This window comes from Antennarius striatus, chromosome 17 (genome assembly GCF_040054535.1).
Source record: "Antennarius striatus isolate MH-2024 chromosome 17, ASM4005453v1, whole genome shotgun sequence".
Lineage (NCBI taxonomy): Eukaryota > Metazoa > Chordata > Actinopteri > Lophiiformes > Antennariidae > Antennarius > Antennarius striatus.
In genome coordinates this window covers 10,064,062-10,167,571 of record NC_090792.1, presented here as the reverse complement: position 1 = coordinate 10,167,571, position 103,510 = coordinate 10,064,062, and the positions used below count along the sequence as shown (strand labels likewise).

At 41.7% G+C, this 103,510-nt stretch overlaps 11 protein-coding genes across 22 annotated transcripts; 3 read left to right on the top strand and 8 right to left on the bottom strand.

The window, feature by feature from the left end:
• Nucleotides 1-31,025: 31,025 nt before the first annotated feature.
• On the bottom strand, nucleotides 31,026-39,397 carry prox2 (prospero homeobox 2). 2 transcript variants are annotated; one of them, XM_068339207.1, is made up of 5 exons: nucleotides 39,325-39,397; nucleotides 36,398-37,989; nucleotides 34,281-34,388; nucleotides 32,905-33,099; nucleotides 31,026-31,745 (listed from the first exon to the last, which is right to left on the bottom strand). In XM_068339207.1, exons 2-5 carry the CDS (start codon nucleotides 37,934-37,936, stop codon nucleotides 31,578-31,580), a joined length of 2,010 nt encoding a protein of 669 aa, XP_068195308.1. In that variant the 5' UTR covers nucleotides 37,937-37,989; nucleotides 39,325-39,397; the 3' UTR covers nucleotides 31,026-31,577. The 2 variants fall into 2 exon arrangements, with proteins under 2 accessions (XP_068195308.1, XP_068195307.1); XM_068339206.1 differs by lacking the exon at nucleotides 39,325-39,397 and adding an exon at nucleotides 39,141-39,254.
• An 824-nt stretch (nucleotides 39,398-40,221) lies between these two features.
• Nucleotides 40,222-46,278, top strand: dlst (dihydrolipoamide S-succinyltransferase). The gene is made up of 15 exons (XM_068338627.1): nucleotides 40,222-40,352; nucleotides 41,222-41,255; nucleotides 41,363-41,402; nucleotides 41,533-41,594; nucleotides 41,704-41,778; nucleotides 41,868-41,923; nucleotides 42,249-42,357; nucleotides 42,452-42,643; nucleotides 42,802-42,878; nucleotides 43,132-43,229; nucleotides 44,538-44,668; nucleotides 45,009-45,082; nucleotides 45,187-45,270; nucleotides 45,360-45,527; nucleotides 45,715-46,278. Exons 1-15 carry the CDS (start codon nucleotides 40,290-40,292, stop codon nucleotides 45,847-45,849), a joined length of 1,398 nt encoding a protein of 465 aa, XP_068194728.1. The 5' UTR covers nucleotides 40,222-40,289; the 3' UTR covers nucleotides 45,850-46,278.
• Nucleotides 46,279-46,691: 413 nt separating this feature from the next.
• Nucleotides 46,692-53,115, bottom strand: rps6kl1 (ribosomal protein S6 kinase-like 1). Of its 4 annotated transcripts, none has more exons than XM_068338829.1 (13): nucleotides 52,985-53,115; nucleotides 52,369-52,497; nucleotides 52,183-52,293; nucleotides 51,904-52,077; nucleotides 51,455-51,579; nucleotides 50,989-51,081; nucleotides 50,847-50,894; nucleotides 50,183-50,315; nucleotides 48,583-50,028; nucleotides 48,406-48,495; nucleotides 47,229-47,311; nucleotides 47,041-47,136; nucleotides 46,692-46,957 (listed from the first exon to the last, which is right to left on the bottom strand). In XM_068338829.1, exons 4-13 carry the CDS (start codon nucleotides 52,037-52,039, stop codon nucleotides 46,847-46,849), a joined length of 2,361 nt encoding a protein of 786 aa, XP_068194930.1. In that variant the 5' UTR covers nucleotides 52,040-52,077; nucleotides 52,183-52,293; nucleotides 52,369-52,497; nucleotides 52,985-53,115; the 3' UTR covers nucleotides 46,692-46,846. The 4 variants fall into 4 exon arrangements, 3 of the variants coding, with proteins under 3 accessions (XP_068194930.1, XP_068194931.1, XP_068194932.1); XM_068338830.1 differs by lacking the exon at nucleotides 52,985-53,115 and adding an exon at nucleotides 52,804-52,943; XM_068338831.1 differs by lacking the exon at nucleotides 47,229-47,311.
• Nucleotides 53,116-53,805: 690 nt separating this feature from the next.
• Nucleotides 53,806-55,774, bottom strand: LOC137610478 (olfactomedin-4-like). The gene is made up of 5 exons (XM_068338038.1): nucleotides 55,718-55,774; nucleotides 55,475-55,639; nucleotides 54,897-55,109; nucleotides 54,679-54,820; nucleotides 53,806-54,599 (listed from the first exon to the last, which is right to left on the bottom strand). Exons 1-5 carry the CDS (start codon nucleotides 55,772-55,774, stop codon nucleotides 53,806-53,808), a joined length of 1,371 nt encoding a protein of 456 aa, XP_068194139.1.
• Nucleotides 55,775-57,393: 1,619 nt separating this feature from the next.
• Nucleotides 57,394-59,093, bottom strand: LOC137611495 (olfactomedin-4-like). The gene is made up of 5 exons (XM_068339735.1): nucleotides 59,037-59,093; nucleotides 58,797-58,964; nucleotides 58,491-58,703; nucleotides 58,264-58,405; nucleotides 57,394-58,187 (listed from the first exon to the last, which is right to left on the bottom strand). Exons 1-5 carry the CDS (start codon nucleotides 59,091-59,093, stop codon nucleotides 57,394-57,396), a joined length of 1,374 nt encoding a protein of 457 aa, XP_068195836.1.
• Nucleotides 59,094-62,052: 2,959 nt separating this feature from the next.
• Nucleotides 62,053-63,801, bottom strand: olfm4.1 (olfactomedin 4, tandem duplicate 1). Its single transcript, XM_068339723.1, has 5 exons — nucleotides 63,748-63,801; nucleotides 63,485-63,658; nucleotides 63,179-63,391; nucleotides 62,959-63,106; nucleotides 62,053-62,882 (listed from the first exon to the last, which is right to left on the bottom strand). The coding sequence occupies exons 1-5, from the start codon at nucleotides 63,799-63,801 to the stop codon at nucleotides 62,053-62,055; spliced, it is 1,419 nt and encodes a 472-aa protein (XP_068195824.1).
• Nucleotides 63,802-64,161: 360 nt separating this feature from the next.
• Nucleotides 64,162-67,917, bottom strand: LOC137611474 (leucine-rich repeat-containing protein 74A). Its single transcript, XM_068339710.1, has 13 exons — nucleotides 67,735-67,917; nucleotides 67,396-67,565; nucleotides 67,215-67,322; nucleotides 67,029-67,122; nucleotides 66,811-66,860; nucleotides 66,608-66,689; nucleotides 66,426-66,511; nucleotides 66,165-66,359; nucleotides 65,990-66,085; nucleotides 65,672-65,815; nucleotides 65,444-65,548; nucleotides 65,194-65,279; nucleotides 64,162-64,866 (listed from the first exon to the last, which is right to left on the bottom strand). The coding sequence occupies exons 1-13, from the start codon at nucleotides 67,862-67,864 to the stop codon at nucleotides 64,260-64,262; spliced, it is 1,953 nt and encodes a 650-aa protein (XP_068195811.1). The 5' UTR covers nucleotides 67,865-67,917; the 3' UTR covers nucleotides 64,162-64,259.
• Nucleotides 67,918-68,239: 322 nt separating this feature from the next.
• On the top strand, nucleotides 68,240-72,681 carry angel1 (angel homolog 1 (Drosophila)). Of its 4 annotated transcripts, XM_068339709.1 has the most exons (11): nucleotides 68,240-68,384; nucleotides 68,987-69,174; nucleotides 69,739-69,871; nucleotides 69,969-70,204; nucleotides 70,295-70,364; nucleotides 70,450-70,892; nucleotides 71,023-71,158; nucleotides 71,249-71,359; nucleotides 71,478-71,505; nucleotides 71,790-71,953; nucleotides 72,024-72,681. In XM_068339709.1, exons 1-11 carry the CDS (start codon nucleotides 68,318-68,320, stop codon nucleotides 72,182-72,184), a joined length of 1,737 nt encoding a protein of 578 aa, XP_068195810.1. In that variant the 5' UTR covers nucleotides 68,240-68,317; the 3' UTR covers nucleotides 72,185-72,681. The 4 variants fall into 4 exon arrangements, with proteins under 4 accessions (XP_068195810.1, XP_068195808.1, XP_068195807.1 ...); XM_068339707.1 differs by having other exon boundaries at nucleotides 68,987-69,871; nucleotides 72,086-72,681; XM_068339706.1 differs by having other exon boundaries at nucleotides 68,987-69,871.
• Nucleotides 72,682-73,071: 390 nt separating this feature from the next.
• Nucleotides 73,072-78,957, bottom strand: vash1 (vasohibin 1). Of its 4 annotated transcripts, XR_011038582.1 has the most exons (9): nucleotides 78,826-78,957; nucleotides 78,149-78,435; nucleotides 77,730-77,818; nucleotides 76,979-77,035; nucleotides 76,599-76,673; nucleotides 76,030-76,411; nucleotides 75,602-75,644; nucleotides 75,364-75,473; nucleotides 75,262-75,291 (listed from the first exon to the last, which is right to left on the bottom strand). XR_011038582.1 is itself a non-coding variant. In XM_068338986.1 (8 exons), the coding sequence occupies exons 2-8, from the start codon at nucleotides 78,356-78,358 to the stop codon at nucleotides 75,219-75,221; spliced, it is 996 nt and encodes a 331-aa protein (XP_068195087.1). In that variant the 5' UTR covers nucleotides 78,359-78,435; nucleotides 78,826-78,957; the 3' UTR covers nucleotides 73,072-75,218. The 4 variants fall into 4 exon arrangements, 3 of the variants coding, with proteins under 3 accessions (XP_068195087.1, XP_068195088.1, XP_068195089.1); XM_068338986.1 differs by lacking the exon at nucleotides 75,602-75,644 and having other exon boundaries at nucleotides 73,072-75,291; XM_068338987.1 differs by lacking the exon at nucleotides 75,602-75,644 and having other exon boundaries at nucleotides 73,072-75,291; nucleotides 78,149-78,528; nucleotides 78,826-78,954.
• Nucleotides 78,958-80,017: 1,060 nt separating this feature from the next.
• Nucleotides 80,018-82,868, bottom strand: fcf1 (FCF1 rRNA-processing protein). Its single transcript, XM_068339174.1, has 8 exons — nucleotides 82,805-82,868; nucleotides 82,162-82,226; nucleotides 81,962-82,033; nucleotides 81,734-81,882; nucleotides 81,100-81,172; nucleotides 80,621-80,708; nucleotides 80,373-80,467; nucleotides 80,018-80,235 (listed from the first exon to the last, which is right to left on the bottom strand). The coding sequence occupies exons 1-8, from the start codon at nucleotides 82,805-82,807 to the stop codon at nucleotides 80,187-80,189; spliced, it is 594 nt and encodes a 197-aa protein (XP_068195275.1). The 5' UTR covers nucleotides 82,808-82,868; the 3' UTR covers nucleotides 80,018-80,186.
• Nucleotides 82,869-82,898: 30 nt separating this feature from the next.
• On the top strand, nucleotides 82,899-96,735 carry arel1 (apoptosis resistant E3 ubiquitin protein ligase 1). 2 transcript variants are annotated; one of them, XM_068338524.1, is made up of 22 exons: nucleotides 82,899-82,946; nucleotides 83,896-84,122; nucleotides 84,567-84,735; nucleotides 86,837-87,057; nucleotides 88,109-88,180; nucleotides 88,907-89,133; nucleotides 89,259-89,496; nucleotides 89,597-89,766; nucleotides 89,941-90,121; nucleotides 90,277-90,521; nucleotides 90,645-90,722; nucleotides 90,813-90,954; nucleotides 91,051-91,172; nucleotides 91,297-91,372; nucleotides 91,555-91,664; nucleotides 91,749-91,928; nucleotides 92,213-92,338; nucleotides 93,003-93,132; nucleotides 93,238-93,296; nucleotides 93,380-93,469; nucleotides 93,561-93,736; nucleotides 94,712-96,735. In XM_068338524.1, exons 2-22 carry the CDS (start codon nucleotides 83,975-83,977, stop codon nucleotides 94,812-94,814), a joined length of 3,063 nt encoding a protein of 1,020 aa, XP_068194625.1. In that variant the 5' UTR covers nucleotides 82,899-82,946; nucleotides 83,896-83,974; the 3' UTR covers nucleotides 94,815-96,735. The 2 variants fall into 2 exon arrangements, with proteins under 2 accessions (XP_068194625.1, XP_068194626.1); XM_068338525.1 differs by lacking the exon at nucleotides 82,899-82,946 and adding an exon at nucleotides 82,947-83,026.
• Nucleotides 96,736-103,510: the final 6,775 nt, after the last annotated feature.

Genomic DNA, 103,510 nt, shown 5'->3' with positions numbered 1-103,510 from the left:
ACACACATTTGTCATCACTTTCCTTTGTCAAATTTTATTTCCACCCTTCCTCTGCCCCATCCTTCCCCTACCTTCCACTCTTATTTTTGAGGCTCAACCAGCCTTTATGGTCATTCTTATTGTTCCTCTGATTCTGTTATGTGTATTTATTGCTCCATTTGTGAAATTGGAGGCACTGGCCGACAAGCCTATTACTATTCAATAACAGGAGCTGGGCATTTTCACGACTGTGGGCTATCACTGTTCCAGACAGAGACGTTACGTCACAAATTGCAATATTGTTGTTGCGTATTACATTGGACAAGAAATTTCGTCTATCTCCAGGAAGAAAACTGCGTGCCGGCAGGCAGCAACACGTCGAATCTCCAACAGGAAGATGATGCCATTGGCTGAAGAGTAGATGTGTTTCTTCCTGGATGTGGGTTGTGCTGCCCTGTACCTGTCCTATAAGCAGTAGCTGAGCCATGACTGAGCTCTGACCCTGCCCAAGACTCTCTTTGGCTGATCAATAGGCTGTCAAAGTGCCTACCAGGCATGCAGGCCAGGCCATCTGAGATTTCGCCCTCTCATTGTCCATCTTCACCATTTAAAGTGCATTTATCAGGTTACAAGCCTTCTCTCCTCACCACTTAATGCGCAGCTGAGCTGCTGCCCTAAAAATCCTAATGAGCATCAGTGGACCTTTGTCCTAATTTGTCGCAAAAATCTGATTATTAAAAAAAATACTCAATTACATAATCAAACAATAAAAAATGACGCTGTGGGTAAAATTAAAAAGAAATTCTGATTCAATGTTAATTTTCTATTTTAACATCAGTCTGTTTCCAGCAAGAATCTGGTGCAAACACAGGAAATGAGATCGTTTAATAGCTTTTGAATTCCATCTGTATGTTTCTGAGCCAAACTCAGCTGTTTCAGAGCGAGCTTCAGCTGATATGCAGATATAGAAATTAAAGAAACCCAAGAAACCCTCAGAGAACAAGCCCCAAAGGCCTCAGAGAGAAGCGCCACAGGACGACCACATGGACCCTCCAGCACCTCACAGGAAATAGCGCTCTTAGCTAAAAATCAATGCGCCAGCTTTCACTAACACTTAAACATTGTAGGAAAACAAGAGAGAGGGGAGGTAATAAACTGTACGCACACACCAGATAACTGCATGTGAAGGGTTTTGTTCCTTCATTTGAGATTTATTTGCCCGACTGTATCTTTATCTGCACTGCTCACTGATATGAAGCTGTAGGGGGAGCAGAAATATTTCCAACTATCTGCTGAATGTATCTCCCTCCACCCAAGGAAAACACTGTTGTGGGATGTGGGGGGGCTCCTCTCCCTTCTGTTTTATTGCCTCTGCCATGTATTCACACGTTCGAATGGGCTTTTCCAATTTAACCACTGGTTTGGAAATAATGAAGGGAGATAAGGAACATTGATAAGCATGGATACGTCCATCAAACGGAGAAAAACACACACAGAGTGCTGTGTGTGCTCACTTCACAGGCGTTTAACGCAATTACCATTTTATTACTGTGGGTCAGGCCTGTGTTGAATTACATGGAGATGTTTTCAAGTGGGAATTCTCAAAAATTATCATCATTTTTTAAAATAATTTTTAAAGACGAAAATGAATATTTAAATTTCTCATATTTATGATGAAAATTTCCATTTTTCTATTTTTGATCATCAATTATTCACATTTGTTTTGAATGTCCTAATTAATCAAGCATGTGTTAAGAGGTTAAATAACTGGAAGGAGCCTTTAGAATTAGAGCAGTAAGAGTTAAAGAAACACACATTTTGTCACGTGTCGTTTGCTGAGTATCTGAACCCTGCCTGTTGGTATTTCCTCATGTCCAAAGGAGCAGAGAGGAAATGGTCAGACTCGACTCTGGAGGGAGGCCACGGATGGGCCTGACCTTTTCGGCATGTCAAGCAAAGGTTAGAAATCTCCACTGGCCTTAAAGCAAATTCACTTGTTTGCCATAATGGAGGAGGCCCCTCTCTTTTTCCAGCTAGAGACCAGGTCTAGTCCCGAGAGGGTTCCAGTTTCTTCTGATGGAATTCTCTTTGCGCAGACACACACACACACACACGCACACACCTGCTGTCTCGACTGCTGCCTGCTTTGCCACACAATGAAGTTCAAGTATAAGTGTTCAGATTTTTCTTATCAAATAAACCAAACTCGGTGTGTTTCATGTCCATAAATGTATATTTCAGGTCACACAACACTGAGCACAAAACCACATCCTGTCCTTTATTGTGATCCTCCTTGTTTCCATTTTCATGGCATTTGCATTTCAAAAGGAGATGAACGGGGAGTCAAACAGTCAGCAGCGTGATGAGACTGAAGGCGATGTGAGAAATAGACTCATGATCAACCACCTATAAGGAAATCACCCATCCCTTTATCCTCTTACGAGATACTGTAGAAATCTCATAAATATTGGCAAGACACTCCGTCTGGGGCCTATAGACATATTGTACATCATGTAACACATATGACTGCTCGTAATTCACACATTTATATTCATAAATGTGATTTTGTATTTAAAATATGACTCATAAAGCATGATATATGGAAATTGACTGATCATATGTGATTCCTGAATTAAATATCATATAGATCACATGTTTTATGTCCTTTTCCCTCCTCTCTCCTCCCTGCCTGAGAGGGGGAGCCTTGACCGTGCAGGTAATTTACTGTGTTATGGGACGCGTGCAAAACATGCTGTAAATAAATAAGTCAACCAATTTCATTTTAGCGCATGGGGTGGGGGGGGTGGCTATACCCCACCCCTGTGGACCCCACCTTGCTGCCCCTTTGAAATGGTGATGTCCCCTCGCTGGCTGCATCTGTATATCACTAAGAGAAGAGGGGACTGTAAATGGGGCAGCGAGCCACACTGTGCAGTCCATTTGCTAATTTCAATATGGTGGCCGTCTGTGTGGGTATGGCCTTGGGCACAGCAACAACCCCCCCCTCTCAGTTCGTCGCTGCTCTCCCCCGTCTCTCCCCTGTGTCCCTTTGACCTTGCACTCAATCACAAACAAACCTCAAACACACACACGCATGCACGCACACACACACACACACACACACACCATAAGAAAAAGAAAACAAATCACATCAGCTTTCCAGCCCTTGATCTGCTTCTGTTTTTACATGATTTTTATCGTACACAGCAAGGCAAAAGAAATCAATGTCCAGTCATTTCTCTATATGTAGCGTCACTCCGTTGCAAAATACAGGGACCCAAAGTGGCTCTAACACAGTCAGCCCACACCAGGCTCAGAGGCTGTCGATGCCTGAAAAAGCATCAATACCTTGGGTGTACAGCTGCAGGACTCTTCCTATTATCCTCTGTGCAGTAAAAGCTCACATATCGGCAGGCATTCTAGGACACTTTCAATGGAATTAACACCATCAGTGAGCACAAGCAGGAGAGATCACTGTGGGTGCATGTCTGTGCATGTGCATGTGCATGTGTGTGTGTGTGTGTGTGTGTGTGTGTGCTTCAGCCCCTGCAGAACTGACACACACTGCACATGGCCATGTTTGAATTGCTACGATTTCCTCCATAATTCTCAACAGTGAAATTACTGCGATCGTTTTCCAGCTGTACAATGTGATATCAAAGCAAATGAAGTTTGCTTTTTGTGCTAATATCCTGTGTCACATGTCCACCTTTGGCTGAACCGTTTAGGCGAACACTTCCCACCAACTCTGAAGATCCACACACACACACACACACAAAAAGAATGACCAAAAGAAAAACAAAGAAGAAGCACCTTTGCTTCGACCCCATTCTGCACTCTTCAATCACATAACACTGTCATTGTTTTGTCCTCACTGCCCAGCAGATCTGATTAACTGCTGTTTAAAGGTTTACTGGCCCATGAATTGTGATTAAAACATCCCCCGTGAAATGTTTTACGGCTGTCGCCGTTTGTGTCTACACACAGCCTCTCAGCCCATCAGTGTCTGCAAGTCACCCTCTCATTTTGTGTGTGTGCGTGTGTGTGTGTGTGTGTGTGTGTGTGTGTGTGTGTGTGTGTGTGTGTGTGTGTGTGTGCACATGAGAGAGTGAGAGATAGGTGTTAGAGCAGAAGCAGAGGGAATATTACACAATCCTCTGTGCATTATTGTAATTAGATTTCCCAGGATAGCTCAATTAAGTCTTACTGCTCCGGGGACCTGGTGGTTTGTGATTTGACACTCGCACACAAGGGGTCCAGTGTGTTAAATAAGGCAGAGAAGCACAACTGTTAAAATGGTCACTATATCATTTCAGGTTAAATATGTCTCCAGATTTCTCAGTAAGGTAAACCGGTTGTTTTCCTTTTTGTTCTGCCTAGGGCAGGTAAAGGTGGAGTACGTACTTAAGCTCAGCTCTGTTGCTGCTGAAGAATGAAGGACACAGCAGTTATCGGAGGACAGCCTTGTAATGTAATGTAATGTATATTCAAATGAGAAGAGCTCCATCTATGGACCACCTGTTGAACTGCATTGATTAAAAAAATCCCTTTAATCTGAGATAAATCTTGATACTCTGGGGCGCTTGAGAAAAATGCTCCCGGGTGGTAAATAATATCAACACTGTATTTTTTACTTGCCACAGGATAAATCTGACGGACACTCAGCATTAATGCTGAGGTCATTTTTTTAAAGGCCCGTCTCTGCTTTCTGTGATTATTTATTTGTATGAATGGCAACAAAATGTGAATATGTTTTGGAGGAATTGCATGTCATGTGTGGTGACAAAAGGAGAATCAGCACTTTTGATGATATGTGGTTACATTACCGGTCTCAAGGCTGGTGCCGAGTTTAAATGCCCCAGTAACATTTCCTTTTATTTATATCCGCAGACCTTGGCTGAAATAAATGAGTTGAGACAAGTGTGAGGCGCTGATGTTACGAACAATTTCTTCTTGACATCAGGAAACGGCTATGTGTGAGACATTCAACTCTTTCACTCCCGGTGGCTGACAGGCCGTCCCGGCTCGGCAGCAGGAGGCCTCTTAAAAAGATTCAATGTCGGCATCAACGTGAAAGTCGTCGTGTCATTATCTTAAATCTTAACTATCCAGCAGGATTAAAGTGTGAGAGACAACCATATCTGTCAGGGTTTGGCAGGGGATGTTTTATTCTCTGTGTACAGTGAGTGCCCCTCATACAGGCTGAGATTAGCAGTCCCCACCGAGGAAGTCACTCCACGAGGGTCATTCTGGAGTCTGCCTTCAATTTACTGCCACTTTTAATATTCTGTCATAGTTAAATTTTTTATCACCCTCCTTTATGACCATATCCTTATGTCCCATGCTTATGAACTTTTCTATGCAAATCACTCACTCAAATCAAGAACGGAGCCGTGAGCTCTTTGTTTTCAGGCTGAGACGCCAGGAAAATCCACAAAAATACCTCCTTCTGCCTCCAGTGTCGTCAAACACAGTTTAACCAATTGTTTCTGTGTATGTATGTGTGTGAGTGTGTGTGTCTGTGTGTGAGTGTGTGTGTGTGTGGGGGGGGGGGGGGGTCTGGTTAATGGAAGGGCACAGCTGTCCAGACCAAACAACTGAAAAAACAGTCTCAGACATGTGGAATTCGGACTGATGTCACCTCACTGGAGGAGGAGGAAGTTTCTTCTGTTATAAAATCAGTGTGAGAAGAAACTGAGTATTATGATACCGTCTTTTTTTCCCTTTTTTCTCAGTAGCGTTGAGCATTAACTCACACGGGACTACTTCCTCTGAGCTCAACATTTGTACTTGTTCACCTGGCTGTATTTTCACGCTCCTCTTTCTCCCTGATGACTGCCTGGCGGTTGTTTTCTCTCCCTCTGAGGCTTGACAGGCCGGGCCAGGCCGGGCCGGGCCAAACCAGGTGCTGGCAAGAAAGGTGACAGCGAGGGAACGGGAGGGAGCGAGCCAGAGATATACGTCTGTATGGATCTGCCCCGTTCAAGATGAAGTTTTGTCTTTTTATATATTTTTTATGCTGAAGTGTGGACAATGTGGGGGAGAAGGGAGGCAGTCAGGAGACTGACCAGTGGCCCGCAGGACTGGACTATTGTCCTGGTGCCATTGTGACTGGGACCAATCAATAGTACATTAGTATGACCGGGCTATACGAATATGACTTTGTGACTGACTCTCTTGCTCAATGTCTGTCATTCTCATACACAACCTAATCACCCCCCCCCCCCCCCCACACACACACACACACACACAGGCTTTTAATGATAGGTATTTGATTGGGAAAGGTGCGTGGAGGAGAGGGCAGACCTGACCAGGGTGATGTGTGGATGTGCAGGGGGGGCCTCTAAGTGCTCATGAATGGTCCTAATGAGGGTGGGAAATGGAGACATAAAGAGGGAATGGGTACACTTTTCACTTTAGTCTGACATACCGTTGCTGCCCCCTGAAGCCCTTGAGGGGGCATTTGGAGAGGGTGCGACCATGCTTCAAATCCTCCACCTCCTCCTCGGACTAATTGTTGAGGATATTGACCTTGGGAGGAGGAGAGAATGAGGGATGGGGGGGGGGGTTGGGTGAGGGGTTGAGGTGGCTCACAGTTCATGTTGGTCGCTTGACCTACGGAGAATTTATTCCTTCCTCAAAGCGGCCCACACATTGTGTTTACCGTCTGCGTGCTGCATGTGACCATTTGGAGAGTAAGAGAGATCGAATAGGAGAGTGGCGCAAATCAAACGGCGTCAATGGATGTCGCATCATAACTGCTGGAATCAATCACTCCTGTTTCAGGCCTCATTTTCACCCCACGTCATTGATTCGGCGCGCACACAGCACTATTGGATCCATTCCAGCGAGAATGCGAGGGTCTCATCCATGCACACAAACAAACCCCCCCCCCCACCCACACCCCTGCCCTGACCCTGATCTATGTTAGACAAGTTCACCATCCTGTTCCTCCTCAGGTCCCAGTCAATGGGTGTCGATACGCTGGATTGGCGGGGCGACAGGGGCTGTAGAAGAGGAGTCGATGAGGGGCTGATAAGCAGGGAGAAGCTGCTTTGTTTCAGTAATGACGGCTTAAACTGATGCCCACCGGCCCCTCCGTTAACCCACAGCCTCGCCCCAAGCAACAAGCTTTCATCAGTGATGTGTGCGGATGCAAACTGCATCCGCACACATCACATAATTCTGTCGTTTTTTGATTTTGATCTGTTTGTCACCTCATTAGTTTCCTGCACTTTAAATATTTGCTTTGGTTTCAAAAGCTTCATAGGATCCTCTCAGCATCAGAGGCTGAAAAGAGAATTTAGCGATAATGATTTTTACTTTAAGGAAATCCAGAAGCTATAAGTTTTGGAGCTATAAAAAGCTTTTATTTATTTATTTATTTTATTTTATTTTTCGAGCTAAGTAATTGCCAGCTTAATGGCATTTTATAATGTTACATTAATACTTTAACGATTTAACACTCTTGAGTTCTGCAACGCAATATCCAAAGTTCATTAGTAGTAAATCATATCTCATTACTGATGGGGCTGTAGTTACTGAAATTGTAAATCTGATTTATAACTCGGAGTGAGATGTATTATGGAGGGAAATCAGGGATCTACCAAATGTTTTATCAGGTCCTCCTGGGACTGAACATACTGCATAGCTCACGCGTGCACACCCACATATACTGTATATCCTCTTACCGTGCACACACACTGGGAAATGTTAGATTACACACAGGGAAGCACAGGGAAAACAAGAGAATATATGTTTTTGTCTCCAACGCCATCGATTCAGACTTGTCTTGTGTCTGCTCCCTCGTCTGCCTCGCCACAGACTGTATGTTCACAAAGTCAACAGAAACAACCGAAAAGCCCACATGTTACAGCTGGGTATGCTTTTCAGTGAGTCAGCTCTGCTTTAGAGCACTCAGTCTGAGGCTCTACTGCTGTTGTATTGTAAAAAATACCATGTGTTTCACTAACTCTGACATCTTACATGTCACAGGGGGTCCAAAATCACTTTAGTCCTTTAATTGACTCATATGTTTACAGTGTTAATTTAACCATATGTAGAGATGGTTTACCGACATGAAAAACTCTAAACAACATTAATCACTTCGGTACAAAAGAGACTTGCTGTGCTGTATTTATTATAATATGTGAGGTGGTGGAAAATAAAGGAGTGGTGTTTTTAATGGATCATTGCCTGTGTTAACATTTAGCATAAAGGCTCTCCACCATTGCTTTAGCCACTTGATGTACTGTATGACTACAAACAATAACCTTTTACTAGAAAGCCCTCCTCCTCTCCTATGATGGGCTTTTATGGGGTGACAGTTGCACTATACCTCCGCAATTACTTTTCAATTAGCGCGATGAACATTTCCAACACTGCAGCGCAATTATTTTATAGCCCAGTGTCTTAGCCCATTAATGGTGCTACCAACAGCACAGGAAGTGATAAACCATCTGGCCGGGCTCCCAACGAGATAGAGCACACTTAATGGAGTGAAAAAGTAAAAGCAATTAATGTCACATTAATATAATGATAATAATGCCTTCCCTTGCAGCACTGGCAGACAGGGCCGGTCTCAGGGACGGGGCTTTCATGGGCAACACCACAGGAGAGGAGAGGGATCCTGGTGGGACCTGAACAGCCTGCTGGATGGGGCGGCGGTGGGAGGGGGCGAGCTGAAAATTGAATGGAATGTTAAGCAAGCCAGGAAGCTGATTCTGAATGGAGGGTGACTTAAACGTTTATCACCGTCAGACAGTTGGTGGGCCGGACACAGTTCCCCCCCATGGTCCTAGTATGTTTTGTAAGTTTTCTATGTTCCGTTTCTTTAGGGGATGGAGGGGTAGTGGCGATCGAGGCCATTCAGGTGTGTAAATGTTATAAATGCACAAATAAGCATGCAAACATGTCAAGGAATCCACGCTGTTCTCATGCATTTTTGCCTATTCTGACGTCCTTTCTGTCCTTCTGATATTTATCACGTGTTGATTATAGTAGCAGCACCATGCTTGGATTGTGCGATAATATGTTTGCCTTTTCGATTGATGCCTGTTCAAATCAGACACCTAATCAGATTTCAAGCTAAAAAATAAAGAACATTTAAAAAAAAAAAAATCTGTTGCCAAATATCTGTTGGAGTGACTGACCAGGTTGTCGTGTTTCTTACTCATATGTACATTTCTGTGATACATTACTCATCTCCGTGATGAGTGGCATACCATTTCCGAGACAAATTATTTCAATCAATATCACGCATAAATTAATAATGAGAGGGCAATCAGAAAGTGAGGGGCACTTGAAAATGAGGGGTGGCCTTTCAAAAAAATGAGTTGGGCCAGTGTGTGTTCATCTGTATTTTGAAAATGATAAGTTTAAAAACTGATACCCCCACAAAGGGATCCACTATTTGCACACACTTAAAATATCGTGTGTGTGTGTGTGTGTGTGTGTGTGTGTGTGTGTGTGTGTGTGTGTGTGTGTGTGTGTGTGTGTGTGTGTGTGTGTGTGTGTGTGTGTGTGTGTGTGTGTGTGTGTGTGTGTGTGTGTGCGTGTGTGTGTGTGAGGGGGGTTGGGGGTTGTACGTGTCTGTCTCAGGAGTAGCTCCTCTGTCCTATCTCCTGACCCCTCTGTGTTCCCGCCGCCCTGCTCTGTTTGTGTTAATTCCTCTACATCTCCAGGGTGGCTTACATTAGAATATCTTAACCACTGGGCTGCATTAGCATAGTGTGATGGATGCTGCTGAATCTCCATGCCAGATAATGTCCACATTTTGCATTTTAAACTAAGCTACGCTATGGACGTGCTATCCATTTTCACAGGGGGAAATTAGGTCCTGGTGGGAAAGAGCCTGGCACTCTGTCATCCCAAGCAAAGCTCCTTGCCCAGGTTTTATGACACCTCTGGGGCACCATACAGAGACAGGTTGAGGGTCATTGTCTCGCTCTGGTCAGCTGTGATGTCTCATAAACACTTAGTAAACTTGGGTGTCAGTTTACTCCACTTGTTTTCTAAAAGCTCATTAAAGTTGCGGATTGAGTGCTTGTGCAGTTTCCTCCTGCAATATTCATGTGTCTCTCCGAGTCCGCCAGTCTTTCTGCAACGCACGCCGCCTTTCCTCTCATGGAGTTACTTTCAAATGAAGCGTGATAAATCGTGCATAATTTTCTTTTTAATCCGTGGAGTCCAGCAGACGACTTATGTGCATACATCTCGGGGGCAGTCAGGCTGCCTTTGACTGTGAAAGAATGTTGATTTCCGTTACAAGGCTGTCGCAGCCCCCAGCAGCTGATCAATAGGAATAAATCAACGGCCTCCTTTATGTGACATGAGATAGTTGTACATTTATAAGCCTCTTTATGAGATAAGATCTCAACACTTGCTTGTATGACGCATGCTGACAGGCGAGCTCGTGCACAACCAGGTCATGGATGATTATTAAAAACAACAGCAACAAATAAAACAAACATTTTTCAACATATCTGCCTGAGATGGGAAATTTCCACACTCAGGTTATAATTTATATAATAATTGACAGATAACAGGACCTGTCGCCAAACGCCAAGCTTGTATGAATCTCGAAATGTAATCGTGCTACAGAAACACAGCAAAATGAGAACGCCGTATTATCCAAGACCTGATTAGTCGTCTCCTTGCTTTCACTGCACACAAGCATGAAAGGCATTGCTGCGCAGCCTAGTAATTCTGTAATGTTCTGCTAATTACGTTTGACTAATTATGATTCTTTTATGTGGCAATATAAGCTGAGAGTTTTGCCTCTTATTACGATATAAGTCCTTGCTCCGCTTCATTGATCATGATTTGATACCAAGGCCTCCGTTTCTGTTTATTTTCTAATTAAATATTAGCTTTAACCACTTTAGGGAGAGATAATTAAACTATTACACCCCCAACCCACCCGCCCATTGACCGCTCCAGAATGTGATCAAGTGAGACTCGAGCTTTAATTAGATGCTTGGACATTAGGAGGCTTTTTTCTTTTTTTTTTTTTTCAGGTTAGGAAAACCAGGCAGGATGCTTTCAACACTGAGCACATTGACTGAGCTCAAATTACATCCGCCTTTAAGTAGAGGATTGATTGGGGAAGGAGAGGCTGTCTTTACGAGCTAAGTGTTTCTGGATAAAGCTGCAGCACATAACCTCCTCTTCTGTTCTTTTTTCTCGTGGCCCATAAAAAGAGAACTCCCCAGGAATGGAGTGCAGAGTATTTGAAAAACAGGAGGGATAATTTAACAACACAAGTGTAGATGGAATGGAGGGGGTGGTGCGCTGTACCAAAGGCAGGATGTCTCAACAGACAGAGAGGTGTGTGTGTGTGTGTGTGTGTGTGTGTGTGTGTGTGTGTGTGTGTGTGTGTGTGTGCGTGCGTGCGTGCGTGCGTGTGTGTGTGTGTGTGTATTGGGAAAGGGGTTGGGGGGAAGGGGGGGTTGAGTTGGAAAGCAAAGTGCCACTGCCTCTCTTTCTATTTCTCCACAGATGATGGATAGCATCAGTGGGAAGAACAAAACCAAGCATTCCTCATGCTGTCACCACAATGAAACAGGGACATAACAGGATTTGGTCACAATGCGAGCGGAGCACTTCAGAGAGATGCCAGGCCATCATGCCACTTCTACTGGAAGTCAAAGACTCCATCCATCACACACAACGTCCCCTTAGCGTTTGACTGGGGCTAGGTGCTCGCTGTCTTCCCCTTGGACTTCCCAGCCTAACTTACGAGCATGTGTAATGAATTTATTGCTCTAGCCATTGTTTTGCTGTTGTTGTTTTTGTTGTTGTTGTTGTTGAGCAGAGTTGAGAGAGAAGGCGTGGAGCTTCATAATTTATGTCTTCAGAGAAAACACGTGTTTGTCTACAAATGCTCAAAGGTGAGCGGTTGGGAAAATGTCAGTTTTATATTTTATGCAAAGATAGAGCATTCAATAGTTAAAGTATTATTAGGGTGGTTTATTTTAATGGGGGCTGATTTTTGTCAGTTTTAGCCGTGTAGTTGTGAACAGTTAGTCTGCTGAATTCCTGTCTTTCTGTTAGGCTGAGCTAACAGGATGCTGGGATTCGTCTCATATTCAAACTCAAAGTGGAGATTGGATTCTTTTTCTTCTAGAAAGCAAGTGGATGTATTGTTTAAATTATTATGCAGATGTTCCAGAGATTCCAGATGAATCGTATTATTTAGCTTTCAAAATAGTAAAACTATGAGGAAGTTACGTTTCCCAGCTACACTATGCAAATGTTCTTACTTTTTATTCGTGGCATAAGTCCTCCCTCTAGATGTCTTGTGCATCCGTGGAGCAGCAGTAGCAGGTGTTTCCACACTGTCAAGGAGCAGCTATATCAACATGAGCTTTGCCCCTGCTGTAATATAAAGCCCCCCCAAGTCACACAACACAAAACCAGGACTGAAGGGGGAGGAGAGCATTTACAATCAGGCAGAATGTTTGGCACCAAGTGATAAACATGATTGTGTAATGCTCTTATATGTGATAATATTAATACTTTGCTGTGTGGAGCAAGGAGGGGGGGGAGGTCGCGGGGTGACTAGAAAATGTGAGATTGGAGGGGGGCGCTGAAAGGGAAGTTGCATTCTCAAAATTAAAAGTTGTAGCCTATTAGTCCGTGTTTGGTAGCTGAGCACGCACCCATGCCTAACACGGCTACTAATAGGAAAAGATGTGTGGAAGTGTATGATTTATGGTTGCACGCTGGCAGGGGTGGAATAATTTGGTGCAGAACGGGTACTTACTGAACGGCAACAACTCGGCTACTTATCCGTACTTTCTGGTGATAAATTAGCTCTTGTTTAAAGTAGCCAGAGACCCATTTTTCATTTTGATTACTATACTTGATATCTCTTTCTTTCTTATTCTCTCTTTGTCAGCAGCAGCTCTTAGCATTTTCGTGTATTGTTTGGTGTATGGTAAATGTGTTTGTGTGTATTCAGCCCAGCTGCTGAGTCCTTAACCTCTCAGTGACTGGACACTACAGCAGCCTCCCATGTAAAAACAAGGCAGTGTTGTTAATTGCGATGAGACCCAATATGGGCAGAATGACATGGCTTCTCACAATGAGCTGTCCTGCTGCCAGCTGGATGCGGGGCTCCTGTCAATCAGCAGCGACCCTTCCCGGGACCTTCCCCTGCTCGGACAAGGTTCCCATTGATCCCTCCGTCGCCCCTCTGACAGCAAGCAGCCTCAGAAGGAGAAATAAGCAGGTGAAATATTAAGTTATAAGTCGGCTTCCAATCAATAAACAGAGCCTGGAGCTGGGAGGGCCAAGTCCCCATGGCGGTCTACGGATCACCCCAAAGACCTGCAGGCAGAGCCGAAATCCCCTCTCTGCTCCCTGACTGAGGCCGTCACACCGTGACACTGCCAAGTCCTGCAGTGATAGCTGGCACCCACATATATTGTCCTCTGTTTGGCACCGGCGCTGGTGCCCAGGCAGAGCTGGACACTCTACAGACAGTGTAAATAAAACATATGAGAGCTGTAATGAGAAAAGAGCAGCAGGGCCAACAGAGCCAAAGAGCTGTGTCTATTGATATAGACAGATACCCAACTCAGAGATAGTCCAGTGCAGGAACAGCCACAACAGAGGGCTGTAAAGCCAACAGCTCCACCCGTAGTTTCTACCGGGCGCTGCAGTCGCTGCAGACGCTGATGACACATCTGCATCCGTCTCAAGTCCATTGTTCTGACTAGTCCGTTCCAATCAGTGAGTCTTTGGCTCTGGGGTTGCGTAGCTTGGCAGGTGTCAGCGATTAGCTTGGTCTTCGTCCTACGGACAGGACACCTGAGGAGGTGGTGTCGAGGCCCTGTCAACCCCCTCCCTATTAGGCCTGGAGGGGGCAGGGACACGGGGGCAGCAGGGCAACTCGGAGAAGGCCCTTTCTCCTGCAGGGCAGCATCACTGGGGTCCGCTCCTCCAGCCGGCCCCCCCCTCCACTCCCTTCCATGCTTGAGGCGCTGACTGACAGCTATCTTCCAGCTGCGGGACATGCACCCCAGCAACCCGCCGCTGATAAAATGTTAATGTAATTAACAGATAATGACTGTTGTTTTAAGCTGTCAATACTCGGACTGGGAAGGGATAAAGGATTGGACCTGCACAAAGTCACATTCAGATATCTGCCAACCGTTGTAGAATTCAATTATTTCGGCAACACTACCCCCACCTGTCTTCAGTTACTAACCTCCACCCTCACCATCATAGGAGCCCCCCTCCACCTGCTTTTATTGCACAGATGCTTACATCTGATCGTCTTCATTTGATACTGACTGGCTTTCTCCTGGCCGGGTGTTCACGCTGGCGATGATGGGGATACATCGTTGTTCTCTGGTCACTCACGGTGAACTTTCACGTTCAGCCATGTCTTCCTCCTGCTGCTTTTAGACCATAAATCATGCGAATGAGGCAAGCAGCCACGGGGCTCCTCTTGCCTCGGACAGCGCGTCGGACACGGACACACCCAGCCAGCCAGCCAGCCAGCCAGCCAGCCGGCCGGCCTGCTACAAGACAAATGTTTGTAACCAAAATACAATACCTATCAGGACATGGCCAGTGCTGCTTTGGACATCGGCTGACTGACTATTGTGGTATTTTAATAAGTATCAAGCCCAAACAAGATTAGGCACTTCCAGTTTACGAAATGTCAGTGAAGGCAGCGCTATCACTCATAATAAATGGGCTTATGCAAACACTGGGGTTTTTGCCATGCATAAGAGCTTGTTTGGTGTGCGCTGTGGTGATGCTGTATGCTGATATGCAATTATTCTAAAGAGTATCAAAGTTCAGGTGTGAGTCTACCATCTCATTGAAGCAGTGGGAGGATGTGCTGAGCAGCTACAGATTACCACAGGAATATTCTATGAATAAAGAGAAGAAAAAAAAACTTGGGAGATAAGGGGTAGCCTGAAAGTATGATAAAATACAGTCCATAATGGATGATTCTCTGTGTATTCATGTTTTGTTTTCGGTCATTCCACAGCTGATACGAGTGATAATTCTGAAGCCCTACCCTTTGGTAACAACATCAGGCTGGAACTTTGATCAGTCCGTCTCAAGTGTTGGTGCTCCTGCTCCGTAATTAACCCAGTTTGTATGTGCTAATGGCACCTAATTATCATTTGTGTAACAAGATTGTTGTCATTGGTTTAATGAGAAAAACTCCTTCAAATGTTGCGTCGCCTACAAGCAGGTTTCTGTTGTTATTAGCAGAGTGTTCATGCAATCACATCTAATTGAAGTGTTAATTAAATCAAGCATACCATTTTGCTAAACGAAGATGCTAAGTAGTGGGAGTTGTGCTAAAGGCTTAAACACCCCTTCCCCAACATCACTATAACTACCTTTCAAACCAAAACACCCCAGCGCCATACATCGACCCTGTCACCAGCATCCACATCAGAGGAAGAAGAGCCAATCAGGGTTGATTGGCCCTTTGACTGACTGGTGAAATCAGGCCCTTCCCTCCCACTGCTTCACTGTTAATTGCCATGCACAAGACGATGGGAGGGCCGCTGGCTCTTGACCTTGTCCACCCGTCAATATCCACACAACCGTGGACGAGATCTCAGGTGACCAGATAAACGCGAGACAAAGGAAATTATCGGTAGTCAGCAACCCATCCGTGTGTTAATCATAGGGTGACATGATTGGATTATTTTTGAAGTAATTGTTATGAATTATTTATTTAAAACAGGAGAGACACACTTGTATTTATAAGATAGTCAGGAACTTGATTCTTATTTTATTTCATTGTGAAGTATTTACATCAGAGCACTGATTCCTGATATTATTAAACTGTCTTCATAAATCATTTCTATTAAGGTAAAATCATTTGTTTCTAAGTTGTCAAGGAAGGAAATTGCAACCATCATCAAAAACAAGGATACATATTAACCCTAACCTGCAGGTACATATTATTTTGTTGTATACAGCTTGTAATATGTTTCAAGGCATTAGAAGAGCAGACAGACTATCAGCTTGTTAGACTGGCATTACTCTGGTTGAAGAAAAAAATGTAAATTAAAGTAGTGTTATCTAAATGTGTTCAAACGTTATATATTTCAAAATAATTTGAAAAAAAACCATCTCTATTTGCTTTATTTGTTTTGTCTTTCTGCCAAGAAGCACTGCAATATATTTACCTATAATAATCACCTGTATGCCCAAATAATACATTAGAACCAGGTAAAGTAATTCGGGAAGTATTGCCCAGGTCGCCCTCATTCCCAGCTCTCCCTCAGCTCGCTCTACCTCAGAAGGATGATCCATTTCTCTCCAGTGCCTTTGCATTCCATTCCTCCTCCTCCTCTCAATCTCATTTCATACCCCAGTCATTATGTCTCTCCCCCTTCTCCCATCCTGTTCCTGAACGGGACCCATTGGCCCTGATTAATCTGCTGCATTTGACTTAATGAGAGGTCATTCACATATCTGATCACAATGGCTACAGGAATCAATGATAGATGGCCACTTGGCAGAAATACTGAGGTGCTGGAAAAAAAATCCCAACTGAATTTGTTAAGACTTTAATATATATTCTCTTTGTGCTCTCAGTGTTTTGTCTTACTGTGCATAAATGCTTTAAACATTAGAAACATTCCCAGATTGCTCCTTTTCATTTCTCTGGTGTTGTAGAGGGTACCTGTGCTCTGGTAACACAACTGTGCTTTAGATTCACTGCCCACACTCAGTTGGATACGGTGACTGAAATGTGTGTGTACGAGTGGAACAACTGGATGCACAATAGGTCATTCAATAATACAGGATCATGATACACACATCTGGAAAGAAAGAGATAACGTGAGTATCGGTCCTCACGCACACACCGACACACACAGAAAAACCTTCAGTTAGGAGATTATGAATTGATTTCTTCCGCCCTATAAAGCCCACGTCTTCCTCGGTGAACACAGTAATGTGTCCACTTGACCTTTCTTGGTGGGCTACTTTCTGGTGAATTGACTCCTAAGTGTTTGGCCATGGCCTTTTCAGCACTGTGTGTGTCCTCCATCTGCATTGTGGCCCGGCTGGCAGACATCAGCCGCCTGTCAGCACATCATGCTCACTGTACGAACGCGCTCCCTCTACACCCACACCATGAAACGCTGGTACGTAACAAAGAGGGCCTTGCTGCAGATTGGCCTGTCCATCCGGGGCATGGAGCTGTGTTTTATTCTGACTTGCAGTTTATTGAAAACTAGATGTTATATGACATTGTGCTTTGTTGACCTACAGCAGGTAGACGCCATTAAACTCTACTGACGATAAGCACCGCCAGTGATCCATTTCACTACATTATGCAGCATGAGACATGTGTATAGGGGATGCGCTGCCACAAAATTTCCTGGTCTTTGTCCAAATGCCATCTCAGTTCCGTGGAGTGTGGTGGTAATAAGACTGGCCAGTGACACCGAGGTCCCGGGCATCTGAACTAGCATCTGTTGCAGACGTGAGCATCGCAGTGGCGGCCCTGTCCTCGCTGTTGGCCCGACACCATCCCACACTATCCACGGTCTGTCACACCCCACGCCCTGCAAAGTTAATTGTGAACTAGAGTGGCGCGTTGGGGACCTCTCGCTAAGCAGCCCCTAATGACAGGCAGAGAGACAGCTACACATGTTCGTTGGCTCTCCCTCTGGAGGAGGTGCAGATAGAGCTCCGGCGCAGACACTGACCTGTCACAAAACTGTCAGCAGCCAGCCTGTCAGCCATGCAGCCCAGCACGCAGCCCGGCTATCCCAGGTGCTCGGCTGACAATCTCCACACCCTCTTCTGTCAGCTGCTCTGCCAAGCCTGCTGCTGCTAAGATTCATTAAGGCTTTATTCAAAGCGGCCTTGGCCACTTCATTATGAACACACCTAGGACCGTGTGGGACACAAATAAACAGCACTATTCATGCTTAGAATTGCTGCCCAGAGTCGACGATGTTCAGTCGTTTCGTGCTCTGGTGTTAAATTTCCAGAAAACACGGGCCTGTTCCACTTGGGCTCCCCAGTTAAGATGCCTCCTGAGGTGTGAATTTTGTGTTTACGAAGGATTCTCCTGGTGGCGTAATGGAGCTCAGCACAGACGTATGGAACACATGCGCTAATATCTCTTCATAGGAGCCCAAATGAGCCATTACAGGAGCTAATCTGACAGGCATACAGCATTCAGCTCCCCATCTGCTAGCCACGGTTCTGAGAGCCTCAGTGCGTTCCTCTGGAGTGCAGGATGGGCCAGATGGAAAACACCCTACTTCAGAGGTAAGCCACCGACCGTGGATGCAGGGAGGTGCAGGGAGGAAGAGGAAGGCTGGGCGTATATCCACGCATTGATGAATCACTCCAGAGTGTAAAGTTTGGGATAATAAACATCCAATTTTAGCCCTTTAGTTTTTATGCAATCATTTTTCTATAAGCTGTGGTGCCGTGTCTACTTGGGTATGCCAACCTCTTCCTTCCATGCAGTTTCTCAATTTTTTTTCCACACTGTTAATCCGTTGAGAGCAAAGGAGAAAATGTGGGGGGAACAAAGAGGCATTATGAGCTGCTGTCTACCTCTTGGGGAAGAAGACATATAACATTAATGGTATCCGTTAACATCTCCTTAACCCCAATCCCCCTTGCCTGCAGAGCACCTCCCATCCCGTTCTCCCCCCCTTTGCAGCCAACCGCAACTCACTCAAAACCCCACCAGGGTCCCCTCTACTTCCACCCCCCGCCCCCTCAGGCTCCACTCCCTGGGGGCCTGTTTGTTTCCCTGCCAGGGGCACAGGCGGCGGAACACTGATGAGGTGCTCAGGCCACCGTGAAATGCACCATAACCTGCCAGCGCAGGGGCCTGGTGAGATTGCCGTATTTACTTTTTAATCTGGCCGCCTTAATACATGCGATAAAAACTTTGTCACATTAGATGGTGACAGATGGGCCCAGAGATGTTATTACTGGTCGGGGAGGGGGGAGGCAATAGGGGAGACAGTGTGTGTGAGGGAGTGCAGGGCTGCAAGGGGGATGAGAGGGAGAGAGGCAATGCCCCCAATCACGATAATTTTTCATCACCCCAATTACATTGTTGAGTGCGTCTCCGCAGTGGCATGTGCACACCCGGTCCTGCTGCTGGGTAAAGAGCGAGGCAGAGAGACATAAATAAAGATAAAATGAGGTGCCCTAGGTCTTCTATCCCGCTCACTACTCCTCTGCCATCTCTCCAAACTGATGGAGGCCCCGTTTAAATGAAGGCTAAATCTTATTTAGATAAGAGAACTGAACTGCTGCCCGGGACGAGAGCATCATTGTTTGTTACTGATGGCTGGAGAGGAGGGGGGATGAGAAGGAGGGGTGGGCTCTGGGAAAGTGGCTGGTCCCTGCATGTTCTTGTGCTATAAGAAAGATTGAATGTTGTTTGTGTGTCTGTAGGTGTACAGGCATACACACCACATACGTGGAATATCTGTCACTCTACAGACAGACAGCTATGGTTTTTGTTTTGTAAGTGTGCATTTGTGAACGGAGTCCCTTGGTAATAAAATTCCATTGTCGTATATCCATCCTAATGTTGTTTCCTATCTCAGAGCTCTTTGGCTGTGTATCGCACAGAATACAATATCAAAATATGTCGTTGTTTATAGTTTCCGTTTATAGCTGAACATCAAATTGTGTGCGTGTGTGTGTGCATGTGTGTGTGTGTGTGTGTGTGTGTGTGTGTGTGTGTGTGTGTGTGTGTGTGTGTGTGAGCAAACATTTAACTTGAGCCAGTGAGAACACGTCTGCCTCAAGCAGCACAAGTTTAGCGGTTGTTTTCCTTTTTTAATTGTTGTGGAAATTAAATAAGAGTGTTTGTGACATGGGTGTTGTAGGCAATGAAAGCCTGAGTGCAGCTGGGAGGCTACGGGCCGCGTTCGCATCATTAGGAGCACAGAGGCTCCCAGGCTCCATGCTAGCGTAAGCCACTAATGAAAAGAATGTAGTCACAGATCTCATTTTTCAGGCAATTCTTGTGTAAACTGGAGATTTTCCAGTGTATGCACAGTGGAACAGGGGCCCCACATAAATCACACAGGCTGGCTGCCTCTTGTGAAAGAAAGCGGGGGGTTTTGAGCATGTGCTAACCACACAGACATATGCTGCAGGAAACTGGAAGTCTGCACAGCTAGAGAGAGATGCTCACAGCACCTACACCTGTCCACCCCCCCCCCACCCACTCACCCACCTCTTCCCATCTTCTCTAGCTCTCTATCCATCTCCACTATGTCGTCCAATGGCCCAACCCCCCATCCTGCCCCCTTCCTAACATCCCCTCCTACCCACAGGCAAACCAACCAGCAACGCCTGCATGCAAGCCATTGAAATGGGTCATTTTTTAATTAAATACAATATTAATTACTGCGAGCATCATTACCGATATGTGAGATTTGACTAATTAGTGTAATAGTTTTGGAGTCACGCTCATTAAATATGAAAATTACAGCAGTAGAAAAGATTGGTTCCGTGATCAATCTTGTATGGACAGAAAGGAAATGATTTAGAGAATAGCTTTTATTGTACAATTAACTCCATTACAACCTGCCAGAAAAGAATAAAGAGAGTAGGGAATTTGGTCGGTGTTGAGAGTCGCACACAAGTGCGCTGCCTTTGGCTGCTGGCTCTCCTCAAATACAATCTTTTGCCTATAAGTAGATGAGACACTTGCCAAAGCATACAATACCCTCCAGAGAAGCCTCAACCTCATCAGCCACTCAATTAGGACAGCTGCTAAATGGAAGACTTGTTGATCTCTTCTGTTCGACACACTCGGAGTTCGTTGTGCTTCAGATTGGCAGCTTTGCACTCAAAAGCAGGTCATTGTGGGTTATCTGTGATTGTTCCAGCGAAATGGGGTTCATCTTGAGCACCGTCTGAGCCCAAATGTCTCTGGAAATAAGTAAAGAAAAGCCAAATGGAAGAGGTCAAGGCAAAATGTAATTGTCAAAGAATCGTCATTTTACTGATTGAACAGTTCTCATGATAGAAATAGAGTATGGATGATCACCAGGGCTGCAAGTGGGCACCAAACTCCACTGTTTGTGAGAATCAGAGCTTCTCTCCACTGCTCTAGTGAACAGGTTACACAGGACCACAGCCAATGCATAAGAGCTGAACAGATCTCCACTATGTCCTCATCACTGTATGACTAAACACTGAGCTACACATATTGGCCCCTTTGCCGGAGTGAGCATATCAAAGCTGTGAAAATAAGCATGTTTGCACTGCTTTCCCTCTTTCCAGGTGATCTATCATATCTGGGGCCTCAGACTGGATGGAATGCGTCGCGTGTGTTGATCAGTATGGCATCTGGGTGAGGGGAACACCCCCGGCTGGCACCGTGAGTCTGTTAATTCTAATACAAGTGATGACAGCAATGGCAAAGCAAACAAGAATCAAAGCGCAGTAATAGTTTTTTTACCCTCAAAATGTGAAATCAGTCACAGTGCTGCACATGACTCAAATTAATTGTAATAAATTGTTAGTTCAGATATTCTCTTGATTATTACTATTTCTATTAATTATAAAATTAATAAATGTAGTGTACTGATCTTTTTCACATATGTGGATTAAAGTGTAGATTTGTAACACTTTCGCCTTTCATTTGCATCACTTAAATCCTCCTCTTAGTGAAACTTGACCTTGTGTGTGTGAGCCTCTGCTTCTATACATATGTACCATAAACATTTCCCCTCTTTGAATATATGCAATAATCCTATCTCAAGCTCCATGAATACTGGCCCTCCATAGCTATTATTGTAATGCTAACCTCCAGCCTGCATGCCTGATAGCCAATACTTTATCACAGCTTTGCCTTTTTTATGGGTCTGGTGTCTCTTTAAAATGATTGCCCCTGTTTTGATCTGATTAATTTTGTGTGAGCACAAACAATTACTTTTCATCTTTATCTGCTCAAAGAATCACCCCTTTTATGGGTATCATTTATTACAGGTGGACAGCTACTTGTTTATTAGAATTTCAAGCAGCCTATCGCAACCGAGATCTCCTGCAGTCTATATTTACATTTCAACTTCAGCTAAACACGCATGACAAACACACACAGCAGCGAGCCGGCCACAGCCACACTTCATTTTCATATTGCCTCCTCGCAGACCAGGCAGACTGGACTTAATGCAAAAGTTCCTGACATGGTGGCAGGAGATGCTGAGCACGAGCGAACGGAGGAAAAACAAGATGAGAGGAAGGAAGGAAGCGAGAGAGAGAGAGAGAGAGAGAGAGAGAGAGAGAGAGAGAGAGAGAGAGAGAGAGAGAGAGAGAGAGAGAGAGAATGTGAAGGTGGTACGAGTGTGAGAGCAGATTGACTGAGTATGCATTTGAGCTTTCAGGTGAGTGTCCATCATTCAGGGGAAGAAGATGGGTTCATGCCCTCTGAAATCCATCCATGGCAAAGGGGTCTCCACAGTGAATATAAATATATGTGCGTGTGCCATGGCCAGGGCCGTTCTTGACAAGCCAACAGCTGTTAATTATGAATCGGCCTGCAGAGAGGGAGACAGGCTGGTGAATATGCAGAGCTGAAGGATGGTACAGAGCCCATGCAACACTAGTGTCAGACCCCTACTGCACCCGGAGTGGCAGGGTTTGACCTGGGCATCAATCACCAGCACCGGCCGAGCAACAGGAAATGGATAGCTTGGAACCGACCCAAAAAGCTGCAGGAGATTAACTTTTTTATCAGATGGATGCACAAGAACGTTAAATACCCTGTTTCTTTCAAATAGCAGTACTGTACATTTAAAATAAAGGCTGAAGATCAGTAAAGAATTTGATATCAAAACTATCTGCAAATTAATGTCCAAAGTAACATTTCTAAGGTGTAAAAACAGTGAAGTTTTTATTTCCTACAGTCTTCAAAGTTGTGAGCTGCAAATCACAGATTATGAGTATATGTAGGAAGGATAATGGAGAACCTAAAGTAACCTGGGACTGCAGTGTTATGGATTAATGCTTTACGTTCTTCTACAAGAAAGTGGCTGGAATTTATTTGAATTACAGTTTGTGGAGTAGAGGTTACAAATTATTTTATAAAGAAAGAAACAATTTAAAACCTTAGAATATTGAGATTTAGCTCTAGATGGCTGTCAGTCCAGTAGAGCTTTAAGATAAATGCTGACTTGAGCCTGTGAAGAGAATCATAGCAATTTTCTGTTATTTAGCAGAAAATTATTTTTTGTGCTATTCTTGTTTTTTCCAAGTTATTACCATAGTAGCATTTGGAAACTAGAGCACATACCACAGCCAAACAAATGTGTAAATCCTACTATGGTGACACCATGACTTTCCCTACTCTGCCTCTAATTGGTTTTCTATGACGGTGGTGTTGACCATGTGACTCCTAATTAAAAAAATGTCAACTTCATGAGAAACATTATTGTCATGTCAACAGGAATCAAAGTAAGGTGTGTCATGACATCAATATAGTAGGACACATCAAATTATTTCATATACACATCTTTATGGATGAACTTCCTATTCCCCTCCCCAGGGCCCACCTTCCTATACACTGTCACTGAAATCCATTGAAAACCTTTTGAGCTTTCAAACACACAAATAAACAACATTAAAAAAAAAATATTTTTTTGTTAATTAATTTGATGGAACGGGATGGCATTAGGTATTATGATCCATCGCGTGAGGGATGTTAATGTCTGTGCCAGATTTTGTGGTGATCTATTCAGTGTTTGTCAAAACATAATTCAGCAGCATGCATTGTCTGGGCACCATGTTTGGAATACAATTCCATGGGAAGTCTTCAGATAATTATTCACATATGCAGTCCATACCAGTGTGTTAACTGGCTGGCGGACCAAACGAACATAAAAAACAACAACAGGTAGAACGTCAAAGACACGGTTACCTTAGTTAGTTTTAAACCACAACGCAGAGCATCCAAAAGTACAAATCAGGGAACTGCTGATATTGTACTACATTCTTCATTTGATTTGATGACACTAAAAACCTGAACAAATGCAGAGAAATTCAGCACTGGACCTGTAATAGCCCCAGTTCAAAGGGACAGCTTATTTGTCATCCTTAAAAGCCCAGGAATCGTAGTTCAGTTCATATGCGGATCCCCTGTGTGTACACACTAGCCTTTCACAGTAGGACAAGGGTTAACAGGGCCTGTGCCTTTAATGACAGCATATCTCCAGGAATTTTAATTAATTTTCCACTCTTAACAGCTGAATCTGCGTTAATTTCCCCCTCAAGGACTTTTATAAATTTCATCATTAATAAAATCAGACATTCAATTAGTCCCAAAATCCAGATTGCCAAACTGTTTCATAACAGTTCTGGTCTGATTTTCCTTTTTTTTTATTAGGATGAGTGGAAAAAAAACTTAAAACTAATTTCATTAATCTAATTGTCATAACTTAGAACCATCTCTTAATTAGGTCAAATTAATATGATTAATCACAATAATGACAAAAACTCATTCAATTACAGGATTTCAATGGCAAGTGGATGTGTTTCGGGTGATAGGGGCATAAAGGATGAGGGCGGGCAGCAGCGCTAGCTACGAGAGAAGGGATTGGCTGCAAATATTCCAATGACTGACGGGTTATCAATCATGCCATACTTTTAATAAAGGCTGCTAGAACTTCAGTGAAAGGTCTTCCTCAGTTGTCTTCTTTCTTGTTTTATTCCTTCAAAATCCTTTAGAAGTTTTCTTATTTCTCCATGAAATATGATCCTTCTTTGAATGACTTGGACTGCACATTTTAATGAAGAGAGCAGTGTGCATAAAAACAAAAATGGACTCATCCATATGTAAATAAAAAGATGGCAGTGCATATGATCATCTCCTCTACCCACCATTATTGCAGAAAATTGCATACGTTTATGCGCTGGAATGATATCACTTTATTTTCATTTGTCTGAGCGTTCAGTGAAACTGCAGAGGAGTCTGCCCCCTTTCTGCAGATATATAGGCAATGCCTACTGTGCCTCTTTCAGTCAGGGCCAACGATCTAACAAAGCAGAGGAACAGAAGCATGTCACCATTTGTCACATGCCACTGGGGCGCAAGCTGAGCAGCAGGCAGACCCTCGGGTGTGTTAGGCCAGGAAGGAGTGCTGCAGCTGCCAGTCTCAGGCAGGTTCCTCCTTGTCTCCCGTTGTCCCCTGGGACCAGCCACCCAAATGTCCCCAGTCAGTCGTCTGGGACGATTTGACCTGTGATCCACCCATCTGGATGGAAGTGAGAGGGCTGCTTGGCTTCTATCACCCTGAGGAAGGGGTCTGATGTTCGGGAGCCCCATCTGGTGACAGAGATCCGCCCCTGGAGAGCCCAAACCGTACCTTCCTAAAGACGCTCCCCCACTCCACCTGCCTTTTGCTATTCTTGCCCCTTCACTCTGTAGACTATGTTCACACCGCTGCTAGATCCTCTCACTCCTGAGCAATGGCGCCGAGCCGGGGGGATTCACCTGCTATCCCAGGAAAAGTCAACCAAAGCCTGCTGAAGCGCTAAGCAAAGAAAAGCATAGATACATACGTTATGTCTCGGTGACAGTGCTTATCATGCAGCTCAAGGGCTCCCATCCTTTACCCAATGGTTATATCTCACACAGCATTGGATCCATGTCTGATGCATATCTTGGCTGACAGCATAGTTGAAAGCCTGCAGCATGACAGACATGTAAAAGTGTACATTGTACTATGGATTGTGCTGAGCTTGGTACGCAGTGGCTTTTAGGTGCCTATACTCAACACTGGCATGGTTTTAGCAGTGGCTTTGTTTGTGGAGCCCAGTGATCAGAGGCTACTGGGAGTGATGCTGGACTGGACTGAGTGGTGCTCTTTACTTTCAGGTTGTGGCGATCAAACGGGGCAGACTATGGAGCTATTTCCTGCTCTCTCTCTCTCTCTCATTTTAGTCGTGTCATTTGGGTTTGGATCACGCATTTTTCTGCATGAGGGGAAAACTGAAGAGTCTGAACTAAACTGGCGTCTGTGCCCTGCAGTTCTGCATCAACTCAATCAATCAATATCATCCATGCCCAGTAATACACTCTTATCCACCTAAGCACACAAAGACAGACACACACAAAGAGTTTACCTCAGTTCCATTTAGGGAGCCTGTGCCTGATCCATCCATTATCCAGGCCAACATTGTGCAGACCATTTCCTTATTGTCATCATGTTTTTTAATTAGAGGAGTGGGAACTAGCGGATGGGGGACCATACCTCAATAGTTTAGCCTTCCAACGACTCAGGGACAAAAGGGGCATTTTTCAAGGTCTACACCCACCCTCCTCTCCCTCATATGCACAGCCATCTCTAAGTCCCCAGCCACCCTTGGGAAGGAAGCACAGCCTTCCATGTGCATAAAGTTGAAATAAACTGCAGTCTGTATTTTCATTGGGGAAAGTGAACCCAATTTACACGCTGCTCCATTGGAGATGAGCACTCTAGCGTACCCTACCTGGTAATCTTGCCCAGATTCCCCCTTTGTGTCCTGCATTATTGTTGAAATAAATAACCTTTCACTGCAATCAGTGTGGGGATCTTCACTTAAATTATCGCCCCACAGATAGCTCACTCATGATCTGCTTCTATATCCATTAACTATCCGAGAAAGTGATTTATTGGTGAGGGGTAAGAAAAAAGGAATGAAGAGGCAGGCACAGGAGCCGTTTGGTTAGACAATAGTGCCCTCTACTGAATACCAGGCGGGTGGATGTGACAGAGGAGGCGCAGTGAGAGAGATGGCACAGATAACACCTTTAACACTAATATGATGACAGAATTTTAGAAAAGAAAAGGGTCTTCTAACCTCAATGAAGTCTATGTGGAGCTTTAAATGAATCGTTTTTTCATTATAAGTAAATGACATAATAAAAAAACGAATGTATACAATATAAATAATTTTCCAGAACAAGAGAAAGCACATGTACTTCAGGTGAAGGTATAGATATGGACATCATGCCCTCTTATAGTAATCCAAGCCAGGGTTCATACCGAGCCCCTCTCCATCCCTCCGTCCCTCCTTCCCTCCATCCCTCCTTCCCCTCACTCCTGTGATGTGTCGTTACACGCTCGGCTGGCTTCTCTTCCATGACAGACTGTTACTTCCTGGAGCGGAAACGCATTTGATTGTTAACATCTGGGCCATTACAATTGCAAACTAGGGCTCTGTACATCAATCAGGAAGTGATTTCAAAACAAAGAGACCGTCCTCCAATCAATCTATTGGGAAGCGGGGGCATTACATGCTCCTGTAATCCCGGCTAATTAGCGGGATAATGGGAATGAGATTTATGAATCTGCTGAGAAGAGTGGAGGTGTGAAGGCACACTCAAATTAGCAGGGATGCACGCCAGTCAGGGTGGCAATAAAGGAGATGTGCTGTTGGTTTTGATCAACTTCTTGCTGGCTGCCCACCTTTGAATCTGTGACTTTAACATGAGCAAAAAGGCAGAGGTCCAGTGTCTGAACTCCATGTTAATGTCCACCTGTTGTATGTGGTGGGATTTCCATTCAGAAAATTAGAAAACAAAAACATGAATGAGAAATATAATAATTATATTACAGTCTAACAAGTATAATGTGGTCATGTTGCCATAATTTTCAGGTTAGTCTACAACCTCTTAAACATATTAAGATCTGGGGGAGGCAGATTTATATTTGGATAGATGCACGGTTACATTAATAGTACAGCCCCCTACATATTTTTTGTTACCTGAGAAATTCTGGAAAAACAGTAAGAACAACAGAAATAAAATTAAAATAAAATGTAGATTTCACTGTGTTACAGAAAATGAAATAATCTACCCTTTTATAGTACTTGGGCTTGCATCTGTTTATGCTGTCAATTCTTGCCCAAGACCCACCCGTTCATCAAGTTTCATGGAAATCCATTCTGAAGGTTTTGTATTATCCTGCTGACAACCTGCCCAACAAACCGACACAAGATGAAAGCATCATCTCCTCTGTGTATCCACGGTAAGGAGGTACGGCGGACCCGTGTGTCCTCACAGCAAGACCCACTGGGATCAAAACCACACCTCTGTGTGGGTTCATGTGTTCTCTGCATGAGTTACCCCCGACAGCCCCAACACATGTGATGGAGGTTAATTGGCGTATCTAAACTGCCCTGAGGTGTGAATATAAAGGTAGACTGTGGGTGGTTGTTTGTGATGAACTGGTGACCTGTCCAGTGTGTACTCCACCCCTCAGCCAATGGATGGACTCCAGCCCTCTGCATAAGGATAAGAATTTATAGAAATTGGATGGAAGGATGGATGGTTTTATAACAAGACGGCCTGTTCGGTCTGTCAAAAAAAGCTTTTATGTCACATTACTGAATTAAAGACAAAAATATATAAAGGAGCCAAAAGATCATTTCAAGTAATATAACTGAGAAAAATGCTGAACTTCCAACCTCATTCCTCAACATTCGTCTGACAATTTCCGAGGTATTCTCAACAGTTTGTCAGACTTTGACAAACTCCCTTTTTCGTTCATCTCTTTCCCAGACATGCTTGCAGCCTGAGTGAATAAGGGACTGCACATGCCTGTTTACCACACTGACTGTGTGGCGGTGAAGCAGCTTTTCCCTGGAGGGGTCTGCCTCTGTGTCGTCCTGAAGCCTCTCCCTCCCCAGCGGCCCCAGGGCTGACCTTGCCCACTGCTGGGGGACATCTCCTATTAAAGCAGTGCATTGTGATAAGGCCATTTCTTTTCCTTCAGCATCCCTTTAATGTCATCCCTGAAATATGAAGTCATTAAGCGATATTAAAACAGTGCTGACAAACTAATTAACAGAAGACATTATACGGGATGGGCTCGATTAATCCGCTTTAATTGCTCTTTTAAATGGGGGCTCCAATTAAAATTAATAAAGATTTACTGGTGATCACACCAAACTACACCAAGAAGTGGTTGTCTGAAGGGCAGCCTAAAGTCAGTGGTCTCCATTCTCAAGTTGCACTATTTTTTGCTCCCTGCGCCCTCCCAGTGTGATCCTGCTGAGAAGCCTGGAACTATGGGAAGGAGATTAAACAAGAGGGACCGTCCCAATGCCCCCCAGCCCCATAGGATCAAACATCCCTGAGCTGGAGACCCTTTTGTCTCCAGCTCAGGGGATGTTTGATCCTGCCTTTGTCTCTCTGGGACCCTGCTTAAGAGAAACTGACTCATTTTCTCATTAATACAGCAGCGCAGACATACAGTAAGCCGTGGGTTTCTAACTCACAAACGTATAAAATGAAATGCCATTATCAAAGATTTCACAGTGTCCGTTTCCCTGAAGTCCTTCTGAGATGCACAGAAGAATCCCTGAACTGCAGATCTCCACACAGTGACAAGTGCACCTCTTTGTGGAGAGACCTGTGCACAACAGGATCTGTGTTTTTATGCAACATGTGATTGAATTAAAGGCTAATTTATGAGTGTTGAGATAATTTTTTTAAGACTTCTGTTAATTTCCTAAGCAGTTAAAAACAATGTGTGCTCACCAAATACCACAGTGCTCCATTGTCCTGACTGAGGTGCATGTGTTACAGCAGAGATTCACTAGATGATGCTGTTACCCTTTTCTGTTCATCCCCTTCTTTGAGCGCCGCAACAGTCCTGTTTAAATTCTCATTATTTTGTCTCTTTCAGTGTGAAGCTGAGGATAAAGCAGCTTAATCAAAATCTGCAATTTGTCTTAAACACATAACACAAATCATCTTTTTAAACAGTTTTTTTTTAATTTGATCACGTCCTGCTGCCTTTTGCTTTTCATTCCATCTTCATTACAAGGCCTGCTTTGCTTTATCTCAAAAGCGGAATGTAATTTCATCTCGTTCCGTTTAAGTTGGAGCCTTGTTAGCCGGAGGCAGGTCAGCGACTGAAGGTATTTTCTTTGTTTTCTTTCATTATATCAGCGGTGACTAAGTCTTGTTCAGAAAATGTTACACAACAAATTAATTTGAGCCTAGCACTTTGATTCAACCAGAGGCATTTTAATTGAGTTGAGAATGTAAATCAATTTACTGAAGAATAAGACAGATCTAATTGAAAGGAAATGTCTATTAAAAGATTACTGAGGTTTATTGTCTCTAGTCTTCGTCATCAACCAATTCACCTAATGTTTTAATTTCCTTAATGTTATCATTTCTGATGTAATTGGTGCTTGGATGTCGAACAAGTTTTTCAATTAAATGTTTTCATTTCAGGTGTTGACAATGTAAAGTGACAAGACAGTGGGGATCAAGCTGCTCTATATGGTGAATGCCTGTCTTTATTGATTAAAGGCAATGTGTATAAACATCTAAAAGTAGTATTAGTATACTATGGCACTATATAAAATGTACAACTTGAAAAGGCTTTCTAATGTTATATTTTGATTGCATTCCACTGTTATGTTTTTGGACTTGTGATGAAGTGGAGGCATCAAAAGTTTTTCATCTATTGTTCATGTGACATTGGGATCATCACCAAAATTCTGTGTGTGTGCGCATGCGTTTGTGTGTGTGTGTGTGTGTGTGTGTGTGTGTGTGTGTGTGTGTGTGTGTGTGTGCGTGCGTGCGTGCGTGCGTGCGTGCGTGCGTGCGTGCGTGTGTGTGTGTGTGATCAGCATTTACTGACCGTGTGCCTGGAAGAAAGCATCCATGGCTTTGTGGAATTTTGCTTTGGTGGCACAACTGACATGAGGTCACCTCAGGCGTTAGTCATTAGGAGGGAATGCATTGTAGCTTTTTTTTTTTAAGATATGGCAGTTGTCTGCATCCGCAGCGGCCATTCAGTGAATGTAGGCCTTAGAAAGTTCACTTGCATTGACTTCATTGAACAATGTAAACAGCATAGCTGAGGGAACAATTAACAGTCGGCTGCTGGATTAGAGGTACCTTATGGACCCGACAGGGACGATGTTTCCATATGGGAGAAGTTACCTGAATAAACTTTTTCTTTACTTGTTAAAGTATATGAATAGAGATCATTGACTAATTAAACCAAAGAAACCTTTAATACACAAGTTTTATATCATAATTTACTGCATCTTTAATGTCAATAATCATCCAGTACAATGTATGTGACTGAAATGTCTGAAAATGATTGCACTTTACAAGACCTTTATACATGATAACAAAAACCAGTCGCTTGCATTTTCTCATGCATATTCTGTCACACTAATACTTTACAACATTGTTATAGAACACTATGCAACAAATAACAGCGACACATGAACACTTTCACGACATGCACAGCTATTAAACGAAAAGGAATTAAAGTAATACTGATGGTATGCCAAAGGGGAAAAAATCTTGCAGTTGAAATTAATCAGGCTACACTAATGTTTAATATTATCCAAAATCATGATTACGCTTGTAAACATTTTTACACACCTACAAACTGTGGAAATGCATTGAGCCGATTATATAAGTATACACTAATAAATAGAGTAAAGCACAAGAGCATGGATATTTACCTGCTCACTGATGAAATAGAACATACAGCGCGATTCATTATCTGACATCCTCACCTCACTAAAATGCACTAAAATGGGGAAAGAAATAATTTACTGTCACATTTCCGTGATAACTACAGTGCAGACTATACATAGGAAGACGTCTTGAACTCCTCTGGGACGTCACTGTCCAGTTTGCAGATCACCTTGTATATGGCCTTTTTCCAAGAAGGGTCTGAATCTTTGGCTGCAGCAATGGCATTGTAAAATTCATGGAGGGTGATTTCAGCTACCTCCAGGAATCTGTCTGGAACCTGCAAAAACATGGACGTTCATAACTGAAGTCAATTTACTGGCAATAATTTAAAAAAAAAAAAAATTGATGTGTTCTGTGTTAAAATCTGTTTTCGGTCTTCTCAAAGTCAAAAACATGTGAAATGAAGACCTGCATTCTTCAAACACTCAGACCGATGAAAGGGAGTTCATTTCTTTGTTCTCTGCACACATCCAATGAATGCAATACTGCAATCATTAACTTTCATTTAGAGGCTTCTTTGATTTGCTGTTTTCTTGAAGCTAAACTAACTGCTGGTGACTTCTCCTCCTAGGGTTTCCACCCCGAATGCTCAGAGCTTGATTACAAATCCCATCAGCAACATAGCGCCAGAAGAGAACATTAAACAACATAAAGTAACATGTTTATGAGAGTTTCAGACTGATGAAAAATGGGGGAATAATCCTGGAGTGTCCAATAACTACAGCAGGATCCATACAAAGTCGAGATGGAAGGGGTGCTGGGAGAAAACTGGGCCACGGCCCTGGTTTCCCATCCACTGACTGGTTAGCACAACAGTTGTTGGCATGAGTTATTTTTCCCTCATCTCCTGACACAAAAGCATCCCTGGGAAAGGAATGTCTTGGTTGCAAGGTAAAGAAAACGGTCTCGTCCCTTTCCCACCAAACGGCCTTCTCCCTCAGAATCCACAGCGTCTTTCTCAGCATTCCGCATCAGTAGCAATCTCAGTCTCGCTCAGGCGTACTGGTCCTCTAATCCTGAGTTGTTTTAGTGGGATTTTGTGGCTTCCTCTTCCCACAGATTGATAAAGCATCACTCTGGAGTTTAGATAATGGCTGCACAGGCTGGCCAGTCACAGGTGTTATGGGACAAACAGGTCAGCACTCACTTACACTGCTGCTACAGGCTGACAGGAGGACATGCCTCAGCAGCTTAGTAACCGCTGTGATAGATGTGTCAACACCTGTGCTTTAAAGGAGCAGTTCAGCATTTTGGGACATGTGTTTATTCAATTTCTGGTGGTGAGTACGATCAGAAGATGTCATACTTAAATAGAGCACTCGCCCCCACCCCCACCACCCAACCCCCTTAAGACAAAACCTCACCTGGAAAAAATCGGAATGATCTGAATGATGGAAACAATACAAATAGAACGGATGACTAATGATGACACTTACGTGGAAGTCATTGGCTTTATTGTAGTGCATGTTCAGTGCCCGGAACAGCTCCGCGTCCCTGCTAACCGTAACGTCTTTGACGTCACTGATGCCGTCCACGATGGCCTGGCGGGCAAACTTCTCCATCTGGATGTAGTAGAACTCCCTGAAGTTGCTGAACCACTTGATCAGCTGGGAGGTGATGCAGCGGTTAAACTGGGAATGAAGAGAAAATAAATAAACATATAATGTATTAAGCATGTGATTAAAGGGACCAAAATAATCTATATATGCAAGTGAATGAAATGCAGCACTTTCAGATTTAGAACAAAATAAGAACTCTATCACATTATGTGAAATTAATTGTTCTGATCCTTTCACACCGAGGTCTAGAGTGAAAAAAACATCTGTCAGATTCTGTATTTCTAAACTCAGTCTTGACATTAGTCATGTTATTCTATCCCCTCATCCAGAAAGACAGAAAAAAAAATGCCTAAGGGCTGGGCCTGCATCAAAGACGCTTCTTCTCTCCGGTGTGGTGGGTGAGAAAGCGGCAGCTATAAGGACAGAAGGAAGCTTTCCTCTCATTGCCTCGCTGATAGGATGGAATCAGACACTGGGATTAGGTGTTCCTTTGTCCCGTGCCACTTCCCACCACTGGATTGTAAGTAAGGAGGAGACGTTCACAGGGGCTACAGCAACAGCATCCTCCCCCGTGACCCCTAGGGTCAGACCAGACCTAGGGCCAGAGGCCCACGCTGGCTTAGAGAACCAGGACTGTGGTGGCAAACAAGAAGAGAGGAGCGCCGGGATGGGAGTGAAACCCAAGAGGTGTTTGGAGAAATCCAGAAAAGAGCTATGATCCTGTGTTATAAACAGGATTCATACACAGCTCCTACTGAAAAGTAATTCATAGATGGGACTAATAGGATGAATGAGAGGAGCTAACAATAGGACGCAGATAAGGTGACAAAGACAAGACAAAAAAACGAGACAGCAGTGGAGGCATGTCACGAGACCAAGGCCAAAATACACAGGATGTTGTGTTTGGTTGCTGCCACACAAGTCTCTAATACCAACTCTCTGTTGACACTCAATAGTAATGCCTTGCCTACAGAGTCTTTTGTCACACCATTTGCTGACTGGAGTGGCTTTTTTAAAGAGAGAATGCCCCTGTATCTCCCTCTGCCCCCAGGACATACTAGCAGCTCAGTGGCTTTGTTATTTAAACCCTCTGCGTTTTTGTCTCTTTCCTCCGACACACTGCTGAATTATTCTGCCCCAACCACACACTGACAAGTCAATCCTGGGGAGTAAAACACAGGGCAAACAATTCTGCATATTGTTTGAAAAACAAAAATTGAAATTTTAAATGTAGCAAAAAAAACAAAAAAAACCTTGACATCAGGGAAGAAGGTCTTCAACACGTTGGAGCTGGGGTAGCGGGTGTAGAAGAACATCAGCTTCGCCTTCTTCAGGTGACTCGGGGTGAGACCCTCCTGGATGTTCAGACTTACGTTAAGGCTGAAAAGCCGACAATTAAATATAGCATGCAGAAACACAACCCCGTGCAAAGTGATAGCAGACCTGAGTATTGTGTTGCTTCAATCCTCAGCTAAATTGAATTTCCCTAAAGAACAGCTCGGCATTAACCAGGGAGTCAATAATGACCCTAACATGTGCTTATTGGCAAAACAGAATTACGAATTAGATTAGGGATTTTTAATTAGAGACCGAAGCACTTCATGCCTGGCAGTTAAGGCAGCTTGTTTTGAAATGTTTTGAAAAAGGATCCGACTTGATTTAAAGACGACACATGTTGCCATATATAGTTTCGATGGGAAAACTCTTGAGAAAATGAGAAAATTTGCTCACATTACTAAAATATTTTAAATTATGTTTTGAGATCCCTGGCGTATTTGTAAAATTGTGGAAAAGCACATCATTTCTTTATCAATAATATTAATAACGGAGGTATCTGCTTGAGTTTTCCTGCCTATGGCAATGAAGAGCATTTCTTGTTTCGACCACTGCCGTGCCTCAGGTCATAATATTTCCTTATCAGGTCACCGCACCATACATTTTATTAGGCTGCCCTACCTTTGAAATAAGGATGATGGGATGAAAGATTTATGTGGCATTGTTCAAAGAGAGGCAGAGCTCTTTGCACTGTAAAGATAAAATGAATCCTGAAAGGCACCACATAATATTCCTCTCTAATGCCTTGCAATAACACATTCAACACAACTAAACAATTCTATGACTATTTAATTTTTTTAGGGTGATCTGAATTGTAAAAAAAAAAACCAACAGGATATATCCTATGTGTTTCAATTAAACCAGACAAAGAAAAAGTGAAAAAAGTGAAACATGATATTTGCTATTGATCAGTATCCAAGAAATTAGAAAAATTTATTTTGGATTCCAAATAACGGACTTTTTTTCTTGAATAAAACTTCAATTATTTGTAGTTTATATGACACTAACTACTGTTATCTTACACTATAATTCCAGTCGTCTACTTCCCGAGAAGGGTATCCAACAACAAATGCTCAAGACAAGAGCTCAAGTGTTATGGTTGGGAGGCACTTTTGATTTTCACCAGCACTCAGATGTGACCTTTCAGATGCACCCCTATCACTCTGATGATAGAGAAATAGATCCTGCACCTTTTCAAGTCTGAAAAAACAACGTTTCCTGAAACAGAAACCGATGCTCTCTCTGCCTTTGAAAAATTGGCTTTTGTTCTGGGCAATTCTTATCAAAGCCTTGTATTCCTTTTTATTTGTCTTTTTCTAAACTTAAAGTCATTACTCTGCTCAGATTAAAGAAGATTCTATAATTTTCTATGGGTTTAGTGAGATCAAACAAAAAATTCTCCTTGAAGTCAGTTACTAGAACTGTCCATGCTACAATGAAACCCAACCAACCACCCATTATTCAGATGGAAGAAATGTATATGTGTGTGTGTGTGTGTGTGTGTGTGTGTGTGTGTGTGTGTGTGTGTGTGTGTGTGTGTGTGTGTGTGTGTGTGTGTGTGTGTGTGTGTGTGTGTGTGTGTGTGTGTGTGTGTGTGTGTGTGTGTGTGTGTGCGTGCGTGTACATGCGTGCGTGCGTGCGTGTGTGTGTGTGTGTGTGTGTGTGTGTGTGTGTGTACATATATATGTATGTATTTATATATATATTTATATATATATTTATGTATATATATAGTATATATATATAAAATATATATAGTATATATACTATATATATACTATATATATACAGTATATATAATATGAAATATATATTGTATGACATAAAAGCACTAATGCATAATGTAAGTTAATGTCAAATATATACTCGGGATAATGTAGAATAACAGGATTTAATGTTTCTGTAAATTATTAATGCTTAAAAAAATAATTTCTCAATAAACTATATAGTAATTTTTCTGAAGTTTTTCTGCACCAAGAAATATTTAAAAAGAGCAAAACTACTTGAAAATATTTTTCTTTAAGTGAAAGGATATATTGAGCGACATATAAGGGTTTCGTTCAGCCATGCTTTGCAGTTCTCCACACTCGATCTTGACGTGAGGAAGACATAGATTGTCGACGGACACTGGTCCCAGGGCACGAGGGTGGTGGCCAAGGTGGCTGGATGTTACCTTGGACCTCATGGCAATGGTGTCCCAGGGGAGGTCCACAGAATCTGGGGAGGTCCTTGATGGTGGCACACACGGGAGACCCCCAAAGTTGGAGTGAGGCCCGTACTTAAGAAGATGCTCCAGGATCTGGCTGTCATGCAGAGGGGTGCTGTAATTGAACTGAAATGGTGTCTGGTGTACAGGATAAGGCCTCTTCACCGTTGGGGAGACAGAGCTCAGAGAGGTCACCGCTGGCTTGCGGACCACCAGTGACAGTGCCTCTGTCTGGTCCTCTGGGCTTTGAGTATCAGAGCTTTCATAATACTCCAAAGAGCAAGGTTTTACTGTAGCCTCGATAGGCTGGGGCTGTTCCTGGTTGGAACTGGCCTGTTGACTCTTCCTGTCAACAATTGCGCTGTTCTGCATCTCTTGCGACTTGCACATGTGCTGCTGAGGGGACAGGTCCAACTCGGTGGAGAACACCGTCTTGAACACCCTGTCCACACAATCATTCACAGCCCTGGAGAGCTCCAGCTTCAATGCCTCTTGTAGATTCTGACTCTCTCTTTGTTGTGCCACATAACCAGCTACTTTCATTCTGTCTGTACATTCTGCAAACACTCTGCTGCCCTTCTCAGAAACATCTTCGTTTCGTACACTGAGTGATGCTACACTTTCTCTCATGGTGTCACGTTCAATAGCATCTTCTGTCTCGTCTCCTTCATTCTGTTCAGGGTCTTCCTGATTATAAACCTGAAGGAACTTCTCCTGGAGTTGATGCAGGAGCCTTTGCATGCTGTGGAGCTGCTCTTTAAGCTTATGACACTCCTCGTCCTTGGTGTTGCAGTTTTCACTGCTGCTGCTTCCAGATCTTCTATTTACCAGCGCTCCAACACTGTGTTCTTGGTGCTGAGGCAGCCTCTGCTTACGCTTGTTCTCTCTGTATGCTTCTCTGGCCTCTCTTGTGTCTCTGGCATCTGTGTCAGATCTCTCACAGTCTTCATGCGGCCTGCTGTTGGGAGAGCCTGCCATCACCCTGATAATGTTCTCCACTCTCGCCCTTTTAGCCTGCAGGTTTTCATTTATGGGATGCTCTCTCTCTGGACTGGTTCCTGCAGGTACGTGAGCACTGGGAGAAGAAGCTTCCACAGTGCTATCCTTTGATGAGACGCTGCTCTGGTCCTCCTGGCCGGAGTCTGCAGCAGTCGAGGTGGAAAGATAAAAGTGGTTTTCATCTAGTGACCTCTTGTTGTGGATTGTCTTACGGAGGAGTTGGGAGATGATGGATCTGTTGGAGTACGAAGCCAGAGGCTCATCATACATGCTTCTGCGAAAGCAAGGCAACATGACGTCAGGCTTATCGTCTTCTGAACAGCCTTCGCTGGAGTTGTGCACGCTCTGATCGGGATGACTGAGGTTCATCCTCACTGAATAAAGCCGGTTGAGGCTTCGACTGCAGGCTTTGCAGAAAAAATCTAAAATGACAGGAAATGGAAAACGATTAATAATGAAAACAAAAACATTAAAACAAGATTCAGTTCATAGTCTTTTTATTAATTATACATCATATAGTTATCATTTTGTAAATTACATATTATTTTTAATTTCAAAGTATAAAAGACATCTAAGTTCTAACTTCTGTCTTTTATTCTGAACATTTTCATTCAAACTAGTACTTTGTCATGCTAAATTATTGCATTCACATAAAGAAATTTGGATTATTTTTGTTATTTTGTATATTAAAGTCAAAACAACACATTACAGTATTTTAAAATAACTACATTGGAAATCATTATGTCTAGGCCGTCGGTTATATATATATATATATATATATATATATATATATATATATATATATATATATATATATACATATGAGGCAGCAATCTTTTGTTGGGCTTTTAATAATTGGGCTTGTAATAACACAAAGGATAAAAAATAACAACTAAGATGCATCAATAAAAGATAAATGTCATCTTATGAAAGCCACACAAGAACCAGCTCTGTGTATTTTATTTGCAAGAGAAAAAAACCCATGAATGCCTCTTTCTTTTTCATGGTTTTCATCTTGAGGGATGATCAAGAGAAGATCCTCATTACTAAAAATAAAAAGCTCAATCGCCCTATAAAGCCTCTGTCCTTTGAGCATTTATTTAAAAATATTCAGAGGATGTGCTGTGAGTGCATTGTTAAACTAATTAAAACTGTGTGTGTGAATGGCAGGAATGGGATGGAAAGCATAGTTTTTAATTTATATTTTGGTAAGAAAATTGATTCTAACTTGTGGTTGCATTTCTTACTTTTAATATAAACATTATATGAGAAAAATCAAATTGCTTCAGGAATATATAAAAAAAACAAGAAGATTCAATTGTCCTGTTGAACAAAGTTTTAGATTAAATGTGAATTCATAAAATGTGTGTATTAGCTGACAACCTCTGCCAGAGGTGTGTGTGTGTATATATGTATGTGTGTATACCTGTATATTTTTTTTCATATATATATACATATATATGAAAATTCAAATTTTGAAAAAAGTGGTACATTAACCCAAGCAAAATGTTCAGAGTTGAAAGCTTGAAATATTTACTCAATAAACTTAATAAAATTGAATTTAAAAACTCACCAAGCATCAAATGAGAGTTCGCGGTTATTCAGTAAAAGCATGCGTGAGAGTTCAAACACCGAAGGAAGTAAATCTAATAAAACTCACTAGTCTGAAATGACAAGAGGCTTGTTGGGTTGCCATCAGGCACAGAGTCACCCTCCCCGAACCGCGCTTGAACAGAGCGGCTGTGACGGGACCTTACCTGTTGCGTCCAGACGTGGAGAGTCGCTGTTGGCCCGCGCAGACTGCGAGTTTGACAGGAACAGTGCATGGAAGTCGATGCGTGAAAGGGAGCCAGGGCGTGGCCACGACTAAAGCAGCGATGCGGTCTCACATCTCTCCCTCATAAAGCCAAGAAGAGGAAAGTATTTGCAAAGTGCGGTAGACATAATTTGCAAGTGGTTAGAGGGTGACATTCAAACCTTCGCAACGTCAATGAATTTAAGTTAAGCGACTGACTGAGGCTTGTTTGAACATGTGCGTTACATTTGCTGTTCTGATCTATAACTGGAAAAATGAACAAATAAAAATGAAAAAGATCTAATAATGTTGTATTTTGTTATATGTTTAATCTGAGCTCACTTGGCTTTCATGCTGAAACCATTTAAATTAAGACATTAGCTGACGAAAATCACACGTAAATTATACATTTTATTATCTATAATCGTAGCGACCATATAATTAAAAAAAAAAGTAAAATAAAGAGGTGTTGAGTGTAAGACTGGGTTGTTATTGTATATGTGTGGGAAATCATGATAATTAGACTCCTAAGACTAATTGGCAGTTAATGAAGCAATGATAAACAGACGGCATAAACACAAAGAGAAGAGGCGAGTACACACCCTGGAAAACTTTGACTGAAACAATCCAGTGTGCTCTCTGGCGTATTTTAATTCACTAAAAATATTCTATTCTATTCTATTCTATTCTATTCTATTCTATTCTATTATATTCTATTCTATTCTATTCTATTCTATTCTATTCTATTCTGTTAAATGACACTAGAGGGGTTTAGAGTGGACCGTCCCGAGGTCTCCTCCGGTCCCCCCTCTACTTTGACCACTTGGTTTGTCCCACTCTACTTCCTCCCTTCTTGCTAGTGGCTGTTCCTGCTGAAGCTCGACAGGCGCCTTCCTGCCGCCGCTAGGCTGCCGTGACACTGTCACCATGTTATCCCATTCCCGGTGTCTCACCAGAAATTTTGGGCGTTCCTTCTTTGCCATCCGCAAGGTATGCAACAAACAAATGAAGTGTTATAGTTTGTTGTTGCGACAGCACTTGGCACTGTCTTTGGCTATGTTTTAAGGTACAGCTTCTTTCTGATGAGAGCTAGCAGACCATTAGCATTACACAGTTAGCTGTAGGCCACACGCAGGCCGTAACATTGCCAAGCCAAGGACAGTATGACACTTTCCTCAGAAGCGTTTGCTAGCGTTACAGCCTTTATTTACTGTAAGTCCCGTCCCTACTGTTTTGGGTTGGTGTCGTCTTTGACATATAATCGTGACTGTCGTGAGCATAATGTATGCGGTTTGTGTTCATGTACCGTTAGAGTGAACTTCTGCAGTATTCTTTTTACAACGAGCAAGAATGTTAGCCACGTTGAGCTAAATGTATGGGACCGTACCGAGGCGCTTTAACTGTCACGCTGAGGTCAAATTGTCAATGTGGTTTTCTTAATGTAAGTATTTTTATAGTTTGTTTTTTTCCTATTGGATGGCTGTCTTTAGCGTCAGCAGACTTTGGCTAACCGCACAATGTCAGTTGCGTCCCTACCTTAGGTTCTAATTGCCAACTTTGGAATTAAGATTTGCTGGTGGTTAAGATTTAATGCAGCTTTATAATCAATAGCTCATGTTAAATAGTACTACATAAATGTTCAGGTTCAAACCACATATAAATCTACACAACCCATCTGTCGAACTGACAGTTTCGTTATGTCAAAGGTCATTGTAGCATGAAGAAGCTACTTGACAGACAGCACAGATTTCTTTTATGTTGACGTCACTTCCGACCACCAATAATGACCACTGTCAGATTGTCATTGATGATAATGACTGCTCATTATATATGTAAAGTAACTAACTACTTTTTCACAGGGAAATAATGTGTTAGCTCGTCAAGCCACAGCAGGTATGTGTGCTGAGTGTGCAAGCATTAAATTTTGAATTCCAACCTTGGCGTCTGGCTTGTATTTCTTCACTAACATATGACCTCATCTCTCTTCCATTTTCTCACAGCTCTGTCAGTCAGCCATCCTGTCACTTTTAACAACAATGTGTAAGTTGATAATAAATTGTGTGCCAGTTTGAAAATATGTCAAATGTAAATGACCTTTTCTGGCTCTCATGGTTGATAAATAATTTGTGTGGACACCTTTATGACTTGTCTGATTTATTTATTTTTCTAGTAAATCTAATCCCGGGTCCAGCATCTTCCAAATCCAATATTTCAGGACATCTGTAACCTACAGTATGTTAGAACCTGCATTTCTTCAATTAATATGCCTAATCAAATTTTAAGCACAATGTGTACCGTTAAAAAATTAGTTATTATTTACTTCATCTTTTGTCTTCTTCAGGAGATGAAGTGGTCACAGTTAAGACTCCTGCATTTGCAGAGTCTGTCACAGAGGGAGACGTGAGGTGGGAGAAAGGTAACCTGTTTAGTAGATCTGTGTGCACTTTATTAAAAAATTTTAAGTCAGATTTTAGTTCAGATGCTAAAACACGTTTCTCCTTACAGCTGTTGGGGACACTGTCGCTGAGGACGAGGTGGTTTGCGAAATTGAGACTGATAAGGTAAAATATCACTGAAATTCTTGGTTTACGATTGTAATTATTTTGCTCTGCGTAAGTGCAGCCAATCGGATTGTTTTCCCCCAATTATCACTCAACATTAGCTTTAAAAATAAAATTTTTATTATGTTCTATGTTGGGAGGGGCAAGTTAAAACTAAAATATGTCCTCTTTGATTTTTCTGTAATTATTCTGAACTAATATTTTATTTCAAAAAATATTTTGGAACACTATATACTTTCCATTTTTTCCATTTGACACCAGCCAAACCATAGCCTGTGATAAGATTTTAAAGAAATATCCTAAATCTTTTATGTCCGTCCATTAGACATCAGTACAGGTTCCCTCTCCTGCCGCTGGTGTGATTGAGGAGCTTTTGGTTCCTGATGGCGAGAAGGTCGAGGGAGGCACCCCACTATTTAAGCTTCGAAAAGGAGGTATTGTATTGAGTTTTAAAAGTTTTATTTATTGTAAAGTGTTTAAACAATCATGAAGAAAATTTTCTAAAGCTAGCGCTATACTTGTCTTCAGCTGGTGCTCCCAAATCTTCAGAATCTCCAAAGACTGAGGCCCCTGCTGCTGCTGCAGCTCCGCCACAGCCTTCTGCTGCTGCTGCTTCTCCTCCTCCCCCTCCCCCTCCCCCTGCTTCAGCTGTGGGCCCCATTCCCACCACTATGCCCCCTGTGCCACCTGTGCCAGCACATGCTATGGACACTAAACCAGGTTAGTTGTAACGAGACAGACGGCCTGTGTCATGTGAGAACCGTTTTTCTTGACATCTGTGCTCTTGACCTCTAGCTTACATGATTAATCATTTGATTTCCTGCAGGCTGTGGCCTTCATCAGTTCCAAATAAACTAAAGCAAATCATTTGTTTTTAGTTTCAGCCATCAAACCTACTGCTGCTCCAGCAGCCCAAACTGAGGGTGGAGCTAAAGGTGCCAGGACAGAGACGAGGGTAAAGTAGAAAAATAGTATTTTGCTGTGTTTGATGATTTTGTGCCAGGACAGAGACGAGGGTAAAGTAGAAAAATAATATTTTGCTGTGTTTGATGATTTTGTGCCAGGACAGAGACGAGAGTATAGTAGAAAAATAATATTTTGCTGTGTTGATGATTTTAAGTATCGTTTAATAAATGATAAAAGCAGAATTTGTTAACTGATTTCTGACCTCTGATAATTCTTACAAAACATTGTTCCCTTTATTTTAGGTTAAGATGAATCGCATGAGGTTGAGAATTGCCCAGAGACTGAAGGAAGCCCAAAACACCTGTGCTATGTTGACGACCTTTAATGAGGTTGACATGAGGTAGGAAATGCTCATTTAATTGACTCACATTATAAAAACCACAATGTTATCATAAGTGTAAAATGGGCTTTGCTGTGTAAATGCATACAAATAGAAATCACTGATTAGAAAAAAAGAAAAAGTTGTTCAAACACTTAAAACCCTGTAACTGTGTTATTATAAAGTATGTATGTTGTATATATACTGTCTGTATGTTGTGTTAAAAGCTAAACAACATTTGCACAAATGGTTATAGATTGGAATCTGCCCAATACAAAAAGCTTTTTGAAACCTAATATCCTCTTAAACACTGGAATGTAAATATTTGGTCATAATGCCATCTAAAACGAAGATAAGAATTGTTAAAACAGGTTTTATTAATTTACAAGGAAATGTTATTGTCTGCACTTGCCCCCTGTGCTGAAGAGGACACTTTGAGGATTTCTTTTCCCTGCAAATGTGTGGTGTCGGCTTTCGGCTATTCAGGGTTTTCTATGTATCCTAATTGAATTGACATTGACAGTCTGGACGAAGACTTCCCAGGCTAGGCCTCATCTGGAGCCGAAGGAGCTAGTCAGAGCAGGAGGCTAGAGCAGCTGCAGAGGCCCACAGAGACCTGTGCTCTGAGTGGAAGGGCTGCTTCAACCGATATGGGCTTTTATGACAGCCCAACAAGATTTACAGGCTCTAGAAAGTGAAGATTTTTATCGCTTCTTCTCTCCTTTCTCGGAGAGTCTGTGTCTTGGGAGGGGCTAATTATGTTAGTGGAGAAACACTAGAGCTTCAACAGGGTTAGAGACAGGAAAACAAACAATTAAAAAGAGAGATACAAGAGAAAAATGAGCAATGATGAAATGTTTATCAGTCCCATTTAAATAGCTTTAATTCTCTGTTACAGTATTCTTTGACAAAATCTAGTTTTCTTTTAATATGTTGGATTTCTGTTCTTTGTAATTTGTTTATAATATTAAAAAACGATTGGAATTTCTGTTTATTGTAGTGTTTGTTAAGGCTTCTGGTAAACAAGATATATTTTTTCGTAAAATCCTGCCCTCTTTGTCTGATGTATAGCAGCAAATCAGTCAGTCTATTCTGAAGGATTTAAGTAACATAAACAGATTATCCAGTAGGAGCTGGAATCGGTCCAACAGAACTCCACGCGTTTTCTTTGGGTTTAATTGTGAGTCACTGTAGTGAGCATGAAGTTATGCTGGTTCATGTTAAACATCAATCAAAATGAGAAAAAAGCAGTATGTGTTCAACTGTCAATTCTTTGCTAGTTTTTAAGTCTTATTTTCCTTTACCTTTTTTTTTCCAATTTCTGTGCAGCAACATCTCAGAGATGAGGAAGACTTATAAAGACGCCTTCCTAAAAAAGCACAACATTAAGTTGGGCTTCATGTCTGCGTTTGTAAAGGCAGCTGCCTACGCCCTGGCAGACCAACCTGCTGTCAATGGCGGTATGAGTTTAACTTAAGATTTCACTTTTCAGTATCCTTTCGATTGTGTCTTCACATGTCTGCCGCTGCAAGTGTGTCTGGTAAAGACAGTTACTGTACGTTAATCGTCACACCTCAAAATCAACAGTAACTTATGCCTTTAAACCATTCTGACCTATTTAGCGATACCATTTTGAAGCAGAGGTGGTCTGTGTCACTTCCTTTAAAAAAAAAATTGAAAATGTTGACTTTCATTTCTCAAAATTGAAGTGCTTGGTGGGAAATTATTATTAGCTGTGTGGTGATGGTTGTACAGCCATCTTTCTCATGTCTAATATAAATACATTATTTTTGCTTTCAGTAATTGATGACACAACAAAAGAGATAGTGTACAGAGACTATGTTGACATCAGTGTGGCCGTGGCCACGCCAAAGGTAAGACAAGTGCTAAAGAATGTCCTACCAAGTCGAAGATCTTCACAACTCACTTGTCTCTACTGTTAAAGGCAGACAGTTTTGTAATGTGATTCCTCTCTCAGGGTCTGGTGGTCCCTGTCATCCGAAATGTGGAGGGAATGAATTTCGCAGATATTGAGAAGGCCATCAATTTGTTGGGTGAAAAGGTAACTGTAATAACTTCAACAACACATTTCAATTTGTGTTTGTCTTTAGTATTCTTTATATTTATACATTTTAATTACTGTGTTCATAGGCCAGAAAGAATGAGCTGGCTGTTGAAGACATGGATGGAGGAACATTCACCATCAGCAATGGTGGTGTGTTTGGATCCATGTTTGGAACTCCCATAATAAATCCACCACAGTCGGCTATATTAGGCATGCATGGCATCTTTGACAGGCCTGTTGCAGTCGGTGGCAAGGTTAGTTTCTTCATGCATATACATAAGGCAGCAGTTTGCAAGAGAATGGTTACATACAGAAAATTATTTAATGTTAGATTTGCTAATTACAAACTTTTGATTAACATCGAATAGAATAATTACATTTGACAGCAATACAGAACAGTGTAGTAGAATGTGGTGTCAGTATTCCCTTTGTTTTTTTTAGGTGGAGATCCGTCCCATGATGTACGTTGCCCTGACATATGATCATCGTCTGATTGATGGAAGAGAGGCCGTCACTTTCCTGCGTAAGATTAAGTCCGTGGTGGAGGACCCCAGGGTGCTGATGCTTGACATGTGAACTCCGGGTCCAGCCAGACAAAGCACCTGACACAGTGGCTGTACTCTGTTGATGACCGTTAATGTATTGCTGTATTGGTTAATTAGAAAATGGGTATCTGGGGGAGAGTTGGGTTTAAAAAGGATATTTTTAAAGCTAGCAGGGTTAAAAGTTTCGATGCTTTGGGGAGAAATGTCTGGGCATGGAGTTTCTTTGGTGCTGGCCTTGAGAAAACAAGTAATTCAATACCTTGAGTGTGCTGTATGTTCTGTTCTGCATACAACAACATTATTTGCAATTAACTGCAATAAGAATGATAACATTGAATTACAAGCTACATTCTCATCGTTTTATTTAAGAGACGAACAATGAGCACATACTGGGTGAAAAAATATAACATTGGCACTATGTAATGAAATGTCAAAATTAAAGATACCCTTTTAAAAAACATCTGACAGAATATGTTGTGTATTAAACTATTTAAGAAAAATAAGTTTTAAAGAATAAAAGCTACGTTACTCCTCTAGTTTCTTCCTTTTGTGTTTAAAGTCTGAAAAAAAGTCATGAGGGAAGATAGCTGGAAAGGTAGCCAATCTATTTGAACAGAATAATTCAAGAACTAATAACATTAAATGCCAAAATAACCTTGAGGTTACCTAGTTTTATATCTCAACTAAAACTAGTTTCAGTTCTCTGGGACCATGCATACTGTCTATGGTAATTAACCATATAGATTATATAATCTACGTATCAAGTCTTGTTTTTCCACAACATTTGGTGACAAACCAAGCATTTTCATTGTCACAATTGTAAAAATCATCCATTTGTTTCACATTGAGAAGAAACACACTTCATTGGTTTTGATCATGTTTTAGTTTTTATTACATCATTTTTCTTGGGAAAGCACATCGCAGAGAAAGCTTTGATCTGGCTCTGCATCAGTTTTGCCACATGACGCTTTCACACCACTGGGTGTCCAACTCTGTACTTCCAGGACAGAAATGTAGAAGTCCACCACCTAACAGCTCAGAGCTTTCCAGGAGACGGCGCTAAAGAAAGGATGACACTTGATATCACAAACACCTCCACCTCCAGAGCCCAGACGATAGCCGGCGTCAAACTGAAGCAGCTGTGGAGGGAGTGGAGAAACTGTTCAATTTAATTTACAATTTCTACCATAAACTTTGTACATGTTTCGATCTCACATCCAACCTCGGTGAGGAGAGACGCAGCTGCAGTGCTCAGGTGGTCGGGGATGAGTAGCTGGGTGTGGGAGTGGATTCCTGCTGGATGGAGCTGCCACAGTGGCTGGAGGCACAGTGGACAGGCATTTTGAGAAAACAAAATACTGTTAAGATATGCAGCGTAATGTGTGTCAGACTAAAATAGACCTGGTTTACCATTCCTGTTAGGAGCTCAAACAGCAAGGCCCCAAGACTCCACCAGTCACATGCCTCTGTCACCCTGGTTACCCCACCGATCTCTGCCAACATCCAACAAGCTGAGTCAAGGTATGATGCTCATGTATTCTCCGCACTGCAAGACGCACTGGACTATAAGGCGCACCATCAACCAACTGCCCATTCTAAAACTTCACATATAAGGTCCATTGGATTATAGGGCGCATTGGATTATAGGGCACACCTTCAATGAATGGCCTATTTTAAAACTTTTCACCAGATTAGGGCACACAGCATTATAAGGCACATGGAATAGAAACCACTGTAGTAGCTGTGGTTGCATTATGCATCCACTAGATTGAGCTGCGCTAAAGGGATTGCATTCACCACTCTGCAGTCTTTTCTCAAATTCCAAGAGCAGGGCTCGAAATTGCGCCCAGTTTGGTCGCATATGCGCCCAAATTTTTATCAGTGCGACCATTAAAAATATTTGGGGGCACCGGTGCGACTAGGGAAAAAAATCTGGTGCGCCTTTTTTTGTGAGACCGCGCTCCTGCGGTCCTGCCAGGAAACAATGAGAGCACAACTGCGGCTGCTCTCCTGGGCGAGGGAGAGAGGCACGCGGAACGGAGATGGCCTCTATCTTGCTTTTGGGTAGGTGCTCCTAAAGTCTTTGCTGGTGCTACTAACTTCTAAATTTGGGAGCACCAGTGCTACCAAGAAAAAAAGTTAATTTCGAGCCCTGAAGAGCCAAGTCACTGCTAGCCAAAGGTGCCAGGCATGCTACAATTGATCTGCAAATGTGGTTGACACCGGAAACAACAGGTAACCGGGGGGAGGGGGGGAAGCAGCTTAGACTTGAGTATTCTGTCTGGGCTGCTGACCAGATGGGCAACAGCGTGGGGGTTGAGGTTACGGCTGAAAGCTCATCATCAATGAATGGCCCATTTTTTAAAAAAGGGTTTTTTTATATATAAGGCGCACCGGATTATAAGGCGCACTGTCAGTTTTTGAGAAAATTAAAGGCTTTTTGGTGTGCCTTATAGTGTGGAAAATACTGTACATGTTTTCATGGTCACATACAGAGTAGTCCTTTGCCTCTTATTCAGAATTGACTAAATCTTGCCACTAGGTGGCAGTTTATACCAAGAAATAATTACTAGCCTCTCATTTTTACCTGGTGCGCAGTACATCTGTTCCATGGCTGTGGAGCAAATCTCTGACTGAACTTCACTCCACTGGCCGAAAAATGTCAAACACACCTTTCCTGTGAAAACATCGAAGATGTCTTGTGAAAATCAAAACTACCGCAGTTTGACAAATGCAATCATTTCAAAGCCATCCATGATCTCACCGTTGCTGGTGAGCAGAACATTCCTAGGGTTGAGGTCTCGACACAGGATGCCTTGCTGGTGCAGACTCTCCAGGGCCAGCAGGATCTGAGCCCCCCAGACACGCACCTCCCCCTCAGGAAGCCCCCAGCAGCTCTGCATGGTCTTATCCATCGGGGAGGACTTGACAGGGATCCGAGGCAGGTGGCACCAGCCATCCACCTCTATGATCTGGTCTTCCTCCTGAACCTCAGGTCCTTCTGATTTTGAGAAAGCATCCATATCCTTTTTACTCCTGTGGGTTAGAGCCCCAGAAGGCCCCAAGGGAAGCCTCCCTATGAATGATTGCTCCTTTCTTGGTACCACCTTCTCTCTAGGAGTTAATGCACAAGCATCTTCTACGCCATCTCTTGCCTCACTGGGAGGTGTTTCTTTGTTGTGCTTCACCCCCGTTGGAGTCGTAGCAACCCCTAAAGACGTCTCTTGGCGGTAGGAAGCAGCAGAATGCCAGGAGCTTCCTGAGGTGGCTCTGTTATCAGTGTTGTCACAAAACACTGCCCTATCTGTGCTTCTGATAACTACCATTCCATTCCTTTCCTCTATGGTGGGACTGCTCCAATCCTGCTTTGAGTCTGCAGCCGTATCTGCAGAGTTGCTACTCAAAACAGATCCTTCGTGACAACCATTGTTATCCCACGACGCACGGCCACGGATCTGGGTTTGGCAATGGAGAGGAAGATGTAAAATGGCGGGGGATGAACTCAAGCCATCGTTTTCAGTATTTGGTGATCTGGTTTTTGTAAATGAGGTCTGATGTGTATGAGGTGCTGTTTGTCTTGGTGCGCTATGTGTAAGACTCTCAGTCACTGCATAGGGGTTTATTTTCTCACAGTTTTTTGCTGGATCGGCAGCTTTCCAAGCCTCTTCGAACACTGAGCTGCATTCCGTCAGTCCCATCCCAGATTTCTTTGAATGCCGTTCTGAGACGACATCAATAGCCAGACTGACACGGGCGCAGGAGAGAGGAAGAGCGGAGGAAGACCATTCCTGAGTTTCACTGGAGTGCAAACACAAACTAGGAGCTGGTGGATGGATATGAGTGTTGACCTGTGTCCGTGTTGAGCTGGAATAGAGAGTTAACCTGTCCAGCTTGGTAAAAAACGATGCTGAGGAGCGTGTGTTCTGCAGACAACCTGTCTCCTCGATGTAGGAGTGAGTCCCGCAGCTCTCCAGTCGCTGCTGAGTCTCATGCCATGAAGTGGGGAAGTCCGTATCCGGGCTCTCGTCGAGTAATTTCTCTGGAACGACTCCAGCACTCCCTCTGTTGTCGTGCTGGTAGTCTGTGCTGATTGTGGGTGAGGTGTAGCTGGCCTTCAGCTTGACGGTGTGCTGGCCAGACATGAAGCATTCTGGGTGTTCCTTGGCCTTGTCTTTCTTCAGCTTGTGTAACCTGGAGAAGAGCCTCCCACCTAAGAGGACAGGGGAAACAACGTGTGAAATATTTTCTACATTGCTACCGTTAGTTTAGCCTTCCTGAAACTCTTGTTACGGGAAAGAAAGACCTTAAACATTTAAGCCATTATTCTATCAGCACTCAGAACAGAGTAGCTGTTAGCGAATCACCTTTGACATGCTCAAGATGCAGATACACAGCATCCTCGCTGACGTAGTATCGTAGCAGCTTAACCATGTATGGCACCCCCTGAGGGATGATGGTTGGCTGGTCTCTGCTTTCCCAGCTCGACTTCATCAGACTCTGCAGATCACAAAAGGTTCAAAATGTTCTTGTCCATTAAATCAGACATAGTTGAAAGAAAAAAACTAACTGCTACCAGGATTATCATCTCAGAGATTAGTGCCTGGCTGTTACATTGACCCTCTGGTGACTGAAATTTGAGGTGCACTTGCAATGACTAAAAGGGTGAGAGCTTTCAGGCCAAACAATGCCGGATGATGCTCAGGGAGACAGAAGAGGCCTCCAATCGACGAGCCAGCCACACAAGACAAAGACGGGTCTGCTACCAGATGGGAACCCTCAAACCATGGTTGTCTGTCTTTGTGTGGCTCCGCGGCACAGTGGTGTCGCGCTCAGATTTTGCCCCGCCTCATGCCCTAAGACAGCTGGGATAGGCTCCAGCTCCCCGTGACCCGCTACGGCGGATAAAGCGGTTTGGAAGATGAATGAATATTATACAATGGATAAGCCTTCTCACTTTTTTTGTCTGGTGTAAACCTCTGATATTCCTCAATGTAGAGCTCTATCTGTGAAAGAAAGAGGAATACTCACTTTAACGACAAATGTCTCCTTGTTGACCATACTTTGGACAATCAGGACCTTAGAAGTAAAAAAACAAAACAAAACACTTCTTCAAGCAACAAGGAGTATCAATAAACAAAAGCCAAACTGATTCTAATAAAGTATGTTTCACCTTATCGGTCACTCCCACCACCTTACACATCTCCAGGTCCTCCACAGGTGAGCTCAAGTGTCGGATTGGACGGAACCTCAAACTACTGTAACCCTGTCGGTCACACAGAATATTAACAACAGAACAATGCTGCATGTTGCAAAAAGAAGCAAGGAAGAGATTTTCCACAATGCCTGTATTGATCAATAGCTCTTAGTGTGAGTCTGATGGGCACAAATTCCCCTTAATAAAAGAAGCAACACAGATGGACTGATAGATACATACCTTGTTAATCCGCAAGGAAATTGAGTAAGAAGATGTTTTTTATTTTCTTCTATCTTACATATTTTACAAACTAGTGAAAAAAACTAACAACATCCTCTCCTTGTACATATAAATCTTATCAGCATACATTTGGAGCAAAGGAGCTTAAAAGCGATCAACACGACTTCCATTTAGTGAATGACGGTAAAGGTTGATCATTTACCCCCAAATGAGAGCTTCCCTTTCCGAGGTTGTCCTGCAAGTGTGTTATGAAGATTTCTTCGGCTCTCTTCAGATACTGAGTGGTCTTCCTTTTCACTGCCTCCCGACGATCCTTGTTTGGATCCACTTTAAAACAGTCAAGGTTAATGAATAATAAACGCCAAAGCTGCATAAAAATGATAAATCACACACGACTCTACCGATTAAACCTACGGCTCTGTGTACAATAAGGATTGGAAACACAAAAACACCTAGTGACATTGTGGGAGGAAAAGCTTGGCCAGCAACTAACCCTGTTTAAACTTTGGTTTGTGACTTCCTGTTTTTATTCTGATTCATATGTTCCCTTCTCTCCACACCCTCTCTCTTTCTCTCTCTCTCTCTCTCTCTCTCTCTCTCTCTCTCTCTCTCTCTCTCCTTAAGTAATTGCCTGAAATGTCGTCCACTTACACTGAACACCGTTCAGCAGTAGGTCCACTCCATTCTTATAGTAACTAAAAGCTGCCTCATAGTCTTCATTGACCTCACTATCCAGTGCCATACGGATCTGCTTGGCTGCCTCCACCAGGTAATCTCTCTTTGCCATTGCTGCCTTGTTTTGGACCCGTCAAGGACCAGATGGACCTGGTGAAAGCACAAAACGTTAGTATTTTATGGTTTCTGCGGTGGAATTCATGCATTACAGAGAGTCAAGTTCACTTGCTGAATTAGAAACTGAAAGCTACTCACCTTTTCTCCCAGGTGTCACTAATCGTAGAACACATCTCTATCCGAAGTTGCTGGGCTTGACGTATGTCTGGTCAGTCCAGTCGTCAGGACTTTGCAGTAGAGCATGATTGTCTGAACCATCACAAACAAAGAGTTAACCTCCAGATCAGCACAGGAAGTAAAAGCCAACAGCAAGCTTATACGTACTATTTCTGATGAATGGACAGGAAGCAGAGTTGAAGGCATCCAAGATGATGAGGAATGACTCAGAATACTGACAGACATCTTTAAATGTCTAAATTGTGCAGTCATTTGTCCCTACAGGATGGAGGAACCCTGAAGATTATAAAGAAAATACATCACCAAGCAGATCTTACTATATACTACGGCAGAAGGTATAATACATTGTAGGTCAACAATCACATGAAATGGATCCATGGAAAAACTGAAAGACAGGAATCATCAAAAATCACATGAGTTGTGCAACTTATCATTTTAAAATAATGTATTAAAGTATGTATCAGTCAAGCTGTAGAGATGATTGTTGACGAGAATCCCTCTCATTAATGTAAAACATCTAATTTCTTTTCTCTACATTCAGCTAGAGACTGAAGAACAATCATCACACACACTCATACACACCCCATCCTGGTTACAGTCATGGAGGTGACATCGTCTGAGTGTTATGAAACACACAAAGCCATCTTCAGTGTCCTCCATCATCACTATCCAGCATCTTCTTCACTTGCACGTCCACACCAACTGCGAAAGCATCCCATAATAGTAAATAACCAGCGCAGATGCTAAAACACACGCTCTGTACCTGATGTGTGTGTGGGGGGGGGGGCATGCCCTGGACCCTCCACCCCAGCAGCAGCATCAGCACCAGCACCCAGCATCCAGCATCCAGCATCCAGCATCCAGCATCCAGCATCCAGCACCAGCCCGTCTCGTCACTAACCGGAAAACACTCATTTCGAGGAATGCGGGAAAGAAGGAGGGGACAACTCCGGGGGGCGCTGCTGATTGGCTGAGCATGATGTCACTTTAGGGTACCCGTGTCACGCGTCTTCCACTTCCCCCTTCACATCCTGACGGACGCTGTCCGATTTAAAGAGACAGTACCGGTTCGTGCGCACTGAAGGAAAGCTTTCACTTGTAAAAATTTGTTCTTTTTTTAATTTAACTTTTCATTTCAGACGAATGCCGTAAAAATGATTCTCAATTTATACTGTCATCACTAAATTCAGCTTCTTTCATATATCCTATGCATTTTCAACGGCATGATATCCCGGTCTAGAATACATTATCTGCCTCCTCAGTACCAGATGGAGTCAGGCTCCATCTGCAGCACAAAGGAGAGTCTTTCCCCCAGAGAGAGGGCTTATTGACGGGGGTCTCCCAGGGCAATTATACAAATAGCAGGGAGAGAAGGTGCTTACAATAATGTCTACTTTATGCCATATGTATTTTTATTTTGCATGCTTATACCAATATAAAAAGAAGACAGGACACTTATCTTCATGCTCAATCTTGATTTTAATGCAGAACAATAATCTGTTTTATCAGATATCAGAATGTTAAAGGAAGTCAGTGAAGATCATTTGTATTAATCACAATACAACAGATCAAGAACAAATGGCATCACTCTTTGCCGAACTTCACATTGTAGGACACAAAATATCCATTGTTGTACATGTAAAGCCTCTGATCAGTGGGATTGTAGTGCAAGTTGACAAATTTCTCCTGGAATTTCTGAAGGAGGATGCTCATGTGTTTCTCCTCTCCTGTCTTAGTGTTATATGAATAATAGATCTCCTCTGTATTCATATCTCTTGACCTGGTGGTATACATAACACCACACACCATAAAAGCATTTCCTGCTTGAGGCTTGAACGCACTGGTGGTCCATTCATCCTCAATGGCAAATGATTTCTCATCTATTTTAGCAATGACAATTTTACCCTTAGCCTCCTCTGTGGTATACATTACCCACAATCCTTTCTCATCAGCTGAAAAGTCCAAGAACTGGTTTGGTGAATAAATGTAGGTGTATTTTTCACTTGCTTTTGTCATTTGTCTGTGACTATAACCAGAAGAGGTCAGATTTAATTTGGACATCCTGAACGGGTTTGCAGCCTGGTAATACACAGTGTTGCCATGAACAATGTAGTTATTGCCGACACCTTCATACCCTTGTGGCAAGCCATGGTGTGTGAAGGAGGATCTCTCTATTAGTTTGTCGTAATCAGAGTACAGATAGAATTCATACACAGAGGGGCTGCTGTATGCACCATACCAGTACATCGATTCATAGCCTCGAACAGGTTTGGAGTCTTTTCCCCAGCCGCCATACAGGTATCCTGGATTCAAATGAGCATTCATTTGAATCAGTATAGGCTTGCTAACAGTCAAGATTCCTGTGTGATTGCAGTTGCCTGAGAAGAAAAGAAGAACATGTCACCATCAGATGCATATTGTGGACCAGCTACACAAAGAAAATGCTACAAGTCTGACCAATATCTGGTTTGATGAAATCCAGATCCTTCTGGCACTCCTCCAGCTTCCACTGCAACTTAGCAAATTCAATACGGATCACCTCCAGGTTGCTCTTGTCAAAAGTCTCCAGTTGGTTCACAATAATGGTCATGTTGTGAATCTAGCACAAAAAGAAAGTGTTATTCCATCAATTAAAGGAAACAAGTGGTGAAGCTGAACCTCAAACTACTTCTTACCTCGATATACAGACTGTCCAACACGGGCGAGGAAGTGTTGAGGGAGTCCCTGAGCTGAGACACCAGAGCCTCAAACTCTCTGAGCTCAGTCTTAAGCAGCTCAAAGTCCAGTTTGATGTAATCATCAGAACTGGTCTCCAGCATGGCCACTCTGACTGTCAGGTCCAACAGCTCCTCCAAGTAGACCTCCAGTTTACCATTATAGTGGACAAGCTAAAAAAAAAAAGTGTATTACTGTCATGTAACAGCACTTAGTAACTTTAATAATGTTTAACAACATCACTTCTTTTCCCTGGTGTCATTTTAAACATGGATACTTTAATTTATGTGAGACAGTTATTGATAGTTTTAGCCATTAAATAATTTATTCATGCATCAAATTTAATTTGATTGTTCCTGGAAAACTAAATATAATGCCCTCACAACAATAATATTATAGTATTTATTATGTGTTACTGATTGTGTTATTTTTAGCATTTTATTACTTATGATTTATCAATTGTACTTTTTTCATTGAACATGCTCAAAATATATATATATATATATAAGAAGCGTGCTGGATGCTGTTTCACACTCACTTTACTCATCTGGACCTCCACCTCCCGCTTCAGACCAGTAGTAACTTGCTGCATGTGCTGCACTCGTTCAGCAGGGAAGGTGGTGTCAGGCAGGAACGCACTGCAAAAACACTCCAGTCCTCCACCAGATGTGGTCACATTCCCTGACCCCCAGTCTTCCATTGGCTGCAAGCAAACTCAGTTTTAATTCATCAAGCTATAAAACACAACACTTTCATAAGTTTGGTCATCATTAGAACTTACAAGCCAAGCCAGTGCAGGGCTTAGCAAGGGAACAAGAAGAAGAACAACCAAAGGCATTGTATCTGGTTGCTGTCTGATTGATTGCTACTCTGATGCGTGAGCTATGCTCCTCTTATCAGCCTACAGAAAACATGTGACATAATTGCACTCTCTGAATTTTATTTGCATCCTTGAGATCAGCCCAGGTGTCCACATTAAACCCTCTGTCCAGGGATCACTGCAGTTTTATGATTTTATTTTCCTCTGAGAATTTTTTTTTTTTTAGGCATCGACAAAACTGAATGTAAATAGCAACTTGAAATCAAAATCATCCACTCAACAAAAATATTAACATAAATATCTATGTAATTACTATGTAATTACCCTTTTATCACACCATATAAATGTGTACTTTCTATGTGACACAAAACAAAACAATGAAAAGCTGCTTTCATGGAGCTAAAATGTAGCCTGAAATGACAGGAAGCTCAGTAACTCAGGCAGGCAGAACTCCTTTATATTCAATATTTCAGAAGCAAAATATAAAACCATGACCAGCTTTCTGAAAATGTGTGTGATTATTAATTTCTCATTCTGCTTTGCATATTTATTAGCTAGGGGGTATTATTGTGTTAATACAGTAAAAAGTTTAATGCCGTTCGGGAGGGAAAAAGGAACCAATTTATTCTTGAATCATCACTCGAGATTGAAAAAAGCATTCATGAACATGTGGCATAATTGATTATACCTTCATGCTGCAGTAATGAACTTTTTGTACTTTATTTCAGATCTGCAACATGCTGTACGCATTTTCTTCTCGTTTATCTGTAGTTACGTGTGTTTGGGACATGAATAGCAGCTTTGGCCTCCTCCTCCTCCCTTTGAACTCATTATTCGGTTTGAATTATAAATCTCTTCAACCTAATATCAAATGACACTAGCACGTATCTTCCTTCCCTTTTGTCTTGTCCCTTTAGGGGTCGCCACAGCTTGCACCACACTTGCATAATCTTCTCTATCTTCTCTCTCATTTTCTTCATTCATCAACTCCTCAAAGTATTCCTTCCATCTACCCAGTACACCGCTGGTACCAGTTAACACATTTCCATCTCTATCCCTAATCACCCTAACCTGCTGCACGTCCTTCCTATCTCAGTCCCTCTGTCTGGTCAACCTGTAGAGCTCTCTCTCTCCTTCGAAAGGGTCTAACCTGACATACATGTCATCACATGCCTGTTGTTTGGCATTTGCCATCTCCACTTTGGCTCCACGTCACATCTCAACATTAGTACATATATTTTAGGTTAACTACTCTGTCCATACCTTATGCCTTTGTTAAGTTTACATATTATCCATTTATTTGTAAAACATGAACTGTGTGTATGTTTGTGTGTGTGTGTGTGTGTGTGTGTGTGTGTGTGTGTGTGTGTGTGTGTGTGTGTGTGTGTGTGTGTGTGTGTGTGTGTGTGTGTGTGTGTGTGTGTGTGTGTGTGTGTGTGTGTGTGTGTGTGTGTGTGTGTGTAAAATTTGGTTTTAGCTTTATTTATACCTAAGGAAATCAAATAACACCATTTCAATGCTTCAGTTTGATTTTATTCAGGAAAAGAGAGTAAAAAAAGTCTCTGTGATACAGCATGTGTTACAGTATGTAGACCAGTCGTATTAATCACAATACAGCCTGTCACAGACAGAAGGAATCACTCTCTGTTAAACCTTATATTGTAGGACACGTAATAGCCCTGGTTGTACATGTACAGCTTCTGATCGGTGGGATTGTAGTCCAGGTTGCTGTATTTCTCTTGGAACTTCTGGAAGCGAATATTGAGATGTTTTTCCTCCTTGGTCTGGGTGTTGTAAGAGTAGTAGATCTCCTCTGTGTTCAGATCCACAGACCTAGTGGCATACATGACTCCACAGGCCATGAAAGCATTTCCAGCCAACTGCTTGAACGCACCAGTACTCCACTCGTCCTCAACGCCAAAGGACTTCTCGTCTATTTTAGCGACGACAATTTTACCTTTGCTCTCCTCTGAGGCATACATTACCCACAAACCATTTTCATCAGCTGCAAAGTCCATGTTCTGATTGCTAGAATAACTGTATGAAAACCTCTGACTAGCAGCTGGGATCACTCTGTAGTCGTATTTAGAGTTGGTCAGATTTAGTTTGCTCATGCTGAAAGGTGAGTTTAGCTGGTAATATATGGTGTTACCATGAATGATAAAATTGTTGCCAGCACCTTCCCAGCCTCTTGGTGTACTGTGGGATTTGAATGCAACCCTCAGAAGAAGATTCCCGTAGTCAGAGTACAAACGGAAGTTATTGAGATTTGGACTGGTGTGTCCACCATAGAAGTACATTGATTCATAGCCTCGGACAGGCTTGGAGTCTTTACCCCAGCCTCCATATTGATAACTTGGATTCAAATGAGCATTAAGTTGGACCACCATTGGCTTGGTAATGCTCAAGATTCCTGTGTTATTACAGTTGCCTGGAAAGAAAATACAAATATTCAATTACCATTATCTTTTTACAATTATCCACAAACCTCTGACAAGTCATCTTACCAATATCTGGTTTGATCAGCTCCTGGTCCTTCTGGCACTCCTCAAGCTTCTTCTGCAACTTAGCAAATTCAATACGGATCACGTCCAGATTGCTCTTGTCGTATGTCTCCAGTTGGTTCACAATAAGGGTCATGTTGTGAATCTGGGGGGGAAAAAATCCAAATTTAAATGTAATATTTGAACTCAAAACAAATAGTTTTGCAAATAGTTAAGTTAAACTCTTTCACCTCAGTGTACAGACTGTCAAACATGGGTGAGGAGGAGTTGAGGGATTCTTTGAGCTGAGACACCAGAGCCTCAAACTCTCTCAGCTCAATCCTGAGCAGCTCAAAGTCTAGTTTGATGTAACTATCAGGATTGGTCTCTAACATGGCCACTCTAACTGTCAGGTCCAACAGCTCCTCCAAGTAAACCTCCAGTTTACCACCATAAACAACAATCTAAAAGAGCGAAGAAGAATTTGTCATTGTGATGATGTCACAGCTCTAGTTATCCTTTACTTTGTTTAAGCCATGGAACCAGTATAAATGCACCTTTTTCATTTGAATTTCCACTTCCAGGGTCAGTTCCTTGCTAATTTCTTGCATGTGCTGGACTCGGTCGGCAGGGAAGATGATATCAGGCAGATTGACATGACAAATGCACTGACCTGAGTCTCCTACTGATGCAGTCACATTGCCAGACTCCCAATCCTCCAATGGCTGTAAAACACCCAATTTTTGTGAATAATGACAATGACCATTGTGTTATTAAAGAAATTATGGGTTACTTACAGTCCAGGCCAAAGCAGGACCGAAGGCTGGTAGAAGCAGCAGCAGAATGGTCAGCATCGTGTGTCACTTCACTTCTTTCCTCTGTCCTTGTGGCAGTTTGGTCATGAGTTTTTAAAGACAGCCCTTATTACGCCATCATGGACACATTTCATATTCCCATAGTTATAATTTATTATTTTATTATGGCCCCTATTTTCTCACAATGACTTTTGAGGAAGCCACTGTTTCAGGTTGAACTAAATCCAGGATGTGGATGTGAAAGATGCCATCTGTACAGGATTTTTGAATGGCTTTGTTCTGGCTGTGGCTTTTAGATTAGGTGCCTCATATTAACAGGTAGGCAGTGTTTCAGGATGTATAATTAAAGGGATGTAATCTATTCCAAACAGACATAATGGATCATATTTTTGTTGTTTTCACCAGACATGATCTGTCTTGTGTTCGGTATGAAGGGGTCAAATTGTTTTACGTGTTGTTTCCTACTCCACGTGATTATCTGCATTATCTCATGCATGTGACTTGTGTTGTGCTTTTTAACAACATCACAGAGAAGGAAATATGCATGTAAAATATTGAAGCAGTGGATTAAGTGGGTTGGAAGATGAATGAATGAATGAATGAATATTGAATCACAAGACGCAAGCAGAAAAGATTGTTATTGATTGTGTGACAGGTTTACATAATTTTAAATGTGTTTGGAATTGTATGCATTGGTTCATAGACACAAGAATTCAAAGGTCCATTCTAAAGCAGGCACCAATGATGTGTAGTTTTTATAAAATGACACTGAGATTTTTTCTTGATTTATAATTTATTAATATTAAAAGTATAGGAAACTCATTTTAAAGTGATATGTATTTTTTTTATATTTATGAGAAATTTAAAAAAAAATTTTCCTGATGTCTGGCGTCATCCCTGTGGTCAGGACACCTGAAAATTTGCGCTGCAGCAGCTTCGGTAATGAGGCTCCCCAGCGGGGATCACGTGGGGTCATACATCATCGGCGACACCCGTCGCTTCATCAGTCAGGGCAGCCATTACAGCACAATACGATCACTAGAGCGATAAATCCGATAAAGTCGTGGTTACCTGTGCGGTGAATGTTTTTTTTCGAACACCACAGGACTTAAACACAAAGATAGGAACCTATCTTTCTTCAAAATACCTTTTGGAAAGATTGGAGATCAATGGAAAGCAAGGATAAACAGGGTCAAAATGACCAAAGATCCAAGAATCTGCCTGCTTCATGCCTTCTGCCTGCCTGCATGACTGCTTCAACCCGGATGATTTTGTAAGAAATTTAAAGGTAAGATCATTTTCAGACAGCCAATAGTATTTATTCAGAATTCCCAAGGTTTAGTGGATTGTCACGATGGGAGGAGTATGGACCCAAATGCAGAACACCGTAGGCAAAGCTTTTGTCCATGATTTAATCAAAACAAAAAACTCAGGCAGAACAAGACAGGAACAAAACAGAACTAACAGGCAAGACTTCAAGAAAAACTACCAGAGGAACAGATTCCAGGAAAAAAAACCTTTAGGAACGAACCAACAAAGAGCTCTGACACAAACATGACTTAAAAAGCCTCATGTTCATCATCACGATCGAGTTCACGTGTGAAGACAAGTAATGAGTGTGGGGATGAACCTCAGGTGTGGAGAGGACCAACAGGTCTGGAGCCGAATCTCCACCCACAAGTTTGGCCTCTCTCCCTGCCACACACCAGCACAGCCGCGCCCAACCGTGACAGTGGATAATTAATTCATGTCTGGAATAACTGGAGGTATTTGCATAAATGTTTTCATCAGTGGTGGCCCCACTTTATTTCAGCATCTCAGTGTGAAAATGAGGATGCATAGCGGCAGACTGCTGTCACACAGCGCCTCCACAGAGAGGCTGAGGTCCTCCTTCGTGCCCCGTGCCATCAGGGGGTACAATGACTCTCTCAGGAGGAGCGGGGGGGAGGTGGCGAGGTCAGCACGGGGTTGAATATGGATTTAATTTAATTTAATTTAAATTTAATTTTATACTGTTGTATATATATATATATATAATTTATTTATTTTTTATACTGTTTTATATTTTAATTCAATTTTATACTGTTAAGATTTTATTTTATACTGTTTATATTTTAATACTGTAATATTTTTAAATTTTATACTGTTTATATTTTAGTTATAGTTTAGTATATAAGTCCTGTTAGTGCTGCATGTGTCTGTCTGTTAGTGTAATGTATGTCTTGTGGTATGTCCTGTGATGTCAATGTTTCCTTTTCTCCTGGTGTTTATCCAGTATTATTTGTTATTTAATGCCTGAGCAGTGGATATATGCAATTTCCTCCGGGATTAATCTATCTATCTATCTATCTATCTATCTATCTATCTATCTATCTATCTATCTATCTATCTATCTATCTATCTATCTATCTATCTATCTATCTATCTATCTATCTATCTATCTATCTATCTATCTATCTATCTATCTATCTATCTATCTATCTATCTATCTATCTATCTATCTATCTATCTATCTATCTATCTATCTATCTATCTATCTATCTATCTATCTATCAAACGCCACCATGAACCTAACTCATTTAAATGTGATCCAGAATCTTATCTATCTTGTAAATTTGTGCTTTTCAAAAAGTCAATATTTCTTCCATATACATCTGAACATACTTGTATAAATACAACAATATGGATACAGTAAATAGTAGCAGGGTGATTTTTCCACTTTAGTCTTTATATTACTTATATCAATACTGTATAATGTACAAAAAATGAGTATGTGAAAGGAGTGAATCGATCATAGTTATACTCTTATTTTCAGTCATTTACAATGATGTATATAAAGACACAATACACTTAAGACTCTTTTTTAATGCTTGAGATGATTTATTAGTAGTCAAGTAGGATAGAATAAGCACTATTTAACCCCACAGAAAAACTTGATATGAGACAGAAATCACTGATATTTCATGATCTTGTCATTTATCAGACCTCAGTTAATTATTCAGCTCAGGAGAAGTGACGGTTCAGCAGTGGCTTCAATTGTGTGGTTAAACCACAGATGGTAGTTAACATAGTAGCCGTCATTGTACATGTAGAGCTTCTGGTCGGTCGGATTGTAATCCAGGTTAGAAAATTTGTCCTGGAACCTCTCAAAGGGAACACTGATGTAGCTGTCCTCTTTTGTTTTAGTGTCATACATGTAAAACAACTCTTCGGTTTGTATGTCGACTGTCCTGACTGCATATAAAACGCCACACACCATGAAGGCATTGCTCACTCCTGGCTTATAAACACTAGTTTGCCATTCATCCTCAACCCCAAAAGAAGCCTCATCTATTTTAGCAATGACTAAACGGCCGCCGGACTCCTCTGTAGCGTAGGTCACCCAGAGACCAGTTTCATCAGCGGCAAAGTCAAAATTCTGATTGATGGAGCTAGAGTACGAGAATCTGGTGCTAGCCCCCGCAATTACCCTGGACTCATACTTCATGGTGGTGAAATTCAATTTGGCCAGCCCAAATGGGCTGTTAATCTGATAATACAGGGTGTTATCTCGGATTATGAAATTGTTGCCTGTGCCAATCCAGCTGCTGTGTAAGTTATGATGCTGGAAGTGGTTTCTCAAGATGAGGTTTTTGTAGTTAGTGTAGAACCTAATGTCAACAATGGAACCACTGGTGTACCCGGAGTACCAGTACATGGATTCTCTATCGGGAACAGGCTTGGAATCTTTGCCCCATCCTCCAAATTTGTAGCCAGAATTGAGATGGGCATTCAGGTGGCTTACAATAGGCTTGCTGACCTTGATGATACCTGTGTGAGCACAAGACCCTGCAGACAGCGAAAGAGAGAACATGTCAACTGGTTCCAAAGAGGGGTTGGAATTAGACAAAGAATGTGTTCTTACCAATGTTGGGGTTGAAAAGCTCATTGTGGCGTCTCTCACACTCCTCTAGCTGTAGTTGTATCTTGATGTACTCCCTGCGTGTCACCAGAACCAAATTCTTGTCATAGGTTTTCTCCAGCCTGGTGAGGTCCTCATCCATTACTGTGATCTGAAGAAAACGCTGGAGGATTAGCATCACACCCTCCCAATTGATGCAGTGACTGTATTTAACAAGACTTACCTCAACACGCAGAGACTCAAAGATGGTGGTGGAGCCACTGATGGAGACCTGCAGCTCTTTAACCAGAGCCTCCATTTGTTTAATCTCCACTTTCACATCATCAAAGTCGACATCATTGTAGTCACTGGGATTCTTCTCCATTTTTTCAATTTCCACGGACAACTTTAATATCTTTTCCACGTATGCTGTCATCTTGATTTCGTATTCTTCCAACTGAGGGTAAAAAATGTATTTTTAGTTAGTTTATTTTTTGTCAGATTAGAATATATGTACGTCTCTGTACGTGATTCTAATAAGTTTGAGTACCTTGCCCATCTCCAGGTCCAATTTATGTGAGATCTCCGCTGCTGTGTGCTCCACCACCACCAGGTCCCTGACAGGAAAAGTAGAACTGGGCAAGAAGACATCACAAGTGCACCTGTCCCCACCTCCACTTCCACCTATGGTCCCATTTCTGCTCTCACTCATGAGGCCTACACGCTGAAAAACAAAGCGTCACAACAGGCAGCAGATCAGCTTTTGTCTCTGAGATTCTCAGATAAATTAGATCATTTAAGTCTTGTGTATACCCCCCAGGCCATCGTGGAGCTCAGCAGTGCTAAGAAATGCAGTGCGACGATCATTCTGGTGCAGTCAGAGTTGTTTCGCTTGACGGTGGTGGACGTAAGGGGGTTATATAGCCTGAATTAAAATCCGGCATGTTGCAGCACCTGTCACGGTTCACAGAATAGTTGGTAGAGCACACGTCAAGATGTAAAAGAGTTATCTTCAGCAAACAGAAATGAAAAATTTTATTGTTTGAATGAATTAATGTTTGTGGATGTATTAGTATTCATTAACTATTGGGTGGGTCTATCATCTGAAAGAGTTCCCATGCATTATGAAATGTTTTGCTTCCTCTTATGTGTCACACAATCAGTAGCAACTGGATGAGACATTAATGGAGAGACAAAAGCTGAATATATGAGTTAAATCTCTTTATTTTGAATTTGTTGATGACAAGCAAGCTGACAATGTCAGATAAAATCATCATCATCATCTGCTTCCTTGTAAAATATCTATAAAAATAACAGTCTGATTGTCACTTAACAGCTTGTTTAGGATTCTCTGGGCCTTTACCCAAATGTTTCACTGCTTTCTTTTTTTTCATTTTCTTGGTTCTGACTTTAACCTCTGGCGGCTTGTCATGGAGAGCAGGCCTGGACCTGGTCAGCTGGTTAGCAGTGAGGCTAAATTTGCCACGACCCATGTCTGGATTGGAGCGTACGCAATGGGCAGAGACAGATTTTCCTTGAGAGGAGCGAGGGGACGCATCCAGCAAGTTTGGCTGAGAGTATGAGCGTATTGCTGGGGAACTGGTGGGACGGTAAGGTGTGGTGCGTCCCAACATGGGCAGGTGGACATGTTCGTTGCTCATAGAGACAGAATAGCGACTGCTGTGGGACATGACAATGTGGTGCCACGAGCTCAGAGGGGTAGCAGAGAAATGCTGAGGGCCACTTGAGTCCTCTTTGACACCTCCGGGTGACATGACTATAGAGCCGTGTGGCGTCACTGCCTCCACTGCACTCTGGAAGGTCTTGAGAATTCGGTCACTCTTCTGCTTCTCTTTCTTCTGACGAGACTCAACCTTCCTCAGCTGGCGACGGTGATCCCTCATCATCTGCTTCCTTGTATCAGCAAGTCCCCTGCACATAAAATGACTTTGAGTACTTGTGGGGTCAAACTTTGCTGCTGTAATTTACTGTGCTGACCTCTCTGTGCCAATACAAACATCATTCCTTTATGACATTTGAAAGCATCATGTAAGGTGAAGTCTGGCCAAAACCCAAGGTCATGACTAGAACACATCCGGTTCAACTACACCATCATTCAACCCACGGTAAAAGGGATTGTAAAAAAGTCACAGCAATGACATTATTCAATGTTTTTCAACCATAAACCTTCGCAAATGACAGGCCTACTCTGTGAAGTCTTTCAGGAGGTACATCTGAGCAAACAGCAGACAAGCTCACCTGTAGTCCACCATTCCTGTCTGGTCCCGATCAAGTCTGTAAATCAGCTCCTCAATCTGGTGTCGATCCAAAGGAATAGTCGATTGCTGTGGAGGATTCACAGGACCGAGGCAACAGGTTACTGTCTGCTGCAATATGGAGCAAGCTCCTCATGTACAATATCACCGGACAATTTCATGCTGTTTTGTAAGCACTTTTTGAAAACAACAATACCCTTACAATGATTCAATACATCAATCAATCTAGAAACCTGCACTGCCTTCCTGAACTCTGCAACTTGGACTCGCATGGTACCATCTTTGTCAATGTTCCGGAAGAAATCCCACAGACGTAGTTTGCGTTGATCCAAGTAATCCTTCAAAAAATGGACAGGGATGACATCAAAATAAAATACAAATAAGACAATATGGATAAATATGAGCTTAGATTTTTATATGAAATGATGATCTGCAAACATCTCATTCGGTACCAAACAGACCTGAATGACTTTCATTGGATCGACACGTTTTGGTGGTTTCTTGGCAATGAATCCTCCGATTCCTCCATAGTGTACATCCAGATCAGGATGTTCCTGACAAGTCTCCTCCAGCAGATGCATAAAGTTCTCATTAACCAAGACGTTCTGCACAGTTAAAAAAAAGTTTTGAAAAGAATGCTGCTGATAATGAGGTAGTCAGATTAGATAAGGTTTATTGTGCTTTATTTCATAGGAACATATCTTTATTTATGAAAATGTTGTTTGAACTATGGCCAAATGGCACGAAAGAGCAAAGGTGACACATGTCATATAACTCACACTTATGTTTATCTCCTCTAAGGCAGTTTTAGTTGTGTTCTTCACCACGTTAATCAAGACCAGCGCTCCCTCTACTGTTAAAGAGTTGTAAGCCAGCTGCAACAGTGAAAGAAAACCAAACATCACTTAAAAAAGGAACCTGGAGCCACAATGCATGTAAAAGAAATGCACCCACCAGTAGGACTCGGAGTGTGTCATTGAACTCAAGACCCCTGCACAACATGCCCAAGCCCTCATTGGTGATACGGTTATTGTTGAGGTTCAGGTGCACAAGAGTGTTGTTGAATTTTAATGCCTCTCCAATGGCCAGGGCACCCTCATTCCCAAAACCATTCCATGACAAGTCAAGATGTTTTAACATCATATTCACCTAGATACAGAATAAATGATCACTTTGTTGTTGAATAATCAGTAGCCAAATTAATTATTTTCATACCTTGAGTCCAGCACAAAAAGCTACGGCCCCTTTCATTCGGATGTGATTCCAGCCGAGATCCAGAAGCTCGACACTCTCGTTGTTTGCTGCACAAAAGGTAAGCTCTAATAAAAGCTGTTTTCTATGTTCATAGAGTGAAATTATGTACTCGGTCACATCTAGTAGAGTGAATTTTACCGTACCAAGCAGGAGTCCCAAATGTTCCCCTCCTTTTCCACAAAACTCATTATGGCTCAGATCTATTTCCTTTATTCTAGAATTTGTCTAAACATAAAAATATCAGTGACATGATAACTGACGTAGAAAACAAATAATAACTTTTAGTTATGGCTAATAGAACCACAGCTAAAGTGTGTGTGGATTACTTGAATTATCAATCACTTACAGAAAGGGCATCTGCAAAATACTTGGCATCGTCGTCAATAAATCCATTTCCTGTTGGGACAAAATACAGCATGTCAAAAAGTACATTTTATTGCTATTGATGCTGTTAAATTCATTGATCCTAAACACTGTGTCAGCCCCAACAACCACCATTAGCATGACTGAATTTTCATTTTGTGTCACTCTGCTGTTATTAAATGTTGTTGATATAAAATTTACCAGAAACTTTCAGATATTTTAATGAAATGTTGACAGGCAAGACTTTAGCCACACATTCAGCCCCTGCGGACTTAAGATGGTTATTGGACAAGTCCTGAAAGCAAAAGAGAAACTGGTCCATGAACACATCACCAAAAAAATTCAAGTAAAACACTTGCGCCCTCTAGTGTTGAGTCTGCGACATACCAGATGCTGAATAGTAAAATTGCTCCTCAGCATCTCCACAAGGTATTTGGCTCCTTCATCCTTAATGTGGTTGTCTGCCAGCTCCAGCTTGCTTATATGCATGTCAGACTAAATAGAACGAACAAGTGTAAAATGTTTTGTTTCGTTCATCCTTGGTACCACATTTGCATTTTAAACTTACCACTAAAGCAATAGCCAGCGCCTTGCAGCCTAATGGTCCCAGCCCATAGTGGTTGAGGGTCAAGGTTGTAGAATCAAGATTTTTTATGAAGCATGAGACTGGCACCACACCCACCAATTTGCAGGCCTTGAGGTACAGTTCAGATGTCCTCTTGATTCTCTCCGCTTTTTCTGTAAATAAGTAAACCCATTGAACATGAGCACCACTATATGGGCCGGTGTTTTTTCATAAAGCAATTAATTTATGAGTCACGAAAACACTTGGTAAAGACATTTAGCTGCATTATTTCAGGGTATCTAGCCAAAAATGAATCCAGAAATTAATTAGTACTGTACTTACCGACTGTCTTTAAGTTTGTGCCAAACTCATTCTCAATGCCTTCCGGTTGATTTATGGAGAAGCAATCATCATCTTTTAAGCAGAGGGATTCAAACATTTTTGTCTGCTCTGAAAACTCGTTTGAAGCCATGTCCCAGAAATAAAGGGAACAGCTTTTCTTATTTGTTTTTACAGGTTCCTGTGTGTTCTGTTTGGGCTAACACTCAGAAATGAAAGAGGCCTTTGCTGGTCAGTATGTAATTCTACCTCTCAGGTAATGTGTCATGTCTATGGACATTAAAAATTTATGTCTCAGTGTGGTGACAAGCATGGTAGTTTTAGCAAGCCTAAAAAACATAACCAGAATAATATATAGTGTAATGTGATGTGAAATTGTTGGATGTAAAATAAACATTTGTAAATAATTTTTTTTTTACTATCATATCATCTAGCTTGCTTCTCTCTCTTTTTTTTTTTAGATTTGCCAGATTAAAAGAAATAAAAATCTAATAATTCATGAGTCAAATTCATTTGTGACTTTTGACGACCCCAGTCCTCCAGCCGCGGCTCCGTACCGCGCATGCGCACACCGAGGTAAGGCAACATGATTGGCACAGTGTTATTTCATGTGCTCTACCCGCTATCACGCTACCTGAGCAGTCGACTCGCAGGTAAATCTGGCAAATACGTCTGGAATTGTCCGTGTCAGGGTCTTCTGAGCAACTTTTACTTGATTCAAAGTTATGCGTGTATTTGACTCACGTAGCCGCTAGGAGCTAGGTTTTGCTAACGTTATATTTTTAGCTCGCCGCTGCCTGAGCAGCCTGTGTCGCAACGTCAAGTTTGGAATTCAAACTTGTATTTGGTTGCAAACTCGTTATGGGATGTTTCTCGTGGTTGTCCGGTGTGACACGATGTTTACCTTTCCTTGTTAAAATGGTGAATTGTGCTGTCTTAGCTTGTGAAAACGTGTTAGAGCCAGTTCAATTATTTTTAGCTCGCACCTTTTTCGACGTCTCTTGTGACGTCACGACCGTACCACGTGTCATTGTTATTATATTTTTTTAGTTACGTTGTATTGAGTAAGGTAAGATTTTTATATTGTTGTTAAAAGTTGTTAATATCTTTCTGTGTTATAAGTGTAACAAGCAACTAAACTTCAGTTTTTAATTAATTATTAACCTGTATTCTGGATGAATGATAATCTACATGAGTAACATTTGGCATTGCTTAGTATAAAACTATCTAATATTATCTAATATTGTCTTTAAAGAGTCCTCGAAGAAGGATAGCCCTCCTGCAGTGTTTGATGGCACAACAGTGTGGGATGGTGACACCGTTCCAATCCAAAGGTTCACCCAGGCTCAGACAACTCCGCTGGACCAGCCGCTCGATCCAAGCTGTGGGACGCTGGGAGAAAAGAAAGAAAGGATAGAGAAAAGGATGAACGAACCAGGCATGGTAAATGAAGGCAATATAATGCCTCTTGCTGAAAATGAACGGCTGATGGTTGTCCAGCATGAAGAAGTGGAAGATAAGGCTGCCTTAGGGATGCGTGAGGTGCAACCTGCAGTGAAAGAGAGAGAAGCAGTAACGATCAGTGGAAATAAGCAAGAGAGAGAAGGTCCCAAGCAACGGGATGGGGAAATAGTTCAACCTGACGTGTTTCATTTGAAGCTAAACTTCAACGATGAATGTGTTTTTTCTTCTGAGGACACAAATCCAGAGGTAGAATTAATAGCAAAATCAAAGTGCCTACAAATAAACAGCAATGCAGACAGCACTTATTATGCAGTGCAGAAAAAAATTAAGATGCCAAATACACAAGATCCAATAATTATTGATGAGCCCAGTACACAAAGAACTACCTTTGTAGGACAGGAACCCATACAGACACCAACTGTGGAAGAGTCAGTGATGTCAGCTGGAGCTACATCTGAGGTCATTGAGTTCTGGGATGAATATGATCAGATGCATGGTGGCAGTAGCGCTAAGATGACCACTGCCTCCCATGTCTCCAACAAGGAGGGACATGACGCACAAACTAGCTGGCACTTTCCTGCAGGAGCTGGCCTGGCAAACGAAGTCCAGTATCCACTCTGGCAGTTTCCTACAATGAGTTATTACCCTCAAATAAATCCGACTGCACACATGGAAGGTGAGAATCAAAATTTTTGACAATGGTGGGGGAATTTGTCTAAACTGACTTATCTCAGTATAGAGCTGGTTCTATTGGATGTTTGTTTTGCCCTCAGTTGAGTGGAGAGTGTGGCAGGAGAGTGATGAAAGTGCACCTGCAGTAGACCCTGCCCGGACGCCCGTCCCATCCACAAAGGCCTCAATGGACTTCACTGTCATGTCCTACAACATTCTTGCAGAGGATTTGTTAGAGGACCACCAGGATCTCTACCCACACTGCCCCCTGGAGGTTCTAGACTGGAACTACCGCTGCAACGTAATACTGGAGGAAATACTGAAGTGGACACCAGATGTGAGTAAAACACACAGTTAGACTTTACAGTGCCTGAATTTTATGTTTAATCATGTGTCTGCTAAGATTGATTTCATGTCCTTTGTGTAGATTCTGTGTCTCCAAGAGGTTCAAGAGAACCACTATCACGAGCAACTGTGTCCAGCCCTGTCTGAGATGGGTTAGTCATTTGTCTCACATTGCAGCTGTTGTGGAAGATGTTATGACAAACATATTACATATATAATATCATCTTTTTGCTCCAGGTTATAAATGTGTGTACAAGCGTCGTACAGGGACCAAGACAGACGGCTGTGCGACTTGCTATCTTAGCAGTTCCTTCTCTGAGATATCGGTGACGCCGCTGGAGTTCTTCAGGCCTGAAACGGAGCTGCTGGACCGGCACAATGTGGGAATTGTTTTGTTGCTTCGGCCGGTATTAATGAGGGGTTCAGATGTCAAGGCGACTGGCTCACCCCTCTGCGTGGCCAACACCCACCTTCTCTTCAACCCCAGGAGGGGTGAGGTGAAGCTAGCACAGCTAGCCATAATGTTAGCAGAAATAGACAGAGTGGTGCAATCCTGTAAGGCCGAAGGTGAAAACTGTAACCTTATATTGTGTGGGGACTTTAACTCTGTCCCCCACATGCCTCTATATCAGCTGATCACTACCGGTGAGCTCTACTTCCAGGGTCTACCGGCTTGGATGGTGAGTGTAACACTACATGGATTCCTCCACATACTTAGAAATTGATATAGATAGTACATTTTTGTTTTCTGCAGAAACATTTGCAGGAATTCTCTCTTCTTAAACCTCCGCATTAATTCATGTCTGACAGGTTTCAGGTCAAGAGGACCTGTCACATAAAACCCATTGTTACAGACTTTTTGCTCCCCTGTGGCCAAGCTGTCTGGGAATCAGTGACAACTGCCAGTACGTGACGGGTCAGGACGCTTTAAAGAGTCAGAAACTAGGTCAGTTTTTCATTGTTCTAATCCTGATCCACAAATACGATGGTTGTATTTTAGTCTTTTGTGATTAATTTATGCACTTACTACATGCAGGGAAATATCAATACAGTCATGAATTCCTGCTACAGCTGCGCTTCTGTCCAGCTACATTTGTCCGTCCCCTTGACCTGGAGCTGATCCCAGGGGTGACCGACAACACACCAGGTGCAGCCTTGCAATGCACAACCACAGCATCAGTTACGGTTATTTCACCATTTGAGTCACAGAATTTTTCTGAATGCACTGGTTTGAATATTTGGATGTTCTTCATTTTTATTCACAGATGCTTCAAGGGAAACTTATGATAAAAGGTTGGTCAATATGCAGTTTTTAACATCTTGGCCTGTTTTAAAAACAGGAAATAGCATCAGGAGGCAGTGTTGTTTCACAGAAGCAAATTCAGTCACAATAATCACCACTGATCTTCAGGTTACCTTTCAATAAATATAAAAAAATTAATGTTTATCTGTTTGGTTATTCAGCTAGTTTGCATGCCACTTACCTGGTAAATATGTAAAATACAAAGTAAGATATTAAGAGGTGAATTAATCAGTTGAAAGCTAGATATGACTTTAGTCCTAATTTTGTGCTGCAGGTTTAGACACACTGTTCGTCATCGGTTAGACCTAGAGTCGGTCTACAAACACATTCTTCCAGGCTCTGGAAGTCCAGAAGTCACGTCTCTGCACTCTGAAGTGGGAGCTACTGTCGACTACATCTTCTACAACCCAAGGCGCACCATTACCTCTCGTCTTAAAGGTACTTAACATAAAGAACAATCTTCGCAAAGTGTTTGCTACTATAGAATACATATTTGTTTGTTTCTTAGGTGGTGCTGACTGTGTGAGAGAGGGTCTGAAGCTGATTGGTTCTGTCTCCCTCCTGTCACAGGATGTCTTGTGGTCAATGGGGGGTCTTCCCAACGATATATTCCCCTCTGACCATCTCAGTCTTGTTGCCAAATTTCAGGTGGATCTGAATGCTGCATGACTGGTGCAGCTCAGATCAGTGTCAGACAGAGAGACACAGAATTTTCAAACTTTTTTTTCTTTTTTGTTAAGGTGAGTTCCATATATGTGTTTACATCTGTCATCAAAGCATCACAGTTTTCTAACTGAGTAGAGGTGACACTTGGGCAATTTAAAATTTCAAAAGAACAGTAATGGATGCCAGTGATCCGTGAGTGGTTGTAGATTTTAGTACAGATGATGCTGTAATGCTCGTTTGAAAATGAGGACCTGCTTTAACTTTTATTTGTGTGATAGTTTGATGTTGTGGTCATTGTGTTGTTGTGGGTTTTTTTAAATTTTGTTTTGTTTTTTTACTTATTTTGGATCTGATTTTCAGTTGAGAATTGTATGTCTCTAAAAATGTTCATTTATTCACTCATTTTCTCAACCCGCTTGAACACTGTTGTGGGGTGCTGGAGCCAAGAAATTCTTTTTTTTTTTCAGATGGTAAAAATATTGAATAAATATTTTGCATTACTTTCTAATTGTTTTCTCTTAAACATGTCAGGGAAAATACAATTTTAGCCTCCACTCTTGAGGTGTCGTGGCAGTTTTCTTGGTTGATAATTTAGCACAGTCAAATGCATCCATCAGTACCACTGATGTGTGTCTGTTTGTCCTGCCCAGTCCAGCGTTCAGATAGCGCCCCAAATGTGATTTCCACTGTACTATACTGAGGCCCTCTGAAGATTGTGTGTGTGTGTGTGTGTGTGTGTGTGTGTGTGTGTGTGTGTGTGTGTGTGTGTATATGACTGATGCATGGATGAATTCTTGATGTACGTAGTGTCTTGATGTGTGACTGGACTCAGGCAGATAGTGTGTGCGTGTGTGTGTGTGTGGGCTGTAGAATGGCAGTGGAGACAATTCTGTTTGCTTATAAAATATATCCTATAATGTATTCATAACGCACAAAATTTGATATTGGCAACTGTCTCTGTAGCATCAAATGAAGTGGGTCGGGTTTGTTTGTCCCAACAGGCCAGTTTGCCTTCTGTTTCTCTTTCAAACATCCGTGGACAAAGTGTTTAACATCTGGAATCTACAGGAAGGAAGGATGGGAATCTGTTTATACTATCTTCAGTCTCCTCATAGCCACGGCAACTGCCACAACATTAACAAACCCGTATTACAAGGAGCTCAAACCGGCCACTCTCACACTTGATGTTTAAGTTGGAACATGAGTCAGAGTTAAGCTATTGGCCTTTGGATGAAAGTGCTTCCTTGCTGACAGCTTTTCATCGAATGCTGCAGCCATTAAGCTGTATTAGCTGATGGCTAGGCTGTGGGTTAAACTTCCATCCAGCTACTCTGGGATCCTATAAACCACAGGATCCGCGATCAGAGCACATACTGCTGGCATACTACAAATATTACATCAGCGACTGCAGCATGTGCTGCCCAAGCCACACCAGTATGGGGAATGGAATAATAAAGACTGACGTTAGTGAATGTGGTTCTCATACGCTTCTGAGGTTTGACAAATTATGAGATGAACAATGTTAACACAATGTCCCACTGAACGAGTCATTTGAATGCCTCTTATGCTGCACACTGGTTCAGTCTTTCCATTTATGGAGTTCTTGGCATGCGGTTTCATTTGTTTAAACCTATTGTGTAGTGTAAAATCTCGAGTTCACTCTTGTCATTTGCCTTCAGCAGAGGACACTGCTGAAAAAAACTGGTGCCAATCTTTTTCCTGAAAACAAGATAAATGCACCAATTAATTGGTTGATTACCTGGCATCTGTTCAGCCCACATAACTAATAACCATTAAGTTATAAACAACCCATCAGCACAACAGCAAATAAGAAAACAGTTCTGTGACAATGCAATTGAGCTTTTATTGTGATCCTGTGAAAAACTGTAAAGGACAAAACTGTGTTACGGAACATGAAAATGCACAACACCTACAGTACTGCATACATCAAAATGATGGCACGGCAACACATTCAAGTGTAGTAAATATCAAGTGACCCAGTGGAGAATAAAAAAATACAAAAATACAGATAAAAGTGCCTGAAACAAATTCAACTTTACATGGAGGTCAGTTTTATGGATACCACCTAAGGCAAGTGAAATATTGGATAGTTGCTACAAATAAAAGCAAAAAAACCCCACCTTAAATATAAAGCAGTCATACAGTAAAAATAAACAGACTTGTCATTATTTTACACCTAATTGTAGTTAAGGTCAGCTGGATTGCCATAATCATCTAGATAGTCTTGATTCATGAGAAATGTACTCATGGTTCTCATCAGTTAACAAATACAATTACATACACTACTATATATTGCGTATTCAATCCCACAGTTGGTAAGCATTGCCATACGCACATAGCACGCTAAACAAATTAGCATCTGGATATTAAATATCACAAATTTTTTCCTTCATTTTCAGTATTTTGGGAAGAGCAAATATTCCAATACTTTTAATTCTTCAACAATAATGATAATAAAAATAATAAAGGCTATAAAAAGTGTTTTTTTTTATCTCATATTTTTAAAAGGCACGAGGGTAGTGGTTGCAAAATAGTCACAACACAAGCAATTGCTGCCCAGCAGAGCCTAAGTGGGTTTAAAAGTTACAGTACTTGTATTTGTACACTTAAAGTACGATGATATCGCAGAGACGATATCTGAGAGCGTTTGCTGAACATAAAACCACAGAAACCCATGATATGTCTAGGAGCACATTTACACTCAGCAGCAGAGCATCAGGGAAGAGTTGTAATTCTTGTTGAGTTTTAAAAACACTTACTAAATAAAAATATCTATGAAGTACTGCACATTGACCCCTTCTTTTACAGTTCAGAAACATTACCAGCACCAATTTACATCCCCAGTGCAAAACCAAGAAACGTCTTTCATAAAGCAGACATGGGGGATGCTGAATGAGGCATCTGTTTTGAAGGTTGCTGGTGACCTATCCCACAATGTATGTGAGATTAGGCCCGTGAATAAAGAATAAAACATCAGTTCCATGATACACCTGTGGGATACCATGTGAGTTCTTCCTCAGACTCGAATCTGGTAACCATTCATATCTGCAGATGGTTTCTGCTCCAAAGTGTTCTTCTCTCCAGTGGGTCTGTAACCAACAAACAGATCACATCAGTGGTTGTGTTTTCAGACAAGAACATTACTATTTGGACAATCATACCGTCTCTCAGCCTGGTTGATCCGACGTACGGGGCTGCTCGGTCCTCTGAGAGGTGACCCAGTGCAGTTTCTCCTGTCTTTGGTGGGGGAGGGTGGTGCTGGTTTTCCTATCTGAAAAAAACAAAAACAAAAAAACAACAATTTAAAACGCTTGACACACAGGCGATTTGACTATGCTCAGGTCCCGCCACAGGATCACTGGCTGAAATCTCTGAATTTCTCTGCCACCTTGCACTTACTGTAAAGATCAGCTGATGGTCTGAGAGCGCCACAAATGAATCACTGCACAGCAGAATGAAGCCATCACATTAGTTTGATAACACACTGACCTCAGCATCAGACACCCTCATTATGATAGCATGAGAGGTGATGAGAGCATCATTTAAGAAAAAGCACTCTTCAAACAGCAGACTCAGTGTCACTGCGTGGCACAGCACACTAGCTGAAATCTAATAAGGGCTGCCCGTCTACAGAGGATAAATTATATTTCTCATTACTGTCATCGATCTTGGATGAGCGGATGAGCTCCATCAGCCTGTTCTGGCCAAAGCAGCAAAACAAGTCTTTTAAATGCGCAAAATATTTTAAAGAAATTGCTGAGAAGAGATTACAGTTTCCCTACACTGACTTTCACATAGATTCTAAAAACTCTACTACCGTGCCGTACCTTCAGCCTCATGTCTCGGGTGTGTCTATCCAGCTCCTTCCGTAACTCCTCCTTTGTCAGCTTCTCCAAGTCTAGTATTGAATGTTTCCACTCTATCTGCTCCACACTGTGAGGGTCGTGGGATACGTACTGACCAATCCTGAGTTTGCGCAGAGTGTGGTAGTACCCCCTGTAGGCTCCTTCAAATTCTTGCACCAAGTCCATCAGCGTCCGAAGTTCCAGGGGCTTGAACATTAGGTTCTTCCTCCGGCTGATGCCCAGCGCGCCGAAACGTCCCCCGCTGTGGACTCCTAGCACAATGTGGTGCAAGTGGTTCCCTGAAAACCGAGACTGAAAGCTGAGGGGGAAGCGCTCCACCCCCGGCATGTTGTTGGTGAGATAACTGCATGGTCAGTGAAGGATATTTGATCTGTGACTCACTGAATCTCGAGCAATTTTTAAAAAAGGCAACAAAAAAAATCCTATAATGAACTATTAATGACGCTTACCTATTTGCTAGAGCAATGAAACACAACAAAGCAACCTTAAACATATAAAACATCCTCCATGATCTACTGCGATAAAGATACATCCCAAGGATCACTGCCTCCAGGCATTTGATTGGCAGAGCCTCCCGTGTCATCTCTTTAGCGACGTCCATCAACCTGAGGAGAACGGTTGAACAAGACTTATCCTATGGGTTACTAGTCACTACAAGACTCCAGTATAAAAAAGTGTGAGACAAAAATGACACAAACACACTGTTGGTGGGTTGGTTACATGCAGTAAAACAGTGACACACTCCCTGAGCTGAGGGAAATGAAATCATTGCTATTAAATCCAATAAAGGGATTGAAGAAATTGTGTTTATGTTCTAACAAACGTTATTACTGGCATCTGGTGGTCTCTGCCGTGAGGCTCTGTCTATCACGGACCATCTTTACCAGATAAAAGAAAAGCATGTACTCACGCAGTCAGAGGCCGGTTCTTCTTGATTTCAAAAAACTGTGTACCCGTGTGATTGTACCTGTGAGACACAGTTTAGGTCATAACATCTACTTGCAGCGGAGAGGAGAGTCCTTTCTACATTAAATTCTTAGTGATATTCAAAGTTACATCCCGCTTCAAAGCGTTAATGTATTGTAATTGTCAGCGTTTGTGTGTTCGTCTGTCCGTTCACTTGTCCACCTAATATCTTCGCAGTCGTTGCAGATAGAAAGATTAAACTAAAAGCACAATTAGTCGGGCAGCAAAAGGGATGAAAATGAGAAAATGACCTTGAGAAAAATAACTCAAGGTCCAATTTCAACTTTTGTACACTCAGGAACCAGGTAAGATAGAAAGACGAGGGAGAAGGCCAGTGTTTTGATCTATGACAGTAGGTCAGAGCACTAGCTTTGATCTTTGACCTATGCAAGTTGATCAGGGTAAAACTTTGAATTCATGGGTGTTGCGGGATGTTGCAGTCTGTGACTGCATTGGTTCTAGTTATGTATGAATCTCAAGCTTAACATAGCATCGACCGTAGCTCTGCTTTCTGCTGGCCTGTCTGTTTGTAAACCAGTGGGTCAGCAGGATTAGTAAAATACAGATAGTAAACATCAGTTTACACCCATTTGAGTACGACCAATGTGTAATACGCTTTTAGACGATATCATTTAAAAAAAAAAAAAGAAGTACAGTACTCCAAGTTCACTGCCCACATGTCACTCAAAGGATACTGCAATTCCCTGATGTATTTCTGTATGGCTTCCAGACGCTGTGGGATGGTGGCGCTCGGTTGGTATGTAGGCACGCTCGGTACTGGAATCTGTGGAGGAGAGCATGCAAACAGCTGCATCACCAATATTCATCCGGATACTCATTGCAGCTGGAGAACGCAGTCTTGTGTGACCTTGGTGCTCTTCACCAGCCAACATTGTAAAAAGACAAGACTCTCGTCTTAACTGCTCTTTATCCAGTGGCGTGAGAACAGAATAAGAAGCTCCATTATTCTGCATAAACCATCCGGAGCATTCAGATGCAAACAAAATAACCATGGTGATTTACTATTTAAAACTGTCTGAACGATCCCCAGGGGCTTGAGGAGGACCAGGTTCTCCTCTCATGTGTAATCAGCTGCAGGGTCTGACTTTATTACCTTGGGCAGGTCGGTGGCACCTCGGATGCGTCCCCCCAAAGCTTCACCGTTGGGGTGTATTCGAGCCACATGTCGCCACATCCTCTCCCAAGTCTCCATATCCACCGGGAGCCCCCCTCTGTTGACATAGAAGAGGACCCCTCCTTCCCTCAGCTCCTCTTCACCTTCATCCTCCTGCTCCTCTTCTCTGTCCTCAGAGGCCTTCAGCATTCCTCTCCCACCAGGCGGCCAACAGAGTCCAGACTGACTTAGTGCCGGTCAATCTGCTCGCAGGTTTGAGTAGGTTCCTACAACAGATGGCCAACTCATGACACCCAGCAGGTAGTGACCCCCAGAGTCTCCGAGTGGGGCTCAATGCTGTGGCGTCTTAATCGGACCTGCTGTACTCATGCACCGCTCATTTCAAAAGTGATGTAAAAAAAATTTTTGATTTAGTATTTTGCTTGTTGGTTTTTTATATATATTCAGCTCTTTGGGTAAATCTGCTTGACCACAAACCCCTCAATCACACATCCGCTGATAGATTAAACACCGGGTCTAGAGGTGCAGCCTATCGATACGACAACACCGCTGAATACTGTCATCAGTTATCAGTAATCACAGTAAGGAGACGGACGCTTCAGACAATTAAGTCTGATAAATTACTAATTCCCTGCATCGTTAGAGGTCATTCATACCGGAATTATCCCGTAAATCACCGCTCTTCTACAGTTCCACCTTCTCCGCACTTGTGAAAAACGTCAATCTCAAACAATCTCCTCAAAGTGAGCCGGGTCGTTGTGGATGCGGATGCTCCTGGACTCAGTGACTGCGGTTGGAATATTAACGTCCAGCAGCGCTCAGACACTCCCAGATCTCCGTCCACTGCGCATGCGCGCTCTGATCACAGCCGCTACAAATGCTGCGTTCAGGTTCTTCTGGAATGATGTCAATCTGAGCACCGCCACAACGCGTTCAAGTACCTCGATTTTCAATGCTAAGGGTCGATTTGGGTGCTGTGATGCGAGGACGGACAAAAGCACATTTATTGCAGACACTTCTTGAAGATAATATGAAAACAACAAAATAATCAAGGCAGGTTTCCATCGTTTAATTACATTAAACAGCAAAGTGATGATTGCTATTATGTGTGGTATGAATTCCGATATTTTCCCTTTAACGCTTTTCACGGTTCAGTCAACTTTATTAAACTTAGACCTGCCATGATCTGGATATCTGAGAATCTTAAGACACCCATGTTCTTCTCCTGCCATCATTTGTTAAAAATAAACAAGACAGAGACTGCAACACCCCTGAATTCAAAATTTTACCCAGACCTACTTTCATAGGTCGTCATTTAATGAAAGACCCATGATCCAACATGTAGCTGGTGCATTCTATTTGTCATGAGATTTCAGAGATGGGTACCTAAGAAAAGTATGAAAGTGAAAATTTAATCTTGACCTAGTTTTTTAAAGATCAATGTTGTATCTAATTTTTATCCCCTTGCCTCCTTGAATGTAATGCCCTTTGTTTTGTCTGTCTATCTTATCTGGTTTCCTTGGATATGTGCAAAAATATCTCAGGATAGAAAATATCTGTCTTACACTGGCCTTCTCCCTTGACTTTCTATCTTATTCGGTTCCTGAGGGTATGTAACAATTAGAGCATCATTTCTGCTCATTATTCTATTCAAACTGACACATTCATGCAATTCTGATTTGTTACACACAAATTGAAATATACAATAAAAGCAGACAACTTTGGAAAATAGGTTCTGTTTCTCATGTTAAAGTGCTATTTTTCTCATAAGCATCTCTTTATTTCTGTGTTGTTGGACAAACTTGAGACTGAAGATGACGTGCATTTCAACAACTGATTTATTCTCTGAACAAAATGTAATTTATCAATTACAAAACTTAAAGAAATTTGCACTTAGGTCAAACTCAACCCATCTTCACAAAATTAAAAGTAAAAATTTAGTATATTTGACATATTGTACAGAAAATGAAAATGGAAACATCAATCTATTTACAGGTCCATCTCATTTGTAGAAATATTAAAACCTTGGAGCACCATAATCATCAGGCATCCTTTCAATGTTATACCTGCAGGAAACACAAAACAAGAAAACCAGTAAAGCAGCGTTTTTGATGAATTAGGTGCTTGGTAAGTTTCTATTTCACATTTAAAAAAAGACATAAAAAGCAGCCACATATCTGAGTTTAAAACAGAGAAATGTTACCTGTGGTTTGAGATGTACATGATGGGCACCCCAGGAATCTTCCTGACCCTTCTCTTTAGATCTCTGTCCACTGTAGCCAGGATGTAACACTTGTGCTGTGAAAATACGTTTATGAAATTCTAAGTTCCAAAACTCATACAGTAGTTTGCTGAAAAGGTTCTTTCCGCAACAAAATAAGGTGCACATTAAAGTGAACATATGTATACTGTACATCTTATTACACAGACATATACTGTAAAGCCCATTACCTGAGTTACCCTTTGTACTAAACAGTCATCAGCATATGTTCCCTTGTGTGTGCAAGGCAGGCGCTCAAACCTCGGATCCTTGGCTATCCTGCAACAACAAAGCAAGAACAATAAGAAACTTTGTGTCAAAATATTGATGTTTTTCAGCAACAGGAAAAAGTCTAAAGCTGAAGCAAACTGACATGAAAATCATTTAAGTTCCCAGTAGTCCCAGATCGTAAAAATAAGTAAATTGCAGAAACCAGTTATGAGATGTACACATTTAGCTACAAATCATATACAATTTAATTGAATTCTGTCCGGCATTGAGATGTGAACACACCATATCCTATCAAAAATGGATGAATGGACAGCTATGGGTAAACACATATGTCCCTCTAGCCAGGGAATGTCATGAATGAAATAGTACTATAAAAAAAAAAAGAAAAGAATCCATCCATCCATGCCTCCAGTTCCACTTTTCATTCAGTAGTTCATACCTGAGAGCAACTCTATACTTCATCCCAAGTTTTTCAATCTCGGCCATCACACAGTCTGTGATGTATGGGATACCTAGATCAGGTGAAACAATATCCTGTGTTAAGGCTATAACGTTCCATCAAACGTTAAGACATTTATCTTAAATAATACGTTGTTGATTCTCAGTCATCCAGGTCATAGAAATCTGTGAAGAATGAATCTGATGCCACTGGAGTTCTGTTTTGGGTTTAAAGTCTTGGTGGAGAACACAAATACAGTGTATCTAAACTCCAGGAGTCCGTAAGACATTTCTAGTTGACTCAGAAGCAAATCTATTTGATCGATACAGTCACTGAGGACCAGAATTATTTACTTTCCTTATGTGGTATCCTGTTCATGTCAATGATTAACATCACACCCAATCAGGCAAAAATTTACTTGTATCCTTGGAAGCGCTTTTGAGTTAACTTAATAATTTTCAATGTGTTAGAAACCTAGGAAGAGTTTAACTGTCTGTACTCCCCACCACTCAGTTTGGACTGAAGAAGCTTTTTGAATGAGAGATGAAATGTGTTCAAACCCTATACAGATGTCCAGATTCCTCAGAGCTTGATGGATCCTCACTAACACTTATCATGTGGTATTAGTACTCACATTTTGCATATAGACAATCCATCATAGATTGAACAATGTCCAGCTTGGCCTTGATTGAGAAGTTGATGAAATTGGTGTCAACTAAAATGTGATATGGTGGACCAAGTTGAGTGTTGTACTGGAAGAACAGGCACGATGGGTGTTTTGACCTGCAAAAGTTAAGTAAATAAAGGTAAGAATCCATCAGTCAGTCAGAATTCAACTAATACTTTTGAGTGGTCATCTTACACTTCTCTCTCTTTCAGCTCTGAGGGATCTTTCTTCTTTTTTTGTTTTGCTTTAGCACGGTCTTTCTCCTTTCTAGAAAACAAACACAAAAAATTAGTAAGAGAGATTGCACATCCAAAAACAAGATTTTCTCATGAGAACAGTCTCATTACAACAGCGTCAGTGACGTAACATGTTTCTTAGCAACTACCAAAACTTACATTCTTTGATCTTTCAGACTAATCATTCTCTTCATTGCTGCAAACTTTCTTGTTTTCTGCTTCCCCTGGATTAAACAATAAAAGCAGACAAACTGGTTATAATCAATAGTTCCCATTGTTTGAAAGCAGGGGTGCAACACATGTATGGTTTAAGAACACTATTCACGATACAAGCTACTGTATATATATATAATTTTTTTTAAAAACTAATCGCTGTCTTGCATAGTTTTCTGATAGCTTATACTGTATGTTGAGATGATTTCTGTAACATGAGATTCAGTACTGTATTTGGAAAAGTGATGCTGACTCCACGAAGCACTGAAACCGAACTCGGGCTAACGCCAACATAAGTGGTCACAACTTTTTAGGAAGACAAATGCCAACTGAATTTCACTGGAATTGTGCCAGAGATTTTATGATAACTGAGATTAGATTACAGTGTTCATGAATATCTATGGCTAACAATTCGAAGTTAGCATACCTGGTATTGAGACTAGCTCGCTTAGCTCTGAAACTCGTCTAACAAAACAAAAAAAAACCGTCACCGCCTAATTACGGGAATACGGAATATTTTCCTCTAACCATACATGTATATAGACAATCGTTTCAATGGTTTCATTGTTACATGTTTAGAGATACGTACCATGTTTAAAAATCGTCACCTCAGCTGAGCTTAACCGGCTCCCTTCGCCTCGTGCAGCGACGCGATTACTAGTGACGTAATCAAAAATCGACAACTTCTCTGCGCATTTTCCGTTAGCCAAGCTAATGCCTGACAGTCGAAGGTATGTTTAATGTTAAACATCATTGATAAAGGACATTTCCATCTTTTCTGTTGTCTGTGCAGAGCCGCTTTTGCAAACAGGTACTTATGGATCTGGGGTACATCTTGACGGTAGCGATGAGAGGGTTAAGAGTTTTATGAAATAACGCTGACATTGTGGGTGATTTTGGCTAGCTGTTAGCGTTGTGCTGTTGTTCACTGGTCGTATGCCATAATGCCACCGTAGCAGGTTTGAAGTCTGAGGCTAGTGATCGTTAACAGCCGACAGGTTTTCCTGGCTCTACTGCTGTCAGGAAACCCACGAAAACGGGTAATAATTTACAACCAGACTGTCAATATTCCTCTTCTGGTGTCTTCTGCATGCATTTCAGGCGACTGTCCCGAAAACTTAACTAAAGCTGACAGACTGTACACGTCTTTTAGTTGGCTTTTTTTTAAAAAAAGTTATGATTTATCCATGTAGTTATTTATTCATTCATGTATTTATTAAAACTTACATCGCATGGCATGTGAAGACGTTTTGACACTTGAACTGAAGTTAACTCATGTAGAGCACTTCTCACTGTCGGTGCCATCACCGCCATCTGGACTATTGTTGAATGGAATTTAAGGCGTAACTCGGCTTTTATTTACCTGTTTATGTGACTTCAGCTGATGTCTTGACCAGACAGCTGGTTGCATGACCTTTCATTAGCCATATTCCTCATGCATATTTCAGTGCTGTGGATATTGCACGTAATGTTATTCTACCAGCAGCCAACACTTCTCCACGGCGACATTTAAATATTCATGCTTTCTTGGCAAGGCGACTCACTTTGCGGCTTTTAGGCTGAATTACTCCTCTCTAGTTGACCAATTCATCACACATCTTATTTGCCAACAATCATTTCTTTGATTTGTATTTCGATCTAGCTGTTTTTGAGCCTTAACAGTTGTATTTTCAATCGCAGGAAACTCAACTTGCCCCCTGTGAGAGGCAGTATTCCTTTGACCACAGAGAGGTCTGAGTGAAGGCTGAAAAATGGTCTGATGGACCGCCGCTTCTTCCTGACATTCCTCCTCTGTTCAGTGTTGTGGGTCTTCTTCTGGGAAATACGCTGGAAGAAAGGAAAAGAGAGTCAGATTGAGGAATGGTTCCAAAGACACAGCCTCTCTCAGTACAGACACTTATTTGAAGGTCAGTGGGTTACAGTGGTATTTTACATGACAATTTTTTGCTTGAAAACTATGCATGAAGTTAGTTGGTGTTGTTCCAGTGATCTGCACGGTGAGACTTGTTATTGCTTGAAACTCTCCATTTAGAACAATTACTAATCTTATTCAAAACTTTTCAGAGCACAAATTCCATGAATATGTGTCACATTTAGCCAAATAAAAATTCACTGTATTTAGTTCACAGAGGTTTTATCGCTTTTTTTTTTTTCATGGTAACATTTTTGGATTTAAACACTAATTGTGGTAAATATATATACCGGTAATCAGCATTTTTCAGCGCTTTAATGGACTGTAACAGACTTAACAGATAATTAAAAGTCGTACTGGAGTGTAACATATGCTGAAGTCGGCATGTTGGCAAGTATGTGATTGGGGATTTTTTTTGTGCTGTTCATGCATCACTCAGATGTACAGACACTGGAGGAACTGAGTCTGAGTGTACTTAGTCGACTGGAAGAGGTGGTGAAGGAACAGCAGCGTTGGAGGGAAATCGCTGAGGCCCACATCCAGCTGCTGAGAGACTTTGCCTTCCAGGAGTGGCTTTGCTCCCAGAATCTGGAGCACTACTACCATATGTAAGCAATAAAAGGTCTTAAATTTAACATTCACACAAATCTGGCAAGCAGTATATGCAGCTTTCCTTTTTCTGAAACAATTATTTATTGGCAAATCATAAAGGCAAAATTTTCCAGGCTTTGTATTGTGTGGGTTTTTTTTAAATAGTGTCTTGAATTGTTACGTGTATATGAGGCCTGTTCCATAAAGCAAGTTAATCAAATAAAGGGTTATTCCGGTTAGGTTGTCCTTTTTCCAGTGAACTCAGTTCCAAAAAACAAACTAATCACCTTCACCATAGGTCGGTTAGGATAGAAAACTATGATGGGAAACTAGCCTGATCCATGATAACCCAGTTAATTTTTTACAGTAATACAATAGCTACATTATCAGTAATTGTTTACAGTAAAACTGAAGAAAAAGAAATTGACCTGAAGTTTTCTTATTTTTAATTACAGTAGTTATTCTTCACAACCCTATCTATCAGTATATGGGAGTCTTGTAAATCATTGAGCTATCTCAGATTCACTACATGTGCCTCATTTAATTTTAGTTTGGTTTCCATTTGCATATGGAATGATGTTTTTCTCTTCTCTGGTTTTGTTTGAGGCTACTTTATTACCTTTTTACTTGTTCATTGTCATCAACTTTACTACTCATTTTAAAGCACTTGTTTTTTGCTATTGTGAACTGATCTCTCAGGCAGCTCAAAAAAAGCATGTAAAGGGTAGTTATCTTTACCTGAAAATAACTAGTACTCTGACTGGATACGCAATAATTCATCGTAGTGGAACTGTTTTTGTCCGATTAGTCAGTTACCTTTATTGTGGTTAGGTGTTGCAGCTTTTTTTTGGCTTCAATTAGTAGACTGGCCCATCATGTTTGTACTCTTACACAAGCTATGTTTGTTTATGCCCACTTGAGGGCACCCTCTCCTTTCATTAGTGGCTGTTTGCTGAACCTGAGGTGTGGAGGCTGCAGTGTTTCAGAGGGTCACTGCAGTAAAAAGTCTTTTATAGAGACTTAGTGTGAGACCCTGCAGCAATCTACATCATGTACAAGTCTTGAATCCTTTCCGTCGATGCATTCAGAACCCGCTGCTGCTTTATCAAAAGCTGGCCTGTTTGCCCTGATTAGTTTCAGTTTACAAAGTTGATTATAACTTATCTGAAGATCACTTGTGTGTTTTTAATCACCTAACCATAACAAGGTTTTCATCTGTTCAGGGAAAACTGCCCACTTTTAACAGTGGGTGCAGTATCAGATCTTTGAAGGTAATAGTTGTGACATGATTTCTGCCCCCGTTGTGTTGTGTATGTGGTAAGACTTAAATACAAACACATTTCAAGCTGAGCTACAATCCATTAACTAACTGTCTAGAAACATTCATTTATCATAAACATTCTGCTGTTAATGGGGAGGTTGAAGTCTCATTAGATATCCCATGAGAGCACAGTGGTTACAGCTGGAGTGAATTTGTTTTATATTTTGGAATGTTACATACTTAAGCTTTGTTTAAATATGTCCTGTTGCCAGAAATTTGACTTCTGGAAAAGTCTCGTTTTTGTTTTACTGAGGAGATTGAGAATGTCAGTGTGTTTGCAAAGAAAAATACTGTTCTTGTCTGTTTTATTTCACTAAACCCTGCTTTTACAGCCAGAATATGTTCATCTTATTTCAGTTATTATTGAGATAATGTTATTGACTTCCATAATGGCCATTTTTAATATCTTTGTGAAAGGTTAAATGCAGCAGAAGCACAATCTTGCTGTGTTTGTACTTCATTGTGCTGACAGAGACCATTCTGCGATCTGATCTCCCCTTTAATGGGAGATTATGGTTACAACCATTTATTTATCGAAACCTTTGCACTAAAACTTAACCATTTAGTGTTTTTGCACAACATACTATTCTGCATCAGTGTTCCATTTCAATCATCTAAAGAATGTAGCTGATAATGAGCTTTGGTTATTTTGCAGTATTTCAGAAAAACAAGTGTTTTTTTTTCTGTGTACACAGTCCTGGTGGCCTAACAGCATACACAATTAGTCATAAAATGTTACCACTAGTCCTGTCATTTATTTACCTAGCTTACACTTTTACTTTTGTTTCCTACTGCAGACTTACGTCCTTGGGTTGTATGAATCTGGATGATCTGTCTCAGTTCGACAGTCAACTGCCCCTGTCTCTAGCTGCCTGGGGCTACTACTACGAAGACTACATAAGGCTGTCCACAGGCATAAAGATCCTCAAGACGTCCAAAGGCAGTCGTGACCAGGACTACGAAATCCGGCTGGTACACAGCCTGTCTGAGAGGCGTCTGAATGAAAAGTGGTCAGTTGGTAAGATCCTGATAATTAAACTCCTTTAGATCGATTTTATTTATTCGTTTCATTACAACATACACCATCCATCCATTTTCTGCCGCTGCATCCGCCACAGTGGGTCACGGGGAGCTGGAGCCTATCCCAGCTGGCATAGGGCGTGAGACGGGGGACACTCTGGGCATGACACCAGTGCGCCGCGGAGCCACACACAAAGACAGACAACCATGTACACACAAACTCACTCCTACAGGCAATTTGGAACCGGCTGATTAACCTGAAGCGCATGCTTTTGGAGGTGGGAAGAAGCCGGAGAACCCGGAGAGAACCCACACAGACACGGGGAGAACATGCAAACTCCACACAGAGCGGGACTCGACTCGAACCTGGACCCGCTGTGTTGTGAGGCGACAGCACTACCCACTGCGCCACCGTGCTGCGCCACCGTGCTACACATTTTGATATAAATACTCTGTTTTTATAAGAGAAAAATATCAAACCATATAGATATTCATTCAGAAGAAACATTACACTTTATGTTCAATTATATAAAATCATAACTTGCCAAGTACATCTGTGTTTTATATTACAACATAAACATTTTGATATAAAACACAGCTGTACATGGCAAATTATGATTTTATATAATTGAACATAAAGTGTGATTTTTCTTCTGAATGAATATCTATTTGGTTTGATATTTTTCTCTTATAAAAACAGAGTATTTAAAAGTACTTAATGTACTGAGGGATTAAAGATTACTAAAGATTAAAGCGTACTAAAGATTAAAAGTAATTTCCCCAAGGGGGATAATAAAAATATTTTTTCTTCTTTCATCTTACTTCTTATTTAGTCACAGGCTAAGAACAATAGAGGAAATGTTTCTTTATAACATCACTATTGATCAACCATAAGGCTTAGCAGACAGAAATATTAGTACACGTAAGTTAGGAAAACCTTTCAATCAAAAAGTAATTCGACACACCAAGTAGGATAGAAGCAGGGATGTCTGTGGCTATGATAAAACGGTATAATTTTTTAACTGAAGTAACATGTTGTATCTTTTCAGCGGGAGCTCTCACATTTGGCTGTACTGTTGCACTGTGCTTCTTGATAAGGGACCTCATGTTTTACGTGATTGGTGAGTTTCTGTTAGCTGTTTAGATCCGGTTTCATGTAGATAGTTGTGGAATTGCTACAGAATGAGTGACTCATTCTGTCAAATCATTACATTGGTTTAGTTCAGGTGGCTAACCCCACTATATACATGTATACAGTAGCTTTTTGAATGGACAACTCGTACATCATTATGGAGTTGCCTCGTCCACTCAAAAACCCATTGATGGCAGACCCGGTGAGGCCCCTCCCCTTTAACTCTGATGCTAAATGCTGCTTCCTTCAGTTCAGAGCAATAGTAAAATATTTTCAATGACTTAAAGTCATTCTGGACTCAAGGTATTTGCCAAAGAGAATAGACCTCAGGCTCAAGAAAACACTTGCAGGTGCTGATGAATTCTTAATTCATCACGTTTAAAATATTTGCAGGGGAACAACTCACATACAGGATGCAGGATTCTTAATTAATTCTGTGGGTTTGCCTTTTGTTTTTAACATTTGTAGGTGCACTATATTTTTACTATTTCTGCAAGTATTCACTGCTTCAGCTGTGGTGTAGATCTGATGTCTTTATTGTTTTATATTTTAGTTTATTGATGGTATTTGTAGAGACCAAGAATTTTTTCTAAAGTTTGTCATATATAACCTTTGTAGGACTCAAATCCATTCAGTTTCAGTGGTATTTCAGCACCACTTCATATAATTTTTAGCAACCGTATTCTAACTTGTGCCTCTTGTCATCTTATGGCAGGTGGAATTACTGTTTCCATCATAGCATTTGTCTTCACCATCAAGTTCCTCTGTGAGCTTGCAGCGAGAGTTGTCAGCTTCCTGCAAAATGAGGATCCAGGGCGACGTGGTGACAGGAGTATCTATGACTATGTCCGGGGTAATTACCTGGACCCACGTTCTTGCAAGGTATCTTGGGATTGGAAGGAACCACAGGAAGTGGGGCAGACTATGAGCTTCCGGGTCCAGGTAATGATTGATTCTTTTGTCCTGTCTTGTCTTTCCTTTTGACTTTTACACGACCATTTATTAAGATGCACCACAGTCAAAAAAAAAATTAAATAATGCGTCTTTTATGATTTCTGTCTTCACAGCTGTTTTATAAGAATGGCCAGCCATTCCCAGCTCATCGTCCTGTGGGACTGAGGGTCAACATCACCCACATTGAACTCGCTCTGGACATCCCTGTCACACAGGAGGTTCTGCAAGAGCCAGAGTCCAACATAGTCAAAGTGGCCTTCACAGTACGAAAGGCTGGACGATATGAAGTTGCTGTCAAGTTGGGTGGCCTCAATGTGGCTTACAGCCCTTATTACAAGATATTCCAGCCAGGTATTCGATTTAGGTGCAGCCCAAACATCACTGTGTGTTTATTGATTGGACAAGTTCATATTGCTGATTGAGTGTTATTTTGTATTTTTGCTTGCTGCAGGGACAGTGGTCCCATCCAAAACCAAGATAGCTTACCATTTCTCCACACTGGTGGTGACGCACGGTCAACAACACACTTTGCAGATTGAGCCCAGGGACGAATATGGAAACCCGACCAGCAACTCCACGTCTCTCGCAGATGAAACCAACTACAGTGTCCACGTGCACTCTGTAAGGCAACAAAACCTATTTCAGTTACTAGTTTAGCATTAATTTGATGATATTTTTCTGATAAAGATTCTTAATGATTTTCGTCTTTGCACAGCTGCTACAATGTAAGCAGAACAAGTCAATTATAGGTGATTTTCTAAAGTTGGATTCATGTTAGTTTCTCTCTTCTTCCAGCTGGGCACGGTGGATGATGACAGCACGGACGAATACTACAGCAAGTCAGTTTCACTCAATAAACAGCTTTGCCAGGTTCTGATGAGACTGACCCTGAGACGGACTGGCTGTTTCAGAACCCGCATCTCCTATAAGGACCAGCCGCTCAGCAACGGGGAATTCGACATTATTGTTCTCAATGGTGAGCAGTTTTTTCTTGCCAAAAAAAAAAATCATTGCTACCAACAAAAAATGAGATGCAACAACATGAATAACCTTTAGATGCATCGAAGAACGTTCTAGTTTATTGTGCCTTTGTTGTCAGAGCCTAATATTGAGTCATTTTGCTTATTTCAGAGAATGAGAAGGCCTGTGTGGAGAAGAACGTTTCCACTCCGGGCATAAGCATCTACTTTGAGGCTTACCTTTACAGCAGTGGGAACTACAGCAGTTCTTCATGGCAGTTACCAGCCTCCTCTTTGCTAGCTCCCCAGAGGAGGCCCTCCATGGGAGAAGAGGAGGATGAGCATGACTCTCCTGTGGAGGGACAACCTGAGAAGGTCAAGAAACCAAAAAAGGTCTATTGTTACATATCGCCAAAGGTTAGTGGACAGAATATTAATGTTTCTTTTGGAGTTCAGTATATAACAAAGAAAAATTCATATTGTATTTGAGGGGCAGAACTCAACAGTAATACAGCATGATTTGACATTTATGCCAAACAGCAACTATCCGTGAAGGAGTTCTACCTGAAAATTATTCCATGGCGCCTTTTCACCTTTAGAGTATGTCCAGGAACGAAGGTAAGGAAAACTGACGCCAGAAGTCCCGGAAGATCATTTCAGTTTTATCAGGTTTGACAGTCTCATCATGCCTTCCTTCTCTCTTCTCAGTTTACCTATTATGGTCCTGACCCAATTCATAAGTATCTAACTTTAGTGGTGGATGATGGAATACAGCCTCCGGTAGAGCTCAGCTGTAAAGACAGGAACATCATGGCTGCTACCTTTATTCGCTTCCTGCATAAGAATATTGGTTGGTCTTGATCTAATGTGATCACTGTCGTCATTAGTGAAGTACATCTTGTCCTTTTTGGGGACTATTGGACTAACCTGATGTTGTGGTCCACAGGTGGTTCTGAAACCTTTCAAGACAAGGTGAACTTTTTTCAACGTGAACTCAGGCACATTCATTCCAAGAGACCTCGTACCAAAACCTGCCTAAAAATAAGTCGACACTTCATTTTAGATTCTGTGAGTGCTGCTTTGTTATAAAATTGATTCTTCAAAACTTGTTTGTGTAATTCTAACGTCAATGTTAACTTAGTGATCAGTGATCATTCAAATTCATTTTTCTGTCCCTCTTGCTGCTTTTTAGTCCTTAAAAGCTACAAAGAATTTCTCTGTGTCAGACTGGAGTAAGAACTTTGAGGTTGTGTTTCAGGATGAGGAAGGTAAGCAAAACATTTAAATATGTCTGAGTGTTGATGTGAACGTAGTGTGCTAAATATCATGTTTTTCTGATATTCCAGCAAACACTTTTTAAAACGTGAATGCCTGAAAATCACACCTTAATAAAAGTAAGAGAACCAATAATTTGTTATGGTGACAGTGCTCAATTGACGTGTCTCTGCAGCTCTGGACTGGGGGGGTCCTCGTAGGGAGTGGTTTGAGCTGATTTGTAAAACTCTTTTTGACACCTCCAACCAGCTGTTCACTCGTTTCAGTGAAAACAACCAGGGTCTGGTAGGTTGTTTTTTCTTAAAACTTGAGTCAAATCACTTTCAAGTGAAATTAAAGACCAAGATTTGAATTATCTTTATTTTCCAGGTGCACCCGAACGCTGACCGGCCACTGCACCTGCGTCTAAAGATGTATGAGTTTGCAGGTCGCATTGTAGGGAAGTGCCTGTATGAGTCTGCTCTGGGTGGGGCCTACAAACAGCTGGTACGGGCTCGCTTCACACGGTCCTTCCTAGCTCAGATCATTGGCCTCAGGATGAACTACAAGGTATGGAACAGCACAGGTCGTCTTTTCATTGTTTACCCCTTGTTTTCAGATGCATCTTCTCATTACTTCTGCATTCGTCACAAAGCCAAGATACTCTATGCTTTTCTTGCCATTATTTATTTCACGGAGAACAATCCAGCATGTTTCACTGTTTATTCAACCTTCTAAGATTTCAAAACCCACTTCAAAAAGAACCCATTCATCTTTTCATCCTTCCCCCATGAAATGAAGTGCCATTTATTAAAAAGAGAAATGTGTGTTTTTGGTTTCTTCTCTACATCCAGTACTTTGAGACAGACGACCAGGAGTTCTACAAAACTAAAGTCTGCTTCATCCTAAACAATGACGTGAGTGAAATGGACCTGGTGTTTGCTGAAGAGAAGTACAGCAAGTCGGGACAGCTGGAGAAGGTGAGGCAATGTTTTGGAAGGGAACATCCTCTTTTATCCCTGACGTCATTTCATAGGCGATAGTAGCAATAAACCAAACAAAAGAGAACATATTGGTTGTTTGGCAAGTTTCTCATTCTTCCTTAAGAGGGGGAGTGATGGGTTTATACAAAGGTGGACCAGCGGACCATGACATCCTGGTCCATTTTTTAATCTTTGTTATTCAGTTGCTAGTATACAACAACATTACTGGCTGTGGAACTCCCCAAATTGATTTATACTTCAACACTGTTTAAGAATAAATATTGGTCCAAATGGAATTTTATTTATTTGTCTCTTTAGATTAATTTCCCAAACCTGAAACTAATGCTGGGGGCACCATGGTGGTTAGGGTGAGGTGCTGATGCCTGTTTTCAGATCCACCTCTCTGTTTGGAGTTTTTAGGTTCTCCTTGTCTCTTTGTGGGTTCTCTGCTAGTTCTCCAGCTTCCTTCCACCACCACAAACATGCAAAATAGGTGAATTGGTGACTCTAAATTGCCCGTGATATGAATGATATGAATGTGAGTTGATTGGTTGTTTGTTTGGCCCTGCGATTAATTTGCAATGTTGTGCGGGATGTACGTCGCCTCACACTCCAATGTCAGGGAGAACAGGCTCCAGCATTGTCGCTTGATCTCTTACAGGTGATGGAGCTGATATCAGGGGGAGCTCACATTGCTGTCACCAATGAAAACAAGATGCATTATCTCAACCTGCTGGCCCAGTACAGATTGGCCAGTCAGGTGAGAGATGAGGTGGAACACTTCCTGAAAGGTAAGGAAGCTTTAGCACAGCTGCTGTCTGCTCTTCTGTCACATCACTCACGTGAGATTTCCAGTTTTACGCTCTCAACTAATGTAGCCTTGTGACGAACTGCAGGTTTGAACGAACTTGTTCCAGAAAATCTGCTAGCCATATTTGATGAGAATGAGTTGGAGGTACGTGTGATTATCTCTATTATCCGTCTTGTTAGTCTTTGAAATGCCAGTGAATAAAAGGATTTCCCGTTTGTTCCTGTCAGCTCTTGATGTGTGGCACCGGTGATATAAACGTGCAGGACTTCAAGGCTCATGCCGTAATCGTTGGAGGATCGTGGCACTTCAGGGAAAAGGCATGTCCCGGAACAGTCCATTCATTTTCCTTCCAACATCAGGCTGCTGATGATGGTGTGTGTGAACAGGTTGCTTGTTCTGTCCCCTCAGGTGATGAAGTGGTTCTGGGCTGTGGTGTCCAGTTTCACCCAGGAGGAGTTGGCTCGTCTGCTGCAGTTCACCACAGGCTCCTCTCAGCTACCCCACGGGGGGTTTAACACCCTTTGCCCCTCCTTCCAGATTATCGCCGCCCCAACACACAGCACCTTGCCCACTGCACACACCTGGTGAGTCGGACAGCGCAGGCAGATGCACACACACCTTTTGGGAGGGCACTTTGGCCCAATCTGGAATGTTCTAACTTGACATTCATGATCCCCAGAAGATGAGTCCTGAGAATGCTGGTGATCACTGACCTTTAATCATTCACCACTAATTCATCAGTTTTAACTGCTCCCAATGAATATTTCAATATGTGCCAAGTGGAATGGCAAAACAACATGTTCACCATCCCCACATTACATCCAGTATTCACAGTCGTGCCGTTATTAGGTCCAAGATATACTTTTATAGCACTATACTATACTATACTATACTATACTATACTATACTATACTATACTGTACTATAATATACAGCTTATACCCTTATGGCATCTCTATCCTGTTTGAGCGATGAAATGCCCCTTGACCTTTATTAAGTACACATTTTACAGTAGGATGTTCTCTACAACTTCACAATGTTGCTAACCTGACATCATTTGTTCTTTTGACAAAATTTTTTTTTTTTATTATAAAGCAGCTGCTTTTTAGCAAACATTAAATAAGAGAAAATAGCGCACTTTTTCATCTGTTGTCAGCAGTTGATTACAATACATACTTTTGTGTTGCTCTAATGACACGTATGGCTGGCAACTGTTGCCTGCAGGATTAACTCAAAACAAATGACATGAGCTGTATTTTTGGTACTAATGACACATGACGCCCAACACAATAGTCCAGCTCATTAATATCTTTTTAAAAGTTCTTGTGCAATGAAGGAGCTCTTTGCCAGACAGCAATAAGATAAATTAGGCATGGAAATGTTTACGATTAAGTCAGTGTTGATATTTGTCCTTTTGTTAGACTTGGTAACGATAACAAAAATGTAGAATATGACAATTTTAGATCTGCAAATGTTTCTGTCTCGTGTATCACCATGTTTAAATGCTTCATCAGAATTTCATCTTGAGCTTACGTTCTGCTGTCCTCATCCCTGTCCAGTTTTAACCAGCTGTGCCTCCCTACCTATGACTCCTATGAGGAACTGCACAGGATGCTCAAGCTGGCCATCAATGAGGGCAGCGAGGGCTTTGGCATGCTCTGACTTAAGTCACTGGCACTCTGGTTTGCCTCCCCGCTCCAGTTCTACTTCAAAAACAGCTTTTTCGACAGAATCACTCAGACTCTATGAATCCTCTCTCTCAGGTGGAGAGAACAATACAGGAAGTCCCAGACGGCTGAATCTCATGAACACCATTGCTGTTGTATGTATATAAAATATCTGGCTGTTCTCAAAAAGTAAAGCAGGATCTGCTGAAAGGTGTGAGTGGAGGTAGTTTAATTCTTAATGCTGAAGCGTGTTTAGTTTTATATGTTTGAAGAAAAAGCCTTGAGTATTAATGTATAACTGCTTCTTTTACAATTTGCAAACTGAGGAACACGACAGCATCAACGACAGCATTAATCGTGCGATGTGGGTGGTGCTCGCATCTACAGCACTTTGGCCTTAATCGATCAGGGACTGATGTGTGTATGTAAATAAATCACTGTTTTATTTACATACTTGTATATAGTACTGTGTACACACTCCAATTTGATTACCGTTTTGATTTGACATTGAAGGAGAAGGGATTTCTTTACTGTTGCACGTTGATGGGTTAAGAGTTTATATCATTTCTATAAGCTTTTTTTCTGTCTCAAATGAATGGGTTTTAAAAGTAACCACATAATTTCTATTGTTTATACATGTTTTTAACTTATTGTGAATTGAAAAACAGTTGGGGGAAAATGCTTTTTTTCTTGTCTTTTATAACTTGCCTTATTCATACCCTTTGCCTGTGAATGTGTCCTGAGACAAAAGTTGTTCATTGTTTGTTGTTGATGTGTGTTGACTGGATGTTGATGAGCATTCATATATAACAAACATATTGTTATATATGCGATATGCTTTTTCTATTTTCATTGACAGCCATGTATGGGGTTACCTCAGAATCTCCTACCTTTGCATTATCTGGCACAGGTCTATATGTGTTCAAGCACATGTAGCACAAACTCACAGTGTGGTTGTAGTTGCCTCCTCACAGAACTGACTAAACATCCATCGGTCATTTAATCTGACATGCTTTGTAACCTGATGCATTATATCAGTGTCCTTTGTGTTATTATAACTAATTATTATAAGTAATTTAACACTAATATTGTTTACATCCTGAATCAATTGAATTGTTTTCTCCCATTCGCTCTGTTAATAACCTTCCATGATTTATGTTGTTCCTGAGTGTTCATGTTCGTCACCTGTTTTATTATAGTGTGTGTTGATGGTGTTAGCAGAGCATTTGAGTACATTCCTGTTTACTGGAAGCAAAAAGAAGAGTATTCTCAGCACCGTTTTATTTGAACACGTTTCTTCCCCATGCAGTTCTCTGGATGCAGTCTCTCTCCTCACATGATCGTCACAGTTGAGAATAAATGATTTATTGTCCACTAACAGATTTCACATTTTGGCTCTAGTTTCTGTAGATGGAGATGAATTACATAGGTTTTTAGAGTGAGGAGGGTTTAAACATTAGTCTATGCTTGAGTTACATAATCCTGATCTAATGTACTGAGGATAGCATTGGACATGTTTTCTTTAAGGGTTTTCAGCACCAATACCAATGGCTGAAATTAATTTGAAATTAAGGTAGTTTTAGCTTTAGATGTGTTAGATGTCCCATTAAGTATGACTGTCATAAACAAATGTGAAAGAGGCCTATATGTCTTGTAGTTTAATGCCCTTGTAAGTGTTTTGCGTTTCATGAGCACTGTTTAAGTACTACTATTTAATGTCGGGGTTGTCTCTGGGTTACATGACCTGAATGTGACTTTTAGCAATGTAGATATTGTGAAATATTTGTGTATGACTTTGAACCTGGGACACTTTTTTCTTTTTCTTTTTTAAAGTAAGTCTCGCTGATGAATGTCTGAGATTCTCTACACTGCTGGTCCTTTGTTAATGGGAATAAAAAGTAATGGACTGAATTTTTATCAACACATGTTTTGTACCCCATATTTGGATCAAGTGAATGTACTCGGTACCCTGTTAAACTGGGTACTGTGTCAATCAAGAAAACGTGATAAAAGGTCTTTTTAAAATTTGGAAAAGCAGCTGTCGTCGAAAATATTAAGTTTTTCATTGTATTCCTTAAATTTTATAGTTTGAAGTTGGAACTATGACTGGACATGTTTCCAAACTACAAAATATTTGTTGGGATTTTTAAGAGAATTGCTCCAAAAAACGTTATGTAAATGTACATGGCAAATTGGGAGAGAAATTTCACAAACAGAAATACTGACAATTTTATCCTCTCGGAGTACAAAATCCAATGGTAATCTAAATTAAATCACTGAGTTCACACAACAGAAAAGTGCTTCCTCCACCACTTTGTGCGTGTAGAACTGAAATAAATTGAAACAAAATTGAAAGTTAGAAATTTAATTTCAAAATGAAACAATCTCCTGTACTTAAAGGTAAGTTTAAAATGAGTTCTTTCTTTTTTTTTTTAAGTACTGACAATAAAATGAGTGACTGACAACCCACACCCCCGTTAGCCCCTGTTATGTTGTAAGCAAAGTTAGCTTTGAATGTCACATCAGATGCACTTCTCATAGGCTTGTTTGACTCAACATGTGAAACAGTTTATTTATGTGTATGTTTATCAAATGATTGAGCATTGTGGTGGTACCAACCTTGTATTTTATTTGAGAAGTAATCTGTTAATGCTCATGAGTGATCTATCAGTGAACCCAAGGGTGCCTTTTGCCTTCCTGGTAAAGAAAAGAGCACATTTCTCCCCAATATCAATGACCTTGCAACTAACTGACAACACAGGGACCAGTCTATCTGGTCAAAGCAAAAAATCTCATTGGATAGAAAAAAACTAATCCAATATGGTTTTTACCAGAACAGAGGAGTCACTGCAAAACTAACTATACCTGCCATTCTAAACCTGTGGTATTATTTTGTTAGTGGTCTACATGAAAGCACTTTTATTGTCATCAATTCTTCTTGATTAGAAGGTATCGCAACCTACAGTTCAGGTTACAAGGGTGGGTGAAATGACTGAAAGGAAGTCCTGTTTCATCTTTATGGCAAACTAAAACATGTTTGTGGTTTACTGTCATTTAAATAAAGCGGTATCCACTATCATTACAGCTGTTAGGATCAGAGCAAAACTAGAAAGTAATTGTGTTGAGATTCTTCAATGATATATATTCTGATCTTTTCTCTCTCTCTCTCACACACACACACACACACACACACACACACACACACACACACACACACACACACACACACACACACACACGTATAAACACAAGAGGGCAGTGTCACTACATCTGACGTGCCTTCTGTCATCTCCTCAGGACAGCAGTAGCACATGATTAGGAACTTTCCTGTCTTCATTGGACCCCCCAGACTTCCAGTAGTCAACACAGAGCAAATGAGTTTTCCATCACTATATAAATAGCGATGGAAAACTCCCTTTTCTTTCACCATATAGTTTGTGGTAGCCGTATCAGCCCATGATAGGAACACACTCTTGCACAACTAAATGTTTGTTGCCTGAGTCATACTGTCTGGTGGTGGACTGTATAATTAAAAATCCTTTTTAATTGCTTTGCTTTAAGGCTGTTGACATGCAGACCCATGGCTCTACATGTTATATGTGCATGTTCCTGGCTTGCGTCCTCACACTGAGTCCTGAATACATATGGAGCAAGCAGAAAGGCATCTTGAAGTACTTGGAGACAGAAGTGTAGTTATTCGGTCTTGGCATGCACCTGTGGATTTGCATAATGTTCTCTTGAATTTCCCCCAGGAATGCTGCTAAAGGGGTCCACAAATCAGAGAGTCATCCTCTGGCACTCACTAAGAATAATGTACCATGTTGGAATGGTTGTCCTTCTCCAGCAAAGCTGTGGGAGATCATTCAGTAACAATACTGTGCATCTTTTGTAAATTCTTCTGCTGATACTAATTCACTGGGAAAACATGTTTGTCTGACAAATTTTCCATGTACTGTTCCATAAACAGCTCCAGACTCTGAATGTAGCTTAGTTTTGGGGTTCAGGATTGTTGAGTTCCAAGGGGAGTCCATTTATGGGTGGTTCTCCTCGAGCAAAGAATTTACATAGTGAAAAATGCAGTACCTCATTTCCAGTCTCTGAGTCAGACACCCTGTCTAGAGATGTCAATCAGTTCCTCTGATCAAAGATGATTGTCTGCAGACGATGTTCACAGGGCAGACAACACAAGTGTGACACGCCTGGAGTATCTTTAGAACATTACCAGTCTCCCTCCTTCCTGATAAAACAGCCATGGGGTTGTCTGCTTCCCATTCCAACAAGAAGGTCCTCATTACCTGATTGGATGCCACTGATTAACTGCCAATGGGATTGGCAGCAGGTATCCATTCTCTTTGATGGCTGGACTGATTTAGAGGCCAATCTTCATCAGGGTTGTTTGAGGGACAGGAGTTTGTTGCTCCTACAAGCGGATGGGGATATAAGTTCTCTCCAAACAGTTTCCCCTTCACTTCTGAGGGCACTTGGAATTTGTGTTACATGAAGAGGATTTTCAGACCTCTGTCCAAACATTGTCAATCATCCGAAATCATGTAAGATCAGGAATTTTGAACAACCAGGGCATCAAAAGAACAACGTTGACTATTTTACATGGAATTCCTGCTTCATCCTTGTCATTTGGAGTTGTGCTTTTGGGGTCTTTATTGGCACCTGTTCTGAATGGTGACTGTAATTCTACAATTGACATGGTTGGGGATTATGAGCAAAATGGCAATGTAAAATCCCCATCCCAGTGATGACAATAGTCTGGCAACTAAATGCAGCAAAGGAATGCATGGAAGGGATGCTGCTGATGATTAAAGAGGTTTTTCCCTTCTTCCCTTGTTATTTCACAGATTGTGATCCATTGACCCGATCAATCCTCTGTGATTTAAGTGCTGAGACCTGGCTCTCAGCACCCAAACTGGGATGGTGGAAGTCCACACTGAACAAGTTGCCACACAAGGATGAAATTCCTTGTTAAAATACAGTCCTGTATTAGAAACAGGACGACTAAGTTTTATCTTGAAAGTTGTTGCCCATGTATTCATGGTGAGGGATGAGCAAAGGCTTACAGCCCCAAGCAGTCTTGGAAACGTTCTTGCATGGAGATTAAGTGTCCCAAAGCTGATGCTGTCTATGTTATATATGATGTTGGAGAGAAGATATTGATTGATGGGGTTAGTTGTCCGGCTGGGATGTGCAGCTGTATTACATTCGGTGTGTCTGTAAACATTTAAGTCATTATGTTTCCTCTGTAAAGTCGGGCCTCCAATCTAGACTGTCCAACAGTTCAACAAATACCTTGGTGCTGCTCCGCCCTTATTACATCTGCCAAGGAGGTTGTGTTTTTGCTGGCGTTGGTTTGTCTCATAGCAGGATTACTCAAAAAGTAATGACAGGATTTTGTTGAACTTTGGTACTGAGATGGATCTTAAACCAAAGAACAGGTAATTAAAGTTTGAGGCGAGTCTGGGTGTGGATTCCAGGTTACTTTTTCAATTTCTGAAACATTGCATTATATAGTAAGTCATAATGCATATTATGGCATCTAGTAGCAGTAAATGTTCTTTAAAGATCCTCTGACACAGTCGTTTTTGCCGGAATTATTCACGATATTGTGACAAAAAACGGTAAATATCAAAGTAGCACATCTGGTGATCCAGAATGTTTGAATTTATATGGTGTATGGAAAATGCACTATGGAGAGATGACAGAAAATAATATTACAGACATGCAACTAAGATCAAGTCATTGCAGAAGCAATACTGATTCATTCAGGTGATCCCAAAATAGAGAATGTTTTGAATTGCTTGAATAACTATCAAACTAATAATGAAAGCAATATGATTCCAAAGTCCCGGGGTAGATTTTCATGGTCAGTTGTCATATTATGAGCTCAAACTATCACAGGCATATTGCTTTTTTAGTTAACAAGGAACCTGAGCCGCTTTGGCAGAGGTTTGTGCCGTCTGAGTGCTGTCAAGTTGTCAGTATGTTTTTTTTCTCCACAGTAGGTATGAGTAGGCAGTGAAGTGGTTTTCATCCTGACTTCTATTTGACACAGAGCACTCATCTTCCAGCAATGTGCAGCTGAATCAGGTACTTGAAGACAGGAAACCTCTGAAGGAAAAAGGTTTGCCAGGTCTCAGTATGTGCCAAAGTCTGGTTGGCATTAGCCCTTCTTACAACCACAGCCACTGAAAGCCAAACAAAGAGCTCTAGACTGTCGGTTCCTGGACACTAACTCCTCACCAGGTCAGTCTATGTCTTAAACTCAGTCCTACCCGATGAGTTAGTTGATGCAAACTAAAGTAAGTAATTACCACAGACAGAAACCACAATACAGATTAGCATTATTCTATTATATGCTTGTGAATAAATAACACAACATATAATGCAGCTGTTGCCTATAATTTGGGCCGCATTGTGAAGTTGACAATCTTACTAGTCATCTTCTGAGGTACGAGCCATTACAGAGTTTGCCAACTCCGAGGGGGGATTGATTCATTCATACTTTCACTTGTATAGGATGCTTTGAATGGCCTCCATTGACCGCAGCCATACAATCACAATAATAGTAACCACATCTGGCCTGCACATGTTAAGGCATTTTGTGTACACATCAGCAATGGCTAGCTTACAATGTGTTTACAGTGCAGAGCTACATATCACCTTCATCTCTGTTGTTTGATGCCGTCATTGAAGACAGGATGTAAATGGGTTTTTGTATTTGCTTAAATTAGGCGCTGGTGTGTCTGGATTGTCACCATGAACCCCACAGCAAACTGTTAAATTTATTTAAGGACTCATAGTTTAGTTCAGTAAGAAACAGGGAAGAAAGAAAAAAGAGGTACCACACACCTGCAGGAAACAGCTGATGAAGGGGCGAGCCTTCCTGTCCTGCCAAGTGGTGATGGGTCAGTACAGCAGGGAACCCCCCCCCAGAGAGAGGAAGAATAGGTGAGGCTCTAGTCAGACTGACAGAAAGATCGACTGCATCCCATCAGCTGCTCCCTCCAAAATGTTCTCAGCTCTCGCATTAGGTAATGGCGAGCTGCCGCCTCAACCGTTTGAAAAGGAGAGTGCATGTTTTCAGCCTGATTTCATTTCAGTTATGTTCTCATGAAGAGCAGACTCCACTAGATGGTCATTACAGCATGTAAATTTTGGATTCTGTGTATGTAATCATAGGAATAAGCTACAAAACATGATGCTTTACACACACACACATATGTACGTACCCACGCACGCACGCACACACACACACACACACACAGACACACACACTCATCCCTTCTCGTGAAGTTATCATGTTCCAGATGCAAGACAGCCTGGATAGGATATGATGTAACTCATCCAGGTTTCTCTCTGCTTTGTGTGTTAGCATTGTGGGTCATGGTAGGAGTCCCTTCCTGTCCAAGGGTGTCAGCCACCCAATGGGATGATGAGGATACCATCCAGGATACTCTGGGGAGAACATTAATGGCCAAAAACAAGTCGGAACACAAGGAAGGCCAGGGACATGGCAGATAGTATTTGCTTTACTCTGGGCGTGAGCTATGCAAGGATCTACCGGTATATTTTTCTTTTTACAGTAACTGGCTGAGACGAGGCGTTACAGAGAAACTCCCATCAAGGGTCATTGCCACACCAAGAATATTGGAGAGAAAAATCGAACTGTTTATTTTCCTCATATTCTGAAAATATCACTTAAAACATTTGTTTGCTTGTTGATGAATAAATTATGACTTACTCTCTTTTAGCACAAAGAAACATGATTTTTCTTTTATATTATAGGCAAACGGGGTTATTCTAACTCAAAGACTCAAGTGGTGCTCACAAAACAAAGATTGCATTATGCTTAGCAGTTTTCAAACGGACACATCAAGAGAACGGCATGCAACAGACTCTGATTGAGATCCTAAAGGGGGAGGTTTTGGTGCTGTGAAATTCCTGAATGAGGTCAGTCAAAGAAAATACATATTCCTGTGTTGGGCTGATAGACAGAGCAGAGACATGCTGACATGCCGTTGATTTGTTTGCTTCATTTGGACGGACCTGAAGAGAGGAGAACAAGGCCCACCGGTGACACTGTCCAGGCTGTACAGACATGCAAACACATTTGCATTCTTTGTATTCGTCTTCTACCATGACACTGTCATCATAATCAATCAGACTGGCTGTTAAGATGTTGCAACTCCCCGCACTCTTTGTTTCTTTTCCAGCATAACCCAACACAGACCTGACGAAACCTCCCAAACTTTAGAGTCCGTTCTTTCCGGACTGCCATCATAAGTTCAAAGCCTGTAGGCCTTTACATAACACGCCGACTGCTCCACAAGGACGTGCATATTTTCTAGACATCCAACACTGTCCATTGACATGGAGCTATTTTACATTACATCAGCAAAGACTCTGGCCAGAAAAGTTTGTCCAATATTCTGTATGGCAAGAATCATCAGAGCAAATCCACTATGTAGCACCTTTCAACAAAATACTTTGACACCTTGTATTATTTCAATATAAATATGAAATTGCTAAGTACAAAAATGATATAATTAAGGCTATTATGCAACAAAATAAGTTCCTGGGTGTTTGTGATGAGGGGAATGAGCTATTTTGCTGTTTAGTTTTGTGATTAACAGCCCCCACATTGTGTCCAGATGTGCTTTGGCCTCAGACACACTGAGT

Bases quoted from the DNA above. Each gene is read 5' to 3' on its own strand.
- arel1 (XM_068338524.1), top strand. From the start codon at position 83,975: ATGGACCGCCGCTTCTTCCTGACATTCCTCCTCTGTTCAGTGTTGTGG. The intron at 89,497-89,596 runs GTATTCGATTTA...TGCTTGCTGCAG, and splicing joins TTACAAGATATTCCAGCCAG to GGACAGTGGTCCCATCCAAA. The intron at 90,122-90,276 runs GTGAGCAGTTTT...TGCTTATTTCAG, and splicing joins CGACATTATTGTTCTCAATG to AGAATGAGAAGGCCTGTGTG.
- fcf1 (XM_068339174.1), bottom strand. The intron at 80,709-81,099 runs GTATGAACTACT...TTGTTGTTGCAG, and splicing joins AAGTATAGAGTTGCTCTCAG to GATAGCCAAGGATCCGAGGT. The intron at 80,236-80,372 runs GTAACATTTCTC...TGTTTCCTGCAG, and splicing joins ATGTACATCTCAAACCACAG to GTATAACATTGAAAGGATGC.
- LOC137611474 (XM_068339710.1), bottom strand. From the start codon at position 67,864: ATGGCTTCAAACGAGTTTTCAGAGCAGACAAAAATGTTTGAATCCCTC. The intron at 67,123-67,214 runs GTATGTCGCAGA...TTTTGCTTTCAG, and splicing joins ATTTTACTATTCAGCATCTG to GACTTGTCCAATAACCATCT. The intron at 65,816-65,989 runs GTGAGTTATATG...TTAACTGTGCAG, and splicing joins TAGAGGAGATAAACATAAGT to AACGTCTTGGTTAATGAGAA.
- angel1 (XM_068339706.1), top strand. From the start codon at position 68,318: ATGATTGGCACAGTGTTATTTCATGTGCTCTACCCGCTATCACGCTAC. The intron at 70,205-70,294 runs GTGAGTAAAACA...TCCTTTGTGTAG, and splicing joins TACTGAAGTGGACACCAGAT to ATTCTGTGTCTCCAAGAGGT. The intron at 71,159-71,248 runs GTCAGTTTTTCA...TACTACATGCAG, and splicing joins TTTAAAGAGTCAGAAACTAG to GGAAATATCAATACAGTCAT.
- LOC137611495 (XM_068339735.1), bottom strand. From the start codon at position 59,093: ATGCTGACCATTCTGCTGCTGCTTCTACCAGCCTTCGGTCCTGCTTTG. The intron at 58,406-58,490 runs GTGAAAGAGTTT...TTTCCCCCCCAG, and splicing joins TTGACAGTCTGTACACTGAG to ATTCACAACATGACCCTTAT. The intron at 58,188-58,263 runs GTAAGATGACTT...TTTTCTTTCCAG, and splicing joins GCTGATCAAACCAGATATTG to GCAACTGTAATAACACAGGA.
- rps6kl1 (XM_068338829.1), bottom strand. From the start codon at position 52,039: ATGGCAAAGAGAGATTACCTGGTGGAGGCAGCCAAGCAGATCCGTATG. The intron at 50,895-50,988 runs GTGAAACATACT...TTTACTTCTAAG, and splicing joins TGGTGGGAGTGACCGATAAG to GTCCTGATTGTCCAAAGTAT. The intron at 50,029-50,182 runs GTGATTCGCTAA...CTGTCCTCTTAG, and splicing joins GCATCTTGAGCATGTCAAAG to GTGGGAGGCTCTTCTCCAGG.
- LOC137610478 (XM_068338038.1), bottom strand. From the start codon at position 55,774: ATGCCTTTGGTTGTTCTTCTTCTTGTTCCCTTGCTAAGCCCTGCACTG. The intron at 54,821-54,896 runs GTAAGAAGTAGT...TTTTTGTGCTAG, and splicing joins TGGACAGTCTGTATATCGAG to ATTCACAACATGACCATTAT. The intron at 54,600-54,678 runs GTCAGACTTGTA...TTTTCTTCTCAG, and splicing joins TTTCATCAAACCAGATATTG to GCAACTGCAATCACACAGGA.
- olfm4.1 (XM_068339723.1), bottom strand. From the start codon at position 63,801: ATGATCGTCGCACTGCATTTCTTAGCACTGCTGAGCTCCACGATGGCC. The intron at 63,392-63,484 runs GTACTCAAACTT...TTTTACCCTCAG, and splicing joins TGGACCTGGAGATGGGCAAG to TTGGAAGAATACGAAATCAA. The intron at 62,883-62,958 runs GTAAGAACACAT...CGCTGTCTGCAG, and splicing joins GCTTTTCAACCCCAACATTG to GGTCTTGTGCTCACACAGGT.
- dlst (XM_068338627.1), top strand. From the start codon at position 40,290: ATGTTATCCCATTCCCGGTGTCTCACCAGAAATTTTGGGCGTTCCTTC. The intron at 40,353-41,221 runs GTATGCAACAAA...ACTTTTTCACAG, and splicing joins CCTTCTTTGCCATCCGCAAG to GGAAATAATGTGTTAGCTCG. The intron at 42,879-43,131 runs GTAAAGTAGAAA...CCTTTATTTTAG, and splicing joins GTGCCAGGACAGAGACGAGG to GTTAAGATGAATCGCATGAG.
- vash1 (XM_068338986.1), bottom strand. From the start codon at position 78,358: ATGCTGAAGGCCTCTGAGGACAGAGAAGAGGAGCAGGAGGATGAAGGT. The intron at 77,036-77,729 runs GTATCCTTTGAG...TGTGTCTCACAG, and splicing joins AAATACATCAGGGAATTGCA to GTACAATCACACGGGTACAC. The intron at 76,674-76,978 runs GTGAGTACATGC...CGTTCTCCTCAG, and splicing joins AAGAACCGGCCTCTGACTGC to GTTGATGGACGTCGCTAAAG.
- prox2 (XM_068339206.1), bottom strand. The intron at 34,389-36,397 runs ATATCCTTTCAC...GTAAGTCTGAAC, and splicing joins ACCCTTATATGTCGCTCAAT to ATCCAGGAGGGTCTCACCCC. The intron at 31,746-32,904 runs GTAAGTGTCATC...ATGTTTTTGCAG, and splicing joins ATAAAGCCAATGACTTCCAC to GTTCCAGACAGATTCCTGGA.